The sequence below is a fragment of the Neodiprion fabricii genome, chromosome 5 (assembly GCF_021155785.1).
Source record: "Neodiprion fabricii isolate iyNeoFabr1 chromosome 5, iyNeoFabr1.1, whole genome shotgun sequence".
Taxonomy (NCBI): domain Eukaryota; kingdom Metazoa; phylum Arthropoda; class Insecta; order Hymenoptera; family Diprionidae; genus Neodiprion; species Neodiprion fabricii.
In genome coordinates, this window is record NC_060243.1 from 15,887,932 (window position 1) to 16,021,682 (window position 133,751).

The following is a 133,751-nucleotide window of genomic DNA, read 5'->3' on the forward strand; positions in this document are numbered from 1 at the left end:
GTTAATTAACCGAGCGACCGAATCGAATTCGTACTCTTTTGAAGTTTAATCTCTAATGGAACGGTAGCTGCAATTAGGCGGCCTTATGTACTCTTGCATATTGTTTGAATATCCGCGCAGCCCTTATACCTTATACTGCCGGAGCCGTCGAGGGTGAAGAAAAAAGCTCGTGTTCAAACGCATTTATGCCACGCGGCGGCACGCGCCTCTGGTTACGTCATCACGGCCGATAATTGTTTCGCTTGAAAATTATCAGCGCGCAATGCTAGACTTGCAATCAGCTTATGTTAGGTGAGCCGACAAAGAGGGGTGCAGGTCGTTTTTTTTTCAGTTCCAAGAATATGGAAGAGAAAATGCGAGTAGATTGAAAGAGTCGTAGAGGGAAGATTCGGAGAATCTCGCCTCTCAGTTCCATAGCAGATAAGCAATAATCGGAGTCGGCAGTTTCACCAGAGACACCCGGTATACGGAAGCCAGCAAGCGTGTCTCTATATCCACACGAGAAATTATAATTACCTCAAGTGTCTCAAAAATTGTATAATATACCGTTATTTTTGACGCGTTTTATTTCTAACTTTGGGAAAGGAAAGGTTTAAATAAAGCTGCCGATTAGCTAATTTTGTGACAATAATACGTAATTTTATAAGTGCGGCCTAAACTTGATCCATAATGTTAGCTGATGATGACCAAGGTTAGTAAATCCTTTGAAAATAATTATTTTGATTTAATTCGATTTTTCGACTATTTTCATACTTCGCGTGCCTAGAACGACCTTGTGTTGTAAATCACTGAATTTGCCTCAAAGTCGGTAATAATTTCGTAGAAAAAAAACACATTGTTACATTTATAGTAAAAGTGGCGTTGCCCTAACGTAGCTTCCGCGACTGCAGGAAAAAGAAATAAGATGGTCCAGTCTGACGACCTTCTCGAACAATGCAACTTTCAACTGAGACTTTTTTGAGTATCATCAATAGTTTGAGTACTATTGCTCTGTCACACTTTAAATGCCCCACCCTGTATATAAAAAAAACTAATATTCACAATTTTTTAATACTGACCAATGCTGAAACTTTTGGTTTCAGAATGTGGCAAATAAAACACATCCGTTATAACGTATTATAAAAAACTCGGTTTCTTGTAGGGCTGTGCGATAATTCGATTGTTTTTCGAATTATCGATTGTTTTCAATTAATCCATTCATCGACATTTCAACCAATCACTATCCCGATTGTTCGATTAAACGAATGGAACATCAATTCGCAAGCTATTGTATAAACTAAAAAAACAAAATTTAATGTTGCAATAATCCGAAAATGTAATACTGACAACTAAAGTCACACAAAATAGTTATTGTGCCAAATTTTCTCATATTTCAACAGTATTTGATCCGTTATTGTAACGATACTCGTTTTACCAAAATTTTTTAGTAATTATAACAGTTGAAGATTTTTTCACTCGCACAGATTATGAACTCGACACGAATCTAAGCGAGAAGTTCGCTAGCTTGCCTCGATTCTATTCAGCCTGTTATATGTGTTTCATTGCAAATTTGTTTGCAATTATTACAAATATTATCCATAAATTAACGTGCTTCAAACGACAGTGATATGCGGTAAAATGTTTAGCAAAATACCTGTACTATAATATAACATGTGCAGCCTTCGGTAATCTGCCCTGAACGAAGTCTGCAGTGTTAAAAATGTTCGTAAATTTGCCACACATTTACTACACAAAAGTCTGGCAAAAATAAAAATTTAGTATTTGAAAGTGCATTCTCAGCATTCTCATTATATTTGCAATCAATTTTTTTTAATTACCTTTTTGCTTAGAAAAACGCAAAAGCGTATTTTGAATTTATACATTGTTGTGGTAAATTTGTTATGTTCGTAATTTTACTATACTTTTACTGTACGGCATATGGAGTTTGCTAAACATGCTGCTGAAATTATCAGACACTTGTACAAAAAAAAAAAAAATCGATTAGAGTCTGTTAAAATTAAAAATACACTGTGGCAAACGAAAACAATGTACATATATCTCTAGTAATTTTGCTCTGCAATTTCGAATATCTCATAACTAGACTCAAAAATAACTCATATGGATTTTAAATTCCGTCGTAGTCTGGTTTCGAATTTCCTAAAACTGAATTCTAAAATGTTGACCGTCTGTATTTGGAAAGTTTCTTAACAATTTGTGACGATAAAATCAAATTTAAATATGTGTCAGCAAAACTTAACTTAAAGGGACGAAATGTTCATAATACATCGTAGCAGTGATTTTTGTTTACTTTTGCTGTGACTCAAATAATTTTCTACGACCTTTTGTTCTCACGTAGTGTATCAACGTCAATAAAATGCAATAGATAAAAGGAACATCATCAGTGTCACACAGTAGACCAAACAAGTTCCACATTAACCGAGCACCAAATCACGTGGTTGATACGTCGCCCCTGGGTTATAGAATTTTCCAACATCACACGTGGCATCCATTTTGATCTCGATCCACATCATCTTGAATTGTTTTCTCTTCGAAAGCTGTTGCGCCTCACGTTGGATTTAGATGAGTTCTCCATACCGTATTATCAATTTGCTCCAATATAGTTACAAATAAGTAATGTCACAAACGAACCTTGTAATTGCAATTTTTGTCTACTGATATACCGTATTAATTATCTGGTGGATCTTTCAGTTACTTGATCATTTTTTTTATTAAACGGCATATTTTAATGTTGCAACTAATGCCGCTATGACCAAGGGTGGAGGAGTAGGAAATTCTTACATAGACTGAATTTAATTTGGATATATTCAAGGTGCCATAGAAATCAAAACTATACACAGATTTGTGTGGTACAAGAGTACTAGTTACTCTGACGACACTCATGTCACGACTGACCTCCTGATTCCTCAGCTCATTCTTGCAGTCCTATGACACACTCACACAAATACATGCATTCATTATACAAGGCATCATATTGCTTATAACATTTATTATGGACGTATGAATAGTGTATGGATGAATGTATACTTTGTTGTTCTTTCTTGCCCATGTCGCTATTCTTTCTAGTATCATACTTGATCTTAATTGACGAATGAATATTTTGAGGCTTTTGTTCAATGAAATATTGTGTACAATGTGCAGTAACGTGTGAGTATCAATCATTTTATCTTTGACTTTATTGTTCATGTAATATAAACCTGTTCCACTTTAGCTTCATTAAATAATATCACCATAATTTTACAATTGTTTGGAAATTACGGAATTTTTTTCTGAATCTACTCAACATGCGTACGTATAAACTTTATACGAAATCGTTAAAAGCATCAGATTTGAGCAATGCCCAAAAAAAAATTACCATGTAAATTTCGGAATCAGTAACAAGATTTTAAATTTGAAAATTGACTGAAATTGGTTAGTAACTGGGTTCGTAAATTCATTCAAAATCGTATTGTGAGTATACCCGGTCAATCTAGACATAAAAATAGTGGTCAAATAGCCAAAATTGGGGGAAAGCTGAATTTTTGTGGAGAGCTTGGGTTCACCATGAGAAAGAAAGTTTCAAAAGTCCCCATTAATCCCATGTGCGCTACAAAAGTTATTCAGGGTCAAAGGTCAAAATTTGAGGTTTTTTGGATTTTTTTCGAAAACGGTGAGTTTTATCGACAAAGTACCTCAGCAATGTATAGAAAGGGCAAAACTTCAGTAGTAAAATTATTCGAAAAAAAAGATTTGATTGACTGCGCAAAAGTATTTAAAGAAACTGATTCTTCTCCGCAAACAATAATCACAGCAGGAATTCGCTTTCTCCTTGCTGTTTATGGAGCTCCAAAAAAAATTTATTGTCTAGATAAATACCGATATTGAACCTTTGTCAAAAATACTCGTCGCAAGAAGCAAGTACAATTATCATGTCTCCCCCCAACATCGGCATCTGCTATTCAACACTTGTATCGAGTATTCTATCAAGTTCAGACATGGCTAGGCAATCAACTTAACCCAGAAGACTGGGTTTGGAAATTCATAGATACTACTTTCGAATCGATTTCAAGTTTACTGCCACCCGCTCCAGAAATACTCCTTAATTCTATTTTTTGCAACTGCAAAAAAGGTTGCAGTGGAAAATGTGGCTGCAAAAAAGTAGGATTACTGTGTTCTCCAGCATGTACCAATTGCCAAGGTCAGTCTTGTTCGAATGTCCAATTAAATACGACAGAGGAAGATTCATGTGATTTTGATGAAGAGACAACTGGTTCATCTGCATTTGAAGAATTGATGAACATCCAGCAAGATGAAGGGGAAGAAGAAGAAGAAATCGAACAAGACATGACTGTTGAAGTAGACATTGAAGAGTATGAATCAGATTAAAATATGAAAAAATCAAAACTACAATTAAAGTCAATATCCAATATCAATATCAATATTCATTATGCATTTAAAAAAGTATTATCCCTGAAAATTACATTATAATGGTTCGTGGAATAGGCCTGCTGGGGAAACTACGTAAAAAAAATCGCGTCGAGTACACTACCTCACAGGTGGCGTGGAAATGTGTGCATATCATGTATAACGTGACTCTTACAATCGCGATATCTCAGAAATGTTGACTCTTGGAAAAAAAATTGTAAGGACCATTTTTGTAGATAATTTGAGAATCTACAACTTTGGTCTAAGGTACTTTGTCGATAAAACTCACCGTTTTCGAAAAAAATCCAAAAAACCTCAAATTTTGACCTTTGACCCCGAATAACTTTTGTAGCGCACATGGGATTAATGAGGACTTTTGAAACTTTCTTTCTCATGGTGAACCCAAGCTCTCCACAAAAATTCAGCTTTCCCCCAATTTTGTCTATTTGACCACTATTTTTATGTCTAGATTGACCGGGCTAATAGAAATTTCGCAAATATCTCATTCGTAAGCTATCATTGTGTGAATTATTTGTCATGCCCGTGAGGACCGTCCATTGTATTATGAAACAAATGAAGTCATTTTCCATGAGGTAGTTTGGCGTAGTAGGTAGGGTGTCCCACTAGTAATCCGAAACATTGAGAACGAACAGGGTTCGAACCGGGGAAGAGGCACAAATAATTCGGTAATTTTTCAGGCCTGGTTAAACGGCGCGTGGTTCGACGAGCTTGGCTCGACTCGTTGAGGCTTGTTTAGTGCGAGAATCCAAGTCTCGAGCATTCTCACACCCGCGCAGATTGGCGAGTGGCGCGACTTGTGCAGGCTTGTCCGAGTCCAAAAATCCCTCGTAGTCACAAATACCTAACCTACGAGAACGTATCGCTAGTCGTGCAGCAGCATGTGTAAACGCGTTCACGGGCCGATACTCAACACGCGGCGCGTTTCCTTTGACTTGTGTTAAATTTAATGACAGTCGACGGGAAAAGTCGCGCCCACGGTCTTATAGACAGGTCTGGGCACTCCAAGCCCCTTCCCATATAACGCAACGTGACCGTCTTGAAGCCTGTGTTTCTCAATTTGTGCACCAAAGGACGGAGCGCTGCAATCTCCGAGGCCGGTGTATGCGTACGTAAGTAGGCCTCTCCCTCACTAGCGCTAGTGGCGAAAATTCACAACATCGGCTTCATTTTCGACCACGGTTTTACAGCTGGAGTGCCCAGACCTGTCTATAAGACCGTGGTCGCGCCTTAGCGCACAAGCCCATTCACATGACGCGTTGTGCGCCGAGTCACGAGCAAGTTCGCCGAACCACGCGCCGTGTAATCCGGCCGTTAAAATGATATCTGTGCTCGCAAAAAGTCATCGAAGTTAATTATCAAACCGTTTTTTTATCGACTTTTGTCGCTTCACAGTTTAAGTATACATTTACCATAAAGAGTTTCAAAAATTCCAGATCGAAGTCATTTAAAGTTAAAAATTTTCCACGCCAAAAGTCCGTCACACCAAGATTGAGCAAAATTTTATTTTTACTTTTCTTCAAGAATTGTCAGTATATTATAAATAACACCCCGCTTTTGATATTTTTGAATCGTGTAACCGTCCCTCATATAAAGCGGTTGACCGAAAGTGATAAAATCAACGACGTCAAGAGTCTACGACTTTGGAAAACTTCAAATTTGTAGAGGTTTTGCATACAAGAATTTCAGTGTTCTAATCTCCACTTGTGTTTAAAAAAAAAGTAACGTGTCACCGAAATGCTGATTAGGAAGGTTAGAACCTTTCCTTGATAATGCGTTTACCGTGCGTGAGACCGTACGTACCGATTATAATAAATACGCGCATATAACCCACATGTAAAAACAGCAGTGACCAAGCCAACGGGGCTGTTAATCCGTCGTATAGTGTCAAGCGCGTGGGAATCAGTTCTGCTTACGCCTCTCACACGCGAGCGCCACGCGCCAATCGTGCAGGGGGCGAATCACGTGGAGCAAACACGACGCCGCGGGCGGACGGAGGGGGGAGGAGATAAATCGACGGATACACGTCACACACGTCGTATACCTATGGGTTGTATCGGAGTGTTTCGTTTGGAAGGATTATTTTTTTTTCCCTCCCTGCTGAGAAAACTAATATATTGGTGAATCTTACCCTTCACATTTAAATGAGAAAACTAATATTAGGTACCTACCTACATACAGCAAAGAAGAATTCCTCGGCGAAAGATATCCTCTTGAATCCAATTTCAAAAGATTGCATTCTCAGAATTGTAAATTTTCCCGTTCAAATGCATGGGGGAGGTGTCACTTGTTTTCGAAATTGTTATCAGTCAACTACGACACAGACTTGGATCTGCAGGTAGCATTTTGCAGGGAATTAATTGAATTTTTGTTTTAAAGTCTGTAATTTAGCCACTAAAGGTGTTTAAACGTGAATTTTTATAAAAACATTGATTCTTGAGCGAGTACTTCAATATTTTGAATAGTTTTTGTAGAGAATTTCATTCTTCGCCAATTGTTTCCAAAATCAAGTCCGCCCCGGGTCATTTAAACGGTCAAGTGGTAAGAATGGGAAAAAAATTATTTCTGGACCTCTACGTTACTCAATCTGAAGTCGGCCTTTTGAAATTAGAGTTAAGAGACATCTTTTTGGAATGATTTCTTTTTTGCCGTGTACAATAAGTTTTTAGATAAGAGAGAAAATTAAGTTGCTTCTGATCGAAAAAACCTAATATGTGTGTGGGATTACGAGTAAATCCGACCAACTTTTGTACTCCCCCCTGATTATATCAGGATCAATCCATTAGTGCGTACATGCATGTGTATATGTTAGATGTACTATTTTTGGCTGCATCTTAGTACCATTATATGTGATTATTATGGTGGTCCTTAATATGGTTAATGTTAAATTTAATGCATTCATTGGGCTGAAATATCTAGAAGTAATTTTTTTTAAATTACCCACAACCCTAGGTTCTTATCCAAATTCCAAATTCTGTTCCGAAGCTTCCGAATTTCATCACTTGCGCGACAAATACAATTTTTGGCACTTGCCATTCATTTTTTCCCCTATCGATGTGTTGCATCAAAAATTCTGAAAGTTGGTTGAATATTACCTATAGTCGAAGGTAATTTATATTGAATATAAAGATTTTTGCCGAAATAATCGACATCACAGCTTTGGAATCTCTCTGTTTAATATTTCCGGTATGGAAATAATCGAGGAAATCTGCAATTTCTAACGCATCTAGGTCGAAATTTCGTTTCAGATCATCATACCGGCCAATTATAACAATTTGATTGAAATTAGATGTTCATAACGATTGCTTCATCACAACTCTTGCAGTCATACAAATTTCGTACTGCTTCAAATACTATGTTTTTTTTTTGTTGTAGTTGTGACAGCATCAGGCCTGGATCATTCTTTTTTTACACATTATTGCTTTATGTTCTAACTATCCTGTATTCCACTACGAAAGAGTGATGCACCGTCGAAATTTGAACCCTTTCCGTTCATTTGTTTATTTAATATAGGAAGAAAAAACTGAGGGTGCTCGCTCGGTAAATGTCGGACTGCTACATGACCAGGCCCGAAAAAAAATGTGATCATGATTCTTAAACGAAAAACCAATTTTTAGCTAAGAAAAGAAAATTAAATTTTAAGTTATTATGACAATTGATGAGGCTAATAATGCGACAGAAAAAATTGGAAAGAGAGTGTTTAGATACCACCTGTAGTAAGTGTCGAATAATTCTATCAACACCAACTAAAGTCAAGACTACTGAAGATTCATCTGCAGAACAAGTGAGTATCGAAGAACAGCCGATTTTTTCTCAAACAAAATGAGTTTTTAATTTTTTTGATATTGTTGCACCACTTCAAAAAATTCGAAAAAATTCCTGAGTATGGAGGAGTATAAAAGACATTTTCTGACAAAATTCAGTGAGTGACATCTTTCAAGAGGGCTAAAAAAAAAAAAAAAATGTAATTTTCTTTTCTTCGCTAAAAATTAGTTTTTCGCTTAAGAATCACGATCACATTTTTTTTCATGTCGTAGACTCCTAAGAATTAGGAAAAAAATCATCATTGATTAGTTCTGAGTTTTACTATAAAAATAAAAATAAAATCTAAAAACAGGTTTTTTGAAAATCTCGAAAACTGTTTGGGTTAAAGAGCTAAAAATTTAGGTGAATTATTTTTGTTCGACACCAAATCGATCCTCTAAGTGCGAGTCAAAAAAGCCGCGGGGGCAGATTTTCCATATTAACCCGGCTATACCCTTTGGAGGACAAATACGGCAATGGTTGCAAAGCATTGTCAGCAATATTGGAACAAGGTGTATCCTCAATTGCTATCAAAATTCAAGCCAATCATTCTAAGCAAAAGCTGTCAGCATTCTAAGGAAATATCTGCTAAATGCAAATCTTGTTGTACATCGAAATAACAAACAACTATTGCTATATATTTGCCGCATAAAGATGATTGCGTAAAAGTTTCCGGCAAAAAATACTGCTAACCTTATAGAGTTTGGTTCGTCTGGAAGGGGAGCTGAAAGTGGGATCGTAGTATTCTGCAATACCAACTCAATTTTACATTGGGATCCCATAAAACTGGTGGATACGTGCAGAGCAATAGAATTACCCCCGGAACGACAATGTTCTACCGAAATTGACTGTTGAGATACAAATTCCCCTACACACAAAATATAGAAAGAAAACATTTCTTTCAGAATTGTTTTACCTACCTCACCTTACCCTGGTTTCCAATATTTTTCTGCTTCTCTGGATATTTTAGCCACAAATCTATTTCGAAGACTAAGAGTTTCTTCACTAACATCGGTTATTCCATTTTCTCAATCTCCAATAAAATAGAGACAGTTTATTTTTTCGTAAATCCCCAACTTCTCGGGGTCAATGTACCCCATATAATTGGGGGCTACTTGACAATGAGCTAATTTGGAATACTTATGATAATTGGAATAAGAATATTTACTCTAGTGAAGGGGTCGAACCGGATAAGAATGGTGAATTTGCCCCCACCGAATTTTGTAGTGCCGATTTTTTGTAAAGTTCCTGACCTAAAAAAAAGACCTTCAAAATTACAGCATACTACGTCGATTCCGAGGGGTCTTTATGCTGAATAAACGTGTTTTTTCGATTTCTGTAGTTGGTGAATCCAAGAAACGGCCGAAAAATCTGAAAAAATTTGCAGGGAATGAAGAGAATCATGTCAATTTTCGTCATAATAGTAGCAAAATCTATACACTACAAAATATTTTTTTCAAAGGCAGATTCGTTGATTAATAATAGAGTTTAGCATAAAAAAATGCGCAAAATTTTTTTCCATAAATGTTAACATGTTTCTGATTTTCAGAATTTTTTCAGATTATTCAGTTGTCTCTTGGTTTTAAAAATTACAGAAATTGGAAAAACACGTTTTTTCAACAGACAGACTCCTTGGAATCGATATAGAATGCTGTAATTTTGCCCAAGGTATTTGTTTTTTAGGTCAGGAACTTTAGAAAAAATCGGCGCCGCAAACTTCGGCGGGGATAGGTTGACCATTCTTATCCGGCTAGACCCTTTATTTCTACAATATTCGACGAAAACACGGAAACAGAAAAAATAATGGAATTTTATTGTCTTTCGTATGAAAACGTCATGTATTTTTAGATTATTCGTAGAAAACGATGAAATGTAACGAGGAATTACACGTACAATGTAGAAATTGCATTAAATTGTAATGTAGATGAAGTACATGACATCTATCTACAACTGTATAAAAATCAACTACCTACTCCAAAAACTGAAATGAAAGTACGTATATAAAGTGACAGTCGACAGTTTTCTACGATAAAATTTAAAAAAATCCACAGGCCATAAAAATGAAAATAAACTTTGAACTCTTGGAGAATTGTGAAGATTCATACGAACATCTAAAATTGAATAGAAACAGCTACAGTCTTACGTAGAAAATATCGTAGAAAATGACGAGATCTTACTGTCATCGAGAAAATCTAGAACTTGGAAACGAAATAAGATTTTTTTTTGCAATACTGTGCGTAAAATTCGCCCCTGAATCCACTCCCACGAACCTACACCCATATACTGACAGTATAATGTTTTGAATTTGATATTTTCATTATTGACCTGCGATTTGGATTTTCCACATGACATTGTAAAAAATATCGTATGATGAAACACGTGTGTACATTTTACGCACTAGTTACATAATGTGCTATTCGTAAAAATTTTGCGGAAAAACATCGACACGAGAAAGTGTGAAATAATATTCTTGAATAACCGCTAAATGGCACATTTTTCTCACCATGAAAACGTAATTAAGCCAAGTTAGGTACAGAACGGTGGATCGGAAATAAACTTTTTTCGAATTTCAAATTTTAATAGGGCGCAAAATTGTGTTATCTCATAACCAGAAACACCGTACGTATTATTTTTTTTTTTTTTTTTTTTTTTTTAGGAGGTTTTGGAGGTTCTAAACTCATTTTTCGCATAATTCCAATCGAATGATACCACAATCGGTTTAGTCGCTTCAATATTTTTTGATGAATAATGATACTTCATTTTCAACTATTTAATACAGACATGTGTTTAAAAAAAATCCTAAGTTTATCAGAACGAAATTTTCTTTTTAAAAATGAGAATAAAAAATACTGAAATTGCGCAAGCCTTTGCGTATGCGCTTATGCATCCCTTAGTTTATTTCCGCGGATGTCGGAAATTATCCAAGATTCACCGCATGAAGGTAGCTGCACATCAAATCTCACCCATTCCCACTCGTTCTGATAATCTCGTGCTGATAATCTCATGCTTTTTCTAAACACATAAAGGGCAATCTACGAATTGCGTCTAAAAGGATGAATGGATTCTCCGTGCGTTTTAAGCGAACGGTGAGTCAAAGAAGTCTCACAGAAAAGAATGATATGCGAAAACCGTATATATTTGGGCACAAAGCACTTCTATTTAAGTCTGGAGACTGACTGTTATTACAATAATATTAATGGGCCGAGTAACTGAACATTATCGTGCCAGGATGTATAATGGGGTGTAAACAACACACCTTCGTTACAATATGTCTGTATAAAATAGTTGAAAATAAAAATTTCGAATTTTTTGTTTTTCGAATTATTGCACACTACCTCCTGGATCGCGATCTAATTCACATCCAAAACGATTAGGATAGTCAATTTTCTTGGTTTTGTAAATAAACGGCCCGATGATGGTCGACTGGAACCAGCCGAAACCGAGCAAAATTGCAAAAAATTAAGTTTGCAAATTGTCAATCAATGACATTCACTGAATAAATATTTTTTATGCAACTAACTAAATGAAATTTAATTTTCACAATGAAATATATGGCAGGTGTAATCTAGCGCCATAATAATTCATGTTTGGCTCCAGAATCAAATCAAAACGTAAGAAATCTATGGTGAAAATTTAAATTATGCCTTGCCTGAGATGGCGATTCAAATGCAGACAAGAGGAACGCAGCCTCTGTTATTGAGGAATTTCTTAGAAAGGATGAACAAATATTCGCAGAAATATATTTGAAACATAGAAAAATAATAGCTCTTTTTATTTGATACAATGAAACCTATTGTTTAAGAAGGTCGAACTCTTCTCGACTATCTTTACTCATTCTATATAGATGAATATTTGGCAGGATGTATCTCCGAAAGTGATTGTTGAGGGAGTGAACAGTTCTGTGCTTCAGCAGCTGAAACCAAAATGCACTTTATCATTCACTGTAATGGTTGTGCAGCACAGATATTGAAGCAAGCAAGAACAATTTCTCATTGTTTCAATTTCCATTCACTGACCTTTCATTCAACACAAATGAAGCCAAAAATGGTCAACGTGTTGTATATTCTAGATATCTATAAGGTTTGACATATCACAAATTTAGGACGCTCACAATGTCAAAGAAATATCTTGTACAGCTTATCGAAAAATATGGAATATGTAGCAATGGCCACTAGTTGGCATTTCAATATTCTTGAGTATTTAATTTCAGTGACAAATTGTATTATTTGTCAATTTTTCATCAGGAATAGCGTTAAGGAAATAATTCTAAAATATAAAGTTGGTTCAATAAATTGATTGATTTAATTTTAGTTCGGCGCTATTCACTTGATTATTATAGCAGCTTTTGTGAAAAAAGTTTACATGAACTGTTTTAGTGGGAATAAAAATTCTTAAAACATTATATCACTTGCATTTTCGACGTAAAATGCATTATTTACCAGTTAAGGAGGTGCAATACCTGCGAAATATATTTTCTTATATAATTCCCTCCGTTCCAAAGAAAACTTCAATCTAAGCATACCAGAAGATTTTTCAGTTAGGAAAATCAGTTTAACTAATGGACTAGCAAAAAAGTATCATTTATAGAAAAAATGATTGCTTTATTTATTTATTCATTTATTTTTCATGATATTTCTCCCACTTACAAAGAAAATACAAAAAAGAGAAACAAGTAACGTAGGCCACTTATATATATAGAAAAAATTAAAGATAAAGGAAAAAGCAAGTGTAACAGAACGAATATCATAAATTAGAATAACAGTAAGCCAAACCCTACTCGAAAGGCAAGACCCTGCACCTGCAGAGTATTTCAAACCTGGAGATCGAAAATTCAAATAAATCGAGCCATTCAAAGTGATCATTGAACAGGTTCCCTAGCCTGTCCGTAATGACACGGTGCTGTCTTTTATCCGCATCCACGGGTACCACAAACAATTGGAAACTTGCCCTCAGAAGCCTACCCAGCGTGTGTAGCGTGAAATTATTCAAGATGGTAGGATAGTCAACGTAGTTATTAAAGATTTTCAATAGAAAAATCATGTCTAAATAGGTGTTGAAGAATTTAAGGGTGCGAAAACTAACATCCCTTGCCAAACTCGAGTGAGCATGGTCGTAGACAGATGGGTCTCACAAATATAAAAGCCAAAGAGCACAAGAACTTGTACAGCACAGCCTTGAGCAACTTGTCGCAGTTTGCATGATACAGGCTCCAAATGATCGTAACATAAGTAAGAGTGGATCTCACTAGTGCAGGGTAAAGCGTCCTGAAAGCGTTCAGCCTTTTAAAGTCTTAAGCTATCCTCGTGACAAAATATATTTTCTTGAGTGTTGGACCGTAAACAAAGCTTACATGAATCGTGAAGTCAACTCTTTTATCAAAATGACCCCTAAGTCTCTGTTCTTGGTAGCACACAGCAGAGGTGCGTTCTTAAGTGTATAATCGTCCTGAAATATTTGTTACCCGGCAACAGTGAGTGGTTAACTTTATGGAATGCCTTGACTATAACTGTGTATATGGAGTCAATCTGAAACTTGTGATTAAATCCCCTCTTAAGGTAGTACCGTGATAGCAGCAGTCCTCAACTTCCAGAGAAATATCCCCTGTATAAAACATTATAACTAAAGTAAAAAGTAGTTGAGATACAGTACACCTTTGCGCCTCCTCTCACATGCGCAGAAGTATAAAAATTTTCCCATTGTGTCTTTTGTCTGACTTGGCAACGTTGCATTCTAACTCAGTATCTCTTGCCCCTCAAGCATGTGTTGTAGAGAAATGTATTGTTATGAAATCAATTTGAGGTTAGTTATAATTGGAGACTGAACCGTAGCGTAACCTATACCCGCAAAGTTCTGACATTTATTTCAATTCGTTGGGCCTTTATGGCATTTTAAACTTCCCGCGTAGGGCAACGTTGCCAAGTCACTATTTCTCACGGGTCAGGTTATGAGAGAAAGTTTGAAAATCATTAAAAGCAACAAACTTTAAGAATTATTTACAAAAAAATGAATACTGCTTGTTTATGTTTTTTTTGAAAAAAATTACTTGTTATATCCTCAATTAATAATTCTCAGTTTTTAAAAAAAATTCTAAGAAAAGTATGGCTGTTATTAAATAAAATGCTCACTCTAACTACGGTTGGGATAGGGAATACATGTAAATTGTACGACTTTTGATCGCTAATATTGCAAAATTTAGTACCGCAAGGACTATTAAAAAAAATTCCTACGTATAAAGGACACTTCAAATTATGTGTATTCAAAAATTGAAAGATATTGTAAGAAAAGTGATTTATCACGGTACTACCTTAATGATATCTGTGTATACCGCGAGGTTAATGACAGTAAATTTAGAAGGCATAAAACCATGCTGCTCTGGAATAAAAAACGAGTTTACGCTTAACCAGCATATCGAAAACTTGGCTATAGAGTTCAATTTAGAGATCGTCCTGCAATTTTTAACACAACTCTAAGCCTCCGTCTTAAATAACAGTCACGAAACTCTTTCTCGAAACTTTTGAAAATTATCCGTCCCTCATGGACCTATTAAAAATTAGCATAAGAGGTAACACAAGACAGTCAAAGCAAGTCTTAGGAACAGATGATGCAGACCATCTGGTCCTGAACTACCATTATCCTTTAACAAATTCAGGCAACGCTTTACATCCACACCGCTTGACACCAAGCTAGAGGAACAGACATCCAGAAGCGGAAGAGCTGTAGCCAGAGTTTCAGCATCATATACACTTGCAAAGTGGTCGCTAAATAAATCGGCAATGCCGCCCCCAAGCTTGCAGACTCCTAATCACCAAGGTACATTCAGCTAGGCGTTTCACTAATACTTTTACAAGTATTTAAATAAGACTATAGAGCCTCAATATCAGCTTTAATTAAGGATTCAGTTTTATCGATGAACGCCGGGTAGACGTGACTCATCAGGTCTTTGCAGTTACTCCTTGATGTTTTAAAAAATAAATAATCAGACTCAGCTCTTTGTTCTTTGAATCGTTTATGCAGTGCTTTTTTTGAGTAACCAACTGCTTTAGACTAGGACTGAACCAATTTGGGAAGTTTGAGGAGTAAGTTTTACAGATCATGGTATCGCAAGTTATAATTTCGAAAAAGAGTTTTAGAAAGAGTTTCAACAGCGACATCCACAGAAGCGCAAGAAGTTAACACATATTGCCAGTTCACAGCGTCTGAATCTAATAAATAGTGATTAAGTTTTTCAAGGAATCACAGCAAGTATAACAGGTGTTATAAAACCGCTGCAAAAATTTCCAAAAATTTAAGGAATTTGTGTTAAAGTTATGAGACTATAAAAATACTGTGTGTATTCTTATGGTGGAGGAGTTTTTGCGAATGCAACACAATGAGCTTTGAATTAATTTGCAAACAAACTCCCAAAATTCATGAAACTTTAAAATCAACTTGTTCGTATTGAAATTAATCAACAAGCTTTTCTTTTGACCATATAGATTGTTACTTTTAACGAACAATATATTCCATGCTTACCCCTTCATCGATCATCTGCTTCCATACTCTATTTCCACGTGCTTCACTGATACAGCTGTTTTTGATTAGGTAATTTACCATCTCTTGCTGTTCCCAGTTATCAAAATTTCTGTGTCTGTCCACAACATAAAAAGAAAAAGCATGTTACAAAATAAACTTTGTCAAATTGAAGGATTTGTATCGCATAAACATCATGATGTATCTTTATATGCAACATACTTCGATCGTAGACCAGTAAATAAGCATCAAAGGTAGTGCTTTTTGGAATGAATCTGGAAACTTGATCTAAGGGTAATTAGATGCCGCTGAATGGAATGGTGATAGTAATTTTGCAATCAACCCCCCAGATCATTATAAAAAAGGCTCATACCGTTTAATTTGAAAAATAAGTAAAACAAAAATTATTCAAGTGAAAAAAAATCAAATAATTAAAAAAATATTAAATTCGTATATTTAGGACAGACATATCTTGCATCCCTACCTTACCAGTGTTGATTCGATTGAAAAGAAATTACGTTTAAGAATAAATTTTCATTCACCTTTTTCTCCCTAATTTTCGAAGATACGAAGATAAACATTAGATACTTTTTTACGAATTTTTTTGTCCATATTTTTTGATAAAGTTATTAGATTTCGAATTAAACCGTTTAACCGTTTTTTTTATAATGATCTCGACAGTTCATTGCAAAATTATTATTACCATTCGATTCAATGTCAGCGAATTACCCTTAGATCAAGTTTCCGGACTCATACCTAAAAAGTACTACCCTTAGAATTTTGAATTTTTCCTTGGCCTATCAATTATGTTGATTCACAAGTGGATAAGTGATATGCTGTAAAAAATTTGTGGTTGTAGCTACCAAACAGTCCGCACCTATTTTCATTTCTTAGGAAAACTGAAAAACGTAGTTCTGGGTACAGAATGAAAATGCGAAATAATGATAATTTTCTTCACATTTAAGGTGGAAGGAATGAGGTGAAATTATGCATTATTCAGGCACAAGATCATATTCACCAGTGTTATTCTTCATTTCCGTTTCATATCATCTGTGTTTTACGTAGAAATGAAAATGGTGTAATTATTAGTAAATAGGTCAATCAGGAGTTTACAAGAATGAATCTATACGAAATGATGCCCTGCCACCCAATTCAAAAACATAATACTTCAGGGATGTACTCCAAATTCTCAGCTTTCAAAGCAGGATATGACCATTCTGGTCTCTACTAACGTGAAATAAAGAGAGGCGAACAAGGGCCAAATTTTAATTTCGAGCAAACCCACACAATTACAAAATGTCAAGTATCAACTTACATAGGACGATGTCGTTTTGCTGTCGATTGTAATATTCTATTACATTGACGGACTTTATTGGTACTAAAATGAAATTTAAAAAATACAGCATCAACAACAATCACAGGTGAATAAATGATGCATTATTATGTCAGACGAGTATTGCTTACGGATTTGGAAGACGATTGGGACCCACCTCTGACACATCAGAATCACTGCAAGCAAAGAAACATAAATTCTTTAGCAAATATTGTCTGGTTTGTTCTTTTCTTTTGCTGTTGAACTGTAATTCCCCTGGTAAAATAACTTCTACAGTATTCAAAAAGTATTCACATTCACAAAACATGAAAGATAAAAAATTGTTGTTCCTTATAGATTTTTCTACGAATGGTGTCAGTAGTATGAATTTCAGCATAAATTTATAAATTTCGAAAAAAGAACTATTTCAATACAATATAAAGAAGATAACTGTCTATAGTCACATTGTAATGGAAATTTTTTTTGCCACTGATTCAATTTGTATGATATAATGGATGAAAATGATTGTCATGTGTTTCATAGTCATAATTACGTAAAAATATACGAATTAGTCATAATTATTAGATTAGTTCAAATTAATTTGATGAGCTGCGGAATTCTCGATGAGGGTAGATGCTAGTAGCCTATTTAGTAGTTTTGCGAAACTTGAATTTATATTTATTTTAATCGGTTAAATTCGATTTGACAACCTAAAGCATCTCCAAAAAAACTGGCTCCTGCGTTAAAATCATCTTAAAATAACCACAATTTACGAACCCTGTCATTCGTAGTTTTGCAAAGAATCTTTCTTTAAAATTAATTGTAAGCACAAATTTTTGGCTGATATCACGATTGTTCACTTGTTTTAATATTGGCGCATTTGGAGTTTGCTTCTTCATAGATATGTACGAAAAAGAAATGAAAATTGTGAAATGGAGATTGTTGTATTACGTTACATGTATTACTGTTTATACTGTAAAAGAATTCCCTGTAGATAAACAAATAAATAAAATTTCTTGAAAATCTACTTTAAAGTACAATTCGTATTCGGAAGGATTGAATTTTTTTTTACAGAAATCCACGCCAAGTCAAATTTGTTTTCCATCGGCAGAAAGTGATAAATATCTACATTTAAAGACAGAGGTTCAATTCAATAATTGATAAAATTAATTAACGTGTTTGCTGAAACGGTAAATTGCAGCTATCTTAAGCTTTCTTAAAATTTTTATTTTAAAAAGCTGATCGAAAGACGACGAATATGTTCAACTACATTTTGCTTTTGCCCCTCTCCACCCTGTGGATGCATGTTTCTGCAGTGTTCCCCACGCCAGAAACGGATTCCGTTCTTCAATTCTCTGTTCAGAGTCATGAACAATTCAACATACCTGTCAGTTGCGATAATTATTTCATTCTCACTTTTTCTTGTCAGTCTTTCTTGTATTGAAGGTTTATTCTTGGATGCAAATTTTTTAGTTCCTGTCCAGTTGGAGCAGCTTGGCTGTTGTCTGATATCTTTTTTCCGACTTTTGACATTAGTTGCTTTTTCGTCTTGTGACGATGACCATGCCGTATCATCATTACTACTCGGCTTGTACGATTTTTTTCGCCTGCATTCAATCCATGATGAGGCATTCTCAATTGTTTCGTCACTGTCGGAAGAAGTCAATCGAAAATTATCTCTTCTGAGAATATCTTCTATTCTTGTTCGGCCAAGTCTCCTGATCGGGTCGGAATCATCCTGGGAACTGCTGGAAATTTCGAAACTGGCGTCAATCATTGAGTCGTGTGTGACACTACTTGTAGTACATTTCTTGTGCTTGGTGAATGATGAAGGAAATTCTAGGTGTATGTAATTAAATGGTTAAAAAAGTAGGTGAATTTTGGGATTTTATACAACAATTAACAATTCAATTCGGATGGCGTTCGTTTCATTCAGTAGTATGTAGATATTATTATAAATTTTTTTTATACATGAAACAAACCCCGATCGGTTTGAATAATTGGTTATCATTTGATATAATACATACGGAAACCGAAAATGTCCGAAATTCAATTAAGTATAACTCTAAAAATATTGATTATATAAAAAAAGTTATTGAGGCCACTTGAAATTCTTAAAAACTGAAAAAACATTAGTTTTCAAGATTTTTCAAAATCGATTTACTTTTTTTCGCTAAAACTTTAAGAGGATATTTCTACTTTAGTGTTCAAAAAGTTGTAAATGGGCCCGGATTGGGTTTCATAAGCATTAAAACATTTTCAATTTTGTGATCCACAAGAGTTACGTAATATATTTTATGATACAGTTGTTTATTTCGTAGCTATACTTGACACAATGATAATTTCATATCAATCAAACTTTGAACGTTAATTAACATACAAAACGCTTGAATTTACAAATTTTATGCAACAGAGCTTCTTTATAGAGTATTCTATATTAAAATATGTATTTTTCATTATTGTCGGTATACAGGGTCTGTCTGGAAAGTAGTCGGACTGAATTTTCTTCGGAGTGTACCACGTTAAAATCGACCTATACTCCGGAAAGGCTGGAAGGCGATTGGGGACCATTGCGCTGGTTAGCTAAGACTCCCCGCAACCTGACCCATGCGAACAGGTCCCCCTTTTTCGCTCTGTCTGGGCAGGAAAAATTCAGTCCGACTACTTTCCAGACAGACCGTGTATTCGTCAACGACATATAACATTACAAAAAGCAAAAAAAGTTTTTCCCATATTATTTCCGTAAGATACTTCGATAACAAAAGCGAACTATCTTAGAGTTGATATAGAGAGCTCAAATTTTCAGGGATTTTTATCTCATCAATTCGAAACTGTTTAAGCCCCTGAAGCATAAAAATTCAGAAACAACCCTGTTAAGGACCCACTTAATATACATATATATACACATATATGTGGGATTTTGGGAAAAGAGAAATTCAACCTTTTAATAATGAAATATAAGTTTTAATTATGATAGTAATGGATCGGCTTTACACCAGTTGCTTCTCGCTTGACAACTTCTCGACTCTCTCGATTCTCTCGCGTGATCTTATTCGCCCCGCTTATATTATAGTTACGCGCACGCGCTATTCGCGATTATCCCTACAGCTACGCACACGATACTTATTGGGACGATCCCACATATATGTAAGTGTTTATACTCCACCCGCAGTTCAGGCATGCACATACCATACTACATCAGTTCCCTGGATGATAACGAGGTTGTTTCGAGGCCCTCCAAAAATCACACGGCAATTCAAGCCATCAGCTGTCTAGTTAAATATAGATCACTGCAAGTTACTGAATAACAGACTAACTGATATGCAAAAGGTTTCCATTAAACTGGAGCACAGTGACGAAACACGGAACCAGCAACCCTTCGCAGTCTCCTACGAAACAAGTAATAACATACCACGCTGCAGATTCGAGCAACTGAGTGCCACACATATTTAGCAATGACTTTTTTAACTTTGCCAATTTCGAAGTCTGTAATGGCTTAAAATAAAGCTAAAACAATGTAGAATAATAAAATATCAAAACCCGAAAATCGTTGAAAAATTATTTTCCGAATACCCCTCCCGAAATTGCAATAAAAGTTTTACTCACGGCGCGATTCTGGCGAAGACTTACTATTTTATAAGCCCAACCCATATAAAGAAATTCTGAAATTGCAAAATCGCGATTTTTTTTCCATGCAATGGCACGCTAATATTACAAACTCCAACCTCGTGGGTCGACTATGTATTCAGTCTTTGCATTCTATCTTGGAATGAAACTTACTGAATATTTTCGATATCTCTTCCATTTTCAGGATTCACCTCATTTGAAGCGCCGTCGTAACTTTTCTCTTCGAATCTCGCCGGTGATGGAACATCAGTAACCAGTTCGCCCCCTAACGTTTCTTGATTTTCAACATTACTATCTGCCCGCAGACAACTGTTTTGTGAATGAGATTCGTCAGGATAATACATTGAGTCTGGTATGGAGCCTTCGGTATCTGTTGTCGGCAGCACCTTTGGCGTAAGACATAAAGTTTAGTTTGGAAATGAAAATTTTATCGTTGCATAAGTAACTACCGTAAACATTTGATGAAGCAGGTACTACAAACTGCTTATCGAGATCGACTCCCAACACCTAGCCAAAGGTAAAAAGTTATTTTGAGTGCTATGTGGAGAGATTTGCTTCATCAAACTTCCACAGTGCTTTATTCTGCATGGGAAAACATTTACTAGTCTGTGATACAGTCTCACACTGCTGTACAAAGTAGTGAGTATCATTATCCCGATGAAAGTTTGTTTATTTATTCGAAATTCAAACGCGACAAACCCAAAATAAAATATGCAAGAATAATTTGCGCTAATAAAAGCAAGATGAAAAAAATATGATAATGCACATATTGACATTATTATGATTGCAGTTGACTTATCTTCCAACCTAAGCCAATTATATCAACGAACATTATAATCGCCAAGTAATAGCAACTTTCCTATAGCAGACATATTTATAGCCATAGTAAGACTATTTCAGAACTGAGAACACCAACACGATGTTCAATGTCACCAATCTTCATTTGTTTGAAGATGAGGATGAAAAGATGAGGATAAAAACGGAAGATTGTTAATACAATGACAAAATTAATTTTTTAATTCAAAAACAATAAATTGCATATTGCATACCAAGGAGACGAAGTACATATTTTTACACCAGGCGTAAGTTTGTAATACGAGTCGTTGGTAAGTGCGTCCCCACTAATTTCAAGTAAAAAAAGCCGCGTTATCGATAATTTTGAAGTAAATACATAGCAGTGTTATGTTTTTTAAGTTGAGAAATATAAATATTAACTAGTAAACCAGTAAACGAGTGTAGACTGAAAACGGTTGGAAACAATAAGAAATTTTAGTCAAGTCGAATTCGTTTTTTTTTATTCCAAAATTACGATAGCAAATAATAGCTTACATGACTAATGGAATACGTTTCTAAACTAGCAAATGGCTATCAATTGCAATGAATTGATAGGTGTCTTTATAGTATTTAGAAGTGAGTGATTGTAACGAGAGTCTGATTATAAAACATTTAAGGAAATTATATTCTGATTCAAGAAAACATTCTGAATATTTAACCAGGATTTTCTCGAAATTTATAACGATTTCAATCACTAGTCGCAAAAAGAATTCAGTAGAAAACAATGACGAACTAATTCTGGGCATGGATACTCATGAATTCAAAACTTGCAGGAATAGAAGCAAACGCATGGACGTTAAATTGTTCAAGGCGTATTGAATTTCATTCCCGGTGAATTTAAATGTCGTAAAAAAGAGTTAAATAGAAATTGATAGAGACATAATTATGTGGTACAGACTAAATCGTATTGTAGTTGCCTTATGATTGAAACATAAAAAACTCGAAAGAAGCAAACTCCCGTGGATACTGAGTCAAAATAATGAAACGATCAACTTGGATTAATTATTATAATAGTACTACTTCGTGGATTAATCTTTGTATCACGTAATAGTCAACATATTCCTTAACCTTCAAGATACCAATAAAAATGATAATTCAAACTTACTATTTCTTCATATTGGATGTAAGAGGGACGTATCTCTCTCATAATATTATCACCATAATCATGCTCATTTTGTATTCTGACTTGATCGTCAACAAGTTTTCGTATTCTGACGCTGTTATCCAATAATGTGGATTGATGTGAAGGACAAAACGTAGCATCCATGTTGGTGAACCTAAAGATAACAAAGATATTTACCACTTAAAAACTCTTTCTAGGGATACGAGCAAAAATAAAATTTACTAGTTAATTAACTAGTCAGATGGACAAAAAGGCTTAGCTTTTGAAGTGTTGAATGCTACCGAGGAAGAAAAGGATATGAATGTATTTTTATTCACATTGTTGTTTAGTGAGTCTATGGGTGTGGAAAGAAATTGGTAACGTGACTATAACAACAACATGCAATATATTGTAACACAGGATAATGAAGGATAAGTAACAGCGAATTTTCGTATACTGAAAATGAGTGGTCAATCCTTAAATTTCGAGATGTCTGATTAGTCGGGCTATCAGGTAAACCAGGTTATTTTGTAACCAGAAGACAAAATATATCGAATAACATGGTGTTTCCAAAAATTTCATTTAATTGTGTTTGGTCATTAGTTTAAAATTCAAGATATATGTGTAAGTTTGTGGCCTGTTTACCCAAACTTATCTCTGAAAAACAACAAACACGCTGAACGGGTTACGGAAAGGATAACCAAGAGTGACCATCGCGGAATCATCGCCTCGGGAGAGAGGGGAGTGATTGACAGGCGCTCGAGACATCCACTAGTGTTATAGTGGATACTCAGTAAAATATATTGTAAATTATATTGTAAATTTATTCTTTTCATTGTCAACTAAGCCTATAATCCCGATCGTCAAAACCGACATTGTTGTTGATTTAGGTGACTATAAGTGTTATAATTATTTTTGTTATTATTTATGTAATTATTTGTAATTGGTGTTAATATAATGTTTTAGTATCGTTTCTACATCAACCCAAGTCGTTGAGACTCAGGAATTATTATTTCCGCAACCCTTTTAAGTTATAAGAGTCACGCTTATAACTTAAAAATCAACAACAAAATGGAGAAGGTCAAGGTCAAATTCCAGTTCGCCGCAGAAGCCTGGGATGCCAAGACGACCGTCATCAAGGTTAAATCCATCCAAGTATTGGAACAGGAAAAAATTTTTTCTTTTGAACAAAAAGATCAACCGATTTCGAATCATGCTGAGCTGGCCAAATTACCAGTGGTCAAAGGAATTATCAAGAGTCTGGATAAAAGAGGGAAGCAGAGAAAAGCTATCGTCTCACTGGATGCGCATCTGCAAAGGTTATACTTCGATGAAGAGGGTAACGTAGTATTCAACGATTATTACCTGGAGGAAATAGAAACCCCCCAACCCACTCCAAACTCATCCAGTTTATCAGTTCCGGCACGTGAAACCCCGATCCAATTGATTTCGAAGGGCATTTTATTAGAAAAATTTTCAAACAAAAATCAGAACGCAAAATCATGGCTCACTTTATTTGTTCTTGAATGTGAAAGATTTAAAGTGGAAGAAAATCAATTCCCCGAGGTTCTGAAACTAGTTTTAGAAGGACCAGCCGTAGACTGGTTTACATCAATTTTCAAAACTTATGGTATGACGAAACCTTGGAGCTTTTGGGAAAGTTCCTTTCTGGAAACATTCGGGGAAAAATCGTGGTCAGAGGTCGAATACGCTTACTCTTTTCGTTGGATAAGTGGACCATATTTAGATTTTGCATTAAAAAAGAGAAACCTATTAATAGATGCAGATCCAGAATTAGGCGTCAGTTCACAAATAAATTTTATCGTTATTGCCCTGCCAAAATTTGTTCAATCACACCTTCATAAACGTGAATTGAAAACAATAGAAAATTTAATGTCTAGTCTGAGTCAACTTCAACCAACATCAAACAATAACAGCTCACGTATAGAAATAAATAAGCAAAATCGAAAGTTCGATCCATGTCGTATTTGCGAGAAAGCCGGTTATAAAAATAGATTCCATCCAGAGGAAATTTGCAGAAATGCAAGATCAGCGATTATCAAATCTGCCGAATCAAAAAACTAGATAGCCTCCCACTTATAAGACTACATGTTACCGTAAATTGTAATGAAAAGGCAGTTGCTCTTTACGATTCAGGAGCCAATGTGTCCTTGATTAATTATACATTTTACAAAAAATTAAAAATGAATATTCCTATGAGTGGGGGCTCAACAATAAGAACAATGGGCAGCGTAGCAAGTACGAATGGAAGGGTATTTTTGAAATTAAAGATATTTGAAATAGAAAAAGTAGCGCCATTCCTAATAATGAAAAATGATTTATTTGAAGAAGATCTGTTGCTTGGCTTGGATTGTATAAAATCATTCCGATTGCGTCAAAACGAAAAACTTGAAATTTCTCAAAATATAAGTTCGAACCAAAGTTTTGATTGCGTTAAAATAAACTATGCTTCGAACAATAACGAAGATAGTCTGAATGGTGTGTTAAATAAATACGATTCAGTCTTCGCCAAGGAAAAGTTCGATATAGGTACAGTCAGAAACTTCGAAGCAAGAATAAAATTAACGGAAAATAAGTACATATCGAGAAAACCATATAAGTGCTCTATTCCCGATAAATTAGAAATAGAATTTCAAATAAAGAAATTATTGGAATTAGGATTGATCGAGGAGTCGTATAGTCCATATGCCTCACCAGTGACCTTAGTACACAAGAAAGATGAAGACAAAAAATCGCGACTATGTATTGATTATCGCGAACTAAATAAACTCATAGTACCAGAAGGTTACCCCTTTCCTAGAATTGATGATCTGATTGCTCGTGTTGGGAGGTGTGTTTACTTCTCGAAGTTAGATATCAACTCAGCATTCTGGTCAATACCATTACGTGCGAAAGATAAATATAAAACGGCTTTCGTCACACACCACGGTCACTGGCAATGGGCGTGTCTTCCTTTTGGTTTACAATCGGCTCCAGCAATATTCCAACGAATACTTTCAACCATAATTAGAAACAACAATTTAGACACCTTTGCAATTAATTATATCGATGATATTCTGATATTTTCGAGAAATTACGACGAACAAGTACAACATATTAAACAAACATTGGAAGTTTTACATGAGCAAGGCTTGAAATTAAACACGAATAAATGCAGTTTTGCTAAAAAAGAAGTTACGTATCTAGGACACACAATATCAAACAATAGTGTAAAACCGATTAATGACAATTTAATAGCGATCAAAAACTTTCCGATTCCGAAAACAAAAAAACAAGTTAGACAATTCCTGGGGAAAGTAAATTTTTATCTGAAATATATTCCTAGATCCTCAATTATCTTGGATCCATTGCACAATCTCTTGCGAAAAAATGTGCAGTTCGATTGGTCCGCTAGATGTCAAAACAGTTTTGATAAGGTTAAGGGTTGTTTATGTGAAGCACCAATTCTAGCAATATTCGACCCCACTAAACCAATTTTCATATATACAGATGCTAGTTTAGAAGGCGTGGTTGCAATACTAAAACAACCTCAAGAAGATAACACACTTAAACCGGTCTTCTATTTTTCGCGAAAGTTGTCAGAATCTCAAAAAATAAAAAGAGCTATATTTATTGAATGTTTAGCAATCAAAGAGGCGATTCAATATTGGCAATATCACTTAATAGGACAAAAATTAAAAATATTCACAGATCATGAACCTTTACGTAATTTCAACATAAAAAATTGCAAAGATACAGAACTTTCACGGGAAATAAATCTCAAAAAAAGTACATGCACTTAATGGTAGATCAATTAACTCGATATGCATTTATCTCCACTTCAAAAACACAAATAGCAAAAGATTTTATAAACCTAGTCCAAATAATAGAAAAGAGAGGTAAAATTCAAACACTTCTGACAGACCAATATCCTGGGATAAATTCCAAAGAATTCAAGAAATATTTGAAAGAAAAAAATATAACACTGATTTTCACAGCGGTAGATTGTCCGTTTTCCAATGGACAAAACGAGCGTACAAATCAAACATTAGTGAACAGAATTCGCTGTAAACTTTACGAAAACCAAAATAAATCATGGACAACAATTGCCGAACAATGCATAAGTGAATATAACAATACAGTACATAGCTCTACAGGTTTTTCACCAAACTATTTGCTCTCGGGAATGGACAGGTCAATAATTCCAAAGGAATTAAATGAAAACACAAAAGAAAATTTAGATGTCAATAGAGCAAAAGCATTAGAAAATTCCATAAAATCGCATAACAGGAATAAATTATACTACGACACTCACACAAATGCAATAGAATATAACGAAAATGACTTAGTGTATATACAAAATGGGAATAAATTAAATAGAAAAAAATTAGATCCCGTCCGAACTGGACCATTCAAAATTACAAAAAAAATATCTAAATCCATTTATGAAATTGATATCGGTACAAGAAAAAAAGATGTAAATATTTTTCACAAAAGCAAAATGGTCCCATATTCACAACCCGTCCCAGAGTCCTAACCAATCCTCTCCGGGAAGGGGGGATGTAAGTTTGTGGCCTGTTTACCCAAACTTATCTCTAAAAAACAACAAACACGCTGAACGGGTTACGGAAAGGATAACCAAGAGTGACCATCGCGGAATCATCGCCTCGGGAGAGAGGGGAGTGATTGACAGGCGCTCGAGACATCCACTAGTGTTATAGTGGATACTCAGTAAAATATATTGTAAATTATATTGTAAATTTATTCTTTTCATTGTCAACTAAGCCTATAATCCCGATCCTCAAAACCGACATTGTTGTTGATTTAGGTGACTATAAGTGTTATAATTATTTTTGTTATTATTTATGTAATTATTTGTAATTGGTGTTAATATAATGTTTTAGTATCGTTTCTACATCAACCCAAGTCGTTGAGACTCAGGAATTATTATTTCCGCAACCCTTTTAAGTTATAAGAGTCACGCTTATAACTTAAATATGTAACCAGACTTTATATAAGTTTCAAAAGTTTCCAACACATCTCTACCAAATACTTGATTCATCACAAAAATTTAGTCGAAATCTATCCAACTATTTCTTTGGAATTTACGTTATGTAAATTAATTATTAAAAAATTTAATCATTTGCTGTGCAGTAACCAAAAGCAATGTTTTACAGTGTAACAACTACAATTGGCACTGTACTTTACCATTATGCCAAAAAATCGTTGACTAACTATGTTAAAACAATGATCTATAACAACTTACGCCATGCAGGATGCGCTTCCTGTCAATAACTGGCTCATCGGACATCCAATCCCCTTAGTTCCATACCTAGATTGTGCAACATAACAAAAAATTTTCAAGTTGTATGTGGAAACTGTATCAAAAATACAGTTTGTATGGATTGTCTATGTTGGGATTTTTTTATTATTCAGGATAATAAAGGTGCACTTCTATTGTTTTTAATTAGATAAACACAAATAACAGTATTTTTTATTGATTAAATGAAATAATTTGTATAGTGGTTAGAGGAGAGGTTTTGGTTATGATGATGTTCGTTACACGGCATTGAGAGTACTGCCTCTCAAGAGCCTACAAAAGAAAAATAAACAAAAACATGGAAAGAGAAGAAAGGCAGTCAACAGACAACAGACAACACACTTTTTGCTTTCTAGCGGGCACTTCTTAATACATAATATTCCAACAGTCTATACTTAGGAAGGACAAATACGCAACTCGAATTTGGAAAAAACATATTATTGAGTATCAGTGAACTTACTTATATTTTGTAATGTCCAAGATCTTGTTCTGCTTTACGCAATCGTATATGAAATCCACAAGATATAGATCTCCGTCTTCTATGTGAGCATTTCTGCTAGTAAATTTTATCAAAGAGTTTTCCGATACGACTCCTCCGTTGGCCTGAAACATTGTTATGTTTGAAGTATGATTTAAGAAAAGTGCACGGTAAATGATCTAGAACTGTATTCACTGTTTTTTGAATTTTGTTATAACTCATAAAAACTGGAACAAAAAAATCCGTTTTTGAAAGATCTTTGAGGGTCATAATAAAAGTACAAGGACTCTGCAAACAGATCCAACAATGCATTGTTGAGAATAAATTGGCTGAATGAACCGAATCAAAAGATAGGGAAAGAAAAGAGACTCGTTGAAATATCTCCAGCAACATTAGTTACGGCACTTCGTGTAACATAAGCTAACATATCACCAAATGAAGAAAATATTTTATGATTGGAATGTTCTAAATGATTGAACACTGGTGACTTTGATCTAATTCTAACGTTTTCCAGCATAATTTGTCCATCAATCTATACATATGAAATGTAGAAATACTACATTTTCAAGCCAAGCAAAACATATCGTCAACTTTAAACTTGTATGGTAGAAAGTGATATCTAAAATAATGTAAGTTGACTTGGGTTGTTCGTACAGCCATGTAATTACAACGTAGTATAACATTAGTTTGAAACATTAACTATTCCAACAAACGGAACTATTCCAATATGAAACATTTGCAATTTCAGATAATAGAAACTAGGTCAAATCTTCCGGATATCAGAAGTAAAAATTTAATGTAATGAATATTTCTAAATCTCATTTTACAGATTCACTTTGGTTTATTCGAGAGCTGGTGTTCAATATACGAATCTAATCTAGTGAATTTTGAATGTGCAAGTGGCATTCATTTCTTTTGCAAAAATTGCACCTGTCAATTAACTTACGATCAAGTTAAAGAATCACGGTCTAGACGAGATTTGCAATGTACCCTCAATAAAATCTATCACATATTTGACATTTAGAATTCCAAATAGATTATAACTCTGATTATTCTTAACAATGAAATGATACACAACAGATCTCACGATGATCCAGAAATCGGTGTCTGTCATCTACAAATAGCTTGTTAAAATTCAGGCAATACTCCTTGACGGAAGAATATGGTTTGCTACTACCAGTGCCCAAGAGTTTTGATAATTTTTTTGATGTGGTGAGTTCCAAAGAGTCTTCTGGCATATCTTAGAACTAATTCAAGTTTCCGACTAAAATTGCAAACGACCAATAATTGATGAACGTAATCGTTAACTGGAAACTGTTTGTTGGATGTCTTTGAGAAGGTTAGGTTTATATGACAGTTGCAGAAAAAACTTGTGAACCTCAGAAAATTCAAAAGTAATTCCTTATACGCAAGGCGTGCTTTTTGTGAGATAATTGCAGTTGTGATAAGGTTATACAATCTGAGAGTTGCGCATTTGAGATTTTTGCTGCGAGTCGTATATTTTTTTTTTTTTTTTGGCAACCGTCAAATATCGAGCTACGATGCAGTAAGGGGAAAGGTTACTTGGAAACTGCAACATGATGCTCAATTGTTAATAAATATTTGAATTCATCATTGAATTTTGTATTACATAAAATACACTCACTTTTATAAGTTGGCTTAATTCAGATTTTTCTTTTTCGCTTACTTCCACCAATCTAAACTGAATGGATTGCCCCATGAATTGGAACAGCATATTGATTATTCCAACAATAGTCAATCCCGCTTTACACTTTACAAACGCATGGAAACGGAATTTGCAGAAATTTGAAATACGACCATGATGTAAGTAAGATCCAAAGAAGAACAAGTGAACAAGCACATAGTTTGCCCCATACCATAGACCACGGTCTTACATACAGGTCCGGAAACTAGTAGGGTAGGGAATGACTCAGATAATGAGGCAAAACCGTGGTTCTCGTCTTCACCGTCTGCAGCGCTGCCCCCTCGGGGTGAGCCAATCATAAATCAGATCCGAACAGCTGATTTTTCGGAATCAACAACCCTGAATAACACTCAAAAATGAAGAAAGATGCGAATAAAAAATGATTGAGATATTTACTAGCATTCCATGGCGGGCGTGATAATTGTTTTATTTTAACGGAATGCTCAAATATTTAAGTCAATAAAATCCATAAACATCAAGCGAGGGCTCACAACTTTTGAGACAGTTTGAGATCTTGTGTAGATTTTTGTGTCCCATTTTTGACGCAATTCTTCATCCTGTGGAACTTTAAACACGGAACACTTTCCACTGCCGTTCTTGAACGTTTTCCAGCAGTTCGGGACGATGCAGGCTTTTGGCATTTCTCAACGCGGATGAATCGTTTTTTTACACCGTTTACACACTTTACACTGAGTTATGAACTGTCAAAAACTTCAATGAGCAGGTTATCTTATCGGTATATATCTGTATCTATCATACCCCGGGCCAATGGCAACCCTAGCGGATAGATATGAAACATGACCGTGTGCCTCACTAACGGTGACACCCCCTACCACTCAAAAGTGCCGGAGTTACCAGACCTGTATGTAAGACCGTGCCATAGACTTATTACAACCAGCATGATTTTTAGGTAGAATTTTTAAAGACATCCGCCAGGTGATGCCGCGACCGCCCCTGAGGCCCGATCACAGTTTTACACACAGGGGGCTTATTACGGTCTCGAATCGAGTGAAAATGACAAAAGTGAGTGGCTCACCCATGGAGATATAATATCCGACCGGAACGTCCGTATGTTTTATCGACTATTATTATTGCATGTCACTTTTATCAACTAACCAAACTCGAAGTACGAGAATCTTGTAACCATAAGGTATTAAAACAACTGTCTAACTATTTGGAATATCCCTAGATAGAAATAACTATGAAATTCACCAACCAAAGCTTAAAAACCATGTTACGAGATCTTCGCACTACAAAGACCTATAATTTATAATACGTTATTATATATCACTATCATATTAACACCATAATTAACTAACACCATTATATCCAATTATTATATGTATATATATGTGACTGTCTCTAAAATTTTATAAATTGATAAAGATATTCTCTGTTTTCATTGCAATAAGGAAAAGACCACAATATAATAAATAAGGATTGTATGTTAGGGTTTAAGTAGTTTTAAGCTAGCTATAAGGATCGAGATCGCGAACAAGCTCTCTAAGGGCTTATGCAACCCGCGAAGGTGCTAGAGAAGATGTGGTGATCTAAGATTAAAAATGAGATATAATACTGTCTCATAACTGTGATAAACTGATTGTAAACCTCTAGTACAAAAGCATCCATTGATAAAAATGAATATGAATATGAATATTTAAAAAAGTTTATATGAAATGAACACTTGGCAGACCTTAATTGTTCGATTAAAGACAATGTGAGAAACCCCAAAAAAATAGTCTGCTACCATGGTAAGGCTGACTTTTTGAGTTGCATCGCTTCCAAAATGTAAAAAAAAGGGTGTGATAAATTATTTGATCATGTCTGCCCTTTGGACTGATGGTCAAAATCATCCCAAAAACGAAGAAAATCGAACAGGCAGACATCCAGACCGCTGCATTTCCAAAGGCAGACCATTTAAGTATATATTATTTTAAACGAACTTGATTATCAGAACTTCTTTTACTTTTCTTTTTTTTACGTTCTTTTACTTTGTACTAATAAACTGTTTTTTTTATTACGACTTTAATTCACTAACCCTGAACTTTATTGAATAAAAAAACAAAAAATTTAATAATCATAAAACTATTAATAATAACAATAATCAGCCGTAATACCCGCTTTCCCTTGATTCTGCGCGCACTTAAAAACATTGTACACCTCAAAGTCAGTCACCAAAATGTCTGCCTTTTGTTTTTTGCCTTCCGGGAGTCTTAATGAATCGAATGGGCACAACTAGAACCATGATCAAATGATTTTGTAGAGCTTTTTTTTTACATTTTTACGACCTCATCCCGCGATAATGCGGCGGTCTGGATGTCTGCCTCTTCGATTTTCTTCGTTTTTGGGATGATTTTGACCAGCAGTCCGAACGGCAGACATGATTAAATAATTTACCACACCCTTTTTTTTAAAAATTTTTGAAGCGCTGTAACTCAAAAAGTCAGCGACATATGACCTTCGGCGACTGGACCAATTCGATTCGTATTGATCTGAACTTTCATCCCTATCAATGTGAAACATGATCAAATCATATATCATTTTGGCACCCAGCTCCCTAACTATAAGAACCTGCGTTCTTTCTCTCCCTATCAAAAAAAAAAAATAATCGCCGACAATCACCTTTCTACGCCTCTAAATCAGAACACTGCGTTCAATACTGTCTCATATACGGAGCATCTCATTACATCTCCATCAAAATTAGCGCATCCGTGATGTGTTACAGTTACTCTGAATTTTTTTCCATACGAACACTTTTCGAAAAACAACATTGCTTCTCTATCCAACGTAGATACTTCAATAGCGACTAGCTGAAACAGTATTTCGATTCTGTGCCTACGAAAAGTCAAGATCGAGAGAGCAAAAGAAAAGTTGTTGGAATAATTACGAATATTAATGTTATGGAATAGATCGAGCGCGTGTCGAAAAGAATCCCATTTCGAAATGGATAATTGTTCTAATTTCATATTATAAACGTATTATTGTAGATAATCTAGTTTGTCTCCTGGAAAATTATAAAATTTATAGTATGCATCACGTATGGATCATATATATTAATATCGTACGTGGACCGCATACACATACCTATATACTTTTTGGTCTCTGCATCATTATGACATCTGATCTATCATTATTCATCATCCATGTATACATACTTTTCCCGGGTACCTATATTTTAATTAAATCACGTTTTTGCTAGGAATTTTGGAAGGAATTGATTCTCATTATTAATTTCTTGAATCGCTGACGATTCGGTAACGTTATAAGTCGGTAAGTACGCACAAGCTAAATATTGACTTGGGCTTACCATTACGACGACTGTGTTACTCGAAAGGTTATTGCAACCAACATCATGTCGTGATCGGTAACCGTCTGATGCTTTGCAATAAGTTCCCAACTCCGCCGCTGGAACACCGCAGAGGGCGTAAGCGCGCGGCGAATTTCGGTTGTCACACTAAAGCCCGTAAGGGTAACTGTCTTTATAGTCTTCAGCCAACGCCAGATATAACAATATTAGATGCATAATATATTGTCAAAAACAAGTAACTTTGGAGCGTAAAACAATTATCTTATTGGCTGTTACAAGTATGAACGATTTTCTACACTATATTACAGGTATTCTATGAACGCTGTGTGTCCTGGGAATCTCTTGGTCTGCTTCCACACTGAAAGATGAAGAATTTCGTTATTTCGAACCTGTTTTTCGATTCCAAAGATATGTAGGTATATGAATACGAAGATGAAAATTACACAATCTTGAAATCCAGGTCGGATTTCAATAACAGTCACACAGGAATAAGAAGGAAATTGAAGTGTTCAGGTTTAATGCAATGAGGCTGTCTTATTAAATTGCAATTTGGCAATTTGAAATGTGCCACAGTTGCAGTAAACCGCAAGGCACAAATCAAAATGTACTTCTTTTCGAACTAAAAACCCGGGAAATATTCTCTTATAATGTTTAATAACGTTAACATTACAAACTTCACTCTCGACTGAAACTCACATTAATCATTACAATGAAGTAGTTCAGGATTACTAGTTATCATTTACACAGGTCAAAATATAGAAGGTTGAAAGTTTGAATAAACTTTGTAACTTCTGATCCCCTCATTTCAGCAATACTGTGTTCGTTTTACAAAATTTTCGCATGCAATCAGGTTTTTGATACGTTTGAAACTTTGGGAAACAAGTCTCTACACCCATTTCTTGAATAATTGACTGAGTATTGATTGCAACTTTACATCTATGTCAAGTTGTTACGAAATTATGGGCTGGTTTGGAAAAAAACATTCTAAAAATTCCTAGTAATTTTTCTGCAAGAACAGAAAGGATAGAAAACGGGAAGTGTACAGCTGAACATTATCTGTAAAATCATACATGGCTTGGTGTAAACAAAATGTATACCGGGTATTGAAAGGGTAAACATAACATCTACACACTACAGTCTCCTTACATCGTGCATGCAGAGAAGAAATTCTTACTCAAAATGCATACCGTTTGAATGCGATCTCGCTGATCAAGAGCATGAGGTAGCGAAGGCCGTATGCAATTTATTTCCATCGGTGTCAAATGGTCTAGTTTAGCAAATGCGCTGTCACTTTTCATGAAGGCATCGACTGAAGTACGTAATTTAGACATACGAATATCCCACAGATCCTAGAACAAATTTTAGCCCTCTTGAGTCTACAAAAATAACAATTTTAATAAAAAAATTTTTGTATCCACCATGTTGAATTTCGATTATCTGATCTTAAATTCAAGGGCTGTGAGTCAGAAAATTTTTGAACGATTATTCGCAATGCATAAAATGTGCGATTTGCACAAATTTAATCACCTTAACAATTGTTCTGATCTCTTCAGCCTGTGGAATGTCTTCTGGAGCTACACCCAAAAGCATGAGAGTTTCGTCCATGTAGTGATCACTAGGCATTTTTGTGAAAAACCTGAAATACAAAGTTTAGTCAATTACTTAATATGTAGATTAATTATTGAAAAAAACATGTTATAATCGAGGCTGAGCTATCACAGTTTTCATGTTTTCATCTTTCGCATTCATTCTGTATGCTCCACAAATACAATGCTTATGTTATTAAACACCACTTCTTAGGTAACACTAGAATTGCGAGTCAAATATTAATTAATAATTGAAAATTGTTATATTTAAAAATTCATTGCACAGCTAATGAACTTTATGATAAAGATTATTGAAGTGTTCGGGAAACTATAATTCAGGGTCAATTTGACAAAACTCTCTTCGTCAATATAAATCTATACAAAAAATGTGCAATTAACTATGTAATTAATGAAAATATCGACTATTTATGGAAGTTCAACTTGGCTATGTTGTAGTGTTGAAAGCACATAATTTTGGTAACGGTAGCTTACAATAATGTGTATAATTGAAAAACTTAGTCAAGTTCATCACCTACGAATCAGTTCTCTAAGAACCCTACATGATCAATGAGACTTCATACCTTGTTTATATTCATATTTTTGATGCATGCTTACGTAAATAGCAATAACATGAATAGTCCTAAAGTTGCGTAATAATTTATTTTTCATAAATGGCACTATTGCATTACACTTCGAATTCAGTTATGCATAGAGTTCTATCTATCAAGACTGTAAATGTGTATCTTTTATCATTCTCTTACACTTTGCACGAATGTTTTAATAATTTGTGAACTTTATTTCTATAGCTTGTCGCTACATTCAACTTCGTTATTCCAACCGCAACCCCACTAGAGAAAAGTCATTAAAACAAGGAACGGTACACCAAACCACATTCATACGTAACTTATGTAACGACATGATTGATATTTGAGAAAATGAAAATTTCAAAAAATGCATCAATCTGTGTTGCCATCTAAAATAATGCATAATTTGTCATGGAGCTATAATTAGTAACATTAACGTAACGAAACGTTGGAATAAAAGTAAATCATTACTTTGCAGCTTCAGAAATATTTTTGAATTAGTATTTGTATAATTGGAGTTTGTTAATGCTGAATTACGGCTTACTAATTATCAGGCGGTTTCATTGTTAAGAAATAATGATTTTTTATAAAAATGTATAGTTATATTCAAGTTACGAACTTCAACTTTATGATTTGTTAAGAAATGTCAAGAAAGGTTGGGTTAGGTTAGGTTGACAGTAAGCAGATTATGGGATTCCGTGAATTTGGAATCGCGTGGGGCAAATATTAATAGTAACTTGGATGTTTTTTCTTCGTCCTTCACGTCTATCAATAGCTTGGCGTCCATCCATTCTTGACCGACAATGCGACACTTTTGTTGTTGTTTTAAATTAACTGCCAACCAAATCGGAACTTGAGTAGGTAAGCCGGCTCGAAACGGTCCAATTGATCCAGATATCAAATGAATCTGATTGAAAGTGAAACTTGGTATAATTGTCACCAATTGTTTCTCCCCCAAGAACTCCACTTCATTTGGATCCATGTCTTATAACAGAATTGTTTTTCTATCAACGACATGTGTATGATTTTATAACTTGTTTCTGCTAATCGTTGCGAAATTTTTCGACATTTCAAGTCTGAAAAACCGACGTCGTGAGGTGCAATTAATCGACTAATGCGACTCATCAAACTTTCGATTACCACGATATCGATAAAATATTATACCATTCTTGATTGGCTGCACTGAGTGCGTCTTCTCCAGGGTTTCGCTCTTCTCATTGGTTAAAAAATGGGGAAATCGCACTCAGTGCAGTCGGTTGGAGACGCGATTAAATTACTAGAATTTGAGCAAAAATCAAATAAGCCAAGCATATATTACCCGATAAATCGTCAACGCTTTGGTCCTTAGATTACATGCTCTAAGCTTTGGTCAAGGCATCGAGCGTTAACTGTAGAATACCTCAAGAATACGCTACTCGAAAAATGTCATCTCGCCAATCCAATGTTACGTACATCATTTAAAATACGTAATTTTTTTATTGCTGTACTAGAAACGAGTTTATCGTTATGAACAGATATCTTATTACACTTAGTAAAGCTCCTCGAAATATTCCAGTCCAGTAACAAGCACACTGTTTGATTGACATATGTTCATATTGGTAGAGATATCGGCATAAAAATGTGCAGAACATATCGATTATTCATTGATTATTCAAAATCGAAACTATTAATCGAAACTATTACTCGAAACGTCGATTTCCGGAATCGGATAAAAAGTAAAAATTGACCGCTCTTAAAAGTGTAACCTCTGTGATAGAATTAAAGTGAGTGAAGAAACTAAATTCGCATCTAAAACATTGGATTTGCTACAAATCATTAAGAGTGTCTCAAGAGTCAAACCTGATGTTTTTAGCACGAAATTAAGAATTTCAAATTTATTAAGAACCCTTGTGAAAAATGCGAGTAAACTAAATAGAATGGAACACAAATTGTACCTCATTTAAACAGACATGACGAAATGTAATTAAATTCAAGATATATTTACAACCTATGGTATTTCGAACAAACATCTAATTACTTGATACAATATGTAATAAGTAGTTATGTTCTAAAATCGGAATGCGATTTCTTGATTGGTTAAATCCACTTGCCGCGAGCGATTTTGCTGCGAACAATGATTTTTTATTAGCTTTATAGTACATATCGTACACACCCTGAACGACCTGCTCATAAGTAAAAAATCATGGCTTGCAATTCGTTTTGTTATTGTTCTAGATATCGCTTATTCACGAATTTGTAAAGTTTTTCACAGGCGCGACAGCACCACTTTGTAGAACTTTTCTCGATAACCTCATCGCTCCTGATACAGGATCTCGGCCAAAATATTTAACATGTATCACTTGACCAACTTCGAAATTCAGAGCACTTGGATGATTTATTTTCCGTTGATCCAACTGCGAATTATGCAACAATGCCGGATTCATACTCGGATACAATGTGACCATCACTCCTAAGTCACGAATCTCCACAATCTTGGCATTATAAATTGCCCCAAACTCTAAAACTGGCTCACGTTCCGCAGTAAGAATCCGATCAATTATTTCTTTTGCTTCGTCCATTGCAGTTTGATTAGGAGCAAACAGTGAGAAGATCGTGTCATCGACTTGATTCACCTGCAATAAGCCGTGTGATACATTTGTTTCCATAATTAAGGAATAAAAAAAAAAACAGTGCATTACTCTAAATATCATGCAACGATGGAAATTCTCACAGTAAAAATTAAATATGATCATTGATTGAAGTAACTCGAACCTGAACTCCAGTTTCGACGAGTATTTTTTTAAGATTCGAGCCTGAAATTCCAACAAACTTGGCTCGCATATGAATGGGTACTTCAAGCATTTCCGACACAGGCATATTTGGTTTTTTCACTTCTCTCGGCTTGGCGATCGCAGAATTCATGATCTCAATAATCTTTGATTTCGCGTTATGGCCTTGCTGCAATGCTTCAAATACAATTTTTAACGGAATCCCGGGAATTTTGATGTCCGCTTGTACGGCCGTGATCCCTTTCTTTGTACCCGCTAGTTTGAAGTCCATGTCGCCCATGTAGTCTTCGATACCCTGGTGATATATCAACGTTACATGCTTAGCATACAAGCTTTGGTTGAAAATAATAGCACAAAAATGGACTACGAGTGATTTTACTCAACGATAGTGGAAAGAAAATGGAAACGCACACTAATTCCAGAAAGAAAAAACAAAAAGCCACAATAGAATACTTAGCACGTATAATATACCAATAAATCTGTGAGGACTTTGTAGTCGTTGATCTGCTTAGTTTCATCATACTTTGTAATCAAACCCATCGCTACCCCCGCAGCTGCTGTGGTTATTGGAACACCAGCATCCATCAGGGCTAAACTTCCACCGCAAACAGATGCCATTGACGAAGAGCCTTTAAAAAGCAAATTGCAGTATATTTTACTGCTTCATGTCGCAAATGTTTAGACTTCCATTTGATGCAAAATTTTTAGCTTTTCCTCTTATTGGAAAAAATATAACCTAATGTATTTCCTTTGTAAAAAAAAATCCAATCTTCTCGAATATGAAATCTGCTTTAAGAATTCTCATCAGGAATTGTCAGAAAAACACGTTTTTCCAACATTTTCAATCTGTGTATGTGAAAGGCTAGAAATAATTTTTTTACATTTGTTTCTGTGAAATACTAGACATTTTAGAACGTCGGATCGATTTATATAACTACATACCATTGGACTCTAATACCTCGCTGGTGAGCCTTATAGTAAAGGGATAGTCTTTGGGAAGAACAGCACGTAATCCTCGCTCGGCAAGAGCACCGTGACCAATCTCTCTTCGTCCACTCGGTCCTGAACGTCCAGTTTCATTTGTTGCAAATGGTGGAAACTCGTAGTGCAAGAAAAAATTTTTTTCCTTTATTCCACTGGAAATAGAAAACATAAACAACCCATTTGAGTGTAAAGTGTATTGAAATAAAACAAAGAAAGCAGCAACTAGCTTTCATAACATTCAGATAAAATTTCACAATACAGTAGATTATACACTCTCGATAATTTCACTCCTAATATTTTGCATCATCAGTAGAAGTTATTCTCTCTCTCCATCTGTAACTCCCATAATTATAGTTACTCTAATACATACTAATATTATTGCATGTTCTACTATTTCCCAAAGTTTGAAGGAATTACATCACTTAAGAGAGCAAACAAACGTAAAACACGACTTGTTTCATTTTTTTGAAAACAGAAAGTTGTCAGATCGCTCCGAGATTCCTTGAATCTGAATATTCTGGTCTCTTTTTTGAACAACCCTATAAGTGACTAGAATTCAAACCTGCATTTAACTTTTTTTACAAAGAATAGAAAGTCATAATAATTTTTGCAATGATAATTATTCAACTAATTACCTTGTCAGCATAGAAATGGTATCCAGTTTCAGAGCACTTTCCGGTGAATCTAGAGTTACTGTACAGAACACTTGCGTTTGTCCTCTCTGGAATACTGCAGACCCATGGAGGGGGTTGTGAAGATTGACTTGGCACGATATGTCGCGCAATTCATGAAGCTCTCGCCCGTCACACCTTATCAATCAAGAGATAGTAGATTAAGCATTAAACTTTAGCATCATCATCAAACTAAAACATTAAGCATCAGTATGGCAGTTGTAAGTTAGTAAGAAATTGATTCATTTTCGCATTTCTTCCAATATGTAATATAATGAAAACATATGGCTTAAATGCAAGAGGGTTTAGGCGAGTATATGACTGAAAAGTGGGTGAATTATGGGAATTTATATCTACACATCAAATAATTCAATTCGATATGGATTTTTTTGTCCAAAAGTATGTACATCAAGCTGTGTATCCGTATTTTTTTTGAATGGAATCAATTTACAGGAAGTATTTTCATTGACGTCAACTGTTGCACTCTGTGACATGTTTTGTGATACCCACAGTATCTCAAAAATAATTCTACCGATCTAGTTCAAATTTGAAGCCAGTATCTTCGATAGCCTACCCGTTTTGCCATTAAACGGAAATTTTTTAATCAGGTATGTAAACAAAATAACGACCGTTTGAAGTTGAAATTTGATTTTCCGACCAAAATTTAAATATGTTGTATTAATTAATAATATATACAATTTTGAAAAAATTAGAATTTTGATAAAGACAATCTATTCATGAATATTGTCTCCAAATTTATCGTAGATTGGTCTAGTCATTTCTGAGATTCCATGGACACAGTAAAATATCCCACTGAACAGAACGATAGACATTATAGTCAATACCAATGCTTCATGTTAATTAATTGTTGTGAATAAAATATGTCAATGAAGCTGAATCTAATAAATTTAAATACAGTCCGCTCCCGTAATAGTGCTACTCCCAATAGTGTCGCTTTCCCTTATTCTCGATCGAACGTGACCCCCACCACGGGCTCACATCAGGTTTCATTTTCGTCTCTCTGAATAGAGCCAAACACTGGCTCAATGAAATAGCGTATAATTCTCTGCTTTAAATTAAATTTATTGTTATTATTTTTTTAATAATGTTATTTCATCACAAAATTCACAATATAGTAATAATATTATTTTCAAAAAAATGTCATAAATTTCGATTATCATTATTAAAATAATAATGAGAGGCGGTTTCTTCAACAAGACCAAAGTATAATATGTAGGTAAAAAATTTAATTATATTACTATCATGGTGTTGAGATCAATTGTGTGCCGACCGGAAATAGATTAAAAGAAATTTCGCAAAAAAAATCTGAAAAAATTCTCATGAACTCAACAAGAAGTAATGCAACTTTTTACGGTTCTGAGGTTTTGTTGTAAACCTCGTCGTTTTCGTACTCCGGAGCAATATTCAAATTGTCTATTTTTTATCAAAAAACGAAATATTTCTGAGGAAAAAAAATCGCAAAAATTTTTCTACAAAATGAAATTGAAGCTTAGGCTTCCCCCTTTATGATTTGAGTCGGAGAAATACATAAAAAAGATTTTTAGTGCAAACGGGGTCCACTCACAAAAGAACAAAAAAACGACAAAAAATGTTCGTTTTCAAAACTGGGTGCTAAGTGTCAAAAAAATCGTAAAAATTTGTTTGAGAAGCCAAAATGTAGGTAAATCCCCCGTCTTTAAAATGCCGTTAGTCAAATTGGCCTAGGCCAACTACCGGCGAAATAGCATAAAAAACCGTTCCGGCACTTTTTCCAACTCTTGTCCGGAAACTTTCCGCCGGTAGTGTACATTTGATGATTTTATTATATCAATGTGTATATTTAACACATTTTGTGGAATAAATGGGGATAGGTGTGAAAAGTTTTCTTAAAATAATGAAATTTAGAAAAAAAAGTTGAAATTAGAAAATCGAAATAATCCATTTTTATATGATAAGGAAAACGAATATAGGTATGTAAATATACACAAGTAGTCACAGTTCACCCGGCGCGGCGGCACTATTACGAGAGCGCGCCGATAATTCCGACAGTTTGAACGTGCGTCAGTGGAGGTAGTACCTGAGTTCCAAGATAAATACTCCCCCCCATCACCGGCACTATTATGAGAGCGGACCGTAAAACAAACCTCAATCGAATTGAACAACAGGTTGTTGAGATATAAATTCTCAAAATTCATCCACTTTTACCCACTGTGGTACAAATGACAAAAAATAAACATAAGTGAAAAAAATTAGGAACATCAAATACCTTACATTGTCTTCAAAGATGAGCGACCGGAATATCTCTTTGCTTAGCGCTGAAAATTCTTCCGATACAACAGTAGAATCGATATTGGGATGTTCCTGTTTAATTTTCTCAATGACATCAGTTCTTATGTTATTCACTGCATTGTCTCGTGATATTTTATCATGTTTGTGATCTCTGAATATTTCCCGCAGCCTCATTTCTGAGAGAATTTTTATGGACTCTTTGATCTCTTCGTGTGTCTCAGGAATTGCCTGGATTTGTCTTTTAGCTTTGCCGTATTGCTTTTGCAACTGTAATATGCTCTGTACAATGTTCTGACATTCTTTGACACCAACTTTTAACGCCTTGAAAAAATCAGGCTGAAGTATATCGTTTGCAGAGCCTTCGAGCATGACAATAAGACTGTTCGCCATTGCGCTGACTATTAGATTCAGATCACTTTTTTGCATCTGCCTTCTCGTCGGGTTTATAAGGATTTCTTGATCCACTAATCCCACTCTGACAGCACCGACCGGTCCATTCCAAGGAATATCCGACAAAGACAAAGCTGCCGATGCCGCGTTTATCGAAATTATATCTGGGTCATTGACTCCATCGACAGCCAAAATGTTGCACATCACTTGAGTGTCATAGCAGTATTTGTCTGGGAATAGCGGACGCAGGGAACGGTCGATTAGGCGACTGGTCAGGATCTCATGTTCGGTGGGACCCAGTTCCTTGCGGAAAAAATTTGTAGGTATTCGACCGGCGGCTGCTGCCTTTTGCCTGTAGTCGACGACAAGCGGTAAAAATAAGTTATTTGAAGCTCTCACTTTACTGACCGTTGTGACCATAACGGCGGTGTCACCAATCGATGCTACCGCACATCCATCTGCCAGTTTGGCGTATTGACCCGTCGAGAATGTGAGTTCATTCCTAAAAATTATCAAATCATATAACTGATTGCGCTACCTGTGTGATCTTGGAATTGCAAAGAATTACCCTCAAATGCAGAAATAGGGATGAAAACAACATCGGTTAGAAGTGTGTAGGTGTTCAATTAATTACAACCCCTCAATCGTGCAATGGAATTAGGAAAACATCAATTGAACACAGTTGTTCAAGGTATAAAGTTGGCTATTGTGTTAGATGATTTAGGATTGCGTTTTAATTTACATAGAGCAAAAGATAAGCCCAAGTCACGTTTTTAAGCATCTATTCGTTAAAATTAGAGATCAAAATACATTTTTGTATTTGTTGGTTAAGCTGCATGAGTTTAAGGTTATGTTTGGACGAAATGTTTGAGTGATTTGCTTACCCATTACTAAGATTAACGCGGACTTCTGATTTCTCGAGCTGTCGATTCTGGGTACTGTATTTACAACTTGATATACGAGGGATACACAGACTTCTTTTATATTTAGATAGCAATTTACGTTTTGTCAATAACCTAAAAAACATAATCGACGCCATTTTTGATTATACCGGCTACTTCCCATGACGGTATCACCAGAGGAGATATCACGCATGGAGACTAGAGGCAAAGAGTATGGACTAGAGGTACATGGTATCACGCATAAGTGGTCTGCAGTGATCTGTAGCGGGATTCCGTAACTCTCTACCGACAATTATCGTTGTCGCTAGCTAGCGACAGTTGTCGCTTGCATCGACGATGCTAGCGACGTAGTGTGACGTCGAACAGTACCTAGTGGAAATCTCCAGATGTTAGACACCGGAAACATTCACACGCAGCTACAGCTAGACTCACATCAGTAGTTTGGGTCACCAATTACCGATTAAGTATTGAAATACACCGGACAACGGGCATTCTGTCGCTCTAGTCGAACGAACCGAAGAGGGAGAAATTGTTGGATAAAAGATTTAATTTGGCTTACCTTTTTGAGAGTATTCTGGATGCGATGACTTGTAGATTGGTGAGAGGTTTTAGCGGAATAACTGACTTTAATATTTGGATATTTTGACTAATTTTGTTTATTTTATAAGTTTGATATTTAAAAAGTCACAAACGCAGAGTTACACAGTGTAAGATCTTAAACTTAGTATGACAAAATAGAGTTGAAGCTCGCTGAACTTTTGGGCAGAGTAACGTTGTATGAAAGTTTTAATGCAAAAGGCTAAAGGATTTTACCGCGAGACTGCACCGGAACAAGATCACGAATCTGGAGGTAGAAACCGAGAGGACGATCGAGTGATCGGTCGCCGTTTTTATAGGGGTCGATCGTTGCGCAGAACGATCCCCCTCTTTAGTTTTTTGGTCACCTTTGCCCACCCCCCTCCTTTTTCTAGGAACTAATTAGGGCACGACATCCTCGCACATGCACGCCTGTTATCTTAGTCCATTAGCTATTACTATATTGTAGGTTTTTACGTATGGTATAATATATTATGGAGTCTTGTATGGTATAACGCTGCTTGGTGCGGTGGTGTAGGTGCGTGGACTTTGTTCCATAGTTCTCCGAACTGCGTGAGCTTTTCGTTGAGGCGCCAGCCCCCTTTCTGGCCCCCCTCAGCCACTTAACTACCTGTCTACCTCTTAATGTTTTTGCTATCTTGCTCGTTACAAAGCCCATATTTCATTTTGGTTACCTGTCGTTTGTTAGTTTTATAGCTGTTTCTATATAGAGTTACATATGTATTATAGTCGACTACTGTCGTTATTAACCTGGAGTACAATAGCGATTGTTTATAAAACATAGTTTGTTATTTGCTTAACATTATTAGAATCGCGCTGCTGCGAATATCCTTAGCTGTTTGTGTTATAGCTATTTTAACAGATTTAGAGTATTTAGTAATTTGATAATTCATAGCTTTAGAGCAGGTTTACATGTGTGCTTTTTGTATATAACTCCCTTCTGTAATTGTTAATTCTTATATTGATATAAATCGGCTTGGAAGCTTCTAGAATGTTTTCGTTTCGTCGGTAAGTTCCCTAATGTATTCTCTAGGTGAAGCTCCCTATGGCTCCACATTGGAGATCTGCATTGCCTTCAAAACGTTGCGCGTGTTGCCTACAATACGGCGTCACGGAAGAAGGTATACTTCATGCTGGGTAATTAGCATTCACGGTTTGATGGTTTTGCAGCCTCTGATTTTATGGGTTGCAGCAGTACTATCTTTATATTATATTGGTTATGCATTTATCTATGGTTTTACAATCTTCTTTACTCCGGGCTATATAGTAAAGCGTATATTGCTTATAGTATAGCTCTCACCTCCGAATGCACAAATGGCATTGTTGAGTGCTATATAATAATTGGGTATAATTGTGTCAGTTAATTATAGTGTTAATATGATAGTGGTATATAATAACGCATAATAGTATTATAGTTCTCTGTGGTACGAAGATCTCGTAACATGGTTTTTAAGCCTTGGCTAGTGAATTTCATAGTTATTTCCATCTAGGGATATTCCAAATAGTTAGACAGTTGTTTTAATTTCTTATGGTTACAAGATTCTCGTACTTCGAGTTTGGTTAGTTGATAAAAGTAACATGCAGTAATAATAGTCGATAAAACATACGGACGTTCCGGTCGGATATTACAGTAGGGTTATTCTGTAACTTCGACGTAACGATATTCATCGATGCAAACTAGTCACAGGCGCATCGATAAATGTCGATAGATTTTCAGCTAATTTGACAACATCGCAGATATTATCACTAAAAACCTAGTAACTTCGGATAGATTATTTGTGAACGCAATCAAAATCGTCTATTAGGTTCTGCTATTGTTCTGTATCATCTGCCAGTGTTGGCAACCGTACGATAATTATCGTACATGTACGACAATTTCATACCAACGTACGATGTACGATAGCGATTCATTATCGTACGCAAATGTACGATAATATTCAAATACCTAGAATTTTTTCCTAAATGAACGAATAAAGTCATTAGTTTCTAATGGACAAAAATTTCGGTGGATAATCGTTTACTCTTATATATATATTGAAACGTTTCGAGTTTTCTCGAGCACTGAATATCACGATTTGTCTGCACGTAATGTGAAATAATTCACCGATTGTGTCTAAACTCAATTATTAAATTATCACACGGGCAGATATTTGGTGAACTCTGACGATTAAGGATCGTCGTTCGCGAGTTATTGTTTCGTGGTTATAATATCTCGTCTCACGAAAAGCCAGACGGGATATGAAATATGTGAAGGCGTGGTTGTCCGAAGGACGGCAAATATGCGCAATTATACCATCACCTGCATCAAGACGGCCTGACGCAATGCAAGTAGCTCTTTGCAGGTTCAGGGGCCCTACCTAAGGGTTAAAGGATTCTAGGTGACGAACACTGTCTCTGCGTTTCAACATCAGACGCAATGTTGGGCTTCACTCAACACGGCTCCCTAATACCTGAAAACTTTATTGAAAAAACGGAATTTGTTATCTACGTTGAATAGCCTCCTTCAGTTGAATGTGGTAGTCGAGGCTGCTTGGAGTAACGCGTCCCTGCCTCGTGGTCGGTAACTCGTGTCGACTACAAGTTCCTCGTTGGGAAGTGGTGATCCGGCAATCGGATATTTGAACATGTCCGTATTCGGACAGAATAACTGATCTACTGCTTGTTCTGTGACGATAGACGATAGATGTCGAGACACATTTGTGCCCGACTTTTATACACGCGTTGGCGTATGGTTTCGCAGATTTGGGGAAATAAAATTGGCCGTGTCCCTTGAAGAGGAAGCACGGTAAATCGCGTGATTTAATTGGTCTTTCGGTACGCGGTGGGGTCACCGAGTGTACGTAGAGACTTTCTTTGAAATTTGTATACTGTTGTCTATTTGGAGTTCGGGTTGACCGTCAGGCGGCGGCGCGCCGGTGAGGCGTCCCGTTACAATATATAAATATATATAATGTTAAATATTATATATTTTTTCATTTTTATATGTATAAGAATAAAATGAATAATTGAATGATTAAATTTGGAGCTATTTGATTCTCGTAAAATTTTTGAATCGCACAAATTTTAGCCTCATCTACCAGCATCTACTACCCGGTAAACACGTGTAAAAATGATAAAATTTGAAAAAGTACGTGTCGCGCACAATACAAGATCACGGTAATATTAATTTTATTATTTTATTAATAACTAACGCTTTTTTACGTTATTTCAAAATGTACGATAATTTTTCGTCAGGTACGATAATCTTACGCCCCTGGTACAATCAGCGCCATCTTCTAGGTTGCCAACACTGCGACTGACGGGAACTACGGGAAGACCTCTCAGGCTTCTTACTGCTTCTTACACCCAGCCCGAAACATGGACCATCGCGGTCCATGAAGATACTTGTTTTCAAGCATGGTCTTATACACTTTTTAAATAATTTCTGTTATTGACATTGTAAAATGCGTTGCAATAACTTGAACAGTGGCCTTTTATAACTATAAATGTTCCTTCAATAGATGCTTGATTAATTAAACTTCTCGTCGTTATCGTAGTTGTTTAACGTTGAACAGAAAAATGGCTTACCGCATTATCCGTTCTTGCAAATCAGTTGCGAAAGCTGCACAACGTTTTCACGCATCCAATCACGGTATGATAACGATTAGAAGCATTGGTTTCCGCTGTATCTTACAGACTTTAATTAAACGCAAGCACAAAACAATATGAATCTAGCTGAACCTAATGGAACTTCATTTGCCGGCGGCACATAACCTCTAATCTGAAAATTGTTTTAGGATTGGAATTACCGAAACGAAATTTCGTCAGTACAGTGAATGAGAATCTACTGACAGCAAAAGTTCCCTTAATCTCCACGGTTCGGTACACGAATTTCTTTAATAAATGTGAGTTGAGTGATTTTGTACCGTCTATCAACTTTTCTTGAAGTAAGCTTGAAGTAGGAACAGACGAAAAAAATACAATCAAGTTTATCATTGGAGTACGTTGTCAAATTATAAATGATATCCACATTTTAACGGGTGTGACCATCCTGAGAGGCTAAAATAGAAGTCGGCGTTCATGAATTATCTGTAGCTAAACTTGTGTATGTTTTTTATGTCTGTTTAAACACTTTCAGTTCAGTTTTCCAGCTTTGTAAATGCATTTAATTAAATACAACAATGATAACAATTGGCCGAGATACAAGCCTCTGTGCGTACTAGGTTTTCTTAATCTGGGAATTGTAACTTAGCCATAGGTATTTTGATTGATTTAAAATTTACCACATATTTTTAACATAATTATCTACAGCACTGTATAAGATTTTATTTTTATTATTAATCATTTTTGAAGATCCACGAACTGTAGTGTTCACTGTAATCACAAAGTTATACAGCTAGTCATAATTTCATCTAGTTATTCATAATTTTTAGTTTTGGTTTTTAATATTTTATTTTACTTTCTGTGTTCGCTCGACTATCATTGTTTATTTATACATATGGAGATGATTACATTAATAAAAATGTGAATATGTGTGCTTAGGACATAAATTTTACATGTGCTAGTATCTACGCACTTTTATGTTTTATTAATGCAACATTCGATTTGACCGTTTCCTAAAATTTATAATAAATGTTGCGAAATGCGATATGTCAAATTCAGAAAGGAACCATAGTTTCGGTTAGAAAAAGAGGAAATAATCAGGAAATTTTCTAAACTAAATTGAGTGTTTTCCCTGAATACCCCAAATAAACATCTATGCTTACCTACATGTGCCATGTTTCTTGTCAAGTACCTGCTGAGGCTCTATGGAAGGGTGTTACCAGTGTCAGCAATGCGGGGAGGAGGAGAGGCAGAGGAAAAGGGCTGAAATTGACAAGAAATTTGAACAGAGGTCAAATAATCGGAGTTGGAAAAGTTAACATGGTATGGCCAGGTCTAACAGCCCCTGTATTACGGGGTAAAGAACTCATTCAGCAAGAGAAACTTCCCGAAGACCCGGAACGGATGGCAAAGCTAGCGAAATTGCGTGATGAAAACAGCAGCCGTAAATCGTTTAAAATTCATCCGCTTGATCGGGGCTGGTCTGGATCTAAATTACCGGGAAGAAGTATAGGGCCTCCTGATCCCAGAGGCGAAGGTAAAGTCATTGTAACTTTATTATAAAGGGTATATCAAAATGTGAAAAACTTTGCCAATAACCGAGTGTTGAAATTAATTCAAACTATTCAATACATAATCCTGAATTAAACTGATAGGTTATGATTTTCCTTCGTGCTAATACATATGTTCAGATTTATTTTCATCAAGTATGACTTGAAATCCAAAAAGAAGTCTTCACATTACTACAAAGATTGGCCAACTTCATTTACTACAGATTTTATGGAGGTGAAATCGATACGTAATGATCTAAACTATGTTTTTATCGCCAAATATTACAGAAACTTTCGAGGGATTTGACACAATATGCTTGGAATCGAAGCCTGTATTTAATATGAGCGCAAACATGGGACGCAAGAGAAGAATGAGTGTTTTTGTTGTAACGGGAAATAGAAATGGATTAGCTGGTTTTGCACTAGGCAAAGCTGTCGAGGGCAAAGCAGCTGTAAAAAATGCCAAAAACCGTGCTGGTCAACGACTCTTACATGTGAACATTTACAACAATCATACAGGTATGAGGTTCAAGATTCTGTTCTCCGTATTGAATGGACTCTGATAAATTTTATCTATGAGATTAAATATCACAACTTTCACATTTATACATTTTAATAATTTTGCTTACAGTGTATCACGACTTTTTCTCCCAATTTGGAAAAACGAAAGTATTTGTGAAGAAACAACCAGAGGGTTATGGACTGCGATGTCATAGAGCTATCAAAAGTTGTTGCGAAATGATTGGGATCAAAGACTTGTATTCGAGAATCGAAGGCTCCACTAATCTGCAGCACATCATTAAAGCATTTTTTATAGGATTGTTGCAACAGGTGATGTTCACTGAAATATAGTAATATTGGAACGATCATTTGTACGGTTAGATATACAACTGGCTTTCTGGGAAGAGAGGTAGCATGAACGGGAAATGTTGTCTCTCTCACTCCGATACAGTTTTTCAAAAAGCTTGTACAAGTGGGTGTTTTTTTTTTTTTTGTTTGTAAATCAGTGACGTTACATTTTTGCTTAGACTCCCATGCATCTGCAGTAGTTAGTGGAAGGAAACAACACTTGTTCCATGCTATTGCTCTCTCACTCTCTCTGGAATCCCACCCACTACAATGATCGTCCCAGTATTATTCTATTTCAGTGGTGATGTTCCTTCTCCTTGATTATATTCACTTGTCGCTATCCTTCAACTGTCCAATGTTCAACTTTTCACTAGTTTCTTACAGTATAATATTATTGTAATGCAAATAGTTCATTCTAAAGAGTATCATTTTTTGTTCCACTACCACAGAGAACACATTCTCAAATAGCAGAAGAAAAGAAGTTGCATTTAGTTGAAATCAAGAAGGAAACTGGCGAATTTCCTCTAGTCGTTGCCTCTCCACCAGTCGTCAGGAAGCGTGAGGAAATTAAGCGAGATGAAATTCTGGATTACACCCAGTATGTGATGAACAATCGGGTGGTTCTTCAGAAAAAAAAGTTTCCTCCGTTTTACACTAAACACAGATCGTGGGAAATTTATTTAAGGCGTCAAGAGTATCACAGAAATCAAGACAAAGTTAGAATTCGTTTGCTGACTAACTACGGTGAATTACGAAGTTATTTAACCGACAAATATCCTGAAGCAAGACCACCTCGGAAAGAACGAAAACCTGCAGTTGCTGATGCTTAAGAACGTCAGTGATCAGCACATTGGATAGTCTTCATATATCGATAGCTAATGAAAAATAATACGTGAAATAGTCAATTTCAATTTTATAATCGTATACAGATATGTTATTGACATAGGCTCATTATTCGATGATGACATGTTCATATGTACAGAATCCATTTATTATCGATACTGTTCATAGTTTTTACATACTGAACGTATTCGGTTTATTTGTGTTAATTATCTACAATTAAATCGATAACACAGAAAAATAATATTCGTCGCCTATGTTAGTTATCTAAATCGTATCTGAGTGCTCAAAGTTCTTCACATGCTTTGTCCTTCCAAATCACATAAACTTAATGAGCGAAAAGTTAAAAACATGTAAAAAATTTCTAACCCCTGGGTCACGGTTCAGTTTGAACATATTTTGTGACTAGCAAAATTTATCCTTTATAATTCCATACAGTAAGCAAAGTAATACATACAAGACACTTCACCTTGATTCGACCAACATGAGTAATTCAAAATACAACGACATGATTTATCGTATCATTTCGATATTGACGGATTCTAAATTTCAGGTTTTCGATACAGTGAGTTTCCAAACGCTTGGGAATCGAAATCTCCAAGCGTGTAGAAATCTCAGACAATTCTAAGTGTGTTAATATTGGAATATATCGTTGGGAAACCGTATTTATAATTATTCAACTAATCTAGGTTAGTGTTTTACTAATTAGTGAAAGTGAAAGTAAAGCTGTTCTCTGAGAATACTTTCATTTTTCCAGCATTTTCATTTCATATTCTTAAAAAACAGGTGGAGATTAATGGTGAATCATTAAATAGACCGTACTTGTAATTTAAAACACTATTAACCAGATTATTTCATAATCCGTTTTGTCCAATGAATGTAAATTCTCAGTCTGTTATCAGTGGTTGAATTAAATTAAATTTAGAAATTTATTTAAAAAATTAAATGAAATATTCGCGTATTTGAATAATTTGAATAATTTGAATGTGGACCGATTACTCGAATTTCCTCCATTCCCTATCGGCGGTAGCCGGGTTATTTTATCTTTAAATCTTATAATCTAACTGCACATTCTTTCAACGTCTAATTTGCCATAATTGGATAATTGGCATCGTCCTTAAGTTTTTTCGACTAATATGCGAAAGATCTACCTGATTTCAGATTTATGAGGAAAAAACTCGACAACTGTACGACTATACGGACCTTTAGCAGTTTTAATAAAACACCCGACCAACCGCAAAAATTTTTTTGTCCATCTCAAAGAACATGTCTCACTCAGAGCTATAGGAGGACTATGTCCGCGCATAAAAAGTGTCCGTAAAGTGGAGTACATATGAGATGGCGTTGCTGTAGCAAGAGGGACACGTTTAAATTAAACGGATAAAGATAGATATCCCCTTGTGAAGACACTGTTTTAAAAAAAACTCGTTAAATGACATTTTGAAGTCCCGATTAAACAAAATTATTTATTCCATTTATTGAATCTGTCGGTGAAAAATTTGAAATTCTGGATTGGGTATCAATAACGTATTCTCATTTCACAACGTTAGCAGTTGAACGTGCATTTAGTGCACTTTTATCCATTCAGGGGGGGGGGGGGGGTTGGGTTGGGTTTTTAAAGTGAAAAAGAGGCATATTTCGTGTTTTTTTTTTGTGGCGATATAAGCAATATTATTTAATTCAATTTATCTACATATTGTGGTACAACTTCTGAAGTATGTTAGAAAAAATTTTCAACAAAAAATGTTGATAAATACGCCTGTGACGGCGAATCTCCGGAGGCGCCTTGAAAAAGAGTTGTTTTGCGGTGAACATTATAACTCGTTACCGGATCATCTGAAACAAAAAAATCGATATGCATTTTAAAGGTGATATGTTTTCCTGGGTAATTAGGAAGAGTTTTTTTTCTATTGTTTAATAACAAATAAACCGAAATTTTTTTACCTAAAATCGCGTTTTTCACTTCCAAATGCTGCAAAAAATAGAAAAAAAACTCTTCGTAATTACCTGGGAAAATATATCACCTTTAAAATGCATATCGATTTTTTTGTTTCAGATGATCCGGTAACGAGTTACAATGTTCACCGCAAAACAACTCTTTTTCAAGGCGCCTCCGGAGATTTGCTGTCACAGGCGTATTTATCAACATTTTTTATTGAAAATTTTACCTAACATACTTCAGAAGTTGTACCACAATATGTAGATAAATTGAATTAAATAATATTGCTTATATCGCTGCAAAAAATCACGAACATATGCTTCTTTTTCGCTTTTAACCCCCCCCCCCCCCCCCCCCTTAATCTAGTCGCTACAACTACGTGTATATTTTGCTACTTCCATTTTACCTGGTCTACACGCCAGGCTTAACTTGGTCGACTAAACAACAAGCATACTTTGTTGCGTCTACACGCTGTACTTAAATATCGATAGATATCGGAATAATAGACTCCGAGAAGAAAAGGGTTTCATCATTATCGAAAACCTTCCTTTTCTTTCTGCCGTCGTTCAATGTTGTAGATCTAAAAAATGATTTAAAGTGATACATAGAAACATAACACCGCACCATGCATCCATTTCTTACACATCATTAGTGACCGAATAAAAGCTAAATGAAATAAATTTATAATACGATTACAAATATATGGAATCATGTATTTGAACTGAATGGCAATTTTTTTTTATCATTTATCTTTTTACGAACCGAAATTTACACAATTTTTTTTACCACCTTCTTACCTTGATAAATAATTATGATCGATCAATACTATTGATATCTATCGATATTACCAAGCATATCGGGGGTTTTATCGGGCTCTGAAACGAGTTTAACCTCCGCGCGGCTGAACTATGAGTGCGCACGCTACACGACAACTTCAGCCTGTATTTGTCTGAATTTACCGAGTTAAACCTGGCGTGTAGATCAGTTATTAGATATACTTCACTTCATCTATAACGGCCAAGTTCCGGTTGAACCTTTATTGCTTATCAGCACATTTCGGTAACTTATTGAACCTCGATCTGCTGTTTTGTGGCGGACACTGTTCCAGTTAAAAACTCAAATGACCTTGCCCTCCATACTTCTACCCACCTTTCTCAGCACGCAGAAAGAAACTAATCTACACTCAATCTTAGCCATTAACCAATCATACTTCGAGTTTACAGAGGGATTCCTCTTGTCCGTTAAAAATTTGGTGCTCGTCGCTATCTCATATTGCAAAATTTTTTCGAAACCCGACTTATAAGGGGTGCCATATAAACCCAACTCTAGTCAACTCTGTCCAACTCTACGCATTCCAAAACCGTAAATCTAAATATAGGTCGTGAACGCTGACCGTTCAAAAACTGGCAAGGTGGCAATTCCGGGTGACTCCGAGTTAACTCAAATCAACCCTGCTAGAGGAAGGTTAGATAGAGTTGGGTTCGGTGTTTTCGCCCCAAGATTGAAATTCGATAGTAGTCGAGTATGGGAACGCTCTAGTGTTGCACTTGCACAGTGAATGAGCTTGCATGTTAGACGTAATATAGCTGTTGCGAACTTACCTATGTTTTTGTTTCCCAATTGGTGTCCAATACTTCGGTGTAAATATTCAACCGTTGTTTGAGATAAGTGAAAATGCCTTTTGAAATCCGTAGGCGAGTATTGCGGAATAACATCATTTAGGTAATTTCGAATTCTCGCAGGGCGGTCATTGATGAGTTCGGAATGGAATATTGCTTCGAGCACTGAATCGTCATCACTGTCTTTAGACGAAGAACTCTCAGAGTTCGCCACCTAGTCATATACTCCAGCTGCAATTTCTTTCCAATGATAACCCCGATATGTAATTCAAATATTCGCGCGTCTCTCTCGTCCATAGCTACGTTTAGCAGAATGGGAGAATAATGAAGATTCGGACAGTCCTCAAAAAAATGTATGTATGTATGTACAGTAAGCCTGGGATTTCACAAGCAGGAAAAAATTGTAATAGCAGCAGGAATTCATTGTAGGTTACTAGCACTTCCAGCGCACGTTTTTGACGCTTCAAGTTCATTTATCCGAACAGCAGAGCAGCAAACGCAAGACATTTTATGAGCAGTGCTGCTGCTACGCCAAATTAGTAGACAGATGTTAGTAATATCTAATAAGTTACTAAACTGCTGTTGCTTTTTGCTGCCCATGCAATCCCACCTTAATATTCATAATGCCTTTAATCTTCCAGCTAACTTGTTTTCGGTCCGAGACACAACGCGAGTTCAATTTTATGTGAATAATATGACAATGACTGCCATTTTCTCACGTCGGAGATTTCAGTACATCTGAGGGCTGGATCACCAGTCATTGTCATATAATTCGAATGAAATCGAATTAGGATTTATATACGTACTTACGTACTTTCACACTTAGAAAAAGTTGGCCGGAAGGGGAAAGCGTTAATGAATATCACTGTACCTTCGGTTGCCGGGAAACAGGCGCACACTGATCAAATGGTTTTTGAATTCTATAAAGGCTGGTAGATTTTGATTTCATCTTGATATTGATTCATCGCTCAGAATAGTCTGAATTCAAAGTTCGTTTGGTCGGTGCGTTGTAAACATCGCCGGTGTGTAACTATGCGTTACATTCTGAGAGGAACGTTGCGAGTTGATTCTGATTCACTGCGTGATTTATTTATTTTCTTGACTTACATAGTTTAATATACCTGTATGAATCTTGAAAATCTGCTTACCAGCTCCACAGGTATTTTCGTTCAACTCACCATCACTGTGCGTGATTGAAATAATTATTAATGACAACACTCGGGCTTAATGCACATTTATTTACATAATCCCATTCAAGTTCTAAATAATTTGGTTTACAATTGTTGTACAAACTGATGAGTATCACTTATCACAGTCATAAACTGTTACTAAGTCTCTTCTAATCTGTTCTGATCTGTACTATTAGATGGCTACTGTTCGACGTTTCAATATCTTCTTCTTTCTGTTCTGAATCAGTGTTGAATTAATGGAAATGTAGGAGGAGTTCAAGAGTCGCGTTTTCTGGCGGGTCTAAAGTGATTGGCTAAGGTTGATTAATACTTGAGGGTAAGGTTTCTGATTAGTGAGTAATATCTTGGAGGTGTGTTAGCGTAAGACAATTGGTTCAGGAAAGTAAGCGACGAAGTACTAATTAAGATTCGTATAGTATTTCGACAACACCTGATTTATTCATCCGACGTTTTAAGCAGGGAAATAGCCCAGTATATCGAATTGCTTCACCGGTATCAGTATCGAGATTGTGGAAATTTTTCAACCTGGCAATTTTAGCGTGTTTTGGACTTTAATCTTCTTGCATCTATTGTATCAAGAAAAAAAAAACAAGAAGCAGGATTAGATAACTGCTTTTGAGAATCGGACACTAGATATCAATTTCGGTATGTGTTTCGCGTATATTCATTAACAACCGTTCCGCAATGCCGTACGTACTGGCACACATTTTGGAATACGTCCTATAAGTTGTAGTATTCGTAGGAGATGGATTCAAGATAATTGATGCTATGATTCGATTAGTTCTTTAACTCCTCGAGTTGCAGGCGAAAATGAGATTTTCGTGCCACGTTTGTGTTGAAGAGAAATGTTCATAGATTTATCCTACGATTGCATGCTTCGCCAGGATCGGCTTTGTGGAAGATTATATGAACTAACATGTGAAAAAAAAATATCCAAATTATACAGATGATATAAAGGAATTTGATTATATAAGACTATTGATAGTACGGTAAAAAATTTCCGTAAATCATAAATTGAAATAAACACACATGTTCTTATAAAGTTCGTGGGACCAATAATATCGTCAGAAAAATGTAACTTAAGGCTTACCAATGGAAAAACAAGCGGAATTGGGCTGACTGTGAGCCAGCCTTTGAACTTCTCGTTATTTGTGCTCGAAACTAGTATATTTTGATACAAGAGGCCAAACGAGCGTTTTGCGCACTGCGAATTTGACGGCAGCACGAAGCCGAGGTAGAGCCAGCTCGGCTTCATGTCACTTTCAGACGAGTAGTGCGCAAGAAGCGAGTTTGGCCTGGCGTATCAAACACTGTTTTTCTTCACGCTTGTATGGAAGTCCGGTTTGTGTAGTGCTTGGGGGCAACGAAAGCCAGCTTCCGGTGCCTTCAAACGGTGGGCAAACGAGGATGTCGCATGCATGAGTAAAGAAAAATATCATTCATCATTACAATTTTTCATTCCAATATAACGTTCAATAAGTGGACAGTGACCTGAAAAATCTGGTGCTCACATTTTTGATTGAAAGTCGAATACTTTGAGATTCTCTGCCAGTAGGATTCCCTGTTATAAATCTCGCGATTCTCACCTCACGTTCGTTTTCGGCAACTCGGAAAACCTCCAGATAATCATTTTTGTCTAAATACGTTGATCGTAAAATGCGTACACCACTTTTCGCACGTCGTTGAAGTATTCATAGAAAGGGGTAGGGGTCACTAAAATAATAAACTAGTAATAAAAAAAAAAAAAAAAATAATAATAAAATGATGTATTTATTCATCTGTTATTTAATCAAAGCTCAGGTTCTCTGGAATGTAAGTAAATCGTAATGCTCAAAAACGCATATGATAGTCGTTGAGTTTGACATGAAATACTCTTCTGGCTGATGCCCTACTGAATCAAACAATGACCTGAACAAATTAGTAATGAGCTATGTGTGCCGTATTTATGTATGAATAGTGATTTGTATCATATACCGATACTCTAGAATGCGGAGGAATGTATGTAGTACATGGACAATACAATTACGGTGAAACCGATAAAAAAGGGAAGGAAAAGAAAGTTCGATATTCAGGTAGACACACATGGTAGTGAATTGACAAAATTGCATACTACAAAATGGATATATTTGCTTTAATTTTCAGTTTCGACTCAGCTCAGGATTGAAAGCTGCCGTAAATATCAATTTTCCAACACAGGCATATAAAATAGTTGATAATCTACATGAATGCACACTATAAACCAACCAGGTCGATCGGTCTGTAGTTTTTGGCGTCTAGGTCGATTAGACCGTGGATTTCCGCATCCAAGTTGACCACACCATAGTGTCTGACATGTAGGTCGATCACTCCATAGATTTATAAAATTTGAGGAAGGAATAAAAGACAAAACTTTCTTATTTTATTCATTTCATCAATTTTTTTTTGGTATTAACTTCCCGTTTCTCTGATTTCAGAGAAAATAGGAAGTTATTGTAATCACCCCGAAAATGAAAAGTTGAGTTCTCACTAGATTTCCACATTTTGAGGTCTGGAGAATCACCTCAAATCATTTTCAAATGGACTTCTATGTACGTGTATGTATGTATGTATGTATGTATGTATGTATGTATGTATGTATGTATGTATGTATGTATGTATGTATGGATGTATGTATGTATGTATGTATGCATGTATGTATGTACGTGCGTGATCAATTGTTTGTCCGACGATATCTCGAGAACGAGTAGTTAGATTTTGATGATCTTGGTCTTAATCGACGCACCTCTTTCAGACTTAGGCCTGATTAGATTTTGACTGTGATTGGTTTAGCAGTTTTTGAATAATTTAAAAAACTAAATTCACAAAAATAAAATAAAAATGGTGTTATCTTCGCAACGGATGAACGGATTTGCATGAAAATTGGTATACGAAGGTGTTTGGGGTCGCTGATCACATATCTGAAGTCACATTTGCAAAATAAAGATTTCACGTAGTAAATATGCTCGAAAAAAATTAAAACATTCGGAGTTTGATGAAAATTGAAAAATTCATGTTCTTTGGGTCGCTGATCACGAATCTGAAGTCGGATTCGCGAAACGCATAATGGCAGATTCAAAATTCGTGAAAAAACGCTCGTTTGGTCTCTTGTATCGAAATATACTAGTTTCGAGCACAAATAACGGGAAGTTCAAAGGCTGGCTCACAGTCAGCCCAAATCCACTTGTTTTTCGTTGAACTCACTTAGTTATTTAACAACAAAATAAAAGAGCAAAAATCTAGAGATTTTTACGGATTTTTCACGAATTTCGAATCTGCCATTATGCATTCCGCGAATCCGACTTCAGATTCGTGATCAGCGACCCAAAGAACATTAATTTTTCAATTTTCATCAAATGCCGAATGTTTTAATTTTTTTCGAGCATATTTACTACGTGAAATCTTTATTTTGCAAATGTGATCAGCAACCCCAAACACCTTTGGATACCAATTTTCATGCACATCCGTCCATCCGTTGCAAAGATAAAACCGTTTTTAATTTAATTTTTGTGAATTTGGTTTTTTAAATTATTCAACAACTACTCAACCAATCACAGCCAAAATCTAATCAGGTCTAAGTCTGAAAGAGGTGCGTCGATTAAAGGATATAAGTACCTACATGGATATAAAAAAGCAGTGGAATCTCTATAACAAACGCATCTGATTTCACAAAATATAACTACAAAACTGTACTTATATACCGCCTCAAATATTATGAGGTGATGTATATTATATATATATGTCGGCGTAAAGCCTTGGAAAGGCGGAGAGGATGTAAAGCGTTTATTTGGGCGTTGATTATTCATATTTAGCGTGACGATCCCGACACGTCTGGTATGCTCTCTAGCTAACCCGCAACTGTCGATTTCGTCCAAGCGTTGTTATAAACAAACCATTTGTTTGTTGCTAAGATTCCGTCATTCAGCTATACTCTTAGCTTGCTAATAACGCTTGACGCTCGATACGGTGGACTCATCGAGAGTTCAATTTCAAAAGAAATATCCTTTTATTCACTAAATACATTTTAAAATGGAATTATTAAACAAGATTTGTGATACTCCGACATATATACATATATATCTTAGAGCATATACCAATGGTTTATCTGTAAAATCACCTGTTCTGCAAAAACATGCATTAACCTTGCATAATTCTGCCGCAAATTGCTGCCGAACACGGTCTTGCATGATCGGATGCTACACGAAATGCTACCGGGGTAAATCCAAATTTGAACTCAGATTATCAAAATTCAAAATAGCGGATCCAAATTGCGGACGCGATTTCAAAAAAAAGGTGGATTCCAACGAAAATGAGTGCCCACGAGTTTTTGGGGTCGCTGAATTTGAATCTGAAATCGGATTTCGAAAATTCAAGATGGCGGATCCAATATGGCGGACCAAAACTTTTTAACTGGATTCCATCAGATTTGAGCTTTTTGTCCGCCAAATAGATTCGCCATCTTGAATTTTCAAAATCTGATTTCTGATTCGTAATCAGCGATCCCGAAAACCCCCAGGTGAAATTTTTTGACCGGATTTGATCAAATTTGAACTTCTCGTCCGCCATATTGGATCCACCAAGTTAAATTTTACACAACCGACAATTTCAGATTCAGATTGAGCGACCTCAAAAACGTTGATTTACCAAATTACAGTCAAATTACGATGAAGTAGAAACAGTTTTTTTTTTCAAATGCCTATAGGTATGTGTCATGACACAAAAGTGGCACGACGTTTTTCTGTCCATATGTGTGTCATTAACACTCAATGGGTTAAAAGTATGCGATACATGACGAGTATGTGCACATGTTCACATGGTGAAATGTTGGATTCATGGTACGGTCCCAAATAGGGCCGAATTGCTGGAATCTGTAATAACGGAACGGAATGGACGGAAAAGTCACTGAAATCCGCGTTCCGATCATTTCTTTCCGTTGTATTTTTACGGATTGGTGAATCCGTTCCGTATTCGCATATTATGACATTCTGTTTCAAAATTTTCTATAACATAAGATCATATAAAATTCCTAAGTTTATTGCTTTTTGAATGAGAATAGCATCAAGAAACGATTGTATTTTTATAATAGACTGTGTTGGTAAAACTATATCGATATCCCTTATTTAGCAAGTTTTAAATTTCCCACCATAAGTCGCGCGATGCCGTGTTCGTTTTTCAGGGACCTTACCTGTAAACCACTTCAAACCGCTAATCAGGCCACTATACATATGACTCTTCTGTACCATAAATATCGATTAGTCGACTATCGATTGAGTGAAATTTGTCTACGTTCAGACCGGCTTGCTGACGTTCGACTCCAAGATGGCGGAGACGAATACGCCATGTTTTTTGTAATGTTCGCGCATTAGAGAATTTGTTTGAGGATCGTAATTCGTTTAACCAAAATGGCTGATGATGATCCGTGGTCATTAAAAGTAGACGGTTATTTGAATGTAGATACCGAGTGCAAGAGTATAATATATCATCCAAATTTAAATGTGGTTTTAATTACGACCGCCGATGCCCAAGTTTACGTCTTCGATGTCAACTCCGGGGTAATTCTGCAGAAGACTTCCTTGTCTGGTAAGATTCTACTTATTGAAATCACCCAAATGCAATAGTAGAATCAACGTTCCATCAGCGAAAAAAGATAGATAGGATTCATGAAAAACTTGAAACGTCATGTATACACTTTCCATGGTCAAGGTCGCTTCCACTTCAACATGTCAGACTATGAATGCCCGACACATTTTTCCCGTCTCTTTTTTTTCCCCAAACAACTATCATCATGCGCTAAATGACACACTACCCAATAGTCTGAAATCTCCAGACAATTCTTCTATTGTTACTCATCATCTTCGATTTCTTGCGCCAAGTTCACTCACTCACTCAGGCTTCCACGATGTTTTCATCGAATTATCGTTTCTCTGTTTCATGATTCTTTGTAACGAAAATATTGCACAATTATTCGGACTCGTTACAATCTTCTCATATATTTTTTTTCACAAGTCTATATGACTCACTGCCTTACTCAATCATTATATTGAGTGTTTCGTTCGCTTGACCAAAAGCTAACAGATGTAATCTAGATGTACTTTTATTGTCTGGTAAATAATTGACAAGGTGCTAATGTCTTGTTAACACTTGGATATCTAATATTTTCAAATATCTGTCGCTAACTGAATTTCAGACTACTTAGCGATCTTTTGCACTGCATACCGCTAATAAGTATAAAACAATTTCAATCTTCGTGTGACATATCGAGTTTCGCCGTATGTTTTAATCAGCACTGATTATTTCTGCTTGATTTTATCACTGAACCAAATTATGAAAATAGTCGTTTGTTTACTGATGTACTCAGTCATGCAGACAAGTTTGCGCACGGTGCAACGATTGATTTTTAGGCAAACTATTTCGCAACTTCAGGATTATCTGGAACTTAGTAAATCATATAACAATGCCAAAGAAATTCATATTTAACAAATTCAACTGTACGTTAACTTTAGCCTTATCTTGAAGTTCTGAATATTCATTTGAACAAAACATCAAGCAACTCATATCATACCATTTTTTCTTTAATAAATTCAGAAATTTAATCATGAATCTATCAATTCATACTATTTTTGATAAAACTATGGCGTAAAAATGTTTTGCAATGTATGATATTTTCATCTCTGTGTAATCGTAAGATTTCTTCCTTATTTCGGTTCTTATTTACATTTTTATGTGTTTGAAATTGGTCAGATTAATGTGAGGAAACATCAAAGAAAAATAGTTATTTCCCAATTTTAGGACTGTCGAAAATGCATTCAACCATGATTTCTAGTTTAAATATGGCAAAGTATTGCTGGTGGCCACTGTAATCTTTGTAATTTAACTCTAAAGTTGCATAAAATCAATTGCTTTCTGCGACGATTTGTTACTTTAACGTTACGAACCTTATTCTACTTTCAGAGTCTGTAAGTGCAGTTCAGGTTTTTATTTATGTTCACGTTCACATTCTTGTAACACTGAAGTTTTTTCATGTACCTGCAATTTGACTACATTTTCGGGTAATTCAGATTAAAGATGTGTGGCAAGTTACAGAACTCTGGATGCCTCAGATCTCAAAAATAGAGCTATTCAATTTTCACATTTCTAAGAAATACCATTTTAACAATCGATATATTTACACTAAATAATCTACTAGTCTAAATTTTTGTCAGATATGTTTTTAGCCAAAAAATCCATTTAAAAAAAATAGTGACTATTAATAACTAATAAGAATAGACAAAATTGTGGACAGTCGGTTTGATAAACGTCGTTTGGGAAAATTGTTAAAAAAAAAATTACTTTGATCGACCGAAAAATATAAATTTTACAACAATTTCTCGCAATTGTTTCCAGATGAAAAAAACTTTATCCAAAAAATTTGGACCTTCTTGTTTCAAAGATATCTGAAATCTTATAAATTTAGATTGAAATTTGTCATATTGGGGTAAAGAATTGTTGAAAAAAATTCAGTTCGCTATTTCTTGACTTTCCATTATTATCGCTTAACTGCATTTCAGATAATTCTCAAGTTGAAATATAGCAATTGCTTTGTAAAATGACTTACAAACAGTAATTTCGTATTATAATTTGACGACTAGGATTCTGTATCACTGAAATGTATCTTAACCGAAATATGTTCAATTTTTAAACTGCTCAAGCATATCTTTGGTTCACTAATTTTTTTTCTTCGAAATTTGGTACTTTGTTGACTCATGCCAGTCATGCACTTCCAGTTATCTTTTTTTCGCCTGGCAACTCGATTTATCAAGCGAAAATAATTTTTGCTTGTAATAAAACTGTTGTAGGATTTTTTAGAGTATAACAAATTCTTGAACTGTGAGCGGATCAATTGACCTTCAAAAAGTACGAAAAAGTAACGATATCGTTTTTTATTCCTGTCGCACAGGTAGAACGGATGGAAAAATAACCGGAGTTTACTTAGCCGAAGGCTTGGACAAAGTTTTGTACACCGATGGACGAGTAATCGGCGTAAGGAGCGATTACAATGGAGTTCTCTTGCTTGACACAATACTGCAGACCCCAGTATCTTGCAGCGAGGATAAAATAAAACTAGAGCTTTTACTTACCGAAGCGATTTTGTTGCATCTATGTCTACGATGTGTGGAGTTACCTGTTGTCGATCACGTTCAAGAAGTACTCCAAGAATTGTCTACAAAGATTCAAACTGCCCAAGAAGTTCAAAAAAAGAGCATCAAAGCTCAAAAAGTAAGGCGTTGTCATATTTTACCCATATCCCGATTGTGAGTGTATTTGTTGAAAAATTTCTACTTTTTATTCACTTCGTTACGAGACATTCGTGCATCGAGCATTTATCAAATTATTATATCTGTAAGCTATGAAGATATAGTTGAAAATACAAATATAAAAAATACTGGAAGTACGAAATGATACCTCAAATATCAAAGCTTCATTTTCAATTGTATCAAAATAGTGAAAAATTGAAACTTGTAGATTAGTTCGATTTTACTTTGCAATGACTGATTTTATTCAAAAGACCGTTTCTCGCAAAATCACTAAAACAGACTTAAATTTTTTCCAGTAGTCAATTCGATACTTGCATTTTTTTATCGTAATCAAACTTGGGACAATATTGTAAAATTGAATTGAACCAGTGAATTTGGAAAAAATAGTCTGCTGAATAACTTGAGTCACATGGTAGAATAAAGTCTAACGATTTTACTGGATTTTCAAAAAATTGATTTGAACTGGCGCATCGATAACTAAGCTTTTACTTACAATTTCAGCATTTTCTGCTTTTAAATTTTCAAAGAGATTATAGATTATCCAATCTAACAATTTGACAAATATGCAATGTACCACAATTTTGTCATAAAATTAATAAAAAAGTATCGATTTTTGGCTAGCCAATTTTCTGAAGCCTAAGACATCTGACTATGACCATTGTAAATTTTTTTGATTACTGTATTCAATACCTGAATAAAGTTGAAGTTTTTATCATCTATGTAATGATGAATTTCAAGAAAAAAATCATCATTTTGAAATATCAGGATTTGTCTTGAAGTCCAGTAATCAACCATAACAAAGCAAAGAATATCTAACATTCAATCCAAGATTCTTAAAACCCGACATATTCAAAGTCATTGCAATGTCGCAAAGTATTGATTTTTTCATATAATAATTTCAACCTCGTTTAATATAACTTTTCAGCTTGAATTGAAGAGAACACACAATGAATAAAAATTTTTAGGAAGTTTATTGTATATCAAGGATCCTAACGAAATCAGTTTATTGAATCGAATCATCGCAATATTTGATCTTGAGAGTTGTCGACTTTGAAATAAGGAATTTGCCACTGCTGTTAAATGTTAATTTCTATGGCACATAAATATTGAGTGAACTTTTTTTAATCGATATTTTCCACAGTGGAACACGGTATGCCTAGAATTGCCTCACGCCGCACTAAAGTTGGTGTGCTCAGGATTAGTGACGGAATTGAAGCGTCAAAACAGGCATATTCCAGCATTGCCAATCGCCTCTGCTATCAACGAACAGTTGAACGGCCTATTGCCAGGCCTGATACCCGAAGTCGGTCCCGCAGACAGACTACTTATGTTTAGCGAGGCCGCTCGACGAAACACATTTGCGAAATGGCCTCACATGAATTACAAGTGAGTCGAGTCAGATTCAAATTTCAACTGATATAAGGCTCAACATTTGTTTTATTTTAAACGACAATACGCATGTCATTTATAATTTTGTGCAAATTCACAGCTAATTTGTTCGTTTCACAAGCATCTTACAATGCTTGGCGGATTAAAAAATTTAATTGCACTGATTAGGTTTTTTTTTATCTTTATCACGCACGTAAGTTGCTTGCATTTCATTGAGTGGTATATACAAGTAGATGTCTGAAAAAGTGGGTGAATTTTGGAAAGTCATATCTTGTAAAGCAATTGATCGATTTGAGTTGAGTTCATTCTGTTCAAAAGTATATATATCGAGCTTCATTTACATATATTTTAAAATCAGAATCAGTTCATAGAAAGCACTGTTATCGATAACAAACATTAACGGTCTAGCTTGGTGTGATGTATTGATATCTCATACAAGGTTAAACCGATTTACTTCAAATGTGGATACGTTATTTTTGGATAGTTACTTTATTTACCGTAATCTGAAATTTATCTTTTCATTTACTTTCAACAAAATAGCGTCCATCTACGATTGCCATCTGATTTTTCACTTAAAATTGGTGATATTTTTTAATTAGTTACCAAAAAAATACCAGAATTATGGCAATGTGGTTGAACTATCCAAGAATCCACAAATTTCAAGTAAATTAGTTAAATCATTTTCAAGGTATTGTCAAGCACCGCAAAAAAATTTTATCTAGCAAAATGGTTTATGTTATTGTTAACAGCAATGCTTTCCATTGATTGATTCAGATGAAAGAAATATGCAATCGAAGCCCGATCTGCATACTTTTAAATAAAACAAACTGTAATCGAATGGAACAATCACTTGTTGATATACGAGTTCCCAAAATTGACCCACTATTTCAGACATCTACTCGTATGCATATTACCATTTGGAAAGAAGAAAAAAACATAAATATGAAGGGACATTATTTTCAGATGGGCATTGCCGGACCAAATGGCACAAGCTGGATTTTACCATCAACCCAACTCGACGGGAGATGACAGAGCCATGTGCTTTACTTGCAACGTATGCCTCGTTTTTTGGGAACCGACGGACGAACCTTGGTCAGAGCACGAACGCCATGCGCCTAGCTGCCCGTTTGTCAAGGGAGAATATACACAGAATGTACCTTTTTCGGTTGTTCTTGCCACCGGTCCTGCGCAAGAATCTGACGATAGTGTGGAAATAATAAGCACAACAAACGTCAAAGGGCTCACTGCTACTGCCTCGCACAATGGTCTTGTTAACGTCTGGAATGTCAGCAATCAGTTACAAGTAAGTAAGGGACTCAATTGCTTACATCGTTGACTTAACTCCGGATTTAACGAAAACCAGTGCCAATGAATGTTCTCTGCCAGATATTTTTTATATATATTAACCCAATTATTATATTCAAAAGCTACGGAAATCCCTTCGAGAATATGAAAATGGAATACATTATACTACAATTTTATTCACCAAAGCGTAGGTATTGATACTCAATTTCGAATCGCTTTATAATGGGCAAAAGTCTAGTAGATTAGATCGCTTTACTTTGCGATGGCTTGTTTTAAGTCACCAATACACAATTAAATCGCCTTGCGTGAGACTTAAATCGTTGACAAACGAAAACTTTCCAATACAGGCCGAAAATTTCAAACAAAATTAATGCTGTAAGTTTTTTAAATCACCTAAAATTGAAGACTCGTATTTTAGGCCCAAGTTAAGTTTTCAAAGACTCAAAAATTAATGAATGATTCGTCTTTTCGAATTGAGTAAATATTTCTTTACTTTCACGGCTCCTTAAGTTCAATGAATCTCTAGTTTCCGAAAAACAGACTTTTATAAAAATATCAGTCTGACTATCCTGACAAACTTTTGCGATTCTCTCAGAAAGGGCTCAATGAAAAAAATCTGTAAAATTTCCAGGAATTATCATTCAACAAACGATGGGCCTGAAAAATTAAGATGTTTCGATTTCTTTAACGTGTGTTTCTGTCGAAAAAAATTGAAAACACTCTGACACGATTTATAAAAAGTTTACAAAAAAGCGTTGTGCAACTTATTATAAAACGAATAAAATAATGCAATAGGAAACGTAAGTCTCACAAAAAACGAGAGCATTGACGACTAAATAGTTCGATAACTGATCGGTACTTTCATTCATTGAATTGGTTTATGAAAACAATGTGGAAAACGGTTTTTATAGCTTGTTTAATTTTCATTTACAGAAGGAAATGTCAGTACTCGTAACAATGAGTAACGAAGAAGCGAGCGGCAAGGAAGGGAGGCAAAATCAAGCAACGAATAATCTGGCGCCATCTTATCTCCCAACTCTTGGTTCGGAACCAGATGCTCAGTCCGACTACAAGCCGTCATCGGGTTCGCAGAAACTAGAATTGACCGCACTGACAATCGCAGGGGGTCCGAAGCCGGAACCTGAGGAATTAAGCAACATGAGCACGACGGTCACTGCGACTATCTTGGAACCGACAAGCGTAGGAATCCGACCTTGTCTAATCTGCGGCGTGTCGGTGACTTCGGACACTTCGCCACAGATACGAACTTTGGAAAATGTCTGGGCTGCTCTTACGGACTCAGCACCAGCCTCATCCCTGGTTAGAGCAATGAACAGCGTAAACAGTGCAGCCAGCGATAGTCTGGACATCATGAAAGTGGCCGACCGGAGTTCATCGACGACTTCGCACCGCCTAATCGTCTATGATTTTCACCACAAGGTGGACGCTTCGCAGCCCACGAAGTCGGATAAGACGAAAGACTCCAAAACCAAGAAAGTATCCTCAGGTACAGGGACCAGTGCCAGCTCGAATAGCGGGCGACAAGAGAGTCTCTATCAGGAACTTTTCCTTAGCGAATTTTCGTGCAAGGTTCCAGTCATCGAGGACGTTATCGAGGACGTCGTCATAGAAGATGTCGATGAAATGGTGATCGGCGCTCACTTCGATGCTCTGATAGCCTCCTCGTCCAACGGTCAACTTCAATGCTCTACTCCGATCAACATAGCTGTTCCTCCGACCTCGTTTCCATTTGACGCCAACTTCAATCCCATAAATGGTTCAGAACAGTTTGCATCGGCTTCGGACATCACTGCGCTTAATAAAAAGACACTGGAATTGACCAGTGGGCTGAAAACTGAGCCAGTCATTGTTCAGACGGTCGTCATAGATGCTCCGGAGATTCAGAGAGTCGCTTATGCTGTTTCGTCCAGGGACGGACGGCATTTGTATGTCGCTCTGTGCCCTGGACCTGACATTGCACTCACTGACCCGCCGCCTATTCAAACCGCCAATCGAATGGACGTAGATGAAGAGAGCGAATTCTTACTTCCCAAGAGTTACATGTACTGGGATCAGAACGAGGTCGAATCGTCAAAGCCTGGCGCTAACGAGGAAGAGAGAAACGATGCCAGTGAATGTGGTGCCATTTTACTTGTCTATGCGTTTGATCTTGGGGGTAAAGTTTTGAAACTTAGTCCCGAACCGATCGTCAGGCGAGAACTTCCCGCTGCACAAATCCCTGTCGAACACGTGTTGCTGCCACTTCAAGAAAAGAATCGAAACTCATCGGTTTCGTCCAGTTCCACTACTGTCACTTCTTCCCAATTCATAGACGGACCAAAAGGCCAGATTGCAATGGTCTGCAAAGACGGTGTTGTTAGAATACTAGAACTTGCCACATTGAAGACTCTCTCTGAAGCAAAACTTGAGGGCACCAAATTCGTCTCCGCTACGTATTGCAACAGTGAGTAAAATTAATTTTAAAAGGATTTGTGCTGAAATTTCTCAATTTCCAACTATTATTTTTATTGTAGTATTTTTTATTAGTATTTTTTTTTTTGTCAATTTCTGTGCTCGGTTTTCAATTTTGGAAGGTTAAATTTATGTTATCGCTTTGCTAAATTATTCCGATTATGTTTCAATTTCTATAATAAGATGTATTACATCTTACCCATTTTCTGGCAATCATCTTTATTAATAATTATTCAGCATGCATTCAAAGTTACTCGTTTGTCAATAAAAGTTTGTTTAATAAATATTCGAGTCTATCTGTGTGAATTTAACTGTATAATGTCGATCTTCATAAAACGTTACGTAACTTTTCGGCGTACTACCAAATCTACAATTCTCCAAACTTGGACTGTTGGTACAAATTTTCAAATGCGTCTAATTTTTGTTCTTAGGTTTGGAAAGGTTGTGCGCATGTACCAACGAAGGCGCACTCCACTTTTTTGCCACCATAGAAGAGGAAGATTCTACTGAAGAGAAAGAGGATATCGACGATGTAAATATGACCACGGAGATGGGGTCAAGAAACAATGTTCACATTGCTCCTAGCACATCTACGAGCTCAGTTATCTATCAGTACGTACCTTGACTTAGTACATTTCACAGTTGGCCAAGAAATGTACCAAGTTTAAAAGTCTACAAGCTCTATTGTTTATCGATTCGTTCCTTTTTTCTTTTAAATGCAGATAAACGCTCCGAGACTCGTACAGAACTTATTAAACCATTTAACATTTAGCCAAGGCATCACAGCGGCGTCAAGCGTAATAGAGTAATTCAGTGTTTTTGGTGTTTCAGGTGAATATTTTTGAAGTATTTTTGAGGTCAAGAAATCCGGTTATGACCAAAAAAAGTTATTTCTTCCTCGCATTTATACAGTTTTGAGCCCTCAAAGTTGATAAATGTTCTATCATTTTCTCAAATGGCAACATGGAACAAACTATCATCTTCTTTTCTCAGGATGAATTTTTCTTTGAAAAACACTTATTAATACTATCTTTGAGGCCAAATACGCAATTTCAAGAATTACCGAATCAATTTGATTCATTATACAGTATAACTAAGCTTATAATAGAAAAATTACTCGGTAATTTTCGAAATTGCGTATTTGGACTCAAAAATATTATTATTTAATGTTTTTCAAAAGAAAAATTCATCCCGAATAAAGAGGATGATAATCTATTCTATGATGCCATTTGAGAAAATGATTACAAATTCGCCAACTTCGAGGGTTGAAAACTGTATGAATGCGCGGAAAAAATTACTTTTTATGATCATGATCGAATTCCTTGACCTTAAAAATACTTAGAACACATGCCTTTAAAAATAAATATTTACATGCGATACCAAAAACATCGTTCGATGCTGCTACGACGCCTTGGCAGTTAAGTGGTTCATCACACACTTCATTGTTAGACCGTTTCTTTTTCCTTGATTGCTTGAATTCAAGGTTTTACGTTACTCCTTTTAACATATTTCGATGTAGCATTTCATTTCATGGTCTTTAAAAGCTTGTGGACAAATAGCCGAATCCAAAATTTAAGAATCGGATCCGCATGAGTCACTTCGAAAGTGAAAAATGAAAGAAAATCGGTATCAGTGTATCAACTAGGAAAGAATTTGTAACGCGTTTTACTGCAAGTTCACTGCGGCTAAACCAAATAACAATGGAATTATTTTTGCCTGGCCATTCAATTTGCAATTATTGGATAACTGATGAATATTTTTTTTTACTAATGTACAGACATAATTCCAATAACAAAACAATGTTCAAATTCCTCATACTAAAATTCGGAAACATAATTGAATATGCGCATGATCTAATTTGGAAGAACTCTCCTGCTTGTAATTTCTTATGATTAAAATCCTTGACGTTTTTTGCTCACTTCGTTACAGAGATCCTATATTGGCACACAGAACGAATCTATCGTACTCAGATTTGAGGATGTTGTACGAGTTGACGAGATTTAATAGACATTCACCGGCCTACGGAGCCACCGTACCACCTTGTTGGAGCGAGATGATGCAGGCGCAAAGACAACGTCGTCATCCTCAGCACCTTCACCAATCGGAAGATCAACACCACACACGTACTTGGCGTCTTCAAAATGACGCGTAAATAAAAATTATTTTAAACACAAATAATCTTATTCTAAGTAAGAGGACTGATCAAAAATCTTACTGTTATATTTATTTGTGGGAATAAGTTTAAAATAAGTCTTGCAATTTTTTATTTTTTTTTTGTCAAGTTAACCTAACGGTTAACACCTTCAACCTCGTAAATTTTTCTCATCACACTGTTTTGAGAGCTAGTTTACAATTTTTTTCTTCACTAAAGCTACAATTTTAAGTATTGTTGACTTTGAATTATTACGAATTTCTAATTTACTGCCATATCGTGACATAACTTGAAACTTGAATTGTACTATACTCGAAAATTTTCCGCTTTCAAATTGAATAATATACAAGTTTCTAGAATAATGGGTTAAAAGTTTTTTATTTATGCTATTACAATACTTGATTTGAATACATCTTGCTGGATACAGATTTAATTTACCTGACAAAAAAATGGCTTTCATGCGAAAGTATTTATAGATAAGTCTAAAAAGAAGCTGTCGCCTTCGATATATTAGTTTATTCCACTAATTTTAATTCAGTAGAACGGCAATAATCAGTTGTCTAGAAATTTCAGTCCCAGCAATGATAGCCGTTTTTTTTAATTGTTACAAAATAACCAAACAGAATTCTTATTCTTATTCTCGAGTGTCAAGACGTCAGATTATTTAGTAAAATGTTAAAACATTTTGTAGAACAACGTGGGATGAACACGTGTTTGAATTGACGCTGCCTCGGAGTGCGACAGGTACCATCGGCCATGTCGACGTGAGGTTTACCCTTCATTCTCCATGTCCGGAGCTTCCGGCGATTCAAGTTACTCTACTGAAGCAAAAAATAACCGGTATCGGTTATTACAAGTCCTCGTTAACTCCTGTAGACGAAAGAATACACTTTGACATTAGTGGGGAGCAAAAGGCTGAAAATCCTGTAACCACTGAAGAATACCTGCGACAGCATAATACTGAGATTTTATGTGGTCCTATCAACCTACAAAGATGCACAGATCTCTCCGATCACTCCGGCTGTGTCACTTTAACCAGCCCAAGACTTTTCCGATCAAAAGCGAGAACCATTCTCGTTCACATCAAAGCGCTGATTGATCCTGTTAAAGATAAAGTGAGTTTAGTGCTACTTAATACTTTTGATTTTAGTTTTTGCGATTGTTTAAACGGGGTTGTTTTGATGTTTCAACACTTTTATTCAGGCAACGACGAAATCTCGAATTAATATAATGGAGACAAAACCTCAGACTTCGAAAAAATTGAAAATTGGCGAAGCTGGTCCTTTGTTGCCTGGTGCCATAGTGGAAAGACTCGCAGCGAGCGCCAACAAAAAATTGGAATGCTACATAGGTAATCATAATGAAATACGAGCAAGGATTCAATCGCTGAAGTTATTAATAACGATCGTTTTGTTAATTCAAACGTGTCTTCACAGGCTGCGATTGGATTCACGAAATATCGATAACCCTAAGATCGGTGCATTCCACCGACGTTCCAAATGAGAGAATACAGCGCTGCTCGATGTTCGATTCAAAAATGTTTATCGACAATATACTTAACGTCGCATGCCTGCAAGGATCAGAGAAGTACGTCAAGCCCACAATGGGTTTGGAAAGATTTAAAATATTTACCTTTTGTAACACAATTGTTGCATGTTCGACAAAACTAATCGTAAATTAGTCGACGCAAAACACTTAAACAAATGATTTAATTGTTTTTTATTTTTTATAGATCGCCCGTCGTGCAGTCTCTCGCATTAGACGTGCTGATTTGGGTAGTTGCAATACAATTGACAAGGTTACGAGTTAATCAGAAGGTGAAGATCGCGCAGCTGGAAACTATACGATCTGTACAGTCGCGTCTTTCAGATCTGTTGCGCACCGGCCTTTTACACGCCGGTCGGAGTATAGCTCATAAATGTGTCAAGTTGATCATTTTGTGTAGCGAGTAAGTAGTCAAAAATGAAGTACGCTCATGTTACGATTAGAGTATTCAAGTCAGCACAAACATTCGACTCGGTAATTCAATTGTCGTGAAAAATACGATTTTCAGGGGCCTTCATAATTTGGATGAACCTTTGCCGCATGCTTTTGACGAAGCGGTCCTGTCGGTTTTAGTGACGCTGCTTCCGTCAGTAGCGGGAGTTCAATGGGCAGGTTCTTTACGATGGCTAGCGATACTTATCATCAGGTTATTACCACTCGATAGAAATCACAGCATTGCCCAGCAATGCATAACGCTGGTACAGCAAATAGCAACGGAAATGTCGAACAGAGTGAATCCCTATCATTTACTGCTGGCGACAAGGTACGTCGATTCGCTTTTACAGACTTAAAGTGTGCGAGTGCTCATTCAAGTCAATATTAAACTGAAGAATAAAAGTTGTCCGTTTAATATGATCGTTGAATAAACTGCGGATTGAAACATTTCAGCCTCAATCATAACTGAACTATGTTTATCATCCAATTTCTAGATTTGGATTGTACAATACACCCTTTGAAATGGAATTGTTCGATGTTGAACCTCCTATGCCGGCTAAATTCAGTTCGATGCCTATAACTTATGCGAGTATAGTGACCGGAGAACAAGCCGGAGTCTCCATCACAGCCAATAATTCACTGCACTCACAGGACACGATCGATTTAAGGGATCTTCTCGCTCTTCCTGCGCATCCGACTAACGAATTGAAAGTACCTAGCAAGCTTCGAGCTCTTTGTGCGAATAATAATATGAAAGGCCTTCTCGAGGTATGATTTTTTTTACTATCTTATTTTTTCTTAAACACTTTCGATATGCCAAAACCAGAGCAAAACTTCCTTTCGCTATTTCTATGCAAATTTTATTTTTAGGCAGGATCACTAAGCTGAGTGCCTGCTGCATTTGTTGCATGAAAAACGTTGCACTGAATAAAAAACAAATATTCCAGTCTTCTTGAAAATGCTCCTCATAGCTCATACAATCGTTTTTTAGCATTTTCAAACTCGTGTTTATTTCCAGAAAATGTTTTGTGCTGAATTCTGAACAATCAATCAAATAAATTAGATTCACATTTGAGAAGAAAATCAATTATTCAATGGAGATGTGACACAATTTTAAGAAAATTTATAATCCTTAGAACCTTTCAACGAATTTACTTAAAATTTTGCACCTGTCGTTTTGTTATAATTTTATTATAATTCTCTGTCACTTATTCTAATATAATTCATTTCCAAACGTTTATTTCGAAACGCAATTTTATAGATCCCGAGTAAAGTTGTTCGTTGATTTTGGCAATGCCTAATGGATATACAACAATTATTTTTTTTCACTTTTGCAAATAGGTTGAACCGCTTCACTTTACTTGTCACGCGGCATCGGATGGAACTAAAATGGAAAAAATTGATCCTGGAATAAACACAGTTAACATTGGTACAGCGTTGTATGAAAGTACCAATGCAAACACCAACAAGAACAGCGCTAGCAATAACACCAACAACAACAACAACAACAGCAATAATCATAACAGCAATCCTGTACCAGACATAAAAATTATTAGCCACTCATACGTAAGTTTATCCTTTCTTTTGTTATTGAATGAATGTACTTCTAAACTTTCATATTTTGTACATTTCGAGCATTTATACAGGGTGTCCATTGCTCTTTAAATATCCTCAAATTCTGGAATTATACTGAAACATAAAAATTGCTGCTTAAGTCCTGGAAAGGCTGACACAGTACATTTTTGTTTGGAAACTGCGACATTTTATTTATAATGAGGTGCCTCGAATAAGTTAAGTTTTAACAGACGATGGACCATTGTATATAAACTGCCATATAAATTTTTTGAGTCAACACTTAACAAACTTATCGTATCCTAAAAAATTCTAAACAAAACGAAATCAATCCCTTAAAATTTTCAATCCATTGTCCCAGAAACTCGTAGAATAGTCCTAGAATCTAAATTCTCAATTGCAGTAGACACCCTGTCTATGCTGTTTCTTGTCGCTTTATTTTTGTTTTAACGATTGCGTATTTGTTAATACTAACGATATTTCGTGTTGCTGTATTAGATTATGTGATCGTTTTTGCATAAATTACTATTCTGCTTGCAAAGTATGAGTTTTTTTCCTGTACAAATAATCAAAAAAAAAAAAAAAAAGCAGAAAGCAAGTTCGTTCTAAATAACGAGCTCAAAGCTCAGAGAAGTGTATTCGTCACCTCGTTTTCTTACCGTTCTTGAAGTATTCTTGCTGTCGTAGATCAGTTGTAATGTTTATTCAAACCAAAATTAGTTTGACATTTCAGTTCATGAAAAAAGTCTGAGAACAAAGTTTTGTTACAATATCCTAGTACATATATTTGGGTGGTTCATTTTAAACTTATATTTTTTTTTTCAACTCTCGCCTGACAACTCCGTGCCAAATTCAGAAAAAAACCTTGTTGGAGCGCAGATTATAAAAACAAATATATTCAGAGGTCGCTCAAATTATTGAAATATTTTTTTTTATTTTTATGTGTACACCTGTCGGACTTATATATATATTTATATATATTAGGTTATTTTTTGGTATCGTGGTTCAATTAAGCATTTACCAATCAACAGCAAATTGATCCTAACAATTTCGTAGTTGGCTGTTGTTGTCTTTTATCCGAGAGGTTAATCGTCTCGGAGAAATTTGGATGGCAAATTTGTTACCAAAAGAGGAGTATAACATCACCTTAACCTCTAGACGGCCGTCAACACCACTATAGTGGTATTGCCATGATTCGAACATATCGGGGGAACATTGGGGGATGATCATATGGAAGTATCCCACCAAAGTAGGCATGTATCACACGAAAAAAATCCCGGCCGCCAGCAGGTTAATGTCCCTATTTCGTTTTCAGTACTGAGATTCATGAATAATGATTAATTGGATTACGATACGAATGAGATATATAAATCCGTAACGTGAACACATAAAAATAAAGAAATAAATATTTCAATAATTGGTAAACCTTGAAACACTTTTTTCTATGTTCTATACTTTGACAAGAATTGTTTTTTTTCTAAATTTGGCACCGTGTTTTTGGGTGTGACAGGAAAAAAAAATATAAATTTAAAATGAACCACTCTAATATATCTGTATATATATTTATGTATAAAAATGTGCAATCAATACGTTACTGTGAAAATGTAATAATAATCAAATATTACTTACATAAATATTGGCAGGGTAGAAAAAAAATAACTACTATGCGGTAAACGATTAGCGAGTCTGAAATGCTCTGCACGATCTTTATAATTGATGTTGTGTCTCTTTGAAAAGAATTCATGTCCTGATACGTTAAGCTACTTTTGGCTTGAGTTAAATTTGTTACTAATATACGATACTGAGAACCCTTCCAGAATGTTTACAATTATTATAGTAAACATAATTATAATACTATCTTGTATAAGAGAGTGAAGGTGTCCCAAAGCGAGTTCTCGTGTAATCTGGGGAGCATTTTTTTTCTATGATAAATTTTTTAAAACTAAAAGTTATTCCTTCGTGTTAATAAGAATCAAAATCAAAGAACAGATTTTCGACAGTTAATTTTCAGTGTAAACAACTGCTGTATAAAATGACAGTGGCTTCACAATGAAGTTCCGGTACCCAAACTTGTTTTCAGGTGCAGCTATTCATTGGGTGAAACATGTTTATCACAATTTGATCAAAGTCATATTAGATGATGGGAAAAAAAATTTTAAATCTAATATTGAATTCTGCTTGGGGTATTTTCACCGCTCTTTACTCCGCTATTCATCGGCTTCGCATCTAATAATACTTGCACACAGCAAAGCTTCTATGTGCATATATTTGCTAATTGAATATTCACACGAAAGCGCACCGTCGTTTACTTATTAATGTGTATGCATAATTTCGTATAGTCACAATACAAACTTGTCAAAACGTGAAACTTTACCACTTTTCACGGTCTTTACCTTATCAGAGAATATATCTGTATATTAGGATGTTGCAGAGTTTTTAAATTTACAATTTTTTTAGGGGCGCGTACTTAAATTGCTTCCTTCTGGTCTAAAAAGAAGCCTCAAAAAGATTGTGCAGTGTAGCACCAGTTTCCGGGTGTGCGAAACGATATTTCTAAAAAGGTGAAAAATTGATATTAGCACCCCTTTAATACCTATTATTTCTTTTATATTGCACAAAAAACTACTGTCCCAAAAAAATGATCGAAAGTGCATTACAGTGAAATGCTGACATAGAAGAGTTGCAAAAAATGCCATAATGCATTTCTTTATAAAATATAAAAGAGATAATATTATGAAAATGAAAGTAATAATTTCTCGCGATCTGTCTATATCAGCATTTTTCTGAAATGCGTTTTAGATAATCTTTTTGGGCCATACTGCATTTTTTTTGTAAAGTATAAAAGAGATAATACGTCTTAAAGGGGTGTTAATGTCGATTTTTTATATTTTTTTTTGTTAAAACGTCTTCGCACACCTTAGAAATGGGTGCTACATTTCTCAGTCTTTTTGAGGTTTCCTTTAAGAATAGTAGCAATCGTCTGTAAAAAAATCGAATTTAAAAAAAATGTTAAACACCCCAATATGTATGTATAGGTTTTTTTTTTTTTTTTTTCTTTCATGTTTTGCCGAACGAAAATTCATCCCAATGATACCACAGAATTTTTAGCTCAAGTCTAAAAGATGCCTCATATTGCGCGCCTCTTCCACAATTAATTGTGTAACATGTTGAAAAAAAAATTACACTCGTTACAGTTTTTTCCCGAAATTTTCCAAAACAATCGTTCAGTACACTTTGACAGTTGATTAAATATTAATACAAGTATCAACATTTTTTTTATCGAACATCTTGGAAAGTCACTTCAGTCCGTTTATTTGAACAAAAAGTACAAACTGTTTTGACTTCTTAATATTTGCTCTTTGATAGCTGAAAACCTGAAAAAAAGGTATTCAATACCATTTTTGAAGATATTCTCATTATCTACAAGATTTTATTCACATAAAAACTTGCTCAGGATTATTTTTGGAAATTATTTTAAGAAACTGTGAGAAAAAAGGGTTTTATATGTTACATAAGCATTTTTTACACTTGAGCTAAAAATTCTAAGATTTCGGAGAATTTTTTTCTACAGTGAAAAATTGTGTTGAGACTTTGATCCAGTGACAAAAACAAACTGTTCTTAAATTTGAAACAGTCTGTAGCCACGAATCGTACTTGTTATTGGAGAGGTAAAGTTTCATGCTTTAATACATTTCGCACATATATTCATATGCACAGTTACAAAGTTCACATTTAAAGTGCGCTTCTGTGAAAATCAAGATAGCGAATATCTTTTGTATCGAACGGTACATGAAATCGTAAATAAAATTAAACAAAGCGGTTTCGTACAATTAAACAAACAGGTTTCGTAAAACGAATATATATTCGTAGCAACACTGGTTTGGGACCATCCATAAGTTACGCAAGGGCTGAATCTTATATGCTTTACCCCTTCTCTTCCTATTTCAAAAGGTCTTTATTCTTTATATTTCTTAACTTGTAATAGAATATCGATAAAATTCAAATAAATTTGTAGAACAGCCCTAAATAAGTAATTCCCACAAACTATTCGATTACATTAGCATTACATACATTAGCAACTTTCGTTGGATTACAATTTTTTTCTGTCTGTAACTAGAGTATCTAATCTCGCATTTCAAGGTAAAAATATACAACGAGTTTCGGACAAAAATAAAAATTTGATCGTGAGAAGAAACAATGGAGTGTGAAAAATAATATTTATCGATTATACTCGGTTAATCGGGAAAAAATAATCGATTACTTTTATCATTTTTAATGCCTGTCTTATATATAGAAATTATTCTAGCAGACAACTGAAAAAGTGGGTCAATTTTGGTAAATCGTATCTTGGTATCCGATTATTTAATTCGATTGGGGTTTGTTTTGTTCAGAAGTATGCAGATTAGTCTTTATTTACAAATTTTTTTACTCTTATTGATATAAGTTTCATAATCTCGCCACCAGATTTGAGATCTGAAGTTCTGGTTTTCAATATCTGATGAAGAGTTATAAAAATTTTAGATTTAGCGAAATTGGCAGAAAATCTTTCAATGAAACTCGGTTTTCTCGATACTTTTGTCGTCAGATGCTATCGTCAAAAGAAAGCTTATTATCAAAAATTATTCCAAAATTTCCAATGAGTTCAAACTGAATCAGGTGAAATTAGTGCTAATGTCACCACGAGCTAACAAACTCTGTTTTCACCCAAGTTCATAACTCTGGGTCTCGTTTAACTGTAAATTGAATTTGATTTCTCAGATGGGCCAAATCTTGGTGAATTTTCATTTGTACGAACTCTCTCTGTACGAACTTCTTACCCTACCACTTTTCTATCTGCGTATATCTTGCATATATCTACTTTGATATCTCATGGTTCGTATTTCGCTCCCTCTTACGATAGCGAAGCATTTACCGATTAACTAGCCCTCAAAATCCCAAGCCTAATTTATGGACAGCCCTTGTAACTAATCGTTTGACTATTTGATTTGATCAACTCGTATATAAAGCCCACGTTGTAGCTCTCCGACAAAGACTAAAGTTAGTTTCTAATGGTCCATAGGCATATAATGCCGATCGAAATGAATGTATACCATTTAATTTTGAACCGAATCGATAAGCAGTTACAAGTAGCATCTTAACAGATTGAGGGTTACAGCGTAAATTTTATTATTGGCTGGAACGGCTCAGCCAATAACTTTGAAAATGTAGTCAATTTTAATCATTTCCCAAAGCTTACGTCGAATGAAAACGTTCTTCGAAACACAGAGAACCAAAAATATTCAGTAGCGCAGCCCTGAACCTGTTGAACAATGTACAATATAATATCTTAGAACTGTAGAGAGAAATGTTGTTATTTTCGTATGAAAACTATGACTGTTTTGATAAGAAAATATCTAGACATAGTTTAGATTATGGAAAGGTGAATTAATAAATGGTAAGTTGTTGCCTTTGAGAAAGAAAAGGAAAACGACAAATCCTATCATTTGATAGGAAATTTTGGTTAATGTGGTTGATTAAATATGCATACGTAGTAGGAAGTTGTTGAAAATTAGAAGAACGCAATATCATTCATTTGGAAATTATCGAACTATTTGTACATTATAGAATTTGGGTGCTGTAGATCCAGATCTTCAAGCTAAGTTGACAACAAAATTAAGTAATCTACTTAGTCAGTATAAAGCAGAAATGTCAAAAAAGCCAGCTACGCTATTGTCGCTTACACCTGATGACCAATCAGACAGTGACGAGGCTAACAATATGCCTGGTGAATTTAAAATCTGGCACAACGCTCAAAACGATGCTTCTAACCCTCATATGATAGCTTCTTCCAAAACGAAAGAAAAGTCATCGGTACCAAAAGCTAGTACAGCTACAAACAAAATTGAGGACAACCATGACAAGAAGGTAGATTTTTGTAGACGAGGATTTTCATTCTATATATTTCTCTCCTTAATACATATTCTTTATATTCATGTATCATTTTATTTTTCAAATTTCAATAGCCAACACTGTGCTCTCAACATTGTATCATCATTTACGACTATTTTTCTCTGTAGTTGATTAGAGATAAAATTGAGAAGATGAATGTTAAAAAGGGTCCAAGTTGAAAAGATCCCTGGCATGTAGTGAAACTTGAGAAACGGGAATTTATTTATATATTTTTTTTTTTTTCCGTCCATTTACTTCTTTCCTCAATTTTTAAACAGTACGTATTGTTTGAAACAATACAGGTGCTAATATCTCTATTTTCACCACAAAATAACTAACTTTTGCTATTTAAACCTTGCTGAAAGATTTATAAAATTGAAACTGCTGAAATTATATCTCGACAAACAGTTGTGCAATTCGATTGGGGTTCTTTTCATTCGAGGGGTTGCACACTTTTGAAATCTGGTATATGTGCAAGATGTATAAATTACAAGATTACAGGACGTTTGAAGATTTCAAAAGATCGCAGAAGATTTTAGGGATTTCAAGATATTTAAAAAGATTTTAAAAGTTTACAAAAGATTACAAGGATTTTAATGATTTTAAGGAATTCCAAAAGTTTTCCAAGGATTTGAAAAGGTTTTCGGAATTTCAAGAATTGCACTGGATTGCATTAGATTTCGGGGGTTTAAAGCATTGCAAAGGATTCCAAAGATTTCCGGGATTTCAAATAAATTGCAAAGAACTGAACAACAAGTTTTTGAGATATAAATTCCCAAAATTCATCCACTTTTTCAGTCCTCTACTCATTAAATAATCAATGAATCAGAATATGGGTTTCTAAAAACTAGAACGCAATGTCGATCGAGATATAAAGTCTTGTTGATCTACCTTCGGGTCTATTCCAATAAACTGTACTTACTGTGGCCTTGGATGTCTTTTGGGTTCCTACGCAATTTTATTTGTACAGATGTAAAAGTCTTTTACCAGAGAGCTTGTTTCAATTGCGCAAGTCGATAATTCCTAGTTTGCTACATAAAATCGTCGCATCTTTAACTTCATACAATTGACTCAAGTTAATATTTTTATTTACTTATATGAAGTATTAATTATGCAATTATTTCAAGTCAAGTTGCGCCCTTTTTCCATCAATGCCATGAAAAATACGATATGTATTTCAAAGATGATACGAGTAATTTTGGAAAAATTGTTTTTGAATCGTTGTTTATTATCAACGCTGAGTTTCCAAAAATTTTATGCATCGTGTTATCAATACATATATCTGTGGGAGATCACATATTGTTTAATTTTTCGTAAATATTACTTATCCACATATTGTATTGTATTCTTGCTCTTATGCAGGGAGAAAAGCTGAAATAACGTGCACTTGAATGTACTTTGAAGTCACTTTAACATAGGGTTTGTGCATATATTATGTAACAATGATTTGAGCGACAAAGGCTAACACAACTAGTTCCCATCACGTTTGACGATTAACTGCAGTATTAAGCAATTGACGATTGAAAATATGGAATTGACTTATGTGACAATTCGATGCCTGTGACACAATTAAAGCTGTATTTAAATCCTGCTGCTGTAGCTGTGGCTGTAAAATTAAATGCATAATTGAGATAAAAATTTTCCTTTTTGCAAAGAAATACTCGTTGATTTACTGAAATTTTCAAATTCATCGTCAAGTTCCTGGAATATTCTTCCAGATTAAAATAGTCTTCGAACGCATTGTCAGTAACTACGAAATAATACTTCAAATGAAGATTTTTTTGTTCTCACACTTACCAAGGATTTGCAGCTAATCAATCGTGTCTGGCAATATTTTTCTGTCTTGTGGGAAGCGCGGGGTTAAAAAAGTGCAATCACAGTGACATGCAATAATATATGGACAACCCTGATATCTCTCGCCTTTGTTACCTTGTCATCGCCTAGCTCATATGTAAACGTTACAACAGTATAGTAATCAAATTGCCAATAATCGGCTCACCGATTGTAATGGCATCCCCATGTTTTTCTCATTCTCATAATAATCCTTCGTATACATTTGTTTTACAATTACGTTTGAACATAATATGTGTGTTGCTCCAGTTTTAATTACTTTTCATTTATCCTTTGTGCATTCATTGGTCAGTTAGCACTATAAAAATACCATTTTCTCGAGGTATTTATAAATGTGTTACCATTGTTGAAAATTTACACGTTTACATTGGTATGTAAGAGTAATCAGCTGAAAAAGTTGATGAAATTTGGGGATTTATTATTCGATAATCAATTGTGCAATTCGATCTGGGTCTGTTTTGTTTCAAAGTATGTATATCCAGCTTCGTTTGCATGTGTTTTTTTTATTCGAATCAATTAACAGGAAACAATGTTATTGATAATAACATCAATCAAAAATGATTCAACCGAATGACTTCAAATTTGAAGACAGTATTTTTCGATAATTTAGCTTCTGCCCCTATCCAATATTCTATCTTCATTTTTTTTTTATTTTTTTCAATAACATGACAGGCGTTTGAAGTTCAAATTCGAATTTTTGTCAAGAATTTACAATTTTTTGTTGCATTAACTTGAAAATATCATGATATCAATAAAATGAGATAGTGGTAAAGAGGAAAAAGTAAATTCAAGAATACGCTCTTGAAATTTTAAGTATATCAGTTGAGCCATCCCCGAGATATTCTGGACACCACAAAACATATCACCGGTCAAAATGGTTAGTGTTATTGTCGATAAAAATGCTTTCTAATTATCGAAGCCGATAAAAGAATACGTTATCGTAGCTGGATTGACATACTTTCACAGAAACGAAACCCCAATGGAATTCAATTATCGATTATTGAGACATAAATTCCCAAAACTCACCCACTTTTTCAGCCGTTTATTCGTATTCTATACCTACCTTCTAAAGAGATGTGATAAATTTTTTGCAACTCCGCGATGATATGCAATACCTGTAAATTTCCATAGAGTCTACACATCGCTCATCCCTATTTCATTTATGTGTAGATTTTTTAACTTTATTTTTTTTTTTTTCGTTTAACCAATTAATGGTGATCTTGATGGCTTGAGATTGATGTGCGTCTGTGTAAGAGAGTTCAGCTTATTCTTCACCACTGATAGCAAGTAGTTGATCACTTTGTGAGAAAGTATATTATTATCATACAATTTTAGCGAGAGGACTATGTATTTCCATGGGGAAGACTGCTCTGCTGGCCTCCACAACACGTCTTGGTAGTTGAACGAATGCATTCCGGAGCAAGGCGTTTCGTTGTTTTAGACTTCGGTTCACCCGTACTGCTGACCGATCTAATGATTCCTTCGTGCAGCGATTTGGTCTCATTGTCTATTGACATTTGGACAAAGAGCGAAGAAAGCGACGGAACTCGCTTATTTGTCGCTGGAGATATCGGCACCAAACCGTTGGTCGTTAGCGATCTGCAACCGCCTCCGGTTTGCCGCTATCTTAAGGTATTGTTCTGACAGTTTTATCGAGGAAATTATGATTAATGTCACGAATTTTCCCTAAAGAGTCTAACGGTGTATGAATAATTCGAAGTAACGTGTAATTCGGGCCTTGAAAACGTGAGAAACTGAGCAATAATAGCAAATTTTTCTTTAGTACGGAAAAATCGGTAATTTGAGTTATTGAACAATTGAAATTTTTCAAATTGATTTGTCGAAACTGCAAATCTACAATGCGTGTTTTATGTACACGTTATAAAATATCCTGTGAATATGTAACTTGCTTAGAATTAAAATTATAAGATTATTTACATTTATTTTTCTTAAAGGTTTTTTTTTTTTTCTTACAGCTTATCGTATTTTTGAAATTTGGCAACCGTTCGAATTCATTCAATTGATTTTTTAACTAAAAACGTACTTAATAATTTTAAGAAAATGGATTTGATTTTGGGTCTCAAAGAATTTCCATAGTCGCATTATTCATTCAACTAACAATAAATACCTTCAAGTGGGTAAAAGGAAATAAAAAGAATAATTTATTTCATTTGAATTGTTTTATTTGATGAAATAGCGCCAACTATTTCAGTCGATTTGATTACTATTTGCACATCCCTAACAAACACCGAAGGTATTTGTGATAGTTCATTGTTGCTTTTTGAAAGATGAACCGAAACTAATTGTGTTCATGTTTCTTCATCAGATTACGACTATTGGTCGTTACGGTATGTCTACGACAAGGTGCAAAATACCGTTAGGCATGTTTTACGGACACATGCTCGTACTACCGGGTGAAGATTATTCTGAATTAAACTCTTCCCAAGTTGCACACAGCAGTAGCACAGATGCGAATATGTACACGTCCATAGAAGCTCAGTGTAGCATTTTGTCCGCTCTTGCCGAAGACGTACAGTGCAGGTATTTTCATTTCTTTATTACTCAAATATCTTGAGTCGAACCGAGAAAATGATTTATTATGTGACTTACAGAGAAGAATTTGGTGAAAATGAAAGTAAGAAATTGTTCGAAGTTTCACTTTTAAACCTTTAAATCTTAGTCATTCTTATCAACTATTTAGTCTAACACAAAGTCAATCGTTACCCAGGTTCAGCTTGGCAACAGAACGATTGAAGAGTCTTTTAGACCCTCTGTTATGCACAGAAACGCCAAATGTTGTTCACATGCAAAATTATTTGCATCAGAGTAAACCTTGGAATGAAAATATTGAACAGTCGTCAACAAAGATTTTGTCCACGTATCAGGTAAACAACAAAAGTCTGTAGGTTTTATCAAAGTTCAACATAATGATACAAACTGAAACGATATGTTTTTTCTTTAGGAGTGTATGACCTTTCAACACCAACTAAATATCGTGCGAGGCGTTTGGCGACGACTCGAATCCTGGAGAGGATCTCAAGATACGCCTGTACTTTCTTTGGGTAGCGCACCCACCGATAAACTTAAAGTTCTTGGAGAAACTTTACTCGACATTCTTCTCTACACCGTTTATGAAATCGGTCCTGTGCCTAGCGTGAGTATAAAGTACGACGTATTATGTCGTTTTTGCATTGTCTTAGAATAACTATATTCGAAAATTCAAAGAAAAGCTTCTTCTTCATCTTTTTCCTTTTTTTATTAAATAATTATATATGGGGAATTTTTTTTGTGCAACCAGACACGGTTTTAAGGTACAAGTTTCGATTTGCCAACTTTTTTTTTCACTTAGCTCTACCTATCGTAAGAAACAGCTATGATTTGTTCCAAATATTTATCTCCATTTGTTCTTCGATTACGGTTCAATTTTAAAAATGAATTTTAATTCGAAAACAAAAACAGATATTGGCAAGAGCCAGTACAGGTTTTTTCATCGTAAATCATAGATTCTTTAGAAAGATATGGGGAAATTATTTCTCTTCAAAATCGCTTACTTTTTGGAATTTTGAATAAAAAAATTGGTTCTCATAGCTGTTACGGGATAGAGGGAAGGTATTGACGAGCGGCTGTTGATATGTCTCTAAGGTAAGTGTACCAATTATTGACACGCTTAGATCCAATTATTGGCTTATTTATTTTCCGTAATTATAAATTGACGGCACAAATTGTGAATTTCTCGATGACTAAAACCAATTGGTAGAGGGTTAAACACTACAAATTTTTTTTTTTTATAATTTTAGAACTAAGGATCGAATAGATTCAACCAAAAAAAGTTAATAACTGGAACAGTGTCAATAACTGATACACTTACCTTATACGCGACCGAGATATCGTTTCGGGTACCATTGCGTCCAATCTCGTTGCTGCTCTCGAGTCGGGGAATAAAGGAACGAGTAAGAATTGATATAAGAAAGGCTTATAATTGAATGTACGAATCCTTCATTGGAATAGTGAAGAATTCAAATGTTTAGTTCAACAAAGCGGATTGATTGACTGTTGGAATTGGAGTTTATCGTTTCTTGTTTGAAGGATGGAATGGGAGTTGACTTGTTGGAAATGGATTAAACTTAGCATGTATTTGATGGAAGTTGGAAAAGAAGTGGCTTGGGAGAAACAGTATGGGTGTAGGAAAAGTGCACAAATTCAGAATAGTGGGATTTAGAATTAGCGGAGTAAGAGCGATAATGAGTGGTCTGAGGCTGCATGGAAATAGCTGGATGAAAACTACAACGAGACTACATGGAATGTGAAAGAGTTAGCGAATAGAGGCAATAGGTGGTTAAAGAAGATGGGGAAGACGTGTGATGGTTCATCGGATGTAACATCAAAATGAAATTTTCACAAATTCGCCATAAAATTTTTGGTTTAGATTTCAAAACATTAATGATTCTAAGGAAGTTTGTAATCATTCAAAAAGTTGAAACAGGAAAAATTTGCAACTGAAAAGAAAAATCGGCTTAAAAATTTCGATGTATAGGTAGAATGAAACATAAAACAATGAAGCAAATCGAAACTTTTGTTTTAAAAAAAAGGATACCCCAAATACCATAAATAATGTTGAAAAATAATATTAAAAACATAATGTATGCGATAATTTGTTTCATTTAACATTGAAATGCGATTCCTTGCACAAAATAATATTAACATCCTCTTTATGTGACTCGAAGTCGTGTTAATAACACGATGACATAAGATTCCTTCATTTGTTACAGATTCCTATAACACTTTGCGACGTATTTACACCATCAATCTGCGACAAGTTCTTCCATTCCATTTGTGTTGTAACTGCCGCGCCTAGGTTGCAACTTTATGCCGTGGCATTGTTGGCTCGTGTTGCGGGCCACCAACCTTGGTGGGGCGACTTCCTGGCGAACACATTGATCAATTTGTACTCAGCGTCTTGCACTCACATATTTCCACAAGACAGGTCAGTGTGATACGATCCAGTTAGTCAGATTTTAGATGTTAGATAGTTTATTGTTATTGACACAAGCAATGTTGGTTGTGAAAATGACGCCAAATATCGTGTCAATGCTTATTGTCTTCCATATTTTACTGCAGCATTAATAAGAGATGAAAAAAACTTTTTGATGCATTGTCGCCATGCTCGAGACATCTTAAAATTGGTCACCCTGTTAACCCCGATTAAGCATAGAACCGTAATGGTTCTCGACTAATTGTAAGATTTTTATTTTCATGATCAAATTACCAATTTCCAGGGTGTTCATACTGTTGACATTCCTTGGACGCAAGTCACTGATAGCAGGAGCCAACAAATCATCGGTAATAGACGCGATGGTTCGGACGTTGGGAAGGCTGTTAGCTCCCTTGTCTTATGCTCAAGGATCGAACACAAGTCGTTTGGATACAACCCTGATCGGTTGGGTTCTACTTTTTCTTTCAGTTTGTCTAGATACAACTGTGACCCAACCAGTTGCGCAGGAAGAAAATAATGAAAAATACAAAGATCAAGGTATTGCGCAGAAAAATTTCGAACCTCGACTGTTTTTTTTGTTTTTTGTGTCACTGAGATAATGTTACTTAAGACGAATAAAAACAATGAATGATTAAGAGGATTTCAAAATATTTCATCTTTTGTAGCTCTGTCTACGAGATGGGAATTCATTCAGGGAGAGTCGGCAATGCAGCGGAAATTTGTTAATGCCAGTCGTTCGTCGGCCTCGCGAAGCTATCGCAGAAAACTACAAAAACGTTTAATGCATCATAAACAACAGCTCCAAAATCTCGAACAGGCCAAGAAAGCTTTAAACGCTTCAACGCAAGTACAAGTTAGTAATGATTTAATTTATTGAAATAGAAGTATTCCAATTCATATTCATTTACGTTTGTGTACCGCGACAGTGTAATCTTGTTTTTCACATCTTTATTACTCTGATTTAACAACTGATAATGTGTAGAATAGCTTTCCTAGATCAGAATCAAAAAACCTAATACCATTTTTTCAATAGTCTTATTTGTCATCAGTATCATAAATGTTAATACCTAATTTAATTCGTCTGATTTCAATCTTCGTCGGTTTTGGTTCAACGAACTTTTTAGACCCCACAAAATTCACCTACTTTTTCTGCAGTTCCTGAATTTCAGTGATAAAATGAATCGTTTTTTAACTCATCGCCATAATTCACCTTGGTGAAAATTGTCACAGAGAAGAAATAAAAATTCTACACGATGTGAAAGATTTCTTAGTATAAATAAAGATTATGCATTTTCTGACTGTTGAATTTTTTTGCTGAGACTGATTGTTAAACACAAAGGTTAATTATTTTCAGGCTTTGTCTGCCCTGTCGTCGCAGGCTGCATCTTTGTCTAGCAAACTTGAAGCGGCGTTCAAACAGCAGGAACACTTTTTTAAAAAAACCTTGAAACAGCATTCTGCAAAACATTGCAAGGATCTACTAAGCATCAGACGAAACGAATCTCAACATTTGTCTCGTAGTCCACGTTTGCAGCCCCAACCTTGCTCTAGGTAAGTTGAGCCAAAGTTTTTGGCATTTGTTTCTATCTAAAAACTAAGAACCAGTCGTTTTATTGAATTTTAAGATTAAATTTCTTACTCATATATGAAAGTAACGTATCATTTAAATCTACGGAAAATTCTTCACCATTCCTTTTTCTGTCGAGAGTACAAAAAATATAATACAATTATCCCAAAGTTGCTTTCCAGATTGGTAAACCAAAAGTTTTTTAACAGATTTGTTAATCGAACGATATCATTCTGGGTAGTCACAAGTTTAATTTTAGGATAAGTTTTTTCAATATTTGCGATTCGAAATTACATTTATCCGAAAACTCGGAAAGCACGGTTCATAAATTAGACGGGGTGGATTTACGCGATTGTTAAACTTTACTGAGAATCTGATATGCCTAGTGTTACAACATTAATGCTTTATATTTTTGATAATCGCAGTAAATCTGAGGGATTGGTAGAAGTAGAAGCTGAACCTGCAGGGAATTTGTCACACACGCATTGTTTGCCAGTTGCCCGAAGCCTTGTGGCTCTTATACTGCATAATGCTGCCAATGTTGATATGTTTCTCTTGGCCTGCAAGGTGAGTATTCGGTTCAATTATGAGTATGAACAGATTCAGTTTGAAAAACTTGGAATAAATACGAGCAGGTTCACCATCCAATTCACAATTTAGGCTCAAAATTTCGATGTTTCTTCCTATTTTTATGCTTTTTGCAAATTTCAGACCTCTAGTTTTTACGGTTTATATAAAATTAATAAATCATTTTTGAGACTTTGAACCTATTGATTATCGTATTCGAATTATTATTGTATACTTATTGTACAATAAAATATAATACAAGATGCTTTCGATGTAGAACAGACTGATCTTTTCAACTATTGTAATCCATTTCGAACTGGATCCTCAGAACTCGTGAAAAAAAAACATGTTTCTTTCAATGTTCCCCAACTTTTGTTTCGTATTTAATGTTTCTGTCTGTAAGCTCGTAGTTATATATTTTTTTTTTACATAAAAAGATTGGTTTTTCTTATTGGAAGTGAGCCACAATCAATTTTTTAAAGAGTAACAATTTTTTTTTCTCGTCGAAACATCTTCACTTTATTAATATCTGTGGCTCTACAAACCGTATGATACTGTTACATGATCACTAACTTATGCTCGTATGTATTTTCGAACACGTGAATTAATTATGAATCGGTGGACCTTATCATTGATCCGACTCAAACACATGTAATTTAACAATTCGAACGGCTGCTAGAACATTCGAATGAATTCAGGTCGTTGCTAGATTAATCGTCTCTACGCGCCCGGCTATCAGTTTGGGTGAACTTATGACCGAGGAACAATTGTTCAAATTGGTTCGGCTGGGAACCGGCGCTTCAGATGCTGCGTGGGCGTCACATGCGGTTGCGTGCCTCTTGCAAGATTTGTTGGAAGGTATTTATTCTAGAAAGTAATCATTCTCTATTCAATCAAATATATGGCAGAGTAAAATTGGATGACTCTGAAAAAATATCTACTTTCGAGTTGTAAGCAGAGTTTGATATTTTATTGAATACAAAGTAGATTGATTGGAATCAGTACACAGGTCATACAGTGGATCAAATCAGCGATTCAAAATGAATATCGAAAACTTTAATTCTTTCGCATAGCATCGGTTTTAAGTAGAAACGAATTAGAAATGTGATATTTACACAATAACACTCAAGTTTTATCGATGCAACACATGCAAAAAATGCATTATTAGTAACAAATAAGCTTGCGATAATACGTAAGTTTCTCATAAAATTCGACTTTTATATGGTTTATAAAAAAAAAAAAAATATTGAATAATATTCAGACCAATACGTAACGTTCAGATATTTAAACATTGATCGCACAAGTTCAATTTCAACTAAATTCACGTTATATTACTTCAACACTTTTCTACATTTATTTTGTCCCGTTTTATTAGGTGGGAGACTATTTCCTAAAACAGCATCAGGGCACGAAGGAAGCCCGTCAGAAGAAAGTTTCGACTCTTCGTTAGCAGCTGAAGAAAACACCGCTGTGGAGGAAGACACGGCAGGTGCGGCCCAAGCGAGTTGTTCCGCAACTACATTCGGTAATGAAATTGGCGAGGCCGATGTCGATGGGGATGAAGACACGCAAGACAGCGTTGCCATCACTTCGGCCAGTGCCTCGACATCTAAATCCAATGGCTTTACGCTTCCCTCCTTATTCGAATCAGATGACAGCGAACTTGAAGATTTTCTAGATGACATTTTGGAGCGCGGAAGAAATTTACTTAAAAAAGGAAACGCGGTGTCTAAATTTCCTATTTCTGCTGGCTCAGGGTAAATGCAAAAAATCAACGCATTCCTCGACTAGTTTCAGGGTGGCAACTTGAAACCGGAAAACTTGAGAAACCAGGAAATGTAGTTCGGCACAAAGATGTCGTGGAATTTTTACAAATAATTGAAGTTTTTTTTTAATTTTGGGAAACATGGCGTTCAATTCAATGAACAATGCGAACTCTCAATAATTTTTCAGCTATTACTAACAATTTAAACTAGCCGTTCATTAGGATGGTTCAGAAAATAAAGTTGTTTGTCGCTCTCACCCCTTCAAACGTTAGGGTTTGACAGAAAAAAAGATCCTCCCCAAAGATGAGTTTTCAGTCATCTAAAAATTACCGATTCTACTGAAAAATAAAAATCCCTGCTCTAGCTAGAGAGCTCATTTTTGGAAAGATCTATGGGAGTCACGTAAAAATCGGGGATATTTCTAATCCAAATTTAGTGGCCACCCTGACTCTTGATTACTTTTAATAAAATTTGAATTCAACTAAACTAATGAGAACAACAATTTAATTTTAGCAGCATTTCTCTGGCCGTTGATACGAGGCTCGAATATGGTGTTGAAACAGGGGTCGAAATTGCTCTAAGGAGATTGTCAACTCTGGGTGCATGCAACTTACCGCTGAGTGTTAATGCGACAATCCAAGTACGTCTTATTCAACTCATTCGAACTTTGAATGAATAAGTCATAAAAGCGAAAAGCTTACAATATGAACATTCTGGCTTTTATACCATTGTCTAATCCTCTACGAGAAAACAAAACGTTATTCAAACTATGAAAAAAGTTTCGCTTTCAACTTACATTGTCACTCAGCTTGCATTTGGCTCGACTAACTAGTCTTTACTACAACTTGACAACAGGTGCATTCGGAATCGAGTCGCTACACGCAGTCGGAAGCATTGAGAAATTCAGGCTGGACAGACAGAACTCAAGACAATTGGAACACGAATGATTCAGTTCCGTCTAGTCTGCATATGCTGACACGCTGTTTCGAAAAAATATTTACAGATTTGTACCTACAAGTAAGTGAAGTAAGAACGGGCAATTTTTTCATAGAAACAGAAGTACTATTTTTAAAAATTTGCGAATCGTACAGAATTACAGAAACGGTACAATGTAAAGGAATCTTTTTCAATGAATATTGCTCTTTGCTCGAAAGAAATAAAGTGCGTCCCGGCGGTTTTCGAAGTATCTTGAAATACTACTTCTATTCTGTAAATTTTTATAATTAGGTTTTTGTCTAATAATGCGTTGCTTCGTTTACATTAGTTTTTCCTTACCCCTTAGATCGTACATTGATTTCTAAAAAATTGAAGGTGCTTAATTTTTTTTCACCACTAAATCTAGCTCGTTCCGAAGTTATTACCGACGATTAAGGGACGACACCACTGTGACCCCCTGTTTTTTTTACATTTTTCAACAATTTTTTTTTGTGGGAAACGTAAGAGATATTCGAAAATTTTTTTTTGCATTTTCTTTCTTGTTTATTAATTCTTCGAAAAACATTTTTTACACATTTTTCACGCCGCATGGTGGCGCTGGGGAACCTCCCGCGTCAGGTGCTGTTGTCTCCGCAGTGGTTCGCGGCACGCAGAAAAACTCTTCAACGTCGGCTTAAAAAAAATACGAAGTGTTTTAGTTAATAATATGATATTTTGAAGTGTAGTACGTAGGGATTTGGAAAAAAATTGATTTTTAAAAAATAGGCACGCTTTTGAAATTAAAGAATGATTTTTGAGCAAAATTTCTCGTTGAAAATAGGCTATAACTTTTATTATTAATGAGATATCGAAAAAATCCTATGTAGTACATTAGATAATCTATTTTCATTGATACAGTAAAAATTTGAAGTCGATCGGATATAAATTCATCGAGTTTTGCTGCGGGCTGCACTCAAAAAAGTGGTTTCAAGAAAAACGCGTTCAAAGTTTTAGGTTTGTTAATTTGTCCCACTCTGGAGGCAAAAAAATCGTTGATATTGCAACTGATATCGCGGTATTAGTGTTCAATGATGGCTTGAGAAGCCTCATGAAAGTTTTGGAGATGTTGGGGATAATCATCGGCCCAAATTGTTTCAACTTTCGCGTTGAGACCGACGCAGCGCGGAGCGCTGCACCGCTCCACAAAATATTCAATATCTTCGAAAATAATTATTTTTTCGACCTGGGTCTAACGGCATCTTAATCTTAAAAGTATTGTACATTTTTTTAAATGGTTTTCAAAATTTCGATTTTTTGAAACCATCACAGTGGTGTTGTCCCTTAAGCTTGAAATTTTTCTGCCATACTACTTAATTCCTCCTTTTTTATTCATTCATAAAACTAAATTCAGCTATTAAAAAATGTTGCCAATTTTAAGAAAATACGACAAACCGGATCAAAACGATTCTCTTTAAATGCTCTTGATTGAACATAAATGGCGTTGTTATATAATTGGTAAAACTTTTATTGAAAAATTGATTGGAATAGGAATATCCTGGAGGACATTGACGTGAAACTTGTATTGTTTTATCTTCTGTGCTATGTCAAGCATCGATATGATTTTACTTAATTTATTTTCCAACAGAATATGGGTACAAGTTTGCAACTTGTACTGCAATTATGGTTGACCTTGAATTTGGACGGTGTTTCCGAACCGTCAAGCAATTCAAGCCTGTTCGATCCTTCTTTACTGCCAGCGATACCTCTAAGCTCTGCAGCGATTTCGGGCCTGATATCTGCGCTATCTTGGTAATTATTACAAATTAATATTTCAGAAATTTTCCTAAGACAACAGATTTTTCTCAACGAAACTCCAGTTGCTAATCATGATTTCGATTTTTTTTTTTTCTCCTCAGAAAATCAAATTGAAGCTTAGATACAGATTTCCGAAAATTATGCTTCAAATACTAACGTTTTTATGACTTGCCAAACATGATACTTTGGGTTAAAAATTTTTGATTTAGATCTATGCTTCCTTATTCAAAAGCTTCAAGAAACCTGCCAATAACTCAAAAGCCACAGTATTCGTTTTTAAAATAATACCCGTCCCGTTATAAATAGAACTTCTCATCCGTTGAATATAGTGTATGTGAATCTCTTCGAGAGATATTGTATCCACATTTTGATCAACCGATTATTATTTTAACCTTTTTGCAGGCATCCAGGAGTATCGCTCCGTGTTTGGTGTCTCGCTCTGCAATGTTTGACTCTGGCGAGTAATCAACCTCTAAAAACAACTACGGAAAGTATAGACGTAACAAACAGCAGCCAACCGCTCGACGGTCTCGTCGGCGGCATGGCCAGTTGCATTATAAAAGAACCGAACATCGGCCCCATGCTGCTGCGCCTTTTCTCAGGCAATGGGCTGAACGTTGACACTACGGATAAGCAGTATGTAATGGTAAATATGTACATTTTAAATGACGACTATTTCGTCGATTACAAGATGGTCACTTTTCTGTTGAAAGATCCAGGAAACCAGGAAATGTTAGGAAATTTTAGCTAATACTTGCAGTTCTCCATATAAATTTCGCGTAAATATGATGTTTGATGCGATTTGCTAAATGTTTTGACTATTAATAAAAGTTTAAACTTATTGTTTGGAGATTTTATCGCTCGTTACCCTCGCTCAAATTTTTTTTACATTATTATTCATTCACTGTGCTCGCTCCGTTTTCAGTATTTTGCATGACAGTGAAGTATTTTCTATTGAGGCATTGGTGTTCCATTCATCACTTACGATGATTACAGTGATTATGTTTTTTTGATCAACTAAAATATCAAATAGAAAATACAACTTTCTTGACTCGTAAAGAATTTATTGATGGACAAATTCAGCTCTAGTTCATTAAAATCAGTCAAACTATGTGATTTTATTATTCTCAAAATAATTGCACAATGGGGTCTTTTCAAATTCATCGATCATTGTGTTATTATAACTAAAATTTATGATTTTCTGATTTTTTCTGCAATAAGGGAGTATTATGTTAACTAAACTTAACTCGATTAACTTCAGTTACATTTTCAAACCTTTATTGTATCACATTTCTGTTATTACAGCTCACGATCTTTAATTTCTCTTATTACTAAACCAGAATCAAGAAACACAGAAAAATTTTCACCGAATGTGATTATATTCAATTCCAAATGCAAGATGTCACAGAAAAAGTTTAATTTCGGTTCAGAAAAACATGGAAAAATTGAACAATCTTTAAAGCCGAACAAGTGGCCACCTTCCAATGAATATAAAAATCTTTAGTTAATTCTTTCCTACTAATATTTTCCATTTATCTCTATTATTATCAGGCGGGACCAACCGTCTGTCAAGCATTGCAAGATTTCTTGGTGAGGCTTGAAATGCGATGTGATGTTATATCGCCCAGCAGTTCATTAGGCAACGCTTTGAAAGAACTTTTGCTTTGGGTTGTTTATCAACTCGTACAACCCGGAGGGGCTCTAGTTGCACGTCGAGGTCCACTAGATGCTCAATGCAAACTCATCACTTCTCTCATCAATCTCAACTTCGCCAATACGGACCTGGGAACTGCGATGAGCATTTCGGAATGTGTCGGCGTCTTGGTATCCTCTTACGTCAGGGGTTCTGGTGGTCAGTGAAATTTTTTAACGAAATTAGTTTCATCGCGTTATATTTACAAGGTTGTTATACAACTTGAAAAATCCGGTATTTTCAGGAAATTTCCTTAAAAAAGTCATGGAATATCCTGAATAATTTGGCACATTTTTTTTTTTATTTTTTCCATAAAAGGGAACATATACTTTACCTATTCTTACCTACATAAAATGACTACTCGTACCGTTGTCTAAAAGTCCGGATTTCTAAACATTTTCTACAATATTTATGGATTGATTTTTTCAAGTGAAACTAGGATGATACCGAATTCGAATTCGTACATGAAAATTGTGGGAAACGTATAATTTAACCAAGATTGGTTTGAAATGTTCAATCCACGTATTTGTAACGTAATTATTGTTCGCTTTTACGTGATATTTTTTGATTATTCTTAAAATGGTTTGTTGGCAATTTTGATATTTAGTCTTTAACATTGATTAAACAATGACAGCGAATAATAATTTCCCACAGTTATCTTTACCACTGTCTGTTTCATCTCGTGTCAATTACAGATTTCATTCTGATGGGCTGCAAAGTAATCCTGAAAAATAATGATTTCGTTTATTATGCCTAAATACTCTGGAAGCAGTCGGAAAACGTTCGGGTTAAACAAACGTAACGATCCTAATTTTACCGCCTTTTTCATTATTTCTTGAAAATAGTTGGAGCACAATGCGGCGGTGCTGTTGATAACGGCAGTCAGTCCGGAGGATTCGGAGGCTTGTTCGCGTGCGTTCTTGGCGGAGATTCGAGGCAAGGTCGGCCGGCATCTTGGGACACTTTAGTCGTTGCACTTATCAAATTAGTCTGCAAACTTATTCAAACGCCTCTTCCCAACGTAAGTAAAAAACGCTAATTGCATTTTTGTACACAAAGTTGAAGTTATTTATTAACTCATTAAGTTCTATCAAGAAAAAAATGTACACAGTACCAAAACCATTAATTTCTAAAATTGAGACTACCTTAAACTAAATATTCAAATTATCATGCTTGTCATGCATTATAATCAAATATATAGCTTTTTTTTGCTCACACATCATACTCTAAATGTATTATATTATACATTATATCTATAGAGTGTAGAAACTTGCGTTTTCATATGCCAAAATAGAAGAGGCGATACTCAGTCGTCATACGTTATTCTTGATTCATTCTTGCAACTGATATCGTCCGCATTTTTTCGAATTCAATAAGATTTCAGACCTTTAGTTCTTTCCAGCACTAATACCTGACACTCTTGCAACTTTCTCTATTATTCTAGTAATGGAATTAAATTTATGTCAATCCATTTTTCTGTAAATCAGGCCAGACCGACCAGACAAGAAAGTGCATCGGATATGGAGATGGGTGAAGCGACACCAAGATGTAGTTCAAACAGCAGCGTTGAACAGGAAAACTTAAACACATCTCAGACGGATGAGAGCAAAGTGGCCGAACAGCAAACCTCTTATAGAATTCATCAGCCTAACACTGCCAAACGCGTTCCATGTGTCGCCGATACCGGTAAATATTTCTTCGACCTGATTTTATTGTTGCTATTACTTAACCTCCATCAATATAGTTTCTAAAAATTTGCAATGTAAAATATTTACATTTATTTATTTGTTTGTTTTCAAATAGTTCATTAAAAGTTGAATTTAGTCATTCCAGACGTCATTTAAATAAAAAATGATCTGTTTTATGATCGACTTTACCCGCATTACTTTATAATTAATTTTAAGAACATGATGTTCTTTACAGTATTGCAGCACGAACCGACAATGATGAGGCTTTTGGGCGCTCTTGGCCATAGCACAGGATCTTCTTTGGCTATGCTGCTGGGGGAAGGTGCTGGAGCAACTACGGAATTAGGGGATCCTTCATCGATTCCCGATGCTACTTTCCAACTACTGTCCACACTTACCAGAAAATCCAGTAGCCCTTCACTGGTTCTGAATCCGCTTTATCAGTATCTTGCGTCATGTGAGTATTCACAAGATGTCAGGTGTCATCAAAGTTTTCTGTCTTTGGATTCAATGTATCAAATTCAAGTCACAAGCATAGAAATTACTAAAACGATATTAGAAATAAAATTTTGTATGCAATTTGATACGAGTGAAATGAACGAACAGGAATCGCATTTGGTATTTATCCAGTATCACGTATGTTGCTTCTGAGATTATTACGTAGATCATTTAATTATGTTATAAGTAGCAGATTGAAAAAGTGGGTAAATTGGGAATTTATATCTCGACAACCAACTATTCAATTCGATTGGGATTTGTTTAAGTCAAAATTATGCTGATTGAGCTTTGTTTATACATTTTTTCTATTAGAATCTTCTAAGAGAAAGCATTGTTATTGATAATAACGTTAATATTGCTTGCTGGCATATTTTGTTGTACGCCGATATATTGAAAACTGCTCAATCAATTCAATTCAAATTTGGAGACAGTGTCTTTCGTTAGGCTGTCCTCTTTTCCATGAACCGAACTTTCGTTAAATATTTTGTTTTACTAAAGTGGTTACCGTTTGAAGTTGAAATTCGGTTTTTCGTAAGCAATTTATAAATTTTTTCATTCAGTTGATATAAAAATTTTTATTTATTATTGAAACATACAGAAAAAATTCCCCAAGCTACATAAATTTCGTATTTACAACGCATCATATGAACTGAAAATGGCAATCATATCCTAATATAATTTAGGATTCTTTATGTATTAAAGAGATTTAATGATCACATAAAAGTAATAACTATTATTACGTAGAGTTAGGCTGTGTAGAAAAAGAAAAAAATTGAACTTAGAAAGCAACTCGGGACAAAAATATGATGACTAAATAAATTACACAAAAAGTAGGATTGTGGCAAAGAGAATAAACTATCCAAGAATACTGACTCCAAATTCATCTAAATGAGTTGAAGAAATATCCCAAAATTCAGTCACCTTTTCTTAATTTTTGTAATGTTGCAACTCGTTTAAACAGCGTGCGGACAAATCGAAGGAGAGCGACAATTGGGCGTAATGCAGTTATCAGAGCCCCTGCTCTGGTACATATTAAGGGTGCTCGACAACGAGGCATCTTTGGCGGTATTCACCAGTATGGGAGGTGTAAAAGTGCTGTGCAACAATTTGGTAAAAGCGAGCAGCAGCAGTAGCGGCAGTAATTCAGCATCACCTGGCGTGATCGCACTTGTCATGCAGCATCTTTCAAACTCGCCACATTTTGCCCATGTCGCCGCGAGCAATAAAAAGTCACCTAACTCTCTGGAATCTTATGAGGATGGATTACTAAATTTTGCACCACTCGGAACGATATCTTGGTCAAATCCTACTGCCCAACCTGCCGATGTTCTAATTCAGAGTGCTGCTCCGCATAAAAGAGCCAGAACAGCTGCATGGTCCTATCATTTTTATCCTGACGAAGCTTGGGTCGATTTGACTGTTACATTACCTTGTGCGATTCTGCTCAGAGAAGTTGAGCTGCAACCTCATCTCACAGCACTGGCCAGTGAGTGTTTAACCCTTTGAGTCACCCATCATTGTGCCGAGTCAACTTTTATAACAAGACGAGCTGCCCGTTGCAGCTTCGCCCGCATCCAAATTTAATATGATAAAATGAAAATTCTATTCAGATAAAAAAATCTTGCTTACAGTTAAGAATATTTGAATGAAGGTTGATAATAACTGACTCAATCTAGAACCAAATCTAACCTAACCTCTATGTTTAAGAGCTGAGTTGGCGTTTGCTTAAGTATATAATCCCGTTCTGATTTGGCTTACAAATATCGTTACTTCTCCAAAACTCCATCTGGTTGTAATGAAATATATCTGTTCAAACTTGAACAGACGTGGCCATCCCCCTGACACTGGCGGCTATCCTACTATGAAAATATCGTCACGTAATGTCGCCAGCGTAGTCACTCATGCATACCTATTGGGCATTCCATGTCAAACCAACCCCTTATTCGCCTGATCCTCTGGGATTTCGATGATTAATAGATGTTTTGGTTCGTTCAGGTCAAAAATGAAACCTCTAATTTTTCAATATTTTTCTGCCATTATGGAAAAGTGTGGCAACCCAAAATGAAGATGGACATTTTGAAAATTGATGAAACTTTTTTGCGAAATCAAGGACTCAAAAACACATCTTTTCATCATGATTCGAAAATGGGCTGAAAATGGTAAGAAAATTTTTTTTTTTTTTAATCTGCTGCTTCTGAAAAAAATATTTTTTCCTAATTTTAAACGGTGGTTCTGCATAGTAAAAAATAAATTATAAAGAAACGTTGCCTTGGTGAAATTAGATTTTCGTTTTAATTCAAGAGTAAAACGGTGAAAACGATACTCTATTCGAAGAAAAATAAGAAAAACTCAATCAAGATGCTTCAATATGCAATGATGCATCAATGAAATACATTAGTTATTCAGGGAAATGACGTAATTGTTATCATATTTCAATATTCTTTTCATAGATTTGTTTATTTCAAAGAAAACTAGTGAATAATACAGATATCTTTGACGTAAGTCATTAGGCATTGTCAAATTGATTTTTTTCATATTTAAGACAGCAAAGGAGGTTTATGATTGGGCTAAAAATCTTGCGAATATTGCTGTTCAATATTCAAATGGTGAATTTTATAACAATGAGTTACCAACGATTGAAAAACTTTTTTAAATATTAGTAAAGAAAAAAATTGCAACAAGCACAATGCCTTATCCCCAAAGTAAATGGTACCTAGTTGTTAAACAATATTTGTCTTCCTCTTCGAGTAAAATATATCAAATCCTTTCACAATAAAAATAATCAATATAAGTGTGTTTTATTGAATTAAAACTATATAGCAGGTTATTCTTGGTATATTATTCACTCGTTTTCTTTGAAATAAACAATTCTATGATAAGAATATTGAAATATAATAACAATTACGTAATTTTCTTGCTTAACTAATACATTTTAGTGAAGGTTCCTGTTGATTGAGCATCGTTTTCGTCGTTTTACACTCCAACCAAAAAGAAAATGTAATTTTACCAAGACGAAGTTTCATTTTATTTAATTTTCCACCATGAAGAACCACCATTTAAAATTAGTGAATTTTTTTTTTTCAATGTACAAAAATTAAAAAAAACAAAAGGTTTCAGCATTTTCATCTCATTTTCGAATCACGACGAAAAGATGTGTTTTCGAGGTTTGGATGTTTCCTAAAAAATGTCATCGATTTTCAAAATGTCCATCTTCATTTTTGTCACACTTTTTCATAATGGCGGAAAATTTAAAAAAAAATAGAGGTTTCATTTTTGACCCAAACCAACCGAAAATCCATTAGTTTTCAAAATCCCAGAGGGTCAGGCTAATGAAGGGTTGGTTTGACGTGGAATGCCCCCTATACATCTACGTGGCTTGACTACCAGCGCCATTAACGACTGGCGACATTTCAACGACCACCAGAATTACTTCGTGTGAGGGGGGTGGTTGTACCTACACGGAGAAAAAAAAAAAATCAAAATCGGTTCAGTCGTTCTGGAAACTGTGAAATACGGTCATTTGTTGTAAAGACTCGCGCGCCACCTATTGTAAAATGGTTGTACTAATTCATAAACCTTCGCAATGCTGAAGGAACGCATACGGGACTAACAAGGAAACATCCATTGTAAAATTCAGAAATTTTCGTGGATGAATGGTACAGCAATGTTTACGGGGTAAACAGACAGACAGACATTGGTTTTTTTAAAAATACATATATTATATCGTATATGATAGTATTCTAAGGTTTTTGGGGTCACTAGTTACGAATCTGAATTCAAAGTTCAAACATTGAAGATGGCGGATGAAAATTTAAAATTTTATCAAAATCAGTAGAAAAACTATGCGGGGGTTTTCGCGGCCGCTGTTTGGATTCGCTCCACTGAATTTTTTTAATGTGATTTGAGATTCGTAATCAGCAACCCAAAAATCCCTGAAAGAGTTTTTTCTCCTGATTCCATCTAATTTCAAATTTCCTTTCGCCATCTTGGATTTTTAAACTCTGATTACAGATTCGTAATCAGCCACCCCAAAAACTTATAATTTATGCAAGACATGTACAGTGAAACCTCTCAATAGCGGACATCTTCGGGACTAAAAATATTGTCCATTATTGAGGAGTATCCGCTATTCTGAACAATATTAACGTGTAAATTGTGTTTGTGGAGAGGTTAGACTGTCCGTTGTGAACAGGAATCCGTTGTGGGAGCTGTTCGTTTATAGAAGTTTCACTGTATATGTGTAGACTGGTGACTTTCTCGAAAATGAATTATTCCTTCAATTTTAACGATTCTTTTTTTAATCAATTTGCTTCTAACACTATAACTCAAAGAGTTAATAAAATTTATCTGTCATCATTGACTTGCGTATTTCACATAGAATCGAATTGTAGTACCTAGAAACGTTTTTACCATTATTTTTCCGAATTTAAGATCCGTTTAGTTGCTACGTGAGCAGGGATACATGGGCGACAAGGTGTCTAGTGCCACGGAATTTCTATAAGACTGGGAAATTTAACGCAATTTGAAAAAGTAGAATTCTTTACATTTTTTCTATTAATATCGCTTAAGGTAGTACCGTGACATGTAAAGGACACCAATAGTCAATGGCTATTGTTTTCTTTCTCACTCACTAGTGCTGTCTTTCTTTACCGACTATCGCTCACTTACTTCCACTCACGTGAATCATCGCAAGTCACCAACTTTAAAAGTTATTTACAAAAAAATGAATACCGCTTGCTTATGTTTTTTTTGAAAAAAATTACTTGTTATATCCTGAATTAATAATTCTCAGTTTTTGAAAACAATCCTAAGAAAAATATGGCTGTTATTAAATAAAATGCTCACTCTAACTACGCTCGGGATAGGGAATACATGTTAAATGTACGACTTTCGATTGCTAATATTTCAAAATTTAGTACCGCAAGGACTATTAAAAAAAATTCTTACGTATAAAGCACACTTAAAATTATGTGTATTCAAAAATCGAAAGATATTGTAAGAAAAGTGATTTATCACGGTACTACCTTAAAAGCTAAATTCTTGTCAATATGTCATGCACCTATAGAATGGAAGTAATTTCGAAAAAATTATATTGCTAATTAAACTTGAGCTTTTGTCAATTTGATGAGGAATGTAAAATTTTTCGAATTAAATCGATGACTAGGTATAATTTTCTTTCACTCAAAAACATTTACGACATTGTATTTTCTACTCTAGTCAAATTAAATTAAGTTTGATAAACATGGATTATTTCAACTTACAATAAATATACTATGCGTATAATTCAATGACTTTGGATCAGAAAAGTGCCATTGTTTTTTTGAGCGGACTTAAAATATGCTATGAACCGGAAAATGTTAGGGAATTGGGTCGCCAATTGACGCTAGACACCCTGAATCTGCCTCTCTAAGTTTTCTTTATTCTACCTGCCCCAGCAACGACTGAAACTTTTAATCAAATATTTCACAGCCTGCCCATCTGCTGTCGCTTTGGAAATATCGAGGGAAGGAAATTCAACTTTAACTCCTGTGTGTCCACCAATGCCTACAGCTGGGCTGACATTCATAAGATTAACCTTATCGCAACCAGAAGTGGCAACAGCGGTCTTGGTGAGACTCTACAAGCCGCGAGATTCTACCAACATTGGATTGAGTCAGATACGATTATTGGGAACAACTGCTTTTGGTGAAGTAAAAACAACCACTGAGGCCATAGACGAGGAACAGCTAACAAAAACTAGGTAAATTGTCAAAACAACGTTGTCCTATGTTCATTTTTCTGATTAATAGTGAAATTATTAATACGGTAGGCATGTGGCTGGAAAACCTGGGAATCCGGGAAATGTCAAGGAATTTTATATTTTTTATGATGAATATTAGCAAATGCCGTTCTTTGTGGGAAATTTCGCAATATATGATGTTCAATGCGATTCATGAATTTACAAACTAGTACTAGTCATTTTAACTAATTTTTCATCATCTTTAACGCTCGCTGTACTCGCTCGATTGTCAATGTTCATTACTAAGAAGACGATGATAGAATTAACAACGATATATAAATATATCCTACAGGTCAAAACTTTATGTTCATTAGTACTTACAACTCTCCGTTTTTAAGTACTGAACCATTCAATTCCAACGTGTTTGAAAACATATCAAAAGTATAGTACAATTCGATACATAGAAGTGAAAGAAATTAGGGAAAAAGCGTTATTTTGGTCAGGGAAAGCGAAAAAAGCCAAAATCCAAATTAAGTGTTCAAACTGGTGTAACGATTGATTGTGTCATGTTTACTCAAAAATGAAATAATCCTCTTACAGCTTAGGCTGGCTTCGACTAGTACATCAGTGCCTCTCAGTCAGCATGTCGAACAGCAGTTTAGCAGAGAATGTACTAAACTCAGCAGCGTCGGTCGAAGGATTAATGGAGGCCTGCTGTAATCTGCTGCTGCTTCCAGCTCCGTCTCTGTTCACTCCCAATTTAGAAAGAGTTCTTCTACAGTTGGGTCTTCACTCCCGAGATCTCGGCTTACGCCTAATCAATTTCTTACTGAATAACAGATCGACTGTCCTACTTCAAGGTAATAATATTATCTCTTTGATATATTACGATAAATCAACTGCATCCTCTTTTATTCTAGTAAAATCGGTATCATTAAAGTAACGGTTCATTATTGTTTGCATTACACGAAAATCTGATACAGGTAACTATTTAATATAATTATAGTCATCATTATTAAATTTTACTGGCTATCGCAATATCAAGTCTGTTTGGTAGGCTACATTTTCTCAGTTAATTCAAGTCTTAAGTTCAATTTATCGTCGTACTAACATTAAATAATCGCAACAGTTACAAGAAAATATACTAACAGAGAATATAAACAAATGTGAATAGTAACGCAGACCAAATTTTCTGGTTACAGCTGCAAAAGTAATTGTCATGTTGTACTCATAACTATATTTTTTGGGTGTATAGTAAAAAAATGTAATACATAAAGGCTGCATATTAATCGCAACTTTAAAATTACTCTCTATATTACACAAACTTGAACCGCTGACTATACTTTAACATCATACTCCAAATCATAAATTTACCGAATATCGTTGATATTTATACCCATGAAAGATTTTTATTTTTGCCGATCTGTAGCAGCTGGAAATCAACAAATATCAACGGTTCAATTGGTAGTGGAATTATTGCAACAACTGTGCTGTGTCCAAGATGAGGGAACCGAAGCAAGAATTTTGGCAGTGCTTTCTTGGCTCTATAATTCGGCGACCAACGCGGTCACAAGGTTCAACACCAGTGCTAACCCAGCCTCACCATCAGCCGTATATGTTCATTCTATTTCTGCTATCATATGGAAAGCTCACAAACGAAACGATCTCAATTATGATCTGCAAAGTTTGTTGACTAACGAGTTATTCAAGTAAGAATTTTTTATTCATTCGTTGTCGAATATCAGTTATAACACTCTTTGTTACCAACTAAATGTGGCGGCTATAAGTCATTCTTAGGATAAGCAAAAGCTGATATGATTGCATTAAGATCCAACGTTACTCGTTTCTTTTTGCAATACATATAAGCGATTTTCATGGGCTAAATTCAAGGTTATTTGAGTTTAGTTACAGGTGAATTTATACTTCAACAGCTCGTGCTGTCATTTTGTTTCACGTGAAATAACATTTCATTTCGAACTAGCTTTGAAGATTAGTTTAGGGCGCAAATAAAGTTTCAAGTGTGTCAAACAGCTGCCATTTTGATTTTTCACTCAAGTTTAAATCTACCTGACGAATACCGTAAATAAAGAACGACTTCCTCGATTATGCGCCAAATATTTTTCTCAAAGAATTATTTTTTTTTATTTTCATATTATATTTGATAAAGACCTTTTAATTTCTGTTAATTTAATACTCTATCTATTTTTCAGTGCCCTATACGAATGGAGCTTGACACTCGGAACATATTCAGCATTAAAACAAGCGATCGACGCCGCGATTTGCGCTCTCTGCTATGTGAGACCGACGCTGTTCCCGCTCTTGCTTCAGAGAGTCAGGATATTGGTTCCCAATCTAGCCACAGATCATTCTGCTTCTATATCTGACGATCGCAAGGAAAGCGAAGGGCAAACTGACGACAGGAAGAGTGAAAACGACGCCGAAGAGTGGTACTGCAGATTGGTATTACCTGATTGCAAAAGGCTGCACCTTACCGAAGGCCAGCTACTCACTGTTGCTGCGGCTGCTCGATCACCGCAGGTTACTCAGCAGCTCATAGACTCAGGTCTTCCAGCTCTTCTGACTGCCTCCATAGCAGGTAAGCAAAGGCATTCGAGTTTACAATGAGTAAATATTTTCGTAATCTTAAGTTCGTAACGATAGTATCAAGAAATGTAAACGTTGAAAATTCAGTTAATTTGTTTAGAAATAGATTTTACTTCAGTAGCCGAATTGTTTGCCTGGATATTTGTTACGTCAACAGAGTATATAACTGGAAATTCATGATCTTTGAAAAAGATATAGAACGATAATGATTAATGATCAATATATTATCTTATAAGTGGAATAATTTTTATCTTATTAATGCTACACTATAATGCTTAAAATTTAAAATGTGTCAGATATTCACCAACTTATGTCATACTTTGGAGACGAGTATTACAGATCAGTTGTTCGGTTATAATTAGAAGTATTTTTTAAAAATTATCATTATATGTCAAACATTTAACTATCTTAACGTCATTCGTTTGAAATTATTACAGAATTCTGTACCATGGAAAAACAGAAACAAGGACTAGCTCCGGATGTAAGATATTGTACAGGCATTATGGGTAATCAAAGCTTGACGGACAATGACAAAGCTGGCGAATCATCCCATCAAACCAATAACAATTCAGGTAAGATAAATACTGTTATGATAAAATTACATCGAAGGTAAAAAAATATTTTTCGTCTTTGAGGAAATTACTCAATCTATCTGTATCTAAGTTCAAAGTCCTGTAATATAAATAAGAATGCTTATGTAGTTGAACTAATTTTTAAAGATCTTGATTATTAATTGCTGTTTTATATCGATATTATCGATATTTATCACTTTATGCATATTTCTGAAATGATTCTGTGCATTTTTAACTAAACAACAACAAACACTAATTCGTTTCACGTGATTTCAGACGGATTGTGTATGACAGAACCCGAGAGTATATCAATGGTATTGGAGTTTTTGTCACTCCTTTGTTCAGAGGGTAGAATGCGCGATTGGTTGGGACGAGAGGGTAGAAATTTTTGGCTACCGCTTTTGTCACTACTCAGTAATCGTCCGATTCAAAATCCTTCTATCTGTTTGTCCAGGTTTGTACAGTCAGATAATAAGTCGTGCGAAATAGTATGATCAATGATGGGTAACGATTCTCAATAATTTTTGCGTTTCTCTTCAGCTATTGAAAATTAATTTTTTTTTTTTTCCTTTTGTTCCAAAACTAACATTTAAATATGGCAGTCAATTGTTTAGCTGCTACTTCGATGATTGATTTCTTGTAGTTGTAGTATTTCACAGGTTATTTTTTAGCATCCTATTTGCAGGTGTTCGGAAACCAATGTCTCTTATTCTGGCTTGGAAAGTGCTATGATCAAGTTCCTATCTCGATGCTGTTGGTGTCACCCGGTGAATCAAAAACTACTCGCTGAGGTGTTAACTGATGTTATTTTACAGCAAAGAACACCGCCAAGTAAGTTTCTGTCACACTAAATCGCCACCAACTGCTCTAAATATCTACTTCAATACACCAGTTCATAAGAATCGTCGCTTGTCGATCGAACAAAATAATGATATATACGGAAAACTTTCAACTATTGAACTAACAACTTACTCTGTTCTATGCATTTAATGTTGTCAATTTTACAGGCATGAGATATTTGCATGGAATATCAGGATTTACACGCCGATTGATTCTTCAATTACTGTTGGAGGGCGAAAAAGTTTCGGTCGCTATTAGTTCCGAAGTACCGATGAAGGTCGCCATGACTGATGCTAAGCACAACATGCCGTCTATGCCTCCACACCCGGCGCACCCACTCGGTCATTATCATCAGCTGCTTTATCTTCCTACTCGAGCAACTGTAGCTGATATTCTACAGCAAGTATCGGGTAAGAACTGATTTTTATTTCGTTCAAAGAACATAGAATATTGTGAATTTGGATGTTCGTTTAATTCTTTTTATTTTTCCTTTAGTTGTCTGTCATGTTTAGACAGTTGAAAAAGTTGGTGAAGTTTGGAAATTGGTACCTCAATAGACGTTTATTCAATTTTACTAGGATTTATTTTATTTAAAAGGTTGTAGATGTTTACACATTTTTTTGGGTGTCGTTGAAATCGATCAATGAGAAGCATTGTTAACGATAATGTCAACCATTTTGCTCTACGTCATGTGTTGCGGTGCCTTCGATATCTTGAAAACGGCTCAACCGATTTACTTCGAATTTTGAGACGATATTCTTGGATAGTTTATGCTCTTTGCCTTCGGAATTTCTTTTTACGTTATTTGGTAACAAAATGGCAGTCGTTTGTAGCTTAAATCCAATTCTTCGTGCAAAATTTATTACTGTTTTCAGTCAGTGAACATAGAAAATATGATAATTTTCAAAAAACGAAACCTTGGAATTTAACTAAAGAGGTTAAATTGTCCAAAAATACTGTATCCAAATTTTAAGTAAATTGATTGTGCCATTTTTCGGAGATCGTGAAAACCACGAAATATGTCAACGAACGAAATGTTCGACGTTATTCAATTAGAAATAATAACACTTCCCGTTGATTGATTCTAACGAACAAAAATATATTCACAAAGCTGGATATACATACCTACTCTTGCATAAAACAAATCCGAATCGAATCGGATAATTAACTGTCAAGATATTTTTTCTTGAAATGTACTTACTTTTACAGCCGTCTAATCGTATACATACATTACTAATATGTGATTACATTTGGATAACTTGATTGAATCAGGAACTTGGCTCCCTTCGATGCTTCCGTCATCTTGCAAGGGAACTGAAACCAATGCATCTGGCACAAGTCGTACCCGTGAATTATGGGAATCTGGACTAGCTTTAGTTGCAGATTCGCTCAGCGTTGCTGCTGGAAATACAGCCAAAGATAAACGAGCCAAAGAAGTATCGAACAGAACTCAGACGCGCGGTCCTATCCTGAGAATTCGATCAAAGCCTGGTATAACTTTTTGCTGTTACTATATCTTCACAGTTGTTTATTTGCAATTTCCCATGCTCTTTGCTCATGTGTATTTTTGTTTCTCATTTTTCGTCATATTCAGATGATGAATTGAATATCGAATTTTACAAATTTTGCATGCATTTCTCACACACATCCTCCATGCATTTTGATTATCTACAGACGGAACTCCGATGGCGGGAAAAAGTTCTTCTAACAGCCTTCATGGAGGTTCGCCAAACACTGCGAACCAACAGTTTTTAACTCACATATCTCATCCAGACGTGCCGTTGCCGCCGCAACTTACCGTTGCTCAATTGTTGGCAATAGCAGGAGATAGTGGGACATCTCTCTCCGAGCCTTGTCTTTACCTATCCTTACGCCAATGCACTAAAGAATCTAAAGGTATAGTGACAAAACCATTTTCAATGTTTTCTAATCTTTCATTAAAGAGTGTTAAATGTACCTCAATGATTGAAGTTACCAACTATAACGTAACTAGGCGTTTCTAGCAAAATTCGTTATTTTGCAACAAGGGAGGTTCTAATCCAGAGGCCCGAAAATGTGCGTGATTTCATGATTTTTTTTTGAGAGTACATACGTATTTCTTTAAAAAAACTTTTGTGTCATTTATTTGTCTATATTTTAAAAAGTTTACAAAATTTTTTCGAGTAAAAATAATACAAAATGGCAGCTCCAGCTCTCAGTGACGACGGTCGTGCGCGGCGGTGGACAGTGTGCGCGTGGCACTCTACAGCCCTGCCAAGTGATCCGAAACGAAAAAACCAAAAAAAATCTTAAAGTAGATGAAATTTGGGGGGCCTTATGAATTTCCGATTTTTAAAAAACCCTTTTTAGAAAAAATGGGGACCCTTTGAAAAAAAAACACCTTTTTTGCCTCTTTTTATTTGTTTTAACGTCAAAAAAAAAAATACTAAACATTTTTTTTGACAAAAAACGCTTCCTAAAGGCCCCCTAAATTGAATAAGCTTTAATTTGAGCCGCCAAACGTCGAAATCGGTGTAGTCGTTGAAGCGGAATCGCGCCCCGCGCGCAAAAAAAGGTGTTTCGAGAAAAACGCGTTTAAAGTTTGACGAAGAAAAAAACGTATATAATTTTTTTTTTTTTTGACACTTACATCTAATCAGCTATTCCCGCACCATACAGGATTCCTTCCTCATCTTCGAAAAGCATGTTTTGCTGAACTTTGGTATTGATTTTGTCAATTCTGGCCTTTTTCGCCAACACTGATAGATTCGCCTCCGCTGATGTGATGCGTTTATCGTCCGTCTTCGCAGCAAAGTTTTTACTATTTATTCCTGTGACGATCCCCAATGTCTGCATGGTTTTTAATATTTTTAAGACCTTAAGGATGAAAATAAAGCAATACAAAGAAAATAAGTTTTTTTTGTCGATTTTGACTAGAGCCTCCCCTTAAGGATTGTCTGAAATTCATTGTATACCGTGACAAAGCAAGGGTTACTCGTATTTTGCACAATTATTTCCATCAGAGTTATTCGAAAATTGCAGAATAATGTTTTATTCAATTTATCATCATGTTAACACTACTAACTCCTAAAAACGGATAGGCGTGAAATGATTTTTTAGATTAGCGAATATATGCGGTTGGTTCAATTTGCGGTAATTCTTGTTGATAAAGTAATTAATAATTTAGCTATCGAACTGAATTAGCAACAATTATTTAATTAATTATTCACAATGAATTGACTACTGAAAAGAAAAATATAGGACATCTGGTCCAGTGACTTTGTAGATATCTTCCAAAGAAAATGAGCTTGTAGAGTGAAATCGACCATGAATCTCCCCGAATTTTATTAATTTCGAAGTGATTTAAACCGAAGCATCAACACCAATCCATTGTTCACAATTCTAGTATTTCTTATTTTTGTATTTTTGCAGAGATCCTAGCAGCTCACGAATGTAACAATTTGATAAATACTGAATGTACGACAATCTCACAATAGAAAACATCAACAATAATATTATTATCATCACTGTTTTCAGAGGATATGACAAAGCAAAGTGACAACGATCTACTTGAGCATCGCAGTGCCGAAAGTTCGCTGGGCGTTTTTAGCTTGACAGGTGGTCTGGCAGTTCTGGCGACGCATCTGCCTCTCGTCTATCCAGACTCTGGTAGATCAGCGCCGTTCACAGAAAAATCGCCATCGCCGGAACAGCCGGACGCAGACTGGGTAAAAGTGGAAGCGAGCGACGATATCTACGAGGACTTGGAAGGTGTGAGCTCTGGCTCACCAAGAGCGCCTCCCCCCACACCTCACATCCCACCTCATTCGCTGGCTGCCTTTGGCCTCTTCCTCCGGCTTCCAGGCTACGCTGAAGTTCTCCTCAGGGATCGAAAACGAGCCCAATGTCTGCTCCGATTGGCTCTCGGCGTTCTGGATGACGGCGACGGCGGCGACGTTCTCGCCTCTCCATTAGCGGCTTCGCTACCAACGCTTCCGTTCCAGGTGCTTAAACAACTCCTCGAAACTACGCCTCCGACAACGGACGACGGTCTCCTGCTGAGGCGGACTATGATCGACGTCGGCGCCGTTCACCTTTTGCTAAACTGTCTGGCGGTCTTCACGCATCAGACCGGGAGCGGCGAAGGTGTGGAGCAGAAAACTGGCCAGAGCAGTGGTCGCAGCGATGACAAGTCGCACTTGTATTGGGCGAAGGGGACCGGATTTGGAACTGGATCGACGCAGCAGTCTTGGAATGTCGAACAGGCTCTACTGAGGCAGCGATCGGAGGAGGAACACGTCACAGTTTTGCTGCAGGTCATCGCGAGCTACGTCGGACCTGGAGGTCCTCCTCAGAGAGAACTGCCAGTTACGTTTGGCGAACTTTTGGCACGCTCGTGCCTCCTACCGGCGCTCTCCTCGTACCTGAGGAATGACTCGGTGCTTGACATGGCCAGGCACATTCCGCTCTACAGGGCGATACTACAGTTACTCAGGGCGATGGCGCTCTCCGCCCAGTTGGCTCCACTGCTATTGCCCAGGACGGGGAGGAGCAATGAGCCTTCGATTGTTTCGCTTTTGTCCAGTATGAAAGTCTGTGTCAATACTTACATGCATAAGATCAATCGGACCAAGAGTGGTAAGTCTAAGACAGCTTCCAAATACACGGACGATACCGAACAAGATGAGGGACTGGCCACGCTCATACCGGATATACAAGAAAGCGCTGCTATCGTGCAAAATGCTACCTCCAGGCTTGCAGGCATAACAGAGGAACTCGCTGGACCTAGTCCAATCGCCTCTGAACTGCCGTTGAGATCCGTTGAACAACGGTATCTCGAAGTCATGAAGAATCTACAATTCGGTAAGCCTCGGATCATTGCTGTAAATTATTAATCAGTTTTGTGAATATGAATTTTGTTCGATTTTCTTTTGACTGTTTTGACAAGTTGGTTCGATGAATTCAGAATTTATTCGTGTACATAATCTGTAATGTTCATAGTACTAATAACTCGTATTAGTGAATTTTTTTGGGTGGGCGAATGGGCATTGTGTCGAGTAGAAAAGAATATGGTTAAATGTAAATCGAATATTAGAGTATGTCTGATTAATTATTAGTTTTCGGATAATTGGAATATTTTTAATTATTTTAGCAATTCAGATAGTTGAATTATTCAAATTATTTGGCAATATCGAATTCTCCACTTTTTTTTTTTATTCCTCCTGTTTTGAAAGTACTTATTATTGGTCCAATGAAATGATGATTTTTTTACCAGGAAAATAAATGTAATATCTCAGAATTGATGAGAAAATTTCTAGTTCAAAAATGAATTAATTCTAACGGTTGCTAAATTTTAGAAATAGGTAGATGGAATTGTAAAGTAATAGTCAACACAGGGGCAAATAAAATGATCGTCAGCAATAATAATTTCTATCAATTGATTTCTATGAAAAAAATATGCAAATAAAGCTTAATGTACATACTTTAGAATAAAACAAAGCGCAATCGAATGAAACGATGCTTTTCAAGAAGCATATTCCGGAAAGTCACGTACTTTTCTGTGTATTCTACCTCAATACAGCCAATTCAATTGTTGTTTATACAGTGATTATAACAATACTTTCAGATACCTACGAAATGATAACAGAAAACTCGGATGCCGGTGGCTACAAATTCGTCGTTTCTTATCACTTTGAGTCGAACATGAGAGCAGCCGGTGAACGAAGTCATCCGACTAGGGTAAAAAGGCTAGCCCAAGAGGCCGTCACTCTTTCTACTGCCCTACCTCTCTCATATAGCAGCAGTGTGTTCGTCAGATGCGATGCGGACAGGCTTGATGTCATGAAGGTACTTTACGCCATTGCATGAATAACCAATAATTCGCAATAATCGATTATTTTACAAAATTATGTCTTGGGTAGATAATAATAAATGAAAAACAATTCTTTAGCACAAGAAAAGAAACATTTGTTCAGTTCAAAGAACGGTCCAAACTACAATCACGTGAAATCTTGTTATATAGGTATATAAAACTTAAAAATTCCTCCTGACTGTTATTTGATGGAGAAAAGTCAATTCGTACACAACTTCCATAATTTAGCCTGTAAATCGCTAGTCCTAAAAAACATTTGCAAACTTAGGATTAGAACGTGATCAACTATTGATTATAAATTTGCCAGCAACAAGTCAAACCTGATCTTCACTGTGTGCTAACTGGGGTGGATTAGGAAATCTTATCGAATAAATAGATATATCAATGAATTATCTAATGAATTTCGTGTATTAACAGCTACCTTATTTATAGGTGTTGATAACAGGACCTGCGGAAACTCCATACGCAAACGGATGTTTTGAGTTTGATGTATACTTTCCCCCAGAATATCCAAACAGTCCGATGATGATAAACTTGGAAACAACTGGTCGCCATACAGTTAGATTTAACCCTAACTTGTATAACGACGGCAAAGTATGCCTGAGTATATTAAACACGTGGCAGGGTCGACCAGAAGAGAAATGGAATGCCCATACCAGTAGTTTTCTTCAGGTAAATAAATTTTCTCTGTCATTTTCTCGTTGCATGCAAGTATTAATTTCACACGAATTATAGAAAAAATTGTGTCAATATTCTCATATGCTAAATTACATTCCTAAGTAGCTTAGTTATCGACACTTCAGTACAATTCGTTTCAAAATTGAAATCTAGTAAAATCGTTCAATTTGACTCTGCAACACCTCATTTTATTCAGACTTTCACTTTTTCAGCAGTTAATTCAATGTTGGGATTTTTTATTCATTGTAATTGATATCTGTGCAATGTTGCAAAATGTAATATTCAACGATGCCAACATGATATAAAAAATAACATGTTTCGGTGAATGTATAGAGAATAATTTTTTGAGTAAAATGAGTCATTGTCAAGTGAAATCGAACTGACATAATGCATGTTCAACAATTTTGAAGGGATTCGAAAATAAGCATTAATATCTCCAATAGGTCACACCTCATTAGAATGCTATAATGGTCACAAGGTGTGAAATTCACCCCAAACATAATACTTTTGTTTAAGAATTTAAAAAAAATATCTAAGTATTGTTTAAATATTTTAAAACATAGCCAAAATTAAAAAAGTACCAAAAATGTCGAAAAAGGCGTTTATTTCGTATGAAGAATGGCGCTAAGAGGCCCATTTCCACAACTAAGGGACTCTACGAAGAGTTTGAAAAATGTTAGGGGTGAAATTCACCCGCAGGGACCTATTAGGAATATCTAAGGTTTTTATCATAATTGTAATATTTTCTGTTTTCACATTTTCAAAGAGATCTCCGTATCTAATAAATATATTTATTTGATGAATATTTAATTTACGATTATCTCGTAGTGAGATTAATAAGAATGATCACTCTTTGACCGTTGAATCTTCATAACCATGTAACTTGAGAGATGGTCAAAATCCAACACGCTGAGCATAAATCACATAAAATCTAAGAATCGCAATTTTAACTTACATTTTTCTATTTTCGCAGGTTTTAGTCTCAATACAGTCGTTAATTCTAGTAGCAGAGCCATACTTCAATGAGCCAGGCTACGAGCGATCACGAGGAACATCTAGTGGAGCTCAATCTAGTCAAGAATATAACGCCAATATTTGTCAAGCTACTGCCAAATGGGCAATGCTTGAGCAAATACGGAACCCCTGCCCCTGTTTTAAGGAGGTTTGTTTTCTTCAGCAAGCTCTTTATTTCGCATCGTAATTTTTATCGTTAAAGTGGCATTTAACTTTTTTTCTCCATATGCATTAATTCATTCTTCCTCAGGTTATTCATACACATTTTTGGATCAAACGACACGAAATTGTCGCGCAACTCGAAGGGTGGATAAGAGACATGGAGCAACATGGAGCTGATCGCCGATCTGGTCGCACCATATCTCTCAACGCATTGGCACTAAAGGTACTAATTTGTGTGCCAAAAAAGTTACGAGCATTGATAATTAAATCGGATCTCATTCTAATAAATCCACTGCGATGTATCTAAAAGTTGATAGAAAATCGAGATAAAAAAAATCTTTTGTCTCATTTGAGATAAAAATTTCTATATTTTGCAAAATATCACTTAGAATCTATGATATTGTATATTTAACGTTCTGAAACTGTGTTATCCCATTCCGTTTTTTAAGGTGTATTAAGCAGAGTCCAATCACATACGATAAGAGGTTCTTTTTTCTTTTCTTCGCTGCCCTCAAAACTGATTTCTTGAGTTTTGATTAACCACAATTTGTGGCATTAATTTTGATTGTGAATTAAGACTTTTGAGTATTGAATCTGTTTTTTTGTTTTTTTGGCACCTTCAATTCTCCGATTAGAAAATTTCCTGAATTCTTTCCAGTAATATTGTTTTGCTCGAGAAGAAACTGAACTTCAGGTAACTGAAAAACACGAAAAAAACGAAACCAGAAATTTAATGAGGAATTTGAAATAAATTGTTATTGAACCGTACTTCAGATATAAAATAAATATTCCATGCACGGTGATTTTTCAGAGACATTATAGACTGCTCAGAGATGAGCTGAACAAATTACCAACGCCGGAAGGTTTGGAGGATCTTGTGGAACCGCTTCCATCGCCAGGTTCGCCTTTGGAACTTGTCGGCACACCCGGCAGTCCAAGCACACCGCCAACACCAACAACGACGCAGACATCGGTTACAAGCAATGCGGTAACACCAGTCAGCAACATCGAACAGGCAAACATCCTGATGCATCACGACATTGACACAGACGTTGAGATGGAGAAAATGGTTTCAAAAGTGTGTGAATAGAAAGGGCTGAACGATGATTTAACGGGGTATTATAAATTGTTGGACCTTTTGAAAAGTCTATCGTGTTACGTGTTATGAACAATAATAATGGGTTGATCCTATTCGGTCATGTCAGAGGGGAGAGATCGAAACTAGGTGGGGTTATGGCAAAAAAATTCCCGAGAATCGGGCTAAGGAAACGACGTACAGGTATAATTGAATCGATTAATGAACGTTGCGTGTCTGTATGTATGTAAGTATTTAATTGCTCTCACAAATTAGACACGTCGTCTTCTACTCCTTTCATTTTACCGCGTGTACTGTTCAAGTACAACAAATGTTACTTGATATTTATTATACATATTATGTTCCTCATCGACCTAGCTGTGTTTTACCTCCTCCTATCCCATTCCTCATACGTGAAATGCAACCTGACCTGATATCTAAGATATTGTTTTTCAGATAATTAAAACTGGTACGTTGTTGTGTAGTAAGCCACTTTACTTTTTCTTTTTTTTTTCCAAGAGAAAAAAAAGAACGAAATACATGAACCGATATCGTGGAGCAATAAATCGGAAAATATAAAACAAATTTTATTCTCGAATCGATACTACTTTGAAATAAAGACTTAGGAATTATGTGTAATTGTAACTAATCAGTCTACCGTAATTTCATATAAAATGATCCTTGAAAATAATTGAAAAAAAAAGAAAAAAAACAACAAGAGCAACATAAACTTCAAAGAATAAAGTTATTTCTGTTTTCAACTTTGTTTTAATATATTCAACACCCACAAGTTAGGTTTTTATCAATTCAAATATGGACGTCGCGATGTTGGTGAAAAAGTATGTAACATGAATATTGATTCCCATTCTACATGAAACCGTTCTAGATTGACTATAGGATGTCTTAAAAATGTATGAATTGAATAATATACAGTTAAAAATTCATGTGGAATATTTAATCGCTAACCTCGTGGTGTATACTATCTATTATAGAATCTTGGTGATTGGTCAATTAAGTAAACGTATTTTTAGTTAACGTTTCGACCCGGATATGGGCCCTCCTCAGAACGATTTATTTTTTTAACTGTCAAGAACAACAAAAAGGTACAAAATATCCTACAAAATAGGCACCATCATTAACCTAGTTGACCGAGCTATCAAACTTGCTAGTACAGAGTTCCAGACAAAAAACCTGTCGCTCATGTACAATATACTAAGATGGAATGATTACCCTCATGGCCTATTACACCAACATATTAATAAGAGCCGCACCTACATCAACAACTTACCTGACAATAATATTGACTCTGCTCCCGCTGAAGATAACAGTAGACCTGCTACTGCATATATCCCCATCCCATATGTATCTGGTCTCTTTGAGTCACTTAACCGCCTATTCGCCAAACATAATGTCAAGTTTGTTGGAAAAAATTCAAAAGATTTACAACTAGTTTTTGATACAGGAAAAGACAAGATCCCCATGGGCAAACGATCTAATGTTGTGTATAAAATACCATGCAATGATTGCAATCAAGTTTACATAGGTCAAACTGGTCGACATCTCAACACCAGAATTAGGGAACACCAACGCAATGTACATGAGATTGAAGAACGTCACACAGCTCTAACGAAACATAGTATCGATAAACAACACACTTTTAATTACGACAACACAAACATCCTTTGTGAAGAACACAATTATTATAGAAGACTGTTACTAGAAATGTGCAACATTGTAGGTCACACCAATTCTGTTAATCTTAGACAAGATGTTGAACATTTAAGTAATATTTACAAACCTCTAATCTCCGCCCACACAACAAATATTGTTTAACCTTAACTACATACAAAAATAATTTTTTTGTCCCCATTACACAGTCCTTTCTACATAACTTTTCTCACAAAATATTTATTGTTTTTCTGTATAATTGTTTATAATAGGTTCACGTTCACTCTGGATTATATTTTTCTCCCATCAGTCGTTATTCACCTGTTGACTCAATTGGTTCAACCAACAATTTTTCGTTAGACATGTGGAACTTAATTGTAAAGAGCCTACCTCCACTTCTTTGACACTTGCGAATTAATTTTATTGCTAAAAAGACCTTCTTTAAAAACCTTTTAACACAATGACATACTGACTGTGAAGAAACATAGTTCTTTAATCTTTTTAATTAATGACTTCCAACTATTAACCCCCACATGTAAAATAACTTGAAGATTGACATTGACTACCGTCACTCAAAAGAACACTGTCTCCACCAATTGTAATTGTGAATTCGACTACATCTTAGTCCACTTACTTAATTCAAAAAAAAGGTAAATAACACTTAAAGACATTCTTATTTCAATTAATCAAAAGGTTCTTACTAATCAATAATATATAATAGCTCTAAGAGTATTACATCTACAATATTTAAGTCTGATTACTTCTAGTACTATTATTTATTTTATAAAAAATCTTTTTGTTGTTCTTGACAGTTAAAAAAATAAATCGTTCTGAGGAGGGCCCATATCCGGGTCGAAACGTTAACTAAAAATACGTTTACTTAATTGACCGATCACCAAGATTCTATAATAGATTACATACGAGGTCGAGAATTCTTATTCATCACTCGTGGTGTATAGGTATATACATATATGTATAGATATTGTATACATTACGGTAGCTCTTAATTATCGGCCCTAAAAACAAATTTGACCTTGCCGATAGTAAGATCGGCACCCAATAAGTATTTTCAGAGAACTGCAGAAGCGCAAGTCTTCACTTTGGTGCTTAATAGCATATTCTGTTTCACATCTTCACAGCATTCATTTTTAAGCTACTCGCATTATTTTTCAAGTCATTCTTCCGAAGTCCAGTAAACATTTTTGAGCCTAGAACGTATTTCTTGTTTGTAAAATCGTTCTAAAAGCAATAATGGAACTCGTCAATACATAAATCTTTTCGTTTTTTAATAAGGAAACGAATGGCGAATAGCACATTTAATTTCATTGCAGTTGATTTGTAGTATTAGCGTAAGTATTAATGCGGTAACGTCAATTTCTAGTTTATGCGAGCAGTTTGAAAGGTGGCTGGGGTCGTTTGCGACCCCGTACATGTGTTCCGGGGTTAAAAAATCCAAAACATCACACGAGTCTTACAGTTTTTCGAACTGGAAACCAACGATATTACCTATAACTTAGATTCATGTGAATATCACATTTTTCAATACGTGTCCTAGACTTGAGAAAAAAAATTCAAGACTCAATTCATTTGAAATCAATGTTGATGCAATAATGAACAGCAGACGTTTGATTTGCGCTTGTGCAAAGGTCTGTTTATTTCTTCTTTTTTTTTTATATTTATTTGGAGCTGATCTGATGGGTGAATTTTTTTCCCAGCTCCTATGAAGGGCCACCCTAATACATACATATCCAGTGTACGTAATATGTAACGTATGTATGCGTACAGACAAGCACCCGCATACAGATCAGTAAATTGAATGCGCGAATTGTGCTGGCACTCGTGACTTATAAGTTTCCCGCTAGTACTGACTGATCTCAAAATAGCTTTGAGCGTGCTTGCATAACGAATTCAAACTTGATTATTATTTTTTCTTATTAACTTCCATCGTATTCATAGAATTGATGCAATATGGGTTCATATCTAAAAAAATAAAATATATATATATATATTTCAATCCATTGACAATACTACAGTTTCATGCTATAATTGAATCTAAACAAAATTAATTGAGATTGGCAGAAATAATGTAGGCAAGCAAATGCATCAAGTCACCAATAGTGTAAACTTTTTTGTGATAGTTTTAAATTCGAATATCTGACACCAATTTTATTGAGATTCTGTGATCTTGTTGATTTTAGGGAAATATGCCATTTCGAGTAAAAGTCAGGGTAAAATCGACTTCTTAGCTTTTCAGGAAAATAACAGATTTCTCTGAAATCCTGAGATTTTCTTTGTTCATTGTGTACGTTAATTTCTAAATTATGGCTCGGATTTAATTGTGTTGAAATAGTTCTTTGGCATATTACGGATATCTGATTTGTTCTGAATAAACGTCAAATTTCGGCGCACTATGAGATTAAATGTAATAACGTCATGCAAAATAGTGATCGGGGTTGTGTTTTAACAAATGATCTAATGAATAGGAAAGATTACTTGGTACTGTTTGCAGAATTTATTTCTGAAAGTCTCGGATTATCTCATCTTCCAGATCCAATATCAATTCTTCTTTATGTTTATCTTTCTAATGTGTGAAATTTCCATATTTTTTTCCAGTCACTTTTACGGTAACCATAAGCGTAAATGTGATATTTGGGCTACGTTGCACAGGAAACCCTTCATACAATTTTACTAGACTTTTTACATGAGATTGCTAAACGAAACAAATCTCGACTGGCAGAGTAAATAGATCCCACTTAAAAAGTCTGATAATAAAAATGATACCATCGTTGGCATCATTGTTACAAAAACGAGTTATCAAATTATGCTTAATCAAAATACATTTCACTTTGGATTACTAAGTACGAATTTTCGTCTAATGATTTTCTTCTAGTGGGAGGAGGAATCATATTATTAATGGAATAAAGATACTTCGAATTTACCTCAGACGAAATAAGAAATTTGTAAATTTCGAACTGTTCTATATTTATTCCGAATTTAAGGCTAGCGTATCTGATGTGTTAATTTGCAGTTTAATATGGGTATACATAACACCATTTCCGTAATGAATAATCGACTCAGGACTCCATCCAAGCTGTGTATTCTATCGGAGTTGGAGAGACCAATTGATTTGTAATTCAATCATGACTTGCATTTTATTATAAGTTTCTTTTACAAAATCAGTAAAGTGACGATGGCATTACAACGTCGACATCTGGGCTAATGATTGATCGTCACAACATGCTGACATTGAATTACTATAGTGCTGATATCTAACTGTTTTAAGTTAAATTATCACTATTTTTCCAAATCTTCTATTTTGTAACATAAGCTCCGTTATTCGCACGATTTATACTGAGTACACAATTTAATTCGATGAATACGGAGCATTTAGTAAATGAAAAATAGCGCATAGTTTCGCCAACTGATAGAATTGGTTACATAAGAATATGGACGAATACAAGTATGTAATAGAAATGAGTAAATGAACAATCTATATTGCCATACATTTATACGTATTTGAACTTCATTATTTTCGTAATGTAATGATTATTCAAGAAATATCACAAATGTAAAGTGAATATATTAATGTACTTATTGAAATAATCCCATAGCATACGTTCACTCATCTGTATACATTGTATACGGTATGTTGTATATGCATAGTGATTCCAGACGAATCAAATTGTTCTTTTTTGTTGTTTATAGAGAAAAAAGAGATGGGAGTTTAATGATATTAACATAAAAGAAAATAACAATAAGTGATAAGAGATATTATTTTCAAATAATCTTTGATTTTGTAATTTTTGTATCATATGTTGTATCATTATTGAATGCCTGTAAAAATAACGTATCTACACAAGTACGTGAATAACGATTAGAAATACAAACTTGAATTCAGATAGAACAAAATCGTAATTATGTTTATTATTCATACTTGCTCAAAGTAGCCATGTATAGTGCCTAGCGAGTGAATGAGTTTAGCTAGCAGGATTTTTACCCAGGCTTATTATGTTATTAGGGAAGTCGATACAATAATGAATCAATTATTTTTGAACATTTTCCCCATCACAATTTTGATTCATTTGGATGACTGAGTCAGGAATATGTGACCGTTGAAGAATAGGTAGAGGAATGAATCGATTTTCTTATTATCTTTCCTATATTATCATCGTTCATACAAGGAAGGTATCCCATGTTGATCTCCGATTTGACTTCTTTTTTAATATTGTTACAAAGGGTGAAATCACCTGTTTTGCCCCCGTTTTAATGATCTAGTAGTCATCATAGATAAAAGACGTTTATAAACCTCTTATGTCTTTCAAAAGAACAAGGTTGCTGCGTCAACCAACATTATTGAAAAAACAGTCTTGTTTCAGACTTAAAACGAGAAACACATATTTCGCAATTAAAGCTTTTTCACAACATTTTATTCACGCTTTTGATTTTGACTTGATAATTAAACTCGCGGATCCATATTTATTTCCGTAACGTCAAAGAACGTTACATTGGTGTCAGAAGCGGGATCTTGAGTTTCTTTTTAATCGAGTCAATTCAGTGCGCAAACTTTAACTATGAGCAATAGTCGTATGACACGCTCTCGTCGAAGGGAAAGTGGCGGAGAAGAACCTTCCATCACGGAAAATCCGCGGGTTCCCGAGACAATCTCATCACCTTCCGTGGACCCTCTTCCAATTCCTCCGGCAGTCTCTCAGATTGATCTGCTGAAGATCATGTCCCAACAACAAGAAGCCGCTGAACGTCATCAACAGCAACTTCTTCAGCTGCTTCTTGATCAACAAGAGCAGCGAAAGCAAGAACTCGCCAATCAACGAGAACAGCAAAAAAGAACAACGAGAAAGGGAACTTACCTCTCAGTTGGAGCACCGGAGGCTAGATCTTCATGAACTGTTCCGGACGACTGTGGCAGCTCTTCAGGCTGTCCATCAGGTGAACGGCTCAGGAGAACCGGCTGTCACCCCTCGAGGTTCCAGAGTCGTTACTCCGCTTCCCTCTCCTGTTACCTCTCCTGTTCCCGTTCCTGCTGTTCAGGAGGTCCAACATCCAGGACGATTCCAGGATGTTCGTGACTCAAGGTTTGTGCCTTTTATTAGGGGGGTAGACGAATCCCCAATTTGTAGAACAAGAGTAAATAATGACATTGGCTTTTCCGAGCGTCTGTCTCAGATTCAGCCTCGATATTCTCATTTAAGTCAATTAAATAATTCAAGATTTCCCGGGGTTGCTTCTCAGATTAACGAGAAACCCTTTTATCCTTTAAAACCGCCAATTTTTGATGGAAAGATTCCATGGGCAGAGTATGAGCGTCAATTTAGTACAATTGCAAAGCATAATCAGTGGGACTTCGCCATGAAGGCCCACAGCCTTGCCTCTTGTCTTCGGACGCCGGCTTTGAATGTTTTAACGGCATTGTCTGAGGAAGAAATTTCCGATTATGAAAAACTTAGCTCCACGCTTAAATGAAGATACGGAAATGACCATCTGACAAAATTATACACAGCTCAATTACAGACCAGAAGACAAGGACGAGACGAAGACCTCGGGTCACTTAGCCAGGATATTGAACGGCTTTCTCGTGTAGCTTTGCCAGACCACGAGCCGTCTCGTAACTTATTAGCGACCCAAGCTTTTTTAAACGCAATTAGTGATCCGGAAATCAAAATGGCCGTTGGGACATCGGGTCTCACTTCTCTGCGAGAGGCAACGGCCAAAGCCCTTGAGGTGGAGGCAATGCGAAAGCAATATTTTGGGATAAACAAGCTTCGTCGGATTGAGGTGTCCAAAAACACCTCAGAAAGACGAGGTTTTGAGCACTCGGAAGAGTCAAAGCCTCAAAAGTACAGAAATAAAAATAATAACAAATATTATAATCGTGAAAATCGTGGTTTTCTTCAGAATCAGAGTAACAAACACGAAATTAGAGGCGCAGTTACGACAGATCAAACTGTAGTAACTTGTTTATTTTGTCATAAAATTGGACATGATGCCAATCATTGCTTTTTACTTAAAAGGAATAGTAGAGAAATGATACAAAACTCGCATTCAGATTCCTATAATTGGCGAAGAAGAGATATAGAGGTTGGGGAAGAAAATCCTCAATCCTCAAACTAACTCTTCGTCTGAGGCTGGTTTGAGGAACTAGTTTCAGACGTTTTTATATAAACTCATCATTGAGTTAACCTCTTTCTCTGAATTATTTTGGTTATGCGTGACAGGCATTCCCAACCTATTTTATTGCCTGTCAGAGAAATGAAGCTCGTCGAAGGTTAGGTAATTTTCGCGACTTCGAATCTCTTTTATTGAGGAAAAATTTTGATCTTCTCATTCGCTCGTCTGAGCTCAGAGTAGATTTGATTGTTTATTTGCGAATTTCCCCAGAAACTTCTTTTGCTCGAGTTAGTTCTCGTTCTCGTGAGGAGGAATCGAGCATATCTTTAGAGCTACTCAGAACTATTCATGAGGTTCATGAAGATTGGCTAGTAAAACAAACCTTTTCTTATTTATCGGCTCCTGCCTTGGTTATTAATGCAGAAGCTACGGGCCGATCAAGTTTTTAAAGACTTTTGTACTTCCTTGACATGCGGATAGCATATAGTTAACCTATACTTGCTTTATTAAGGGATACACTTAATTAAGTAAAAGACATAAAAAAAAAAAAAATAATAAAATAGATTTTCTTTATTGAGAAAACATAAAGATTATGAGAGGTTATGTTTTAAAGTTCATTTTCTTGCAATCAATATTTTGCGTAGCTGGTCTCCATTTTGTAGGTTCGAGGCGGGGTGACGCTTGGACGAAGTCGGCTTTCGGTCGGCTTGATTTTCTGCGTCGAACCTAGCGTTTGCTTCAAGTGTTGCTCTATGAATAAGAGAGAATGATTTTAGGATGGTTTGCTCTTTCTCGGACCTTTCAAATTAGAATTGAATTATTTCCTTGGATTAATAAACTTTTCAAAGAGCTTACATTTGTTGCCATTAAGAAAGAGCCAGATTTCAGCGCAGCTCCAAAGACCATTGAGATCCCATTGTGCGAATCAGTGTCGAGTCCTGGTCAAGTACCTTCTTCGGGCTCATAGTCGGCTACCGCTCTCTTTTCTTTGGTCGCCGGAGTTGACCGACACTTTGTCGACTAAGTGTCAAACAACGGCAAGGCTACTGAGGGAATTGGGGAGTTTTGGGGAGTTTTTGAGAAGGAATATTTTTGGTAGGGAAAAAAGCCCCGGCCGGCGTCCGTGCCGGCCGGAGAACAACAACGAACTGATGTTTTCAATATAAGAACTTGTTTGTTTTGAAATGATCTTTTGTTTTTTGCATTTTCCCAAATTCACTTAATGAATTCGAATTATTATACCACCACTCACATTTGTCATCTCAAGCTCTAGGGTATGCTGTTTCTAAAGAAGACTAGGATCAGTCACCCACCTATTTACCTGTTTCCTGTGTGAATTTTCAAAAAAAGGAATCTGCCTTTATCCTGTTTGGTCCTGGAATTTTCGGTTCCTGCCTCGATGTTTTCACCCGAACCTGTTTCGTTTGGACAATCCTTCATGAAGAGGATTGGATTTCTTGTCGACATCGATCTGGACCGTTGTTGATGACTTCAAATTCATGAAGACACATAACACTTAATAACACTACCTTTATAAAATAAGGCACATAAATTTTTGAAATTATTTAACGCTCAACTATCTGCTCAAGGTTTTCTGTGGTTTACCTTGGGGCTGTGGGCAAATGCCAGATAGTAAAAAAGGGAGTCTTTAAATTTTTAGAGCCACAGCTCCAACTCACCTTTGAGCACTGACTGCTAGATCACTTTTATAATTGTTTTATCTTTCCCGAGTCGGGACGACTCTTTTCCTCGGGGGGAGTAGTGTTACAAAGGGTGAAATCATCCATCTTACCCCTTTTTAATGATCTAGTAGTCATCATAGATAAAAGACGTTTATAAACCTCTTATGTCTTTCAAAAGAATAAGGTTGCTGCGTCAACCAATATTATTGTAAAAACAGTCTTGTTTCAGACTTAAAACGAGAAACACATATTTCGCAATTAAAGCTTTTTCACAACATTTTATTCACGCTTTTGATTTTGACTTGATAATCAAACTCGCGTATCCATATTTATTACCGTAACGTCAAAGAACGTTACAATATGTTATAGTACAATAAAAACTACGCGGCATGTATTTTTTTTATCAGCCATTAAACATTTTAAGGGAGTGAAATCACTTTCTAAACTAAGAGATCTCATGGGGCGATTTGGCAGCTTCCCCCACAAAAACATGATATTTTTTAACCAATTCAACTGGTAAAGTTTTCTCATAACGAGAGGTGAAAAATATAATTATCTCAATTGAAAAATAATCTACCAAATTACCCCTTGACATAACGTTCTTTAGAGGGCGGTTTCACCCCCTTAAAGTATTTAATGACAGATAAACATAATATAGATAATGGCAGAATACTTATCGCTTACTTTTTCGTCTACTGCAACATATTACAAAAAAATCAGCTCAAAACCAATAGAATAATACACATCGGTATCACTATCAGACTTGCAATGCCTACTGCTGGAGGCTCTGACGGTTGATGAGCATTCAAACCGATAAGGAATTTAAGATATGAGGATCTTTTTTCTACTAGTAGAAACCCTAAAAATTCGGTAATGACAACATGTGAACTTGGAAGGCACAGAATTGATTAATTGTTTCATTGCGTCGTCAATGCCGCGTGTCTGCATGCATACCTGCTTGCCTGGAAAGCTATTCTGAGGCTTGCTTTTGAATTTCCCTGTTTCGAATCAAGTGAGTGGGAGATATTTAAACGTGAGACTGTTCCTGATATTGAGAGAGAATCTGAGGCGGGAAGGTAGCTAGGAACCAGGGATTAATTGTTGATTGCTTGCAATATCGATGCTACATACGTCGCTGCTTAGCATGAAAAGTTTGCTTCCACGTCTGATTTACTTGAAACCATAGCGGAAAGTTACCGACTGTAAATTTTGATCAGGCTCTAATTGCTCCTAACGACTTCACTCCCATCGTTTTTACTTACGGAATTATTGCAAAGTAGCCGTTTTTCAAAATCAATCATAATAAGACTGAAAAAATCCAGTCTTGCTTTTGCTGCCATTTCAGAGCTGAAAATTTTGATTTACAGGACCCGTTTTGAACTAACTGGACCTTCAGAATGGTGGCCAAGACATATAAACCACCATAGGACTAACAGCTGAGGAAATATGAACGATCTGGAAAAACAGTTTTTTTCGGATTACTTTTCCCCACTATGAAAAGGGAAGAGTATGTCGGTCTGCCGGAGAAACTTCTTCGTTCATCTCGAGAATGACTAGATGAAAAATCTGACACTGCAGGAATTGGTAACCGAATCAAAAAGTATTGACCTTCAGGTCACTATCGAGGCCGAGTGACTCGAAAAGTTGTACTCCTGTGCTTGAATATTCCCGAACGGGGCTACCTTTGGCCTTTAAATTAGCAGAGAAATTAGAGGAACCCCAAAATTAACGACAAATATTAAACTTAAATTAAACAACCGTGTTTGCAAGGTTGACATGATATTTTTTTGTATCAACAGCGATTAACGAATGCCTTCATCAGCTAATTCAAGTAATAGCGCTCGCGCGTACGCGAAATAAATGTCAAATGCGATTATGAGAAAGACGGAATATCCTGTTCTCTACATATCCAACCGACCACGCTGCCCGAGCGACCACGTTTTTAAGGGCGTTGCCTATGCCTCGAAGAGCGCACGCGAACAGAGACTCACGATTGTCCTTCTCATTTTCTCATTTTTGAAGATAATTAGGTTCTTAGGGGGTCATTTTGAAGATGAAGAATAGATCTGTGTCGGCTGTTTTGCCGAATTTTCGATTTCGCTTTCAGATTTGCGAAAAACATACTTGAAAGTACGTTATCTTTGAAGTGAAACACAGCGGACAGTAAATTTTTTATCGAAATTCAGCAAAACAGGTGACACAGATCTATTCTTTATCTTCAAAATGACTCCCTGAGAACCTAATTATCTTCAAAAATGAGGAAATGAGAAGGAAAATCACGAAGCATAAAACAGCAAATTTCTCCCGCCAAAGGCGGGCGCCTGCTAGCGCCACGACCGCGTTGCCCGGCGACCATGCGAATTACAGGCGAGGAGAGTAGACTCAAACCCCCCACTACAATTCCCCTCGTTCGAATCCTCGTCGCTCGGCACGTGGATAGTGTTCCGCGCTTTTATTTTTGCTTGTGTTTTTCTACCGTGTTTTTTATTATTTCGAGTCAGTATTTATTCCCGCGATGACTAAGAAGAGAAGGAACCTGTCTTCGAAGAAGAAGAAACGACCCGGCATAAAGATTTTGGCTTAATTTCAGGAAAAAATTAGGTAAATCGGATTATTTATATGATTGATGTGGCATTGTCACCGACTTCGAGATTCAATCACTTGAGTAGGAACAATCGCACGGCTTTAATCTAAGAAGGTACTTTCAAGAGCCGATATTGCTGTTAATAATAGCAGTATAAATTCATTCTCAAGTTTTTTATACATACGAAAATATAAACTAGAATGCATTGTGACGTGCGGTACTAGCCCGGTTTACATTAGTCGCTAAAATATGTCATCAATTTGTTACGTGTTCAGATTAAATGATCGAAATCACTATTCGGCAATTTGCATTAGGGCTATTCCGCGTCAACCGGATCAGTCATATCTCAGATATTTTTTTAATTTGGCATGTGGATTGTGTAGGGGGAGTTAGATTTTTGTGCCAAAGCGCGGATCTCATAATGCAAAATTCAATTTTTTATTGACAATAACAAATTAGACTCCCATTTTTTTCAAAAATTCATAACTTTGGCAAAAAATTAGATACAATATATTTTTTTTTTTTCAAATTACGCGGAAAGCTCCATAGAATTTAAAAAAAAATACGAAATGTTAAAAAAAAGTTGTTATCAATTGTTTATTTAACAATGAATTTTTCAAAGATTTTTAAAACAGTGACTGACACGGTCAAAAAATTTTTTTTAAATTCTGACATGTTCCTTGAACTGTACTACAACCTGTGAATTAATTCCAGAGGGGTGTTTTTCTTCGTTTTCGAGTTAAAAATCATTAAAGGTGTCGATGCGCATGAAATTGCGGCGCGCCGAGTCTCTACGTAATGGCGGGCGGCCGGTTGCCGTCCACCGCTACCCCGCGGTGGCGTCGCAGCGTTATTTTAGAATCATTTTCACGATGTAGGACATGATTGGAGAATCTGAAAAAAATACTGTACCTTCACAAGGCCTGCTCAAAGCGATAAGTGAAGTTTCAAGAATGTGTTTTTATTTTGAAATAAGTAGCAAGTTATGTAATTATTATCATTTATGTGCACTCTCATGGTGTGTAACCGTTATTTTGAATCTCTGTAATAAAAAAACGGTGAAAAACACATTCTTGAAACTTCACTTATCGCTTTGAGCAGGCCTTGTGAAGGTACAGTATTTTTTTCAGATTCTCCAATCATGTCCTACATCGTGAAAATGATTCTAAAATAACGCTGCGACGCCACCGCGGGGCAGCGGTGGACGGCAACCGGCCGCCCGCCATTACGTAGAGACTCGGCGCGCCGCAATTTCATGCGCATCGACACCTTTGATGATTTTTAACTCGAAAACGAAGAAAAACACCCCTCTGGAATTAATTCACAGGTTGTAGTACAGTTCAAGGAACATGTCAGAATTTAAAAAAAATTTTTTGACCGTATCAGTCACTGTTTTAAAAATCTTTGAAAAATTCATTGTTAAATAAACAATTGATAACAACTTTTTTTTAACATTTCGTATTTTTTTTTAAATTCTATGGAGCTTTCCGCGTAATTTGAAAAAAAAAAATATATTGTATCTAATTTTTTGCCAAAGTTATGAATTTTTGAAAAAAATGGGAGTCTAATTTGTTATTGTCAATAAAAAATTGAATTTTGCATTATGAGATCCGCGCTTTGGCACAAAAATCTAACTCCCCCTACACAATCCACATGCCAAATTAAAAAAATATCTGAGAGATGACTGATCCGGTTGACGCGGAATAGCCCATTAGTGTTTACACTTTGTCGATTATAAGGAATATTCTCATCACTTATTGTGACTACCTAAGTACCCAAGGTAAAATTACAATGTATCTGGCAGAATTTTCCATCCAAAGTAAATACGGCGCGTACGTATTAGGCCACTAAAATAGGCGCGGTTTGTTTTTAGAAATAAACTTGACGTAATTCTGGGGTAATCATACATGCATACATTACCTACAAAACAGCCACCTACAAAACTGTCATCAAATCAGATACTACTGCCAAGTATAATTTATTTAGAAACTAATTATAATTTTAATATATTATAACTAATGATGACAAAAAAAAAATTGAAATCAAAATTGAAATTGTAAATAAATATTTTTTTTTGATAAAAAAAAAAAAAAAATTAGAGTACGTGGTACTTGGCGGGTCCATGTTTATATTGCCATTACAACATTGATATAGCTCGACTTGTATTTTCTTGTGCTTGTTTTAAAAAGGCCCGCCAAGTACCACTAAAAAAAAAAAAGAAAAAAAATGACAAGACGAAAGTATTCCTGATCTGATATTTCCTAATTATCGTTATGCGGCAAATTTGGGCATTCTTCGATCCGCCGTCTCCTGGGACCTAGTCCTTTTGGTCACTGATTATATTTGTGGTCATTATAATTTATTGTTAAATTTTTTTTCTCGTGTCCGTGCATTTCCAAATTTTTTTACGCGTAGAATTGCTGCGAGCCAACAAAACGACGGAGAAATGGTTCGAGAAGTAATGACTTCGGCGGACGAGGTAACAGAAGATGTTGCTCCGTTCAATGAGGCCGTACTTGCTGACGAATTTCAGGATACCGATTTGTTTTGCTCGGAGACAATACCTGAATCTCCAATATAGTCCGCGAGAAACGACGACGAGACGACTAAATTCAACACCGCGGAAGATTTCGTGAGTATCCAGCCTGCGACCGAAAATAATGTTGTCGAAGACATAAATTCACATTTACGTGTAGTCGGTAATTTCAAGGCCGAACCAAGTCCCCCATTGCAGTTGACTGGGAGAAGAATCGTAGACATTAGGCATATTTTAGATGGTATTACAAATATTGGTCGTCACTCCCCTTTTAGTTGTACTTTTGCAGACATGTGTTCAATAGCCGAAAGCCGGACAGGATTCATTACCACCATCACCTTCAAATGTAGTATGTGTAATTTAGTCAAATCAATAACGTCAGAGAATTCTAGTTCAGGCTTCTTAAGCGTCAATGCAGCTATAGTATCCGGTGTAGTGTCCACAGGTGGTGGTTTTTCTCAACTCGCAGAGATTAGTGCATCGGTAGATATGCCATGTATGGCTAAAGAGACTTGGAATAAATATCATAGGATAGCTAGCGATATGTATCACGACATTTCACGGGAGCAAATGCTAGAGGCAGGTAGGGAAGAAGCTACGTTGCGTTGGCCCGTGAGGTGGGTGACGTTGACGAGGACGGGTACCCTTGCATAGCGATTGTCGCCGATGGGTCTTGGGCAAAAATATCGTATATGACAAAATATGACTCTCTATCAGGTGTAGCAGTAATAGTGGGATTCAAAACCAACAAAGTTTTATTCATTGGGGTAAGAAATAAATATTGTTCAACGTGTGATAGGAAGCGAGGTGATACCGAGTCATATGTAGGCGAACACAAGTGTGCAAAAAATTGGACGGGTTCTAGTACCGCGATGGAGTCAGACATTATCGTCGAGGGTTTTAAGTGTATCGTAGAAATGCACGGTATTAAATACAATAAATTAATTGGGGATGGGGATAGTAGTGTTCACCCGGAACTCATCGATGCGCTTCCGTATGGACCGGGAGTACTTGTCAAAAAAATTGAATGCCGCAACCATGTTCTCCGCGTCTATGGAACTGGACTTCGGGATCTGTGTACCAACCGCAAGGTTGGTACTGTGATCCTACGTAATAATTTGCGCAAAAACTTGAAGTGACTACGATATGCCGTAACTTCCGCAATTCGCTACAGGAAAGGGCAAGTTGATCAGCCACTTTACGTTCGAGTCGAGGGTTTGCGCAAAGATATTAAAAACGGTCCGAACCATGTTTTCGGGGAACATGAATCATGTGCGGAGAGGGGTTACTTCTGTGACGATAACCCCAAACCAGGGGAAGTTAATCTGGTCGAGGAAATGAAATTGACTGGTGTCTTCCAAGAGATTCAATCGGCAACGTATCGACTCATTGAGCATGCATCGAGCCTCATATGAGAGCCATATCAAGCTGGAACCGCCACATTCGAAAATCGAAAAATTTCCTATGGAATAATTAAGGGCTAATTAGAGGCTAATTAAATGCTCTATTTTCGAATTAAATGCTCCGCGTTTTTTAAAAGAAACCTGTGGCGGTGCCAGCTTGACATAAACCTGGAACCGCCACATCGGAAAAAAAAAGAAAACAGGTGAAATTTCGGAAAAGTGTTAGGGTCATAATTAAAGGCTAATTAAAGGCTCTTGGAATTGCTCATCTTTAAATTAATTGCTCGGTGTTTTTTAAAAAAAACCTGTGGCGGTGCCAGCTCGATATAAACCAGACTTGAAAAAAAGACGGGAAAGAGGTCAAATTTCGAAAAAGTGTGAGGATCATAATTAAAGGCTAATTAAAGGCTCCCGGAAAACCACCCGCTCGAATTAAGTGCTCCACCCCCGGGGGTGGAAACCACCAAAAAACTCGAAAAATCGGTATAACTCTCGGACGCAACAACTTACAGAGTTCGTACGCACGTCAAAATGACTCCAGAATTAAAGGCTCCCGGAAAACCACCCGCTCGAATTAAGTGCTCCACCCCCGGGGGTGGAAACCACCAAAAAACTCGAAAAATCGGTGTAACTCTCGGACGCAACAACTTACAGAGTTCGTACGCACGTCAAAATGACTCCAGAATTAAAGGCTCCCGGAAAACCACCCGCTCGAATTAAGTGCTCCACCCCCGGGGGTGGAAACCACCAAAAAACTAGAAAAATCGGTGTTACTCTTGGACGGATTAAGTTAGATGGTCTTCGGAGGCGTTACATTAATCTCTCAATCATAGGCTCTCCGCTGCACAGTCCAAAAGTTTGTGTTTCAGAAAATCCATACAAGTTGACGTCATCCATTCTAATATTCAGATTTCGGTCACTTCAAAACAACGCATTATTGAATTGTCTCTGATAACAGAAGAATTTTCAACAACACAAGCCCTACAAAAATCAGCAGAGAAATTTGAGTGAATTTCAGGG

General features: G+C 35.7%; 5 protein-coding genes across 13 annotated transcripts; 2 read left to right on the forward strand and 3 right to left on the reverse strand.

The window, feature by feature from the left end:
- Positions 1–11,974: 11,974 nt before the first annotated feature.
- LOC124182660 lies at positions 11,975–30,279 on the reverse strand. Of its 4 annotated transcripts, none has more exons than XR_006870831.1 (10): positions 30,051–30,279; positions 28,388–28,530; positions 27,874–27,939; positions 22,611–22,782; positions 20,825–21,057; positions 18,461–18,789; positions 17,197–17,241; positions 17,048–17,110; positions 15,736–15,850; positions 11,975–12,136 (listed from the first exon to the last, which is right to left on the reverse strand). XR_006870831.1 is itself a non-coding variant. In XM_046570198.1 (10 exons), the coding sequence occupies exons 1-10, from the start codon at positions 30,138–30,140 to the stop codon at positions 12,014–12,016; spliced, it is 1,341 nt and encodes a 446-aa protein (XP_046426154.1). In that variant the 5' UTR covers positions 30,141–30,279; the 3' UTR covers positions 11,975–12,013. The 4 variants fall into 4 exon arrangements, 3 of the variants coding, with proteins under 3 accessions (XP_046426154.1, XP_046426152.1, XP_046426153.1); XM_046570198.1 differs by having other exon boundaries at positions 17,048–17,057; positions 17,213–17,241; positions 18,430–18,789; XM_046570196.1 differs by having other exon boundaries at positions 18,430–18,789; positions 30,051–30,278.
- A 3,378-nt stretch (positions 30,280–33,657) lies between these two features.
- On the reverse strand, positions 33,658–36,695 carry LOC124182570 (probable DNA replication complex GINS protein PSF2). Its single transcript, XM_046570013.1, has 4 exons — positions 36,325–36,695; positions 34,945–35,053; positions 34,605–34,766; positions 33,658–33,775 (listed from the first exon to the last, which is right to left on the reverse strand). The coding sequence occupies exons 1-4, from the start codon at positions 36,567–36,569 to the stop codon at positions 33,731–33,733; spliced, it is 561 nt and encodes a 186-aa protein (XP_046425969.1). The 5' UTR covers positions 36,570–36,695; the 3' UTR covers positions 33,658–33,730.
- An 850-nt stretch (positions 36,696–37,545) lies between these two features.
- On the reverse strand, positions 37,546–43,835 carry LOC124182569 (polyribonucleotide nucleotidyltransferase 1, mitochondrial). The gene is made up of 7 exons (XM_046570012.1): positions 43,574–43,835; positions 42,277–43,191; positions 39,975–40,148; positions 39,298–39,491; positions 38,827–38,984; positions 38,339–38,650; positions 37,546–38,199 (listed from the first exon to the last, which is right to left on the reverse strand). The coding sequence occupies exons 1-7, from the start codon at positions 43,726–43,728 to the stop codon at positions 37,813–37,815; spliced, it is 2,295 nt and encodes a 764-aa protein (XP_046425968.1). The 5' UTR covers positions 43,729–43,835; the 3' UTR covers positions 37,546–37,812.
- A 3,696-nt stretch (positions 43,836–47,531) lies between these two features.
- On the forward strand, positions 47,532–51,844 carry LOC124182619 (28S ribosomal protein S5, mitochondrial). Its single transcript, XM_046570114.1, has 6 exons — positions 47,532–47,819; positions 47,965–48,072; positions 48,960–49,307; positions 49,609–49,839; positions 49,952–50,151; positions 50,619–51,844. Exons 1-6 carry the CDS (start codon positions 47,747–47,749, stop codon positions 50,997–50,999), a joined length of 1,341 nt encoding a protein of 446 aa, XP_046426070.1. The 5' UTR covers positions 47,532–47,746; the 3' UTR covers positions 51,000–51,844.
- Positions 51,845–61,073: 9,229 nt separating this feature from the next.
- Positions 61,074–117,493, forward strand: LOC124184033 (baculoviral IAP repeat-containing protein 6). 6 transcript variants are annotated; one of them, XM_046573356.1, is made up of 51 exons: positions 61,074–61,352; positions 63,709–64,028; positions 65,208–65,452; positions 66,404–66,758; positions 67,694–69,224; positions 69,664–69,844; positions 71,162–71,380; positions 72,076–72,499; positions 72,588–72,735; positions 72,821–72,971; positions 73,117–73,332; positions 73,438–73,692; positions 73,859–74,132; positions 74,706–74,930; positions 80,541–80,840; positions 84,051–84,347; positions 85,042–85,256; positions 85,444–85,600; positions 85,678–85,869; positions 87,485–87,699; positions 87,992–88,245; positions 88,374–88,561; positions 89,063–89,259; positions 89,701–89,842; positions 90,541–90,700; positions 91,218–91,599; positions 92,122–92,248; positions 92,464–92,625; positions 94,169–94,332; positions 94,741–94,984; positions 95,890–96,190; positions 96,877–97,052; positions 97,519–97,717; positions 97,955–98,176; positions 99,179–99,703; positions 103,687–103,957; positions 104,537–104,796; positions 105,369–105,645; positions 106,147–106,532; positions 106,978–107,112; positions 107,389–107,566; positions 107,798–107,943; positions 108,120–108,362; positions 109,225–109,443; positions 109,627–109,848; positions 111,469–112,794; positions 113,558–113,778; positions 114,236–114,475; positions 115,455–115,643; positions 115,746–115,880; positions 116,469–117,493. In XM_046573356.1, the coding sequence occupies exons 1-51, from the start codon at positions 61,175–61,177 to the stop codon at positions 116,745–116,747; spliced, it is 14,268 nt and encodes a 4,755-aa protein (XP_046429312.1). In that variant the 5' UTR covers positions 61,074–61,174; the 3' UTR covers positions 116,748–117,493. The 6 variants fall into 6 exon arrangements, with proteins under 6 accessions (XP_046429312.1, XP_046429310.1, XP_046429311.1 ...); XM_046573354.1 differs by having other exon boundaries at positions 61,075–61,352; positions 105,366–105,645; XM_046573355.1 differs by having other exon boundaries at positions 61,075–61,352; positions 92,125–92,248; positions 105,366–105,645.
- The last annotated feature ends 16,258 nt before the right edge of the window (positions 117,494–133,751 follow it).

Coding starts and splice junctions, on each gene's coding strand:
- LOC124182660 (XM_046570196.1), bottom strand. CDS start 30,140: ATGCTGTTCCAATTCATGGGGCAATCCATTCAGTTTAGATTGGTGGAA. Junction 22,783..27,873: donor GGAAGCGCATCCTGCATGGC/GTAAGTTGTTAT, acceptor TGTTATCTTTAG/GTTCACCAACATGGATGCTA. Junction 17,111..17,196: donor CCCAATCGTCTTCCAAATCC/GTAAGCAATACT, acceptor ATTTCATTTTAG/TACCAATAAAGTCCGTCAAT.
- LOC124182570 (XM_046570013.1), bottom strand. CDS start 36,569: ATGGATCCAAATGAAGTGGAGTTCTTGGGGGAGAAACAATTGGTGACA. Junction 35,054..36,324: donor GACGAAGAAAAAACATCCAA/GTTACTATTAAT, acceptor TTTGTATTTCAG/GTTTTTCACAAAAATGCCTA. Junction 34,767..34,944: donor AGATCAGAACAATTGTTAAG/GTGATTAAATTT, acceptor AATTTGTTCTAG/GATCTGTGGGATATTCGTAT.
- LOC124182569 (XM_046570012.1), bottom strand. CDS start 43,728: ATGGCGTCGATTATGTTTTTTAGGTTATTGACAAAACGTAAATTGCTA. Junction 38,985..39,297: donor CGAGGTATTAGAGTCCAATG/GTATGTAGTTAT, acceptor TGCTTTTTAAAG/GCTCTTCGTCAATGGCATCT. Junction 38,651..38,826: donor AAGTCCTCACAGATTTATTG/GTATATTATACG, acceptor ATATATCACCAG/GGTATCGAAGACTACATGGG.
- LOC124182619 (XM_046570114.1), top strand. CDS start 47,747: ATGGCTTACCGCATTATCCGTTCTTGCAAATCAGTTGCGAAAGCTGCA. Junction 48,073..48,959: donor CACGAATTTCTTTAATAAAT/GTGAGTTGAGTG, acceptor TTTCTTGTCAAG/TACCTGCTGAGGCTCTATGG. Junction 49,308..49,608: donor TCCTGATCCCAGAGGCGAAG/GTAAAGTCATTG, acceptor CAAATATTACAG/AAACTTTCGAGGGATTTGAC.
- LOC124184033 (XM_046573354.1), top strand. CDS start 61,175: ATGGCTGATGATGATCCGTGGTCATTAAAAGTAGACGGTTATTTGAAT. Junction 72,500..72,587: donor TTGATCCTGTTAAAGATAAA/GTGAGTTTAGTG, acceptor ACTTTTATTCAG/GCAACGACGAAATCTCGAAT. Junction 73,333..73,437: donor TTGATCATTTTGTGTAGCGA/GTAAGTAGTCAA, acceptor TACGATTTTCAG/GGGCCTTCATAATTTGGATG.